Genomic DNA, 144179 nt, shown 5'->3' on the forward strand with positions numbered 1-144179 from the left:
CAATACTCGTGGTACTTTCAAGATCACTTTTGCACATTCAAGGAACTGCAAAAATGTGAGTTGCCTGAATCAATGTTCTCAGCTGAGGTCGACAAGGTGACATTCTGTCATCTTGTTTCAGCTCATGCTGTACAGAAGTGTCCTTTTCACGGTCTACTGAGCGTATTTTTCTCATTTTTGTGCATTTGGTGGTGATTTCAGCGTGGTGTTGAAGTGCTACCTGGTGTCCTAAGCACAGGAAGGCTGTCATGTGTCTTATGGAGAAATCATGTGTCAGATAAACTTCCTCTGCCCATGAGTCACAGTGCTGCTGGCTGTGAGTTCAATGTTCATGAATCAACAATATGTATTATGTAAATAAGGTGTCTTTAAGTAGAAACACACAGAAAACAAGGTTATGTATATATTAAGCAGTTCGTGAAAATATTGTGACCAGCAGCTCACAGAAACCTAACTTTGTATTTCCCTTAGGAGCAAATGGTTCAGTATTGGATAATTCACTGTTGGAAGTCACTTTGTAGAACATGACTGTCACGAATAATAAGAATTGACTGTATATGTAAATGCACATGTAATTTTCAAAATTGCACCATATAGTACATTGTTTTCCAACTTGATTCTCTAAACTAATGCATGATAGAAACACTTTCTTATCAGTACATTAGATCAAACGAAATCCTTTAAATGAATGGCAGGCAATCTGTAGTCAAATCGGACCAGTTGCTTCTTTGTATAAATGAGGTTTTATTGAAGCACTGCCTTGCTCATTCATTTTAGTATTGCCTAGGGCTGCTTTTGCATTCCAGTGGCAGAACTGAGCAGTTGAAGAAGAGACCATAAAGCACCCAAAACCTACAACATTTACTATCTGTCCCTTTACAGAAAAAACTTAACCAAACTCTGCTTCAAACTATTGCAGAAGATTCTGTGGTATGGATATTCAACAATTCAGTCGTTCCTTTATTAGAGGGCTTATAGGTCCTTTTTTTAATTTTAGGTAATACTCCATGGATCATTGTCAACATTTATTTGTATGAACAACTGCAAATATTTCTTAAAGTTTCTTAGAAGGGGAATTGCTAGTTAAAAGTGTGTATGTGTTTGAATGTTTGAGAGATATTAGTAAATCCCCTTCCAGATGGCTTATGCATTTACACTTCTACAAGAGTATATTTCCCTTTACCCTGACCAAAACTCAAGTTTATAAAAACAAATGTTTACCAAAATGATGGATGGACTTTCCTGGTGGTGCAGTGGTTAAGAACCTTCCTGCCAATGCAGGGGACACGGGTTCAATCCCTGGTCCGGGAAGATCCCACATGCCGTGGAGCAACTAAGCCAGTGCGCCACAATTACTGAGTCTGTGCTCTAGAGCCCTTGAGCCACAAATACTGAGCCCACATGCCACAACTACTGAAGCCCGTGCACAGCAATGAAGACCCAACGCAGCCAAAAAAAGAAAAGAAAAGAAAAGAAAAGAAATTGTTTTCCCTTGTTGTTTTATTATGCTTTTCCCTAATGGTTAATGAGAAAGAATCTGTTATTTTTCTATATTCATAATTTCACCACTACCACCTGGACAAATATATATATATATATATATATATATATATATATAATTTTGAGAATAAATATATTTATGTTACTCTCCTACCTTTCAAGACAAACTCTCTGGTGTTTTTGTTGACTTTGTCTTTTAACTGCTTCTTTTTCCTGTATTTTGCTGAAATAATTGGGAATTGTGATTCCAGATTACCTTATTTTAGAAAAACAATGTTTGCTTCTAATTTTTAAGGAACGCTTATGTAAAAGCTGAGTTCCACTTTATAGCCATATCATTGACTACTATCAGATACATCGCTACGTTTCTTTGCTCACCATTCTTCTTTGGGTGTCATCCTTTTTCCTGAAGGTCTCTTCTATTTTATTGGAGTATATCCTTAAATTATTTTTTTGGAAGGGATACAAGAGTGTGTAGTGGATTGTTATTTAGCAATCCAGTACCCGTTTTCCTTCTTTCTTTCCAAGAAAAGCTTTTTGAGGTATTTACCCCTCTCCCACTTCAACCACATGACTGAGTTTGTGGATTAATTTAAGATAATCAGCACGTGTTATGTTGTGCAGGGCACACACAGCTTGAGCCAGTTTCATCAGATTGAAGGGAAGGAAGTAGAGTTTCCACTCTTTCTCTCCTGATGCATGTAAATTAGGAAACTTGACACCCTAATGAGAGCGAGTCTTAGAATGAAGCGGATTCTAGAAACGGTAGAATGGAGAGATGGACAGACAGGAACAGGGTCTCTAGTGCCATCATTAAGCCCTGAAGCAACCCCATGTGACCGTTGCCTTACCTCAGGGTTCCTGCTGCCTTCAATCAAAAGCTTACCTTTCCAAGTTCAACATAGTGTTCTTCTCTGCTCAGATTTCATCGATATTTTGGCTGTGTACAGGAATCTAAGTTCAAAGTAATTTCCCCTAAGAAGGAAAGCACTGCTTCCTTATCTTCCAGTGTTAAAAAAAGCATTAGATAGAGACCTCAGTCTAATTCTTGTTGTTCATGAAATAAACTGTTTATCTTCTTTGAAAGTTTTAGGATTTCCTCCTTATCCTTGATGTTAGGAGTTCCTCCAAATTGTACCTAGGTGTGTGTCTTGTAAATTTTTCTGTTTGGTACTTGGTGGAGTCTCTAAATCTCAAAACTTGTTCATCTCTAAGAAATATTCTTACATTATTTCTTTATTGTCCCTTATCTACCTATTGACTTTATTCTCTTCTTCAAAGAATCTAACCAATTTATTTGACTTACATATACATATTTTGATGTCTCAAGTTTTCTCTCACCTCTAATTTCTTTGATTTTACCTTATAGACCACAAATAATTCCATCTTTACCTGCTTTGTATCAATAATTTGAAATTTCAGATGAAACCCCAAGTTATAATAATCATACATTTACACAATTTTATATATATAATAAATAAATTTTAAAAGTTCTAGCAACTTTTGCTCTAGTTGCTCCTTTTTCCTAGCAGCCCATTCTTGTTGTTTGCTTTTTTTAAATAAATTTATTTATTTTATTTTATTTATTTTTGGCTGCACTGGGTCTTCGTTACTGCGCGTGGGCTTTCTCTAGTTGCGGTGAGCGGGGGCTACCCTTCATCGTGGTGCGCGGGCTTCTCGTTGCGGTGACTTCTCTTGTTGCGGAGCACAGGCTCTAGGTGCACAGGCTTCAGTAGTTGCGGCACGTGGGCTCAGTAGTTGTCGCTCATGGGCTCTGGAGCACAGGTTCAGCAGTTGTGGCACACAGGCTTAGTTGTTCTGCGACATGTGGGATCCTCCCAGACCAGGGATCAAGCCTATGTCCCCTGCACTGGTGGGAGAATTCTTAACCACTGCATCACCAAGGAAGTCCCCCATTCTTGTTTTATTGATGCGGTATAGGCACTGAATCTAAGGATCATGATTGCAATTCACATTGGGCAGGGTTTTCTCAGGTATAAAAAAAAAAAAGTCGTGTATGTTGTCCAGGTATTAAGGATTTTAATACAGAGATTTAAGGGTTCACATAACTATTTAAAGGTGGGGGGATAAAGCTAAGTGAAGCAGCCATTAAAATTTTTAGCTTGGTTCCTCAGAAGTTGGTGATTCTCAGGAGATTCCCAGGATGCTGCTGCAATTCTCATAAATCTTTGGAAGCTCCCACCAAATTTCACTCTGCAAAAGTAAGATGGGTAGTTCTGTAGGGCAATCCAGGGAGATACTCTGAGTTCAACATCTGTTCACATGTTCTATTATAACTGGCACCTCTAAATAATCGTCTCTCGTCTTCTGTCCTCCTAATCTCTTGCACGTGTCTTTCATGGGCAGACACTGTCCCAGAACCAACCAAGGAAAGAGATTCTGGGAATGTGGTTCCTGGCTCTATTGCAATGTGGAGACCATAGATGGAAGTGTGGTTGATGCCTTGTTTGCTTACAATAGACTGTCAAGCACATACTGCTCTCTTTATTGTCTCTGTTTTCTTCCAAGTCTGTTGCGTTTGCTCATCTTGGTCCTTCTCTCATGGATGTTCCACGTATTTTAATGACAGAAGGCATCCGAGTGAGCCTTCTTGTGTGTTTCCTTAAGGACTTCCCGTCAGTCTCCTTTCCTGAAGGTGTGCTGGGGAGAAGGTAGGCATGGCAGGGAGCTGCATAACTGTCAATGGATGCTCTTATTCAGGGGGTGGTGTAAGTTCATATATCTCTTACCCTTGGGGTGAGATATCTTTATTTTTCTTTCTAATTTCCTGTTAGTCCAAAATTACCTCATTCTCTCCCATGCTTCTCTAAGAGAAAAATACCCATGCTGTCAGATCTCTGCATTGTTTAGACCCTTGAGAAGTGAACTAGGAGCTTTAGTTTTGGGACAAACATCTCTGTTGCCACCTAATTTTTTACGATTAGGCAAAATGTTTGATTCCCTGATAAGCCCTTTTGCTGTTTTTCAACAAGCTGATGGATTTGTCATTTAAAGGTAAGTTTTCTCCCATTTAATGGGATTTCTAAGGGAAGAAATACTATGCTTAGGACCCCATCTTGAACTGGGGACCCTGCAGTACCTTTACCAACACATGGTTTCTTTAAGTCCTTCCTGTGCTTGGCACACCAAGCTAAGGGGAAAATGTGAGTGGGGGGAAGGGTCAATTGGTTTAACAGTGAACCTATTATTAGAGTTTCCTCCGGAAAAAAATAAGAAAAGGCTCTTGTTTATATTTTTATTGTCATATCTAGAGAACATCTGGAAAACATCGTTGTCACTAACTCACTCCATTTGTATTGTTTCCCCAAGAAGTAAAAACTAAGAGGAAATCCCAAATAACAATGTTTTCTTTTCCAGGGCCAAACATCTTTCTTTATTATAGACATGTTTGATTATAGCTACTGATACAGCTCTCAACATCTAGTAAGCCAGGATTATAGTGAGTATACACTGTCACAGATTGTTGAATATAATAATTGCTACTGTTGTTAATAAGAAGTGTTCAGCGAGTACCTCTTATGTATGCAGCGTGATGCTTCAGAATGCAGCATTTAAATGTGCCTCCTGCCTGCAAAGAACATATGGCTTGGTTGGAGGCATAGTATTAATGGTCCTGGTGTAGTTTGAGATCATGAATTGTGTGGTTCTGACAATGAAGGATCAAGAGGGACTCAGAACATTAGGGTACTAAGGATACTAAAGTATTTAGGCTGGTCCTTGAAGACTAATTGGCTTGAAATATGAAATTGTGATATGTGGGTTGTAGTCATTATCTATTGCTATTTAATATATTATTCCAAAACATATCAGTTTAAAACAATATACATTTATTATCTCATAGTTTCTGTGGGTAGGGAATCCCTGTGCAGCTTAGCTAAGTGATCTGGCTCAGGGTCTCCCCTGAGGCTACCATCAAAGTGTTAGCCAGGGCTGGGGTCTCATCTGAAGCTCAAATGGGGAAGGAATCAATTCCGGGCTCTCATTGTTCTTGACAGGCTTCAGGTCCTTGACAGCTGTTTAACTGAGGGGCTCATTCCTAGCTGGGAGTTGTTGGAGGCTGTGCTCAGTTCTTTGCCACATCAACTCCAACATGACAGTTTGCTTCATTAAAGTCAGCAAGAGAGAGAATCTGCTGGCCAGCTGGAGGTTACTATTGTATGCAACCTAATTAGGGGAGCGACCTTCCTTCACCAGTGCTGTATTTTACTGATCAGAAGCAAGTGCCAGGTCCTTTCCACACACAAGGGCCATGTTCACTGTGCTTACGACTGGACTACAGGAGAAAAATGATCTTTGTATAGAGCCCAGCACACACAGAGGCATGGAGGTGACCGCAAGGTGCATCAGACCAAGCACAGTGACAGTGTACAGCTCTGGACAAGGAGCGGAGTCACAGGACTGATGGCTGAGAAGCTGGCCTGGGAGTAAAAGGTGGCACACGGATCTGTGTGATGAGAAGAAACTGTGAGAAATATCCACATGTCTCTCTTACTGTGTTCTGGCTAAAAACATTTTAACTCAAATCTCACCAAACTTTTAGACATAACTCCACTTATAGGAAATACAGGGACAGAGCAACAATAAAATGACACCAACAGTGACTTCCCTGGTGGTGCAGTGGTTGAGAATCCGCCTGTCAATGCAGGGGACACAGGTTCGAGCCCTGGTCTGGGAAGATCCCACATGCTGCAGGGCAAATGAGCCCGTGTGCCACAACTACTGAGCCTGCGCTCTAGAGCCCATGAGCCACAACTACTGAGCCCATGTGCTGCAACTACTGAAGCCCACGCACCTAGAGCCCGTGCTCTGCAACAAGAGAAGCCACCGCAATGAGAAGCCTGTGCACCACAACCAAGAGTAGTCTCCGCTCACCACAACTAGAGAAAGCCTGTGTGCAGCAATGAAGACCCAAGGCAGCCCCCCCACACACAAAAAAAGTAAAAAAATAAAATAACACACCAACAGGAAACAATCTGAAAAAATCCTTAAAGTGAGACGCTTTTCATGACAACTGGCCTGGTCTCTCCAACAAGCCAATATTATGCAAATATAAGGGGTTGGGAGGGCTAGTTTAGATAAAAACAGAATGCAATGCTTGGATCGTGGTTCTAAAGCCCAACTATAGCAGAGGCCCCCAACCCCCGGGCTGCAGACGGGTAGTGGTCCACAGCAGGAACCAGTTAGCAACCAGGCTGCACAGCAGGAGGTGAGCGGTTGGCAAGCGAGTGCAGCTTCATCTGCTTCTCCACATCACTCACGTTACCCCCTGAACCCCACCCACTGTCCGTGGAAAAATTGTCTTCCAGGAAACCCACCCCTGGTGTCTAAAAGTAGGGGATGGCTGAACTATAGGACATGTTTGGGGTGGACAACTGGGGAAATTTGAATATGGACTGAGCATTAGATTACATCTGGAAATGATTCATTATGAAGTATTCAGGGGTAAAGTGTCATGAAAGCTACAACATATTTTATAATTGTTCAGAAAAAATACATACATAGCCTTATATTGGGAAGTCATAGCAGAAAAAACAAAATATTATAAGACTTGGGAACATGACAATACTCTCAAATAGGCTTTGCTATAAATTCCAGAAAGCCTCTTCCTTGATGCTTTGCCTTAGTCAAACTATGTCTTTCCCCTCAAACTAGCACAGTGCTCTGCTCAGAGCAATTGCTCCACTATTTTTTGTTGAATTGAAAACGTTCAAAGACATTAGGCCACCTTTGGGCTAAATATGGCTTCAAAAAAAGAAGGGCTTCTTTTTCTTACAGAACAAGAAGTCTGGGGATAGCAGTTGCCGATGTAGGTTCAGCTGCTCTGTGATGTACCCCGAGATCCCGGATCTTTCTGTCTCCCTGCTCCTCTATCCTTGGTGTGATGGATCTCAGATTCACATTTGCTGCCCCCTGTTTGGAGGTGGCTGCAGTGACCTTTGGTGCAAGAAGAAGGGGAAGCCTCCCATGGGACCTTCACTGACATATCTTTGGCCATAACTGCTCCCATGGCACACTGAGCTGCAAGGGAGTCTGGGAAACAAGTATTAAGCGATTCTTTTTAATCTTTTTATTGAAATATAGTTGAATTACAATGTTGTGTTAATTACTGCTGTACAGCAAAGTGACTCAGTTTTATAGATATGTACATTCTCTTTCATATTCTTTTCTGTTATGGTTTATCACAGGATATTGAATATAGTTCCCTATGTTACATAGTAAGACCTTGTTGTTTATCCAAGTATTAAGCCATTCTAAACTCTCTTAGGGGCAAGCAAAGGAGTTGACTTTATGAATTGGGTTCTGGAGGAGCTAAAAAACAAGTTTGCCCTCCCACTGTTTCTTACTCTATCGAAATGTATCTTCTAAGTGGATTTCTTTAGTAGATATCCATGCACAAATTAAAGGAAAACAAAAATAGGAAAAAACCTAACTTGGAAAAATTACTGCATTTAGTATGGATGGAGCATTAATTCGTTCCATAAACATTTCACAAGGCCCCGACTACACACCAAGCACTGGGCTGAAATCCCTGGAGACAAGGATGACTGAGGGATGTCCCATATCCTTAGGAAGTTTACAGTACAACTGTGGGAACAGGCCTATAAATAGATAGTTACAATATAATGTGGGAAAGGTCCTGCAAAAGAAACACTAAACAGACAGTGACAAACTAGCATGGGGACTCAGAAATGTTTCAGAGAAAATTCAGCACAGATGAAGGCGTGGGGATGAGGGCAGCTTGGCACCTCGAGGAGCTGTGAGCAGCTTTATGGACCACTCTCGTGAGGGCTTGTGTGTGTTCTTCTAAGAATTTTCATTTTTTAGCTCTGCAGAAGATGTGCAAGACGTGGAGTCAAGAGTCTCCTTCTGGTTCTGCTGCTGACTAGCTGTGGGAGATCAAGTTTGAAATTTAACTGAGGGAGCCCCTTTATTTAGCACTGCAATCTTAGAACGGTTCCCATCCTGTAAGAACACTCGTGCTTCGTGTGCTGGTTCTTAACTGCGGAGCTGCCAAGGGTGGTTGCAATTGCAGCCATCTGCTAGCACTTGGTACATTTCTTTTGCAGAACAAGCCAGACATAACTCACTATGGCAAATTTGTACCTGGAAATCACGGAGATGTGATGGCAGACAAGCGCTGTGGTCTTGGAGGAGTCTCGCCAAACTGTGAAGTGAAACCTGCAGAATTTCCTGTGACAGCACTGACTTCCCAATGACTAGAAGCACTAAAACCAACATCACCAGGAGGAAAGCACTTTAAATCAGGAAATACTGACATAACTTTGTATCTGCCAAATTCGGAGAGAGAGATTGCATGCTGTCATGGGTGCTCTAATTTCATTTAATCTTTTTTTTTTTTTTTAATAGAAAGCCTTCACCTCTCCTTTTTTGGTCACTTAAGCTTTTCTTGCTGGTGGTTTAAAAATGTCTTTTATTCCATGACATTATAGGAAAGGCCCTTTTGGAGCCATAGTTTAGTTATAAATGACTCTTGCACAACTGTTTTTTATTTCCATTTTGTTTCACTGACTGAGAATGTAAATTGAACTTTAGTGCTATTGTGCTTTGTTCTGCCTCTCTTTGTGGAAATGTGTTCTGAATTAAAGCCCACGAATAAACCAGAGCCGTCCCAAATATTGCCCTTCAGCTTTTGACTAGCCTGAGAGCCAAGAAAAGATAGAGAATGTGGTTTTATGAGCCCCAGATGGCGTAGTGGGTGTCATGATGTCTTTATGCGGAGAGGTCATGGGTTCAGTCTCCATCTGGAGCCGTCTCAGAGCCACTTTGTATCCAGAGGAGTCAAGATGGGATCTTGGGAAGGGGACGCAGTGCCCCCTCTACCTCCCCAGGCGACCTTGATCAGGGTCCATCATCTGTGCGTTTGATGTAGACCAAAACGCTATCCTGAATGATTTCCCCACCATCCCTGTCTCCACTGGCTTTACCTTTGCTAGGACCCCATGTTAGCTTCTTCCCTGTTCATCACTGGGAAACTCACGGCATCCTCTCACTCACTCACTCCTGAAGCAAGTACGAAGGCTTAGAGAAGTATTTTTCTGGTCCTCCCTATGCTGTAGTCCTTGGAGAAAGAATAATTAAAAGAAAGTTTCTGAGACCATTTTCTGCTTCTCCCCAGAGCAGGCATAAATCCAGACATAGTGATGGCATTTCATTTTGCTTTTGAATAGTACTGGTACAGTAAAGTCATAATTGATTTGTGGCCATGTTATTAATTCATGTACCTTTTTTTTCATTTTCAATTTAAAATTTTAAAAATTGTGGTAAAATACACATAATGTAAAATTTACTATCTTAACCATTTTTAAAGTATATGGTTCTGTGGTATTAAGTACATTCACATTGTTATGCTACCACCATCCCTCCACAGAACTCTTTTTATCTTGCAAAACTGCAACTCTGTCCCCATCACACACTAACTCTGCATTCATCCCTCTCCCCCAGCCCCTGGCAACCTTAATTCATGTAGTTTTGCTAGACTTTTAGATATGAGCTATAGGGAAATCATCCTCCCTTTTTCTCCCCCCAGCATTCTGAGCTTAGCCCAGGAGCAAGGAATCTCTTCCCCTTCACTCCAGTCAGCACAAGGGAAGAGGGGAATTTCTCTGATGGGTGTTTGGGGGAAGCCGAGGGTTTCTGGATCGTCTGTGATTTTTGGAGGTAACAGGCTCTCCAGATCTGGTCATTGGGCTCTTCTGCCTTCTCAGGGGCTGTGGTGGCTCAGGTCTGCCTGTGACTGGATGGGGCTGGGGGAGGATATTAAGAAAAAAGCCCTTAGAAAGCAAAGGAAAAACCCTTTTCTCCAATCCACTTTAATACTTGTAAAACTGGTATTCTGATCACTGATTGTCTTACTTGTCAATTAGTTCAGAATTCAGGAGAAGAAAAGAGGGGTATTATTTGCTGCCCCCCAGCAATCTCAGCACAAGCTTGAGAACTTTGTGCATGCCTTCCATTTTAAATTATGAACACATTTTAGTCAATTTGTTGGCATATCTTCGAAGATTCCTTAATTCGACTTTCTGTTCAAGTCATACGCCGGTCTTGGTGATCAAGAGCCAGTTCTCTTATTACTAATAACTGGCACCTTTCCATTTTTCATGAGACTAAATAAATCGTGACCTTGATTCTCCTGGGACTGTTCCAGTTGCCCATGAGAGATTCAGCCAGATCACTGATCACAAATCCATGCCAGCCATGGAGAGCCGCCACCCGTGGGTCTCGTGATTTGGTGCTCAAGTGGGAGGAAATCATTCTCTCTGTTGCCATTGCTTCTTTTCTTTATATTTTTTATTTTGACATAATTTTAGTCTTGCAGAAAAGTTGTATAATAGGGCTGAGAGTTCCTGCATACCCTCACCCCGGTTCCTGTAACATCTTCCAAACCATGGTGATCAAATCCAGGAAATTAGTGCTGAAAGGATGCTACTACCCAAATCACAGACCTTATTCAAGTCTCACCAGTTTTCCCACTACGTCCCTTCTTTGTTCCAGGATCCCACCTGGCATCTAGTTATCATGGCTCCTTAGTCTCCACGGTTCTGGGACAGTTCCTCAGTCATCTTTGTCCTTCATGGGCTTAACATAGTCTCGAAGAGCACTGGTCAGTTATTTCTATAGAATGCCTCTTGATTTGGATCTGATGTTTTTTCATGATTAGGTTGAGGTCACACATTTTCAGCAGGAAAACCACCCAAGCGGTGTCGCACCTTTCTTAGTGCAAGGTGCCCTCTCCGGGTTCCTCATGTGGGTCTGTCCTCAGTCCCCTGGGGAAGGTTGTCTGTTGGGGTCCCCACTATGCAGTGTCATTATTGGAGGGGGGAATATTTTGAGACAATGCAACTATCCTATTTCTTCTCAAACGTTTCTTCACTAATTTTCACACCCATCAGTGGATCTTGCCTACACTGATTACTATGTCTGTTACTACCTAATGTTGACTTTCTATTTCCCTCGTTCCTTATACCATTGTTAACTGGAATTCACCTGTAAGAAAGAGCTGTTGCTACTTCCCCATTTATTTACTTATTCAAGTTTTTATTTGTGCCAGTATGGACTTTCAGATATTTATTTATTCAAAGGGTTAGACTCCATTATGTACGTGGCTGCTCCATTTGTCAGCCCTTGGCTCCAAAATCTGGTGCCTCCCTCCCGGCATTTGTAACTGATGCAAAACAGTTCTAAAGTCAGAGGTAGCCTTTGTTTTACGCTAGTTACCATTTCAACGGGTGCTCCATGCCAAAGGCACTGGACTTTTTCTAATATCTTAATAGAATATCCTGCTAATTAATCTTGACCTAACGATTACATTTTTAGTCATAAAAAGTTTGTTATTCGTGAGACGTTTTGCCTGGTTTTTGAGGGAATCAGATAAGTGCTTGACAAAATGTAGGGCTCATTAAATACTAATCATTATTTATGGTTATTGCTCCAATCACTCAGGAACAGTATCATGATAAATAGGACAATTCATAAAGATGCCAGCAGAAATTCATTCAGAAAAACATTTCTCATTTATACAGTGGGATGAATACCTACCCCACGGAATTAATGTATATTATATATATATATATATATATATATATATATATATATATATACACATACATATATATATATAAAACTGTTATTATTATTAGTTTGATTTTAAGTGTTATGTGGACCATCTTCAAGCATTTCTTCTTTTTTGTTGTTGTTGTTGAGGGTAGGAGTTTATTAATTAATTAATTTATTTTTGTTGTATTGGATCTTCGTTTCTGTGCGAGGGCTTTCTCTAGTTGTGGCAAGCGGGGGCCACTCTTCATCACGGTGCACGGGCCTCTCACTGCTGTGGCCTCTCCTGTTGCGGAGCACAGGCTCCAGACGCGCAGGCTCAGTAGTTGTGGCTCACGGGCCTAGTGGCTCTGCGGCATGTGGGATCCTCCCAGACCAGGGCTCGAACCCATGTCCCCTGAATTAGCAGGCAGATTCTCAACCACTGCGCCACCAGGGAAGCCCGCATTTCTTCTTTAAATGTTACTCCCCTCCCCCTAAACTAACTCTATCACTAATCAAGTTACTCTTTGCAAGTATTAATAATAATTAGTCTTTTACCTTTGTGGGGAAGGATCAAGGGTGATTTTTGTCCTTGATGCTTTCCTGAACAATTTAAAGTTTCTATACAATGAACATATATTTTTTTCTATCATAATAAAATGTTATTTAAAAGATTTTATAATGTAACCCTTAAACCCTGCTCAAAATGAAGTAGAAATCTCCCTTTGTTGAAGAGACAGGATGTCTTTCCCGTTTTGCTTCTCATATTGAAATGCACAGTTGCTTCCCCCTTGGGCACCCACACTTGTTTGTTTATACATCAGAACGGTGTTAGGGAGATTATTATGTTAGCTTGTAAAATACACACAATTGGATTCATCTTTCTCCTTTTGAAAATAGTACCACCAGGAAAATGTGATCTGTTCAAATTTCCCCAATACAGTAAAGAATTTTAATTTACTTATGTTTCGGCTTTGAGAAATAGGATTGCTTAAACAAACTCCCTCCAGACCTTGGAGTGCTGTGGGCCAGGTATTGGATTAAATTCAGCAAGCCCGAGTTTCCTTACCTAAGTGTAACCATATAGGCGAATTAGCATTTGTTCACCAAGCTCTGCTAAAACCTTGAATGGATTTTAACCTAGATGGGTTTAATTCAGAAAACTCTTTCTACAGCAATAAACCTCGAAAGCATTGAAGAAAGTATTTGGAATATAGCTGCCCAGCCCGAATTCCAGTTGAGATGGAATGAACTAAGTGGCTGTAAACAGTGCCCCTGATGGTTCAGGGAAAGGGGGGGCAGCGGAGGCCTTGACACTGGGAAGGTCCCCCCAGGGGCCCAAATCCCAGGGCCTCACAACTTCTGGTCATTGAACAGAGCTCATCCAAGTCCCCAGAGCATTTGTTTGCATAGAGTATCCATTCTGGTTAACAATCTCCAGGCTGTTTACCTGCTTAATGAAAGTGAATGACCCTGTCCTGGGAGAAGTCTGGTGGGACGAGGAAGATGGGGAGGGGAGTGATGGAGACACCCCTCACCGAAAAATCAGAATATGCCACCCCCAAAATGCCACTTTGGCATATTGATTATTTTGAGCTGCAAACACTTCAGAAAGAGCAGGTGCAGGAAGGGCTCTGACCTCCCCCTTCTCACCTAAAAGCAGGTCATCAATTTCCAGTGATAAAATGCTCTCTCCATACTAAGCAGAGAACATTCTTACCACAGAGTCAATACCGAGATGGATCCCCACAAACAAACCTTACTAAAACAACCCTTATCTTCCGTTAGTTTCCCTCATATATTTATCTTCCCTCAATTTACTGCCCCTAGAAACATAAACCCCCTTTCCTTTGTCCTGTTTCCACAATCTTTCACTCATGTTCTCATTTCATTTCTGTGAGCCTCCCTCATTTGTATATGACATAAACTTTTTCTCACCTTAATATTTTTTTTTTGTCAGTTTAATTTGCAGGGTCCCAGGAACTGAACATAAGAGTGTGAAAAAATGCATTTTTTTCCCCTCTCATTACACCACCTCTTGACTCTCCTTTATCCACATGAGTAAATCTTGCTCAAGGAGCCCCTGCAGCTCAGGGAAACTGGAGCTCTTATCATTGTAAAAATACAAAGAAGAAAGTTCTGTCTCTTAGGTTTTTGGGGGGAGCTTAAGATTTAGACTGGGAGCTTGTTTAGTAAATTAACCTTGTTTGGGATGATAAGCCCCTTTGAGAATCTGATGGAAGCTACGGACTCTCTTCCCAGAAGAGCACAGTTGTGTATAATGAGGGTGGATGGTCCCTCTTTACAGCATCCAATGGCATTTCTTGCAAACTTACGGGAAATGATCAGGGAACACTGCCTGGGGCGCTGCGTACTTGAAAGGAGGACTGTAGCTGATACTTCAGGTCTGGGTCCTTGGCTCCTCGCACCCTGCTGTAGGTCTCAACCAGTAGTTCTCTAGAAACTTGAGATGTCTTTGCAATAGCTAAGGAGTGGTTATCAGTCCTTTTCAAATGATCTCCTGTTTAAACAACATCTTTATTTTTTAAACTGAATTGTTGCGAGCACTCCTCCCAGTTGATGAAAGAGCAGAAATTGTATCAATACCTTTATCTTGCTTACCCACTCCAAGATGTCTTGGGCAAGCGTCCTAGTCTCTTTGTTTCTCAGTTTTCTTATACTAAAATTGGGGTAATAATAGTATCTATCAAATAGCGTGGTTGTGAGGATTAGATAGGCTAATATGTGTAAAACTCTCAAAATTGCCCCTGGTACCTGGTAAGTGTTGTCTAAATAGAATTAATTTGATGATCAATGGATTCAATGATTTCTAGGGTTCTTTCCGGCTTTAAAAATCACAAAAGCTGTCTCCATATATTAATCTACTACCCTGTTGACATACTTTATTTCACTTAATGCCCCAAACAATCCTGTGAGTTGGGTTATATCACCTGGTTAGAAAAGAGGAGGCTGAAGTTGAGTAATTTGCCTAAGATCACAAAGGAGTTGGTTTAGTCTCAAAGATGACACAACCAATCTATAAGGGAAAAGAATCTGAAAAGGAATATATATATATATATATATATATATATATATATATATATACACACATATATATGTGTGTATGTATATATGACATATATATATATAACTGAATCATTCTGCTATATGCCTGAAACTAACACAATACTGTAAATCAACTATACTTCAATAAAAAAAAGGAAGAAATAACTCAGTCTAGAAATGCCTACATACTGGATGATTCTGACTATACTATGTTCCGTAAAAGGCCAAACAATGGAGACATTAAAAACTTTAGTGGTTGTCATTGAAAGGGGAGAGAGCAAGGGATGAAGAGGCAGAGCTTAGAAGATTTTTAGGGCAGTGAAACTATTCTGTATAATACTATCATGATGAACATATATCATAATACATTTATCCAAACCCATAAAATGTACAATTATCAAGAGTGTACTCTCTCTCTCTCTCTCTCTCTCTCTCTCTCTCTCTCTATATATATATATATATATATAAAATGGAATAACTACTTAGCCATAAAAAAGGACGAAATAATGCCATTTGCAGCAACATGGATGCAACTAGAGATTATCATATTAAGTGAATAAGTCAGAAAGAGAAAGACAAATACTATATGATATCACTTATATGTGGAATCTAAAATGTGGCACAAATGAACCTATCTATGAAACAGAAACAGACTCACAGACATAGAGAACAGACTTGTGGTTGCTAAGAGCGAGGGGGCGTGGGGGAGGGATGGATTGGGAGTTTGGGGTTAGTAGATGCAAACAATTATATATAGAATGGACAAACAACAAGGTCCTACTGTATAGCACAGGGAACTATATTTAATAGCCTAGGAAGAGAATATAAAAATGAATGTATATATGGGTATAGCTGAGTCACTTTCCTGTACAGCAGAAATTAACACAGTGTTGTAAATCAACTATGCTTCGATAAAAAAATAAATGAAATAAATGAAAAAAAGAATGTACATTAAGGTAAACTATGGATTTGGGGGTGATTATAATGTGTCAATGTCGGTTCATCCTCGGTAACAAATGTACCATTATGGTGAGTGATGTTGATAATGGGAAAGGCTATGCATGTGAGGAGGTAGAGGATATAAGGGAAATCTCTGTACCTTCTCAATTATATTATGAACCTAAAACTGCTCTAAAAAATAAAGTCTTTAAAAAAAAAGATGACACAGCCAGGATGCAAGCCCTAATCTCCCCAAATTACAGACTGAGAAGTTATTTTCAACATAGAGAATAAGGGATTAGTACCAGAAGACAAAAGGAAATTTACACATCAGTAAGGAAAGAGCAAGGAATTCAAAGTGTATAAACTAGTGGACAGTTCCTAGAAGAAGAAATCTACATGGCCAATAAATCTGTGATAAATGCTCAGTCTCACTGGCTATCAGCAAATGTAAATTAAAATGACAATGAGAAACCATGGGGTACCCACTGGAAGTGCTGGTGAGGACAGAGGGAAATGCGCACTCTCTACTAATCTCTTACTCTTTTAAATTCTCATATTGCTGCTGAAAAGTTCCATGCTACTATTAATTCTGATTCTTTGTATGTGTATTAATTAAGCTGCCTTGGGTAGCAAGGAACTGTAGGGGAGGCAAAACATTTCCTCTACCCTCTTAGTTTCTGTAGCTGCATTTGCAAATGAAACTGGTAAAAGACAGATTAACAGGAGAAAATGCACACAAATTTTATTTGACGTTAATTTTTATGTGTACATGGAGGCCTCTACAGAAAAAAAGTAAAGACCCCCAAGGGGTGGTTAGACCTGGGGACTTCTATGTCATTTTAACAAAGTGATAAACTGTGGAGATGCAATTAGATAAAGGAGAGGGGTTTAGGTTTCTAGAGGCAGTAAATTCTGGGGAGGTAAATATAAGGGAGTAAGTAGTGAAAGATAAGGATTATTCAGTAAGGTTTTTTAATGCAGACTTATCACCTCCATCTCCAGCGATAAAGGTGGTTCTTCCCTTCCTGGTAGGGGAGAGGGGTACAGCTTCATGAAGGGAAACTTATGCCCTGTTTTTAGGCAGATAGGGGGAGGCTAGAGAGCCTTTCCTATATCTGCTGCTTCTCAACTGCCTTCAGCTCAAAATAAGCCTTATGCCAAAGCGTCATATTTTGGGGTGCATGGTTCTGATTCTTCCCAGAACATAACACATGTCTAAAAGTAGCATGAGTACACTGATTGCTCCCTTAAGGAGAGGTCTAGAAGGAAGCAATCCCAAGGTTGGATTGGCACCTTCCCATGCTCTTCAAGGCTCCAGGGTTATTCCAGCTCTGCCCCTCCCTCCTCAGTGTGTCAGCAATGGTGCTCTTCATTGGGATAAGATGGCTGCACCAGCTCCACACATCACAGCCCGAGTAACAGGAGAGTAGCAGTAAGATTAAACAGTCCCAGTAGATGTCTCCCTGCATTTCCTTGGTCAGGGCTGTGCCAAAACACACCCTGTCCAGTAACTGGCCAAGGGGCCCTAGCTGACCATGCCTGGCCTGGATATGGTTCTTCCCCCAGGAGGGGCCATACTGCAGGCTTCTGAGCTGGGGACATCCACAGTGGCTGTCACAATAGAAGATCTGTATTTTTTTTCTCTATGGAAGTTTAGGATTATCAGTTTCCCCTGCTTGGGGCAGAAGTAGATACCTCTAAGCCCCATATTCTTTAATTCAGCTTCGGCTAGAACATTTGGCTGAAGTGGAAGCATTTAATTAAAAAAACCCAAGTGAATCTGCTAACATTTAACATTTTTTTTTCCTGTTCTTTCTTTCTATACCTTTGGTAATTCGATATTGTTCCTCCTAGAATGATTCTCTAATTTTCTTATATTTTCCATCCTTCTTACCCTGATATTTCCTTAACTTTACCTTCCATGCCACCTACTGAACTTGTAAAAAAAATTTAATTTAGGGGGCTTCCCTGGTGGCGCAGTGGTTGAGAGTCCGCCTGCCGATGCAGGGGATATGGGTTCGTGCCCCGGTCCGGGAGGATCCCACATGCTGCGGAGCGGCTGGGCCCGTGAGCCATGGCCACTGAGCCTGCGCGTCCGGAGCCTGTGCTCTGCAACGGGAAAGGCCGCAACAGTGAGAGGCCCGCGTACCGCAAAAAAAAAAAAAAAAAAAAAGAAAAAATTAATTTAGGCTTTTTTTTTTTGGTCTCTGATAATTCTTCTCAATTCACAAATGCCGAATTTTCTCTTCTATTTCTGATGATATCCAACCACAGGAATGTGTGTGTAAATAATTCTTTACCTGATTATGTTTGATTCGTTCATTTGTTTTGGTCCCTCCCATGATGGTGATCTTCATCCATCTGCTCGTATTGAAGAGTCAGGTGCTGAGAAGCTGGCTGAGGGAGTTTGGGGCCAGCGGCCTCCTAGGAGTGAGCCAGTTCTTTCACTCCACATGTCAGCGCTTGGAGGTTTTTTCCTCCAAAGAAGGACCCTCAGAGGGGGTGGCCCTGGGCAGCTGAGAGTCTGCCGCCTGCCAGAATTCTAGAACGTACTGGACAGACACACCATCCAGTTACTCCTTGAAGGAAGGGCTTGTTGCCCCAGCTGTCAGCTCCTTCAGGGTCTGTCTCAGTTGTAGTGAGCTCCTCACCTTGGGAGCGCAACTCGCCCAATGACTGACTGGGGTGAAGGCCTGCTGTCGGTGCCTGGAGTTGAACTTGAGCATCAGGCCAGGCCTGCTCACCGTGCAGAGAACAGGGAGAGGCGGCACAGCCAGGCAGGGTGCTTCCAGGTCCTCCAAAGTCCTAGGTTTAACTCTCTGCTGAAAGTGACCACTGTCCCCTTGGAGACTCGCTAAATGCTGAGTCCTCTTTTGCAAAACCTGTAATAGCAGTCGTAGCAGACGCTGTGGATGCCATGTTCCCTCAGGGCTCATGTCTGCCCATCTGTGACACCTACAGCCAGCGCCTGTGGCTGCAGGAGCTTGTGCAGAGTGGGCAAGAATGTGCTGAGCAGCCCTCAGCCAGAGGGGCAGGAGTAGGGCCACTAACCAGCCTTCTGACTCTCCAAGCAGTCAACTGAGAGGTTCCAGCAGGACTGAGCCCCTGATGTCCACAGAGTGACCCTCTCACTGATATCCATCCCTGGAGAGATGTCAGTGCCTCCCACTCCCCTGCAGGTGCTTCCCGGGACCACCTCCCAGATACACTGCTGTCCCTTTAATCTTCATTTCAGGGTCTGCTCCTGAGGGAGCCCAAACTCAGCCACAGTCAGTCAGTAGACATTCAATCAGCACCAAGCTGGATGCTCTGCATGACCCGCTTAGTCAGAGCTCAGTTTGAGGCTGGCTGTGGGCGCCATTCTGATTAGCCGTCGGTTGTGTGCATCCATTCTGACTGGTCATCGCTGGAATCAGGGCTCTGCCCTAAGTGGGTCAGGTATCTGATTACCTAGGCCTTGTGGAATTGCCCCACACCTCTGGGAAGCAGCTTGTCCCACCTCATTTCATAGAAGGGGAAACTGAGGCTCAAAACGTTGCCTGAGGTCATAGAGCTAAGAAACTGGGAGACCCTTATTGAAATTCTATCTTCCTGAAAAACTCCAGAGTCCTCTGTTCTTAACGTGGAAGAGTCTGCTCTGCCTGTCCAGAAACAGATGAAAAGTGATTTGGAAACAATAGCCCAGGAATATCAATAATGTTCCCAAGACTCTAAACACCTATTCTCTAACAAATAAATGCGTTTCTCTCACTTTGTGATTTATAAGTTATTTTTTGATACAGCAAAAAAAAAAAAAAAAAAAAACCCCACAAAAAAACCCCAAACACCATCATTTGAAGGGAAAAAAATCCCAAATTTAAAAGTAGAAGGTGGTGAGTGGGACACAAAGAATGTTACAGTTCAGTGGAACAAAGGAAAGTCACGTTGATTAGAAATTAAGGGAGATTCGAGGGCCCTTTTGGAAATTATTGTTTTCCCAGGATTTTATCTTCCAGGGCTCTTTTTAGCCCATTTTGGATTGCTGTGTGATAGAGAGGAAAGTACAGTAAATGGAGTGAATAGGAGTCAAGAACAGGTCTTGGTGACATCCTGGCTGTAGGACGAGAGGCAAGTTAGTTTCCCTGTCTCTTTTCTCATCTGTAAGTGGGTTTTGGGGGGTGGGTTAAATGAGTTGCAGTTTCTTGGAGAGCTTTGAGATATAATGTGACAGATGCTAATACTCTACACCCTTGGGTGCTTTTAAGCTAAGTCTTGCGGAGAAGAATAAGTGGGATCCAATTGTGTCACCCTGACATGTGGGTACAAATGAAGATCCGCATTCCATTTCCTCTTGGTGCAAAATCTCTTCCCAAAATATTTGTTATAAAGCCTTTACAAATTTGAAAGCTCATCAAAATAACCCATTCATCTCTGAAACATAGACACACTTGGAATTTGGTTTCTATGAAATTATTTAAGAAATGGCTGTGTGACTATTTCTGAAACAACATAAAAGAGGAAATACAGTTGGTAAACTCTTTAGATGTTAAAGTGTGTTTTTTCTTTCTTTTTTAACCAGACTCTGATCCTGAAAAATCAACTTTCAAACATAAACATTCCTGAAATCAGAAAACTGTACCCATTAGCTGCCGAAAACTGGGTTTAAACCCAGTTTTACATCCTCTTGTTTGACTGCAGTCAGGGTGGAGTGAAGGAGACAGTTGGGTTTTGAATTCCTGAACACTTGAGATGGAAAGGGAATGAAGCCCGTGGGACAAAGTGTGCAGGTAGCCACAGAGCCGCCCACAGACCTCCCGGAACACAACTGCGTGTTCTTAATGGTAGATTACCTTGGGGGTAATTTTCCATTCGTTTAATAAATATTCGCTGAAGAACCTATTTAGTGTCACTTATGCTTCTGAAGGAAGAAGTTAAATATTAATAAAATGCTCCAGGTTTAATTTATCTTGGGCATGAAAGCCATCATTACTAATGAAAGATAATAGGTGACATTCTCAAAGCTTATAAAAATGGGGTACTGAAACAACAAAGTTGAGAATATAAAAGTTTATTTCTAAGTATTCAGAACTCATCTAATCTGCCATATCTTCTCGGGGAACAAGGGCTGTCTGCAGTAGCAGTTTTGCAGAGGGGTGGATGCCAGCACCCCACAACCTAATTTAAAATAATCAAGTCCAGATGCCGTTGCCAAAAAAGAGGTTTGCACCATTCACCACTGTGACCTAGATCATATTTCAAAAGTGTCAAATCAAAGCTGTCCCACCAAAGCCTGATTTCTTAATGAATTCCTTATGTATTTCATCTCTTGAATACAAAAAGTGGGGTATCCACTGGGGAGTAAAATTCAGATTTACAAAAACAAAACCTGCGAGTGTGATCCTTTGTGAAACACACCCCTCACAGTTGATCCCCTCACCGTAGAATTATTTACTGCTTCATTAAGATGTTTTTATTTAAAAAGCCACATCTGAGAGGCATCATACTATTCACAGAGAAAAGGAAATACGAGCTGAAGGAAATCTCATTGAAATCTCAACATTAACATCTTTAAAAAGTGCTGACATTCTGTCATGTTAATCTGGTGTTACTAAGAGTAAAATTTCAAAAATGTTATCATTTCTGTATCTTAAATACTGGCCTTTTTCTTGAAGAAAGATTCTAGCTAAGGGGGTGTTTTCGAGTCCTGACTTATTATGCTAAGTATGTCTGAATACTGAAGAGGAAGTTTTCTTCTTTTTGGAAAAGAGAAAAGAATAATGATCCTCGAGGTGATTATATATATACAGAGAGATGGATGGATGGATGGACAGACGGATGGATGGATAGACAGATATAAGGACATAGTAGTGTCATCCGCTTTCAAACAATAGCAATCTCCTACCTTTAGGCCACCAGTTCATTGTGGTCTTTTCTCAGAAAGATGAAGCCTAAAAGCCCTGAGAAGTACTTGTCCAAGAATTCAGGAAAACGGGGCTCTGTCTTACACATGCCTCCAGGACACTGAAATTAAAGTATGAAAACTCCATTTTTTTCATTCATTCAACCAATAATGATTACAGAGTGCCCACTCTGTACCAAGACCCAGAAGTGGCTCTTGCAGCCATGCAATTTAAATGGTTCATTCCTCTTTCCATATGCAAAATCTTTAATAGCATTTCCAGTTCCAGAACAAGAAAGTGTAGGCTCATTTATCCCTCCTCCACCCATCCCCCCCAAAAAACAATTAAATAGCCCAGAAATAATCCAACAGACAAGAATAAAGGATTCTGAAAGCTGGAAAGAAGAGGTGGACTACTTAGAGACCTCAGGACTTCAGGACTGATGATGTGGTGAGTTCTTTTATCTCCTATATGCCTCATATGGGTGCCAGAGAGGCCTGAAACCTGGAATCACCAATGTGCATAGACAAGCAAACAAACAAACAAACAGACAAGAAAGGCATTGGCCAAAGAACCCAGAAAGGAGAAACCCAACAGAGCCAAAATGGTGGGGGGTGGGGTGGAATGCTAACTCCCACTTCACAAGGGGGCACATCAGAGGGCTCCATTTGCCTTCAAAGTCACACTGGGCTGACCCAACCCCTTCTCCACCCCTTCTTCTGGGGACTGGTGGGTAGACTGATCCACCGTGGGGCAGCATCAGCACAGCCTGGCATGGCTTCACTCTCCATCCAATGGCATGAGAAGATCCAGGCCCTGTGGCTTCAGTCTCTCCACCTCCCTTGGCTGAAGGTGGCCTTGCACTCTAGGTGACCCAGAAAAGCAACTTCCACCCCTTCAGGCAACACCTGCAGGGACTGAGCAAGAGCCCCAGAAATGCCAAAGAATGAAGCAGACCAGAATAAAACGTCAAGGGCTCTGAAAACTAAACTGTCACTGGAACTACAGCTCACAAAAATAGGCCAGAATCTAGACATTAAACTTAAAAAGGGTGAGTGTCTAATAAAATAGATTTAAATAGCATTTAAAAGTCTCCTAATATAATAACCAAAATGTGTAGGATACAATAAAAGTTCACTCATCTCCAAATATAATAATCAAAATGTGAAGGATACAATAAAATTTCACTCATCATACCAAGAGCCAGGAAAACCACACTTTTAATGAGGAAAAAAAAAATCCAGTACTAAAATTTAAAAAAATGCCAGTACTGAAATGACTATGATGCTGAATTTATTTAATAAGGATTTTAAAATCCTTGTATTTAATAAGAATGCTTCAACAAGCAATTACAAATTCTCTTGAAACAAAGGAAAAAATAGAAAATCTCAGCAAAAAATAGAAATTATCAATACAAAAGACAGCTATATGGAAATTATAGAACTGAAAAACATAACAAATATTAAAAAAAAACACCTCACATGGTAGACTCAATAGTAGAGTAAAGATGACAGTGGATAGAATCCATGAACCTGAAGATAGATCAACTGAGTCTATACAATATGAACAAAACAAAAATATAGACTGAAAAAAAATGAACAGAGCCTCAGGGATCTGTGAAACAGATATGTAACTAAATATTTAAAATATATAACATCCTATCATCAGGGTCCCAGAAGGGAATGAGAAAGAGAGTGGGGCTGAAAAAATACTCAAATAGTTCTTTCATTATATCAAAGAAATAATGTTTAATTACTTCATAAATTTGGCAAGAGACATAAAACTTCAGAGTCAAGAAGCTAAGTGAAACCCAAATAGGATAAACCCAAAGAATCCAAACAAAGACACATCATGATTAAACTTCTGATAAACTAAAGACAAAAAAAAAAAAGTCTTAAAAATAATCAGAGAGGAATGATGCATTAACTATACAGGAAGACCAAATTAATGACACTGGATTTCTCATCTGAAGCCATCAAGCCAGAACTTAGCAGCACAACACCTTTCAAGTTATAAAAGAAAAGAACTGTCAACCTTGAATTCTATATCTGGCAAAATTATCCTTCAGAAATGAATGGAAAATAAGACTTCTCAGATGAAAGAAAATTAGGAGAATCTGTTGCTATCTGATCTACATCTAAAGGTTGGTTAAAGGAAGCTCTCCAAACATAAAAAAAAAACAACGTTATGGATTGAATTGTGTCTCCCAAAATTCATGTGTTGAAACCCCAATCCTCAATGAGACTGTATTTGGAGGGCTTCCCTAGTGGCACAGTGGTTAAGAATCCGCCTGCCAATGCAGGGGACACGAGTTCAAGCCCTGGGCCATGAAGATCCCACATGCCACGGAGCAACTGAGCCCGTGCGCCACAACTACTGAGGCCCTCGCACCTAGGGCCCGTGCTCCACAATGAGAGAAGCCACTGCAATGAGAAGCCCGTGCACCGCAATGAAGATCCAATACAGCCAAAAATAAAAAAAAAAACAATTAAAAAAAAAGAATATTGCAAATAAAGAAAGAAAAAACATTCAAGTAACTCACAAGAAAACAAGAAAAAAATAGAGGAATGAGAAACAAAGGGACAAATAGAAAACAAATACCAAATGGCAGAACTTAAGCTCTAACACATCAATGATTAATTTAAATAAACCAATTAAAAGAGATCAATTATTCTTCAGTAAAGTTGGAAAAAAATTAAAAATAGAGTGAATAATACACATTTATCAATTATATACAGACTAAGAAAATGACTTCACAGATAGCATAGATAAGTAGGAAGTAAAAAGATGTATCATGTAAATAGGAATTAGAAAATAGTAAGAGTGACCATAATAATATCAAATAAAGTAAACTTCAGGGCAAGGAAAATTATTAGGAACAAAAGTGGGCATTGCATAATGATAAAGGATTAATCAACCCACTAGGATGTAGCAATCCTGAGTATGTGTGCAGCACCGAGCAGCATTTCAAAATACATGAAGCAAAAACTGATAGAGATGAAAAGAGAAATAGACAAATTCACAGTTGTAGTTGGGTATTTCAGTACCCAACTTGCAATATTTGGTAGCACTACCAGAGATAAAATCAGCAAGAATACAGATGAGTGAACAATATCATCAGCCTAATAGATCTAACTGACGTTTATAGAACACTCCACCCAACAATAGCAGAATACTCATTCTACTTAAGTGTTCATGGAACATTCACCATGATGACTATGTCCTAGGTCATATAACAAAGCTTAATGAATTTAAAAGAATTGAAATCATAGAGAGTATGTTTTCTGTCCATAATAAAATCAAATCAAGAAGTCAGAAGCTGAACAGGGGAGATCAGCTCAATGCTTTGTGATGACCTAGAGGGGTGGGATATGGAGGGTGGGAGGGAGGCTCAAGAGGGAGGGGATATGGGGATATATGTATACATATAGCCGATTCACTTTGTTGTACAACAGAAACTAACACAACATTGTAAAGCAATTATACTCCATTAAAGATATTTAAAAAAAATCAGTAGATGAAAGACAACAGAAAACTTTCCAAATTCTTGGAAATTAAACAATACACTTCTAAATAATCCATGGGTCAAAGAGGAAGTCTCAAAAGAACTTAAAAAATAAAAAAAATTGCATAAATGAAATAAAAAATACAACATATCAAAGTTGGGCTGAGAGGGATTTACAGCACTAAATCCTTACATTAGAAAAGAGAAAATATATCTGTAGTCTAAATTCCTAACTCAAAAGACTGGAAATAGAAAAGAAAGGAGAAAACAACAATAAAAAGCAAACAGAAGGAACAAAACAAACGGCAACAACAAAAAAGCAGAAGTCAATGAAAATAAAAACAAGAGAGAAAATTAATGAAACAAAAAACTCATTTGTCAAAAAAAATCAATAAAATTGGCAAACCCCTTGACAAAAAGAGGTGACACAAATCACCAATGTCACAAAGGATCCTGCAGCCATTAAAATAATAAGTAACAAATACTACAAGAAACTCAATGCTCATAAATTTGATAACGTAGAAGAAATGGACCAATTCCTTAAAAACCACAAACTACCAAAATTCAGCAATATAAAATAGATACATGAATAGTTCTATAATCATTAAAGAAATAGAATTTGTAATAAAAGCTCCTGAAAAAGAAATCCCCAGGTTTCAGATGTTTTCAAATAGACAATTTCGCCAAACATTTAAAGAATACCAATTTTTACAAACTGCTCCTCTTCCAGTAAAGAGGAGAGAACACTTCCCAACTTATTTTATGGTTAATTACAAGATAAACGTGCCCACTACCACTGCCACCATTTAATCTTGTTCTGGAGATCCTGGACAATGCTACAACGAAAGAAAAAGAAATAAGAAGTATAATGAACAACTAACTAGAAAAAAACAAAAGAATCAACAAATGATTCAGTAAGTTTTCAAAATCAACTTATAAAAATCAGTGCTGGGGCTTCCCTGGTGGCGCAGTGGTTGAGAGTCCGCCTGCCGATGCAGGGGACACGGGTTCGTGCCCCGATCCGGGAAGATCCCACATACCACGGAGCGGCTGGGCCCGTGAGCCATGGCCACTGAGCCTGCGCATCCGGAGCCTGTGCTCCGCAACGGGAGAGGCCACAACAGTGACAGGCCTGCGTACTGCAAAAAAAAAAAAAAAAAAAAAAAATCAGTGCTGGAGTCATGCTGGTCATTGTGTGGTTCAGAGTGTGCTTGGAACTTTGAATTATAATGCCAAGACATTTTCTGAATATGTTTCTGCTCTCAACTGCTCATAACTTCTTAATTATCTACTGAACACATAAAGGAATAAGCCAGAGATAAATTAAAGGGAAGCCCAGGCCTCAAGCTTCTCCAACATCCATCAAGGAAGCTCAAGCATGTCAACTGAATAAAAAACTTCATCTTTCTTCCTTTCAAATATCCAGCTGCAGTCTTGACCAGTGGTGTCTAATATAAATATGAAGTGTATATCATATATATAATGAATTGTTTTCAGTACCCACAAGAAATGAAAATGGAAAAAAGTGTCCTTTCTAAGGACCCTTTCTGCCTTCTTGAGGAAAAGATAGAGGCAGAAAGGATGATGACTGAGTGTTTGAGAAATTGTTCTTGGGACTCAGTGACCTTCGCTGATGTGGCTGTGGACTTCACCCAGGAAGAGTGGACTTTACTGGACTCTTTTCAGAGATGTGATGCTGGAGAACTGCAAGAACCTGACCACAGCAGGGTATCAATCATTGAAACCCACTCTGATCTCTTGGTTAGAACAAGAAGAAGATTTGAGGACAGTGGAGAGAAGAGGAGTCCTCTAAGACTCAGCAATTCAGCAGGATAATCCTGGGGGAAAAACATCTGTTGGAATTGAAGCAGTAACATCAAATTGAAAAATGCAGTGAGGAACTCGGATAGACGAGCTCATCTCTCCCATTGAGACACAAGCAGGCTTGGTTCCTACTTCAAAGAAATTGAAATAAATCCCACAACCTCAGCATTCCTCTCCTGTGAGACAACCAAGCGTATGTGCAGACTTCACGTGGGCCCTCTGTGTCACCCCTGAGAGACTCAGGAACAAAGGGAACCAAGACAAACAGGCTAACTTTCCTTGGAAGAAGGGAATAATCAAGTCACAAGTCCAACAGTTTTGGTGATGGAGACGTGGCTTCCTGGAAGAGGCAGAACTCTAGTGGCCAGTCTGGGTGGAAAGACAGAAAAGCATCTGGAATCCAGTTATGAAAGCTCTTCCCCTAGACAACTGCCCGTGTTTGGGGCAAGAAGAGGGAACAAGGATCCCTGCTGTCCTACTTCTTAATGATGCTCATCAGTAAGTATATCAGTAGTTATATCAGTTTGCTTTTCCTTAATTGCTCAATCTTATTTACTTTTTTAATGTCACTTTACACACAGTGGACATTATGTGGAGTTTTAATATACCTAAGTTTTTGCTATCCAATCTTAAAATTCTTTTCTTTTACTTGGAGCATTTACTCTATAATATAATAAATTACTAATAAATTTGAAAAAAAAGTCAATGCTTTCCTACACCAGCAAAATTGACCAGTAAATACTATAAAAGTAAATACAAATTACAATAACTAAAAGTATAAAATATCTAGAAATTATCCAATACAAAAATCCCTGTATGGGAAAACTTAACTCTAATAAAGGAGATTGAAGATCTGAATAAATATTTACAAAGATGTCCCATTCTCTTAGATTGGACAATTTAATATTATAAGATGTTGATTCTTCCTAAATTAATCTATGAATGAAATGCAATATCAGACAATTCCACTTGGATCTTTTTTGAGGAACTTAACTAAATTTATTTTAAAACGTATATGAAGGAATAAAAATCTATGAATAGTGAAGTCAGTTTTAGAGAAAACAAAGGGTGAGTGTGCCCTGCCAAATATTAAGACATGTTGAAAGATGATAATTTAATAAAGACAGTGAAATTGGCACGAGAACAGATGAACAGATCAAGGGAACATAATAACTTAAAGACTGATCCTTGTTTGTATGAGACTTAATATAAGATAAACTATAAGAATAAATTAATGGAGAAACAACAGTTTGCTTAGTGAATGATTTGGGAAAACAATCTCACCATGTGAAGAAGAATAAAAATGAAATTTGACCCTTACCTAATCCTGATACAGGGATAGACTTTAGCTGGATTAAAGACCTAAATGTGAAAATAAAGATCTGAAATCAGTGGAGAGCTAAGAGTGTTGAAAAGTCCTTAAACTAAACTTCAAAAGCAAAAACTGTAAGGAAAAAAAGTTGATAGCTTTCATTACCTCAAAATGCACGCTTCTGCTCAATGAGACAGCTAAGATATAGAGGTCAGCTAGTAATGCAATTGCATGAAACTATAAGGCGTTATTACCTGGCATAAACCAAGAATTCCTAGAAGAATGAACAAGTGAAAGGTAGTAATTCAGACAGAGAAATGGGGAAAAGATATGTACAAAATATTTTTGAAATAGGAGATCCTAACTAAGGCTGATAAATGAGGAAATAGAGACATAACATTACTTAGATAAATGTTTGGTTCTCCAGAAGAAATAAAGAGAAAAAGGTTTAAGTGGTTGCCTCGTGAGAGTGTGGCTGAAGGTGGGAACATTTGGGGTAGAAATCCTTCAATATAATTTGATTTTTAAATTTTAAAAGAAAAAGAACTAATGTCAAATAGCCTCATCCATATCTTTCAAAAAATTAAAGGAAATATCTCACTTAGAGTCATCTAGTCAGTAGTAATTACACTGAAAATGCTGCATAAGAATAAAAATTTTAAGATATAATTTCAAAAATGACAGCAACATACTATTCACAAAATAGAAGGATTCAAATAGGTACAGATAAGTGACAAATAAAAAACAGTTCTAATAAATCTTATATAGGAATTAAATATATCATATTTTATGACTTTTTAGCAGATTACAAGAACACAAAAATACATTGAACAGAAAAAATTATATTGAAAATGAAATAGATATGAAATACAAACGCGAGAGTACATAAAAATATAAACCAAGAAATCTTTTTTTTGGGGGGGCGGATAGGTAATAAAACAACAGTAATTTATTCTCTCACAGTTCTGGAGGCCAGAATCCAAAATCAAGATGTTGGCAGGTCTGCACTCCCTCCAGAGGCTCTGGGGTAAGATGACCAGCTTGTGACAGCTGTTGGTAATCCTTGGCATTCCTTGGCTTGTGGCTACATCACTCTGATCTCTATCTCTGTCTTCACATCTTCTCATCTCCCCTGTGTCTCTCTTCTGAAGATACTTATCATTGGACTTAGGTACGCCCCCATCACTTCTCAATACTCCAGAATGATCTCTTCATCTCAAGAACCTAAAATTAGTTACATCTGCAAAGACCCTTTTTCTAAATAAGGTAGCATTCACAGATTCCTGGAATTAGGATGCAGAAGTCTTTTTTTCTTTTTTTAATTAATGCATTTTTAAAATCAAAATTTAGTTGATTTACAATACTGTATTAGTTTCAGGTATACAGCACAGTGATATGTACACCAAATAAATCTTTTATGTTAAAGTACGTTATAGTTTCCAAAGCATTTTCATTTTGAATATGAATTAACATTAACATTAGCTGAACATCACTCCAGACACCTTACTTTGGAGATAAGTATCAATATATATCTCTTAGATGGATATCTAAGATTCTTAGGATCTTCAGATACATGTAACCAACAGAGAGAAAGAGCACATTGAAAATGTGATTTTGGGGCTTCCCTGGTGTCGCAGTGGTTGAGAGTCCGCCTGCCGGTGCAGGGGACACGGGTTCGTGCCCCGGTCCGGGAAGATCCCACATGCCACGGAGAGGCTGGGCCCATGAGCCATAGCCACTGAGCCTGCGTGTCCGGAGCCTGTGCTCCGCAACAGGAGAGGCCACAACAGTGAGAGGTCCGTGTACCACAAAAAAAAAAAAGAAAAAAAGAAAATTGTGATTTTGCATAAGAAGCAGTGTGATTTGGTGGATGGGCACATAGTCGCTGGAGCCCAACTATCTGGGTTCTATGTAGATTCTACTTCTTATTGGTTGTGTGATGATGGGCAAGTCACTCCACCTCTCTGTGCCTCTATTTCCTCAACCATAAAATGTGGATGTCAATAATCCCCACTTCACAGGGTTTCCTTGAGGATGAAAAAGTGCTTCGAACAGCATCTGGTACATTGTAAGTTTCAATTAAAGACCATCGTTTTCCTCGGTCTGATTTCCAACAGACAGAATGCCAAGGAGGAGCAGAGACAGGTAAGGATAAGGAGAGAAGGAGTCATTGCTGGGTCTGGGCTCTGTACACTCTTTTGCAATTTTGTCAGATGTTTTAAGCAGAGGTTCATCCATCATTTTTGGAGGTGTTTTACTCCCCCAGGTCCCAGGCAGCTCCCTAAGACTTCCAGGGATCCTGAGAACAGGATGTCTTTTGTCTCTTCTAGAGCCTTCTGTGGGTGGTTGGGGGATGGGTAGCAAACAGTCCAAGGAGAACATTTTCTTTCTTGTCTAGCTTTTACCTGTCTTTCCACCTCCTCCCATTTCCATTTCATTAGGGAGTTTCACCTTAGCTCATTCTCCTAGTGTTCTGACACCGCATGGCACACATTTGGTTCTAGAATCACCGAGAGGTAGGCAGGACTTATAAGACTGTGACCATGTTACTGATGAGAAAGCCAACTGTCATAAAGTAAAGCTATTTGCTCAGGGTTGTACAAGGCTGTAAGGAAGAGCCAATGCCGTGGGTCTATAACAAGAGCTCATTGCTCTTGTCCTAGAATCTATTCACTCAGTGTTTACTGGGTCAATGAGGGTCAGGTTGCACTGATGCAGGGGGCAGAGGGGACAAAGATTAATAAATATAGATCTTCTTTTTTTAAAAAAAATTTTTCTTTGGCTGCACTGTGGAGCATGTGGGATCTTTGTTCCCCGACCAGGGATTGAATCTGTGCCCCCTGCATTGGGAGCGTGGAGTCTTAACCACTGGACCACCAGGGAAGTCCCTCCCTGTGGATCTTCTAGCATGTTCAGAAGAGGTTTCCATCAACACAGCTGGTTGGAGCATTTGACCTCATTAGGTAGTTTCTGCCTGAGAGAATTAAAGTCTCCATCAACAGGTTTGAAGGCAGTATGGTGCAGATACAACTGTGCCGATTTTAAAATATGATAAGTTGATTCTAACATTCTTCCGGAAGAGAAAAAGTGTGAGAATGTCGAAGAACATTTTGAACAAGAGAAAGATAGGAGACTTGTCCTACCAGATACAAAAACATATTAGAAATCAACAATAGTTGGAAAGTTCTGATGTTAGCCAAGGCAAGACAAACGGCTCTCCAAGCGGCTATGGATCCATACGAAGAAGTATTTGAAGGAGAAAGGATGGCCTTTTTATAATTCTGGAGTGGGGACATCTTTTTAGCAAGGCAAAATTTCCAGGCCATAATGGAAGAGACTGGAGGACTTGATAGCATAAAAATTTGAAATAGTTGTAGAGAGAAAGATAACAAACTCAAGAAAAGAAATAAAAAAAAAAAAGTCTCATATAGATACCTGATAAAACTATTTGTTGGTCTCTATCCAAAGAAAGACTTTGCAAACTCTTGGACTCAAGATTCCAATTCTAAAATCCACATCGTAGAAGTACCCACAGAGGCACATATAGTTACATGTTCCAGGATGTTCATTTCAGCATTGTTTGTCATAGGAAAAAAATAAGAACCTTACATGTCTACAAAAAGAACATTAGTCAAATAAATTGTAACACATCCAAACTACAGAATACTCTTCATAAAGTAAAAGGAATGAGGGTCTGGTATAGAAAAATTCCTAGGTTAAGTCAGAACAAGGAACAAGAACAAGGCTGTTGCTCTGCATTTTAAAAAATCTATTTGAATATAGGTATATATGTAAATAGAAACCGGTCCTGAAGGATCTCCAATGAACTGTGAATAAGAGTTACCCCTGGGAAGGGGAGTGGAATGGGTGGAAATAGGATTTTCAAGTTTTATTCTTCATGCCTCCTCTTTGTTCGGATGTTTAATTTGAACATGTAATCACTGTGTAATTTTAAAAATGTAAGCAACAAGGAAGCAAGGCTCCTCATCCCCAGGGACGGAGAATAAGGACTTTGCACATCCATCTAAGCTGGGGAGTCAGACGAGCCAGGAGGCCACCCAGCCACTAAGGGACAGAAAACAGATGTGGAGGAACCGTGGGCCACGTGCACTCACCAATCCCCTGGTGCTCAGCTCCAAGCAGAGACTGTGGGTCGATTGCACAGGGCAAATGAGGGTTTTCTCTTCACTTGAACAAAAGAAATCAAGAATGTGGAAGAGGCAGATGTGACAGCCATAAAATGATGTATCACCCACAGATCTGAGGCCGTGGAAATGGCAACTCGGGCCTGTTCTAACTCAACTCAGCTCAGCGGCAGCAGTGTTAGGATGCTCAGATAGAGAGACATCTCTGCTATCCCGGTAGGGGATTCAGGCCTGCCTGCATGCAGGCAGCCTGTTGTGAGGCCTGGCCTCCAGACCTCTACTAGTTCTGAGCTTGTGAGCTGAGAAAGGGCTAAGCTGAAAATACAAGTCTTGCTTACCTGCAAGGAGCTGGGAAACCTGACAACACACCACACTTTCCCTGCCTCTTTCACTTTCAGTGGCATCAGATCCTAAAGAAACACGCTGGGAATTTGAACAGAGGTCTCCCTCTTCAGCTCCAGCCCCCAGGGTGGGTGGGGCACTCAGTTTCTCAGCTTTCTATCAGCCCCCGTGTAGGAGATGGAGGGGTGGGCTTGGAATTAACTGCCAGGAGATCTGGATTGTCAACAGAACATGCAGGAAGCTGGTTCTAAGCCGTGCATGTGAATTAAAGGGACAGAAATACTCCTTCAGTCTTCAGTATTTGGGGTAGCTTCCATAAAGCAGTTGCAGGAAAAATCATGGACCTGGATGTCATGTAAGTCCTAAGCCCTCCTGGAGTGATTTCTTACTGAATCATGTAAGAGGTAAGAGATCTGCACTCCTGTATCGAGTTCTTTTTGCCAATTTGTCTCATTTACATTATTAATAATAATAATAACACATATTTTGTACTTACTACACATCAGGTGTGATTTAAAGTATTTGCATGTATCGTCTCACCTAATTCTCACAATGGCTCTGTGGGCTGGGGCACGATTACTCTCATTTCACAGATGTAGAAACTGAGGCACAGTCAGTTGAAGCCACTCTCCAGGTTCACACGGATGGCAGGTGGTGATGCTGGTTCTTGTCTAGATGACCTGACTCCAGGGCTTCCTCTGCACTGTGCATGGAACCCTCAGCAGCCTCCTCAGATGTCACGGGGTCTGTGGACTAAATGAGTGTGAGAGGACAAAGGGGCCCATGGTGACGAGCAGCATGGAGGGCGCCTCCAAGGAAGTTCTTGGAAGCCATTAAGCAGGGGAGAGATGGCGTGGGGCTCAGGGGGACAGTCGCTCTGAGGATAAGTACCAACAATCGGGGGAATGGAACCCTATATTTGAAGTTTTCTGGCTTGTGCATTTTCATCAAAATAGGATACTGGTTGGTGTGAGGCCGAACAAAGGGGCCTCCACATCCCCTGTGGGAAAGGTGTGTATGGGTAGTTCTTTCTCAGTGACAGAGGTCTGGAGCCAAGGAGAATTTTCCAACTTGGCCTGGGAAACACTATGACAGCAGGAGGATTTAAGATAATTCAAATATAGTCCTTCAGCCCAACTCTCTATTTCATAGAAAGAACTTGTTCAGTGAGGAGTAGGGTCTGGTCCAAGGACTCATGGCTATTGAGTAAATGAGCTAGGACCAGACCCTGTTCTGTTTTCGAATTTGCCTTGGGCTGCCTCCTGTTCTGTTCTGGCACGTGGGCCACGTGCACTCACAAACCGTGCACATCACAAAGGGGATGAGGAACCCAGCAGGAACCACCTCTGTGCTGAGGCCTGCCAGCCCATGCACGTCACAGACTTCCAAATGTTCATCATGGACAACACAGATAAGAGAGTATTTGCTGTAATGACTGGAAGAAAGTCAGTTCATTAGTAGTTACGTTCATTATCAGAGATTTGTACTTGATTCAACGGTTTCTAGTATATTCAGAGAGTTGTGCGCCCATCACCACAATCCGGTTTTAGAACACCTCCTGGAAAGGTCCCCGGGGCTGACAGTCTTCATCAGTCAATCCCATTCTCACCCCCAGCCGCAGGCAACCACTAACTTATCTTCATTTTACATTGCTCTGGACATTGAATATACATGGAATCACATAATTTCGTGGTTGTTTTCATCTGGTTTCTTCACTTACCAAAATGTTTTCTTTTTTGAGATTTATCCATTTCTTTTTATTGCTTTTATTTATTGTATTCCATTGTATGAATATACTGCTTTCTGTTTACTCATTCATCAGCTGGCAGACATTTGACTATTATGAATAATCCTGCTATGAATAGGGCTTCCCTGGTGACGCAATGGTTAAGAATCTGCCTGCCAATGCAGGGGACACAGGTTCGAGCCCTGGTCGGGGAAGATCCCACATGCCACGGAGCAACTAAGACCATGCGCCACAACTGCTGAGCCTGTGCTCTAGAGCCTGCGAGCCAACTACTGAGCCCACGTGTTAAAACTACTGAAGCCCGCGCGCCTAGAGCCTGTGCTCCGCAACAAGGGAAGCCACTGCAACAAGAAGCCCACGCACCACAACAAAGAGTAGCCCCCGCTTGCTGCAACTGGAGAAAGCTCGCACGCAGCAACGAAGACCCAATGCAGCCAAAAATAAATAAATAAAATAAATTAAAAAAAAATCTTATGAATACTTGTGTACAATTTTTTGCACAAACATGTTTTTCTCTTGGAAGTGGATTTGCTGGCCCACATGACAAATTTATATTAAGAAACTGCCAAACTTTTCCAAAGTAGTTGTACCATTTTACCTTTCCACCAACAATGTAGTTTCCAATTTTCTCCGCATCTTGCCAATATTTGGTGTTATCTGTCTTTTTGATTTTAGTCATTCTAGTGAGTGTGTAATAGTATCTCTTTGTAGTTTTAATTTGCATTTCTCTGATGACTAATGAGGTGGAATACGTTTTCATGAGTTTAGATATTTGAATGTCTCTCTTGATGCAATGTCAAGTCTTTCACCATTTTAAAATTATGCTTTTGGATTTCTTATTTTGGGGCTGTGTTCTTTATATTTATGGATACACATGTTTTATTACATATGATTGGCAAATATTTTCTCACAGTCTGTGACCTGTCTTCATTTCTTTCAAGCTGTCTTTTGAAGAACAAATTAAACAATGAATTAATGAAGCTTAATTTACTAATTTTTCCTTTTATGGCTTACGCTTTTGGTATTGTATCTATGTTTGCCTAACCAAAGATTTAAAATATTTCCTCCTGTGCTTTCTCTTAGAAGTTTCGTAGTTTTAAGATTTATATTTAGGCCTGTGGTCCACGTGTCCTAACCTGACTCAAAGCCCCACTTTTCCTGAGCTAGAGCCTTCTGTGGACAATAGAAAGGGAGCCGTTGTGGGTGGCTTCCTTCTCCCCTGGGGGCAACTGCTGAGTGGAAACCGGCTCAAAAGGTTTCCATGCTGCTCACCCAGCCACTGCCTTTCTAAACAGAGGTCCGTTGATAGAGCACTTCAGAACCCTCTCTCTCTCACTGTTTCTAAAACAGCAATTTGTAAACTGCTTGAGGTTTGAGATGACTGTTGTTTCTCAACATTTTGCTTGTTTCATACAAATTTATTGCTTCTAGTAGATATTTTCTGTGGTGTGTACTACCAGATTGTGGTCACTCTATAGCTTTAATATAAAGACTCTATTTTTGGTTCGTGTTGATGTGTTTCAAGGATTGAAGTTAAATAATGTGTGAGCATTAAATAATGTTAATAAAGTTAAATAATGTCCACCATCTTTTCCAGGAACGTCCAATCATTTTTTTTTTGAGTCCAATCATTTTTTAAATGTAGCAATAAACTAGATTATTGCAATTTTGACTTATAGAGTATTATAAAAGTAGCTGAAAAGTTACAATCCTAATCTGTCTATAAAAATAATAGGTCTGGTATTTTTGTAGTCATAAGTGGCCAAGGGTTAAATCAATAGGAACCAAGGAAATTTCAGATACTGTACATTGAAGAAAGGCACTAAGAAATTAAATTAATATTTTCCAAAAACCCCCACGACACAAACACACACACACACACACACACAGAGAATACTACCCTAGGCCCGCAGAATTTAAAATCAAGAGACTATTCTGTTGAATAGATTACATATGCAAAAGACTGATTATCAGGAATGTAGGTTTATTTCATTAAAAAACAAAACAAAACAAAACAAAACAGATTCATCCCCCAAAGAGTACTGTATCCTTTAAAGCAGCAGCAATCACAAGGCACATATGTACAAAATACCTCGGGCAAAATAGAAACTAAAAATTAAAAAAATATGTTATTTAAAAAGATGTTGAAGACCATTTGTTAATATGAACATATATTATAAAATGACATTTTTAATATAATTTTATTCCTTTCTCTTTAATAAGAGATGGAGTAATAGCGTATTATTTATGTAGTACCTTATGGCACATATCACAAACATTTATACCACCCGACTTGGTTTGCTAAAGAAAAAACAAATAGCTGAAACACAGCTTAAAAATTTTATTTTTAGTGCTTTCACATCTTTTTTAGATATCTGGAATTCATAAACTGAAAAGAAATAAAGGTCTCATTTTCTTTAGCTTAGAAAAAAAGCTTGTAGTTATACGTCCCTATACAAAAAACAACACATTCTAGATATTCTAAAATATCAAGGACATGATTTCTATTTTGGGATCATCACAATAATCCTCTTCTGAAAACAGATTAGAAGTCAACACATAACGAATGTACAGGTCAATTATACTAAAATAAAATAGCATTTGATTTAAATTATTGCTCACTTAGGAAGTATAATGACTATTCTCTGGTTAGGGATGCTAAGATTCACTGTTAGAAATGGTGCAACATCAGTATTTAGTGTATATAAAAATTATAGGATTCAAATATATTATAATGAAAAATTTATAATGATCACACATAAAGTATTCTTTATATATTAGCCACCATTGAGCTTCACATGACGAAGACTGAAAAAGATGTGGTTGAATTAGATCTTCAATACATTTTGTATCATATATGCTGAAGTGCCTCTAAGCTTTAATGTTGCAGAAAATTTTCTATGAGATATTAAGGAGTGCTCACAATCTTTATCATTAGAAGGGAAAGAAGATACACTGAAGCTCCATTTTTAAACAATGACAACAAAAAAAAGAATATAAAATACTAGTATTAATAAAACGTTTAAATAGTACTAAACAGCACAATTTAAATATCAATTATATGCTGTCATTAGTTTTTCTCTTAAGAAAATCAGTTCTTGGGCTTTTGGATTTGTTTTCTTTTAAGTACCCAGCATCCTTTTCATGGTCATACACTGAGTCGATATCCACACCATCTAGTGACACCCTATGTGGTTCCCGCAGGCCCCCTCTGGCTCACTCTGCAGTGACTCAGGTCTGTCTGCATGTTGCGTGGTGAGAGGCCACCAGGCCCCAGACTAAAGCAGCACGGTCTGGGCCACCTTGCTGATTGTGGTCGCAGCTTTCTCTAGTTCCTCTTCTGTTTGTTCCACTGTGACCACAACCCTAATGCTGAGAAATAATAAGGGACACAAAAGACAGTCAAATGAGAGTCTATACCAAGGGTCAGCCTGCCACCTGTTTTTGTGAATAAAGCTCTTCTACTGGAACATGGCCTACTGTCCATAGCCACTTTCTCACTGCCCCGGCAGGGTTGCGTAGTTGTGGCAGGGACCTTGTGTCCTGCAAGCTGAAAGTATTTTACTATCTGCTATTTACAGGAGTTTGCCGTTTCCTGCCTGGACTAGTAGCGATCTAGTCAAGGTAACCTTGCAGTAGGGCTCTGCCCAGGGCCGGCAGGAAACTCTGTCCTTTAAATCTACCGCTGCAAACAGTATCAGGCCCAAAGCAAGAAGTCAACGTTTCTCATATTAATGAGTGTGTGGTTGTTCATAAGTGTAATTCAATTAAGTCATATAGAGGTTCTACAATACTTTGATGCGAGGCAGAAATTTTCAAGTTTTCAGGAAACTGAAGACAAGAAATATCAGCCTGACAGGGCACTTCTACCCCTGTCCCTCTCACTCCCCTCTGCAAACATCTGCATCAGCCACTGGACACATACACACTGAGTTGGGCTGGGCCCAGAGTCCTGAGGGCACAAAATGACGGTGGCCCCTGTCCTCATGAAACACAGGATCACAACTTTGGATGGTGTAACTAGAACGGAGAGAGCAGGATCTTTAGGGTGCTTTCGAGCTGCTGCCAGAACAGTCTTCCAGAACCCAGCCCAGTGCTCCACGCCTGCACAGCGCTGACTTTGTGTGCTCTTGTGGGTCTCTCCCAGACTCTTCCAGGCTCCCTCTCCATGGTGCCTCTCAAACCTGTGCTCTGGGCTCCCCAGGTGCACCTGTAGGTCTCTACGCCACCGCAGACCCTGCTGGAAGGCCTGATGCCCACCCCAGCTTGTTTGATATGCTTGATTTTGCAGGCTTGGCTTAAGTGTCTCCTGTTCTAGGAAGCCTCAGCCCATCCCAGGCCAGAACTAACCATGCCCTCCTCCTCTGTGACCTCCCTGACCTGTGTCATGACCCTGAAACCCTCAAGCTCTGGGTGTCTACCTTCTTGGACTACACTGTTTAAGTGCTTAGGGGACAGAATCAGGTGTTGAATGAACGCCAATTTTAAATCATGAGTCAAGGTGCCTTCCCACTGAGGGCTGCTTGAACCTCTGTAGAGGTTTTCCCCACTGTCACTTTGCTTTTCCTTGGGTGTTTAATACATATTTGTCAGATGAAGTACCACATAGTGCTTGGGCCAGAGGTGGGATGAGCAGCAACCCCCAGACTGTGCCCCCCCCCACACACCGTAAGGACTATCCTGGTGGCGGAAACAGCTGGCCCAGCACATGCTACCGCAGCACAGTGGTAGGTCGTCGCCAATGCGAACCTGGGCTGTCCCAGTTCGTTCTTGGGATTGCAGATGTGTCATTAAGTTAATTACAGAGTCCTGAGGGCATTTTCAATTAAAATGGGAAAACATCTAGCTTAAGAACAGAAACAGGTGATGTTCTATCTTTTAACAATACACATTCTTCCTTATCTTGTGACAGTCTTTCAAAAAATTTCAAAACATAATACATTTCATACAGAGTTTAAAGTAGAAAACAATGACTCAGGTCATACTTTTAAGTCTACCAACCTTGGAGGAGGGAGATACTTCTCTTCTTTCTCCAGGTAGCGCGCCTGAGTTAACGCGATGCCTCTGTCCATGCACTGTATGAGGAAAAGGAATACATTTGCAACCTGGACTGCAGACACTGATCATTAAAACAGGAAGGTGCAGTGAAATGCTACTATCAATAGTAGTTTTAATTCATTTTTCCAATTATAACTGCTAGAAGACAAAACAAAATACCACAGAATCATCTTGAGAGCACTGTTCTACAGAACTTCCTGCAATAATGGAGGTGTTCGCCCTGTGCTGTCCAGGACGGCAGTCAGGGGCCCACGTGGCTCTCGGGCACTTTGAGATACGGCTAGTGCAACTGTAACACTGAACTTTGAATCTGACTTAATTTAAACAGCCATAGGTAACTAGTGTTTACCACTTTAGGCAAAGCAGAGTTAGGACAGGGGGAAACAGGACCAACAAAGCCCCGGAGGCTAACCAAGAGCTGCACTTAGTAACGCCAGCAGAATCATTTCAGAGAGGAACTGCTCACACGTCAAATATCAACAACACCTCTGATTCCCATGTGCTACACTCGGACACAGTGCTACCAAGCACAGAAGAGTCTGGTGTCACATTTTGCACAGCTTTCCAATACATCAGCTACCTGCCAACATTTTTTAAAAAATTAAATAATCGCTATCAAAATAAAGCATAAAGTCAGACGAGGGTAATGGTTTATAAGGGTTTCTCCTTGGGGTGATGAAACGTTTTGAAATCAGTGATGGCTGCACAACCCTGTGAGGATACTAAAAACCACTCAACTGTATACTTTAAAGAGTGAATTTTATGGAACGTGAATTGTATTTTTAAACAAATGAACAAACAAACTAACAGTCAGCTAGAGCAAGGGGTGTTGTAAAGGAAAGAACAATCACTGCCAGCGTGTGGCAGTGCAGGTATTTGCCTAAAGAGGGGCCATTCTGTAAGCTGTGAGGCAAGGTTTTCCTCTGCTAGGAAAAGATGGAAAACAATGGCAGGCAATGTCTTTTGCTGATTCTACATTCTGGAAGTCTACTTGGAAAAGTTAACTCCTTCTGCAAACATCTGGACTGGCTCTGTTTCTAGTCCTGTCTAGTTAAGAAACAGTATAAACCATAGCTCAGTTTGTAAAAACTGTTTTATCAGGAAGTCAACAAAAATTTGGCAGAACTGCTCAGTTCTGCAAAGCTTAAACAAGAACTACGGTGTCATGATCCTTTTTTCTCTTTCAAATATTGAAAAGAAAAAGCAAAGAGGAACAGGACAAAAGACTTATTAAGATGGAAGCTGCAATGATGCAAAGAAACTCTAAGAGTTTTCCTCTTCCTTCCTACAAATGCAGTTTCCAGATAGTATTCTGTTCCCTTCCCCAGAGCCTGTTCTCTCCTTATTCAATTCTCAAGGTGATTTCCTGAAGACAGCCAATATCCAGCGGGAGCCCACAGATGTAATTTTGGGATCTGTGAATTGTCCAGACTCACTTTTTCTTTTTGTTATGAGGATAACCTATGTAAGAGAAGTATCGAGTCACTTCATTCACATGCCCTTTCTGAGTCTCCCTCTGGAACAGAGTCGCAGTAAGACCTTAGCTGTCGCTACCTAGTGAGAAAAGAACCGAGGTGGATCTGACTGGAACTGACACCCTGGCACCTAGAGAAGGCCCACGTCCTGTGACACAAAGTCACCCTGAGGGGGGTTGGAGGGGAGGCTCTGGGATAATAACGGCGTCACCACAGACTCCAACATAGGACATGCAGCTTCACAAGGCTGCTCTGGCGGCAGTCAGCGTCAGTCACACCACCCGGCAACTCAGTTAGAAAACAAACTCAGCTGTCACATGAAGGTAATGTCATAATTTGACTCTTACTAGGCTTGTCTGTTCTGCTTATATTTGTTATAAATTTGTTTTGGTATTACATTTGTATAGGAGCTCTAATTAAAAGGATGTTGTTCTTCCTTTTATAGCTTATACATTTAAGTAATATGACAATAAAAACACCGAGGCAGTAAAAAAGGTCTGTGGGATGCTTTTCCCCTTTAAAGAGTTTTTTTTCATGTTTGCAGAGCTGTACCTGAGGAGACATCCGTGACATTTCCTCACCCAGCGAGGCGAGAGCCACTCCAGCCTGTTCATTCATAATCTGACACGTTTCCTTAATTAGGAATCTCATATTCTGGGTTTGGTTTTATTTTGTTTTAACTGACTCTGGAAGGCCACAAGTTGCAAGAAGCTCTCCACGAATCAATGCTCCACAAATTGCAAGAAGCTCTCCACGAATCAATGCCTGCAGGTACTGTGGTTCACACATCGTAGGGTACAGGTCAGCTGAAGCCAGAGGCTGGCTTAGCACCACAGTCTCCATACTGAGCAGCCACGTGACTGCCTGCTGTGCCACAGCCGGGCAGGGGCACATGGCAGACTTGACCGTCACTACTACCCTGATGCCTGGCAGCACGGACTCAGGGAAGGAGCCTCTGAAAGGAACCGTCAGGACAAGCAGGACAAGGAAATTCTCAAATACATACTCCACGTATTTCAGATTCAAGTACAAGGCAGCACCCCCCTCGGTGCTCAGTGCTGCAGGGCCACTTGACCATTCTTTAGAAGGAGGAAAGTGAGGAGAGAGGACTTGGGTGAAAGCAGCTCTACTGAACAGTAAAAGGCCAAGGGATCTTCCCTAGTGATGCGTTTCTTAGTTAATAACTAAGGTACACTTAGTAGTAAGACTTTCAGAAGTCAGACATTTAAATCAAGCTCCCAAGTTAGGCATGGTAAAGGAGTGGCTCTTCTTCCTTCCTTTTTGGTTACAAGATTATTTCGACCTGTTTCTGAGCTATGCTGGGTGTTCAGCCCCAGTCAGCTGTCCGGTGTTGTGCGCCATCACCATACACAATGCCATCCCCACCTACATGTGCAAAAGCCTGGCTTTGTAAATAGTAAGCAACTGGGTTTTCTGGAAGACTAATTATTCAGAGTGGAAGCAAAGTGTATTTTAATACAATGTGGCAAAGAACACAACTTCAATGTGAACTGAAAATTGACCCAATGGAATAACCTGCAGCCTGTCAGCAGAGACTGCTACAGACTCCACTGGGCAGGGACAGATGTCGGGAAGGCTGGGCATCGGAACAATTCCATGTCACCAGAGGGGTAACCACAATTTCTGTTGTACCCAATCTCTTAGGGCAAAGAGAGCATTCTTAAAAATGACCTTAAAAATTGCTTGGGTTCAGGGTAGAAGAGTACGAAGAGATTCACCCGAATAACTGGATACTCACTTGAGTTACTATTTCCTGAAGTAGTTTAACATCTCTTTCTCGACACCCAGTGCTCTCTTCCAGCTGGAGGTGAAATGCTGGAGAAATGGACTCACCCACCACTTTTAATCCAGAAATGCTGAGGAAGGGTAACACACACACAAGCATAAATCCTCTTCTGAGCTCAGATTTCTCACATATAAATAATTTTACAAAGTCTGCATTAAAGAAGGTGACAGAAACTTGGGACTTCCATGGGAAACATCATGTGGTGGGATTCCAGATCTGACAAAGGGAGGTAAAAATGCACGCTCTGGGCAGTGCTTCCTAGTCTAGGACACCCTGCAGCATGGCTGGGAAGAGGATTCCCGGTCCCGCGGGACCCTCCGGCTCACATTTCACAGAGAACACGTGCGTCATCCCCAGCCTCCCACCAGACGGTCTACGCGCCTCACCCACCTTGGCTGGGGCCAACCCCTCCTCGAGGGGCCCCTTGCAGGCCCACTCAGCCCTGGGCCTCTGCCCTGTTGCTTCCTCTCACCTGCTCTCTCCTGTTCTTGCAGGGTTAGCGCCAGACACGCCCGGTCCCAGGTCCAGGGGGGGCCTCCCTCATCACCCACTTTAGGGAAGTGTCTGCACCATCATTTTCTATTACCTCTGTTTCCTCCATGGATAACATATTATAATTGATAATGTTGCTTCCTTATTTTCTAAATCTTTAGTTTGTATCTTGTCTTTTATAAACAACAGGGATAATTTCTGACACTAAAATTTTATACTTTGATCACCAACAGTATATTTAGGTTGTAAAGCTGTCTTCTTGTGTACATGTTTAGTTTTAAATTTTTCTTGAATTACAATTATTTTCTTCTCTCTTAGGATTAACAGCACAGAAATCTGCTGTTTCTCAGGAAGGAAGGGAGATTTCTTTAGGGGTGAAAGCCTGTATTTTCAAATGATTATTGCAGTGTTATGAGAACAGTAGGCCATATAATTTAGCCATGTATGGTTTGATTTCTGACCTATCTCCTAGGACAAAAAGAGTGATACATGTCTATTTGAAATTGGGCTAAACATTTTAAATGGCTTTCATTTAGTCTGCTTTACCTGGAAAGATTTGCTTTTCCCTTAGAATGAAATGAGCACAAAAAGCACTTGCTGGCATATTCGATTCTTCAAACATGTTTAGGACTCAACAAGCTTTTACTGAATGACTACCTGTGCCGAGTATCACATGAAGTGAGGAAGCTAAGCTCACCTGCCTTTCAAACCACCCTTGAACATCATTAATTTGTGTCTACTTTCTTTAAATGTAATGCATCACAGTAGGATCTCTCAGTAAATCAGGCTGCAGATTTGAATCATGGAATCTTAGACTCTAGGGCTTCTGGAATATGGGGAAACCTTATAGATCAGTTGTTTTACTACTGTAGAAACTAAGAAATATGCTTTCAAAACCCATTTCTTAGGTGAATTTTGAATGTGTTAAACTTGTACACAAAGAAGTATTAATTGTTTTAGGTCATGTACTCTCAGGGAGAACTTAAAAAATTACTTTTCAAATTGCATTTCATATGAATTAAATGGCCTGGATTTTCCTTGATACAAACAAGGCACCTATAAGCCCAATCGAGCTTATTATTTGATCAAATGGGCTCATCTCACATGTTAGGTGGAGCAAGTTGGTGTGAGAAGGAATGAAACAAAATGCCCTCTTTCTGGCTGCCTGGATGCTGCATTAAAGTTTAACTAAAACCAAATGGACAGAGAATTATAACTTGAGTTCAGAAAGTTAGAAGTTGTGTTTCAGAGCCTGTTATACTTAAAAAAAGCATTTCTGGAGAGCACATTATTTACCATATTATTTTACCCATTTTACCAAATGGAAATACTAAACACTGGTCTAGGTCCTAGGGACAGAACAATCAACAGTTCAGACGTGGTCTCCATCATGTGCTTAGTGTGGGGAAAGCGCTGGACATGAAGAGAAGCAAATCACTGATTAGAGGAGACTAAAAAAAATTACTTAGAACGGAACACTGAAAATACTTACTGCCTTTGAAATGTTTATCCTTAAGATATTTATTGGAAAATAATAACACCAATAACCTAAATGTAAAAAGCTAAAAAAGAGTAAAAAAACACAATTCAATGAAACAAGAAAGTAGAGAAATAAGGAAAAAAAAATCAATCAGAGAAAACAAAATATGAGTAAAAAACAAAATCAAACTTAAAAAACGTGCTGGGCAAAATCCTGGGCAGATTATCATAAGAATGAAAACGACAGAAACAGAAAATAAAAAGGGGAAATAACAGACACAAGAGAGATAATCACAGACTATGCCCAGCCCAAAGGCCCCAAGTCTAGAGAGTCTTACAGAGGAGTCCTGCTCAACTTTGAAGAAACAAATAATCAAGCCTGGTCTTATACAATGGCTCCATAACGCAGGGAAGTGGAAAAACTGCTCAATACTTTATTGAGGCTACCACACATTGATTCCTAGGTTATGTAAGGTTGTTGTAACAAAAGATTATAGGCCCATTTAAATTATAAATATGGATATAAAAATTCAAAATTCTAACAGGGCAGAAAAATATACTGTAATCAAGGAGGGATTTACTCAGGAATGCAAGGATGTTTTAACATCAGAAAATACAGTCATCCCTCAGTAGTCACAGGAACATTCTGGGTAAAGTGCCGTAGAGGTGGGTTTCAGTAGTTTCAAGTGTACATGAGAGGTGAGGATGTGGAGAGGGCATAAACAACTCTGGAAAAAGACTGGCTATAAAGAGAAGCAGAGCAATGGGCTAGTTGCTAGAGGGGAGTATGGGGCCACAGGAAAGAAGAATTTAAGACAAGATAGGGCAGGGTGTACTTGAATGCTAATCAAATGACTCAGGAAAGGGGAGAGACTGAAGAGAAAGGAGAGGAGACAACCAAAGGCACTTGGTCCTTAAGAAAGAAGAGCTGTGATAGATGGAGGAACGTTTCTTTGGCTATAACACGAGGGAAGACTGGTTCGGATACCCGCAGGTGTGCAGGTCTGTGAGGGAAAATGAGGGAGTTCCCAAGCGACAGCATGAGGCAAGGCTGTCAGCTAAAACTGGGTGGAGTGAGACAGAGGGTTAGGGATTTTGGAGAGAAGAAAAAGTGTGAAAGAACTGGGAAAAGTAGAGGATTGGATTTAAAAAATAAACAAATTAACACTCATAGAATAAAGGGCATCTGAGGTAGGTGTTCATGAATTGACAGTGACTCCAATGTGCTAGGCTGAACTGGTTTATTAATATTTCATAAGCCAATGTAACTGGAAACAATAATCTCTCTCTACCATAAGACATACAAGGACTTTTGTTAGGATCAGAAAGTCAGACCCAACTTCAATTATTTCTCCCCCTACTTTATCGGGAACATCTGTGACCCGCTTATTTATTAACTGTCCTTTTTAGAAAAGTTTCTAGTTTCCATATCTGGCAATAGGGATAGGACTTCCATGACTGAGAAGGCAGGTTTCAACTTGGAAAGGCAAAAAGAAACCACAGGCAAGGTGAGATCATTTTCTGTAAGATAAGAAATCTGCCTGAAGATGTCACTAGCCTCAATTTTTTTCTCAATTCTAGAGGAATCTTAAAGAACTACTCTTGTGTTGTTAAAACAAAAGTAAACAGAACACTCATAAGGTTCACTTCTATTTCACTTGTTTCTTTTTCTTGAAGTAACTTAAAATAAATCAGTAATTTTCTAAAAAGCAGCATGGACAGTATGAACCCACTGTCATCCTTTTATCCTTACAAGATGTGTGGAGATTCGCCAGTGTTTATGCTGGTTATTTCTGGTGGCAGCATGTTGTGTTATTTTTTTTCATCTTTGTCACCTTCTGTACTGCTGTAGTATTTTACCAACGAGCTTGTATCATTTTTAGAAAAACAAAGTTATGATATTTTAAAACAATGACAAAATGAATGCTCTGGTTTCACACACAGAGACAAATTTGAATGAACTGTGTTTTTGGTTTCTTAGCTGCAATTTAGACAAGCTGACTCAAGCCTATTAAATGCACTGAAAACCAAAGAGGTGACATTCAAAATTTTTCACAAGTTGTTTAAATGTTGTGCAGATAAACTTTTGAGTTGGTTGAAAATATGTAAAACTCACCCTTGTAAAGCTTTATGAATTCGTTTGCACTTTTCCTTCAACACTGCAAAAATATCTGAAGGAAACAAATACATTAGTACATTTGGAAGACTGCATATACTAATCTAAAAATGTTTTTAAAGATCCAGTTCATCAATTTAAAATGCAGCAAATCCTTCTGCCCACTAATAACACACAAATAGACTTCCAGTAACTCCTCTGAAGGTCCCCAACTTTCATCTGTGGCATATACTAGCTGGCACCTGCTCACCCAACTTTCAGCAAAATCTGGGATGAGGTTTTCCACAACAAAACAATGGCTCTTGTTCTTATTAAGATACTATAAATTATCTGGCCAAGAACAAAAGGGTACAAATATATTAAATATTTCTGGACCCTAAACAATTTGGGAAAAAATAGACACTGCAGTAATGTTTATGATCTCTTCTTGATATTTTCACTTTCTTTTAAGGAAAATCCACAAACTGAAATATCTGAGGAGACAGGAGTGGCAGGTATCTGACAAGCAAGCATGTGAATGTGCACACAGAAACACTCACTTTTACTGATTCTCTGAATTAAAACCAATGCTGAATCTTTAGAAATTTATAAAATTTAAAATTACAAATACCAGGCCTGCTTTTCCATTTTCCTTTTAGCCTTTGGTGAGGAGGCGCTATCACAGCCCCAAACCACATTTTAAATTGAGTCGACTGCCCATTAAGCAAGCTTTAATAGTTGGTAAACCTGTATGGCCTCAGCACCAACTCATGAATCAAAGGCTGATGAGGAAAACTAGACAACAGTTATAAAATTATAAGTACCAAGAATTAGCATACTTCAGCTAATTTCTCAAAAAACCCTGATAAACTAAAGGATGACTGGCCCAGAGCTAGTCCCTCCTTTTCCTGGCATCTCTGCCCACCAAGGGAGCGAGCTTTGCTTTGGCTCTGCCTTCACCTCCAGAAACACGAGAGAAGCTCTAACCCGAAACCCTGAGGCAGGGACAAAACTTCTTCACCATCATTTTTCCCATAAATTGCCAGATAACGTAATTCAGAGCCAGAGCTTTGTCTGGGAAATCATTTCCTCCAGCTAATTTCTCCAAAAAGGCAAACCAGCAGCATGGCTAACATGACTTGAAATATCTTTGACTTCCTGTGTTTAAAGGTTATACCTGGATTTTCTTCCATGATGTTGAGGGCCTCAATTGCAGCAGCAGCTAAGAGGGGGGGTAATGAAGCTGAAAAGCAGTATCCCTGGCCGGAAAGTCGCTGAGAAGAAACACACAAGTTATAAAACATAAACACTTTTTTTTGTCTTTGTTTTCCTTTGGCTAAAAAAACTAAAGGCACCAAATCTCTGCACTCCCTATCAAATAGCACGTACAAATGGTAAGGTGGTAAGACCCAGGCATGTACAGAAGTTATGTAACAAAACCAAAACTTTTTTAGAAAGGGAGATAATTTCTAAATGTAAATATTTTGAATGATTCTTTAACAAATCTACTTCTAAATAAAAATTGTGTGACAAACTAAGTTAGAATGAAATTTTGTAATAGCAGTTACATTTTTAGTTGACCAATGGAGCAACAGGTTTCAGTTTTTACTTCTGTTTTTAAAAAGAACCCACCTGATGGTCAATTACAAAAGACCTGCCACAGCAGAAACCCCCAATAGAAGCAAGTGAATTCTCCATGTTGGCACTGATAAGATCAATATCATCAATCTGTCAGAAAAGAGGGACAGCGGGAGTTATTTCTCAATTTAAAGAAAAGTTGGGGGGAAAGGCCAATGTCAATCCTAGAGACAAAATTTCAGCACTAATCATGTCAACATCTGGATTCAAACTACCTCCTTGAAAATAAAGGGTAAGTCATACAAAATCAATCGTTAAAAGGACCGATGTTTCATAGCCCACCTCTGAAGATGTCTCACTTTATACTTTTTTGCCATTCCATCATTCATTGACAATTTATTCACCGTGGAAGAGCTAGATAAAAGATGAAATCTAAAGTTGTTTGATACTAAACATATTCAGAGGTACAAGATAAGATCATTTCCTTGCTAAAACAGTGGTCTCAGCTGTCCTTCTCCATAGAAGGTACTTGAGAGAAATAAAAAGAAATCTATCAGGGTTTTGAACACTTTGGAGCAAGTACTACATTCCATTTACCTTTTCTACCTTTTCAAAAATGAAATCAATTTATCCAAACATGATGGCAATGGGCCATCATGGGCTCTGACCAAAATGGACCAACTGGGCAGTAGATGAACCTAATGTGCCCACTGGGCTCCTGAGTACCCACTACATTCTCAACAGCTCAGCACTCCTTTGGTCCTCACCTTCTGCTCCAGCCCCCAGCACCAAGTTCCATCCTGCATACAGCAGCCATTCTGTAATTACTCACTGATGGCCATAATAATGACTGGTCAGATCACATCTGGTGTTTTCCCAAGTGTTCCACAGATCCAACAAGGAAACCTGTGCACTATTTTTTAACCTTTCATTATGAAAAATTTCAAACACATACAAAAGTATAAAGAATCCCCATCACCAGATTCAATAATTATCAACTTATGGACAATCCTGTTCCACGTATAAGCCCCCTACTGCCCTCTTCATTTCTTTGGAGCAAATCTCAGACTTTTTATGTTTTCATCTATAAATATTTCAGTGTGCATTTCTAAAAGATATGCACTCTTTCAAAAACATTACCACACTTAAAAAATGAAAAATTTCTTAATATCAAATACTGAGTGTTCAAGCGGCTGTCTCACAAAGCTTGTTTTTCACAGTATTTGTTTGAATTAGGGTCCAAATAAGGTTCATACATTCTGCACTCTTACTCAAGCCATTATAAATACTACCTCTGAGACAACTGCTGGAAGCAGTGAGAAACTAGAACAGTGAAATTAGATAGTGCTTTTTCCTTCTTTAAAATGTTCATGCCTTAAAAATTGCTCTGGTGTAAATTTTACTTGAATTACATTTCCATTTATCTTAAATTCTTCAGTGCATTTCATTGCCAAATGTCAGTTTGTCTTTGAAGAGTATGCTTCAGTCAACTTGGTGTGATATTCATTCTGCTCTACATTTTTCTCTAGGTCTGTATGGGTAGAGGGATGCAAATAATCTAAGGTGAGTTTATGTTTTATAGTTCAACATTTTAACACAAGTTGCAAAACTTTTATGCACAAGATTTGGAGAAAAGCTTCCTTCACATCAACCACACAGAGGTGGGTAAGGACAGGTTCTGCAGATGGGCCCACACTGTTCCTCTCCGAGGCTCTAGGAGCAAAACCCACTAAGAGTGGGGCTAGTTGAGGCGCATTTCCTTTCAGCAAAAGAAACAATGAAAAACTCACTCCAGTTGTCTGGGACCTTGAACGGCTTTGTGAATCCATGCTGGTGGTATTTCTATTTATATATATATATATATATATATATATATATATATATATATATATATCACCCCCATACACACAAATAAAAATACAGAATTTTAAATATTAGAAAGAACATCTTTTCACTGCTTTGATACTTTCTAAAGGACAACTTAGAGAATTCTTACTGATTTTAAAGAAAAAATGGAAGGCAAATTTAACTGTTTCTAGAGAAGAAACACTGAAAGCTGGGATCAAATGTTACCATGTAAACAGAACACAAATTCTATGATTAGCCACTGTGTTCCAAGGGAAGATAGGGACCCTGGTCTGGCTGACCCAATCCTCTGTGGGCTCAGTGAAGTGACAGACACCAAAGCTGCACCCTGCACATTGATGAGGAACACTGTCTTGTGCCCATGAAACCTGCCCAGCAGGATGGAACTGCATGGTTACTGTAAGAGGGAATGTTCCAAAAAAGGAGAGCTTACATCGATTCCAAAATGTTCAGTGACTCCTCGGCCATGCTCCCCCAGGACTCCAAACGAAAGGCTTTCCTCCAGAAAGATCCTTGCTTTATATTTGTATTTTAACTTAACCTAAGTGGTAAATAAACACAACTTTAAAATACTGAAAATTCATAAAATTCATATTTGTGAATCTGCCTACATGCTAAAATTTATTTGTAACCTCCAAATCGATACTTAGGGCATATTTGCAGGGTGGTGAAAAACTTTGAGTCACCTGAAATGCACCTTCCCAGCTGAGTTAACAGGCTACTGCTTCAGCTTATATTGCAAACAAGTGTCCTTTTCACATTCTGTTTACTGCCACATTTTTCGCATTTTGTGCTTTTCTTTGTGATTTTGTTGTTTAAAATGGCCCCCAAGCACAGTGCTGAAGTTTGGCCTAGAGTCCCTAAGTGCAAGAAGGCTGTGATGTGCCTTATGGAAAAAATGTGTGTGTTACATAAGCTTCATTCAGGCCTGAGTTATAATACTGCTGGCTGTGAGTTCAATATGAATAAATCAACGATACATATTAAATAAGGTGTCTTTAAACAGAAACACATATAAAACAACGTTATGTATTGAGTGGCTGATGAAAATGTTGTGACTAGAGGTTTGCAGAAAACTAACTCTGTATTTGCCCTAGGAGCAAAAGTTCAGTATTTGCAGCAGTTTTACAGAACATAAATACACACACACACACACACACACACACACACACACACACACTTTATAGAACATAACTACCATGAATAATGAAAAATAACTGTATTTTAGATGCTCTAAAATGGTTCAATTTAACTCAGTAATACAGACAGCACAATGCCAATTTTTAAAGAAGGAACTGTTAAGACATTATGAGTACAGACATGTAATCTATCTGTTAAATACTGGTCTGATTATACATAAAAACTCCTAGAGAAATGTTGTAAATATTCTTCCCTCAGAGGCACTGTTCCAATTTAGATTCATTTTTTTAATCCAGAAAAAGTTTTCATTAATATGTTTTTTAATCTTATTTTTCCCCCTTTGCTTTCTGGCTTATAAGAAAGTCCTTTCCCATCTAAGGTTTAGATGCATATTTATCTATATGTTCTTCTAATTATTTCATAAATTTTTTGGTTTATACATTGGGAGGCTGAACATATGTACAGATTTTTTCCCCCTAGTGTTTAACTGATTTACCCCTTTATGATATGTATGTGATAAGTTTCACAGCTGAATTAAAATACAGTGATTATCAACCACTAAATTTTTATATATATAACATGAGAAGTTGGGCTCTTAAATCTTTCCATGACTCATGTAATCTTCTCTCGTGCCAGAATCATAATTTTAGTTATTAAATGTTTAATTACTATCATTTTTTCCACTGAAACTATAGAAATAATGCACAGAAATATATAAGATGGGTTGATGTCTCATATCCTGAGTCTGATAATTTATTTTTTAACCATCAAGATTTTACAGGCTAATCTTGTGAATCAACATGAAACTGGGAGAGGGGTCCTCACTGGGCTTTTAGCTGAGTTTTCATTAACAATGAACAAATTGATTTGGGGAGAATTACAACTTTTCAATACTGATTCTTTCCCATCCATTAATATGAGGTATTATATGAGTGAGATAGTTTCTAAAAACTATGTTTTAGAAAATATTTAATAATATCATCACAGTACTGGAACACAAATAGACAAGTAAAACAAAACAGGAATCCTTTTGTCAAACCCTAATTTGTATCCTGTAATTTTACATACTAAGTACTTTAGGTACTTGATCTGTTCCTACACTTTACATTTTGTTTCATTGGCTATATATTTGCCCATCAGTACTGCTTTATTATTGTACCCCTGTAACATACAGTTCTAGTATCTTGTGGCCGACTATCTCTCCTACATTATTCTATCAGTCTTTGACACTCACAAAAGGAAGGAGAGGAAAACAAATCATCTCTTTTACTGACATTTAGGATGTATCTAGATTTCCTCAAGAAATAGTGAAAAACTAAAAAAATAAGATATGAAACCTTTATTTTGAATCCCTACTCAATTGATGGACTCATAGATTCAGATTTTAATGGTCAAATGCAATGGTGGTTTATTACAGGAAAATCAGTGTAATACATCATATTAATAGAATGAAGGATAACCACATGATTAACTCAGCTGAGGCAGAAAAAGCATCTGACAAACCCCAAATCTCTCATGAGACAAGCATTCAACAAATAGGAAATAGGAGGGAACTTCCTCAACTTGATAAAGGGCATTTATGGAAAACCCACAGCTAAAATCATACTCAATGGTGATGGCCTGAAAGCTTTCCCCTTAAAGAGCAGGAATGACACAAGGACACTCACTCTTGTCACTTCTAGTCAGCTCTGTACTGGAAGTTCTAGCCAGAGCAATCAGGCAAGAAAAAAAAAGAAAAGCATCCATCCTTGGAAAGGAAGAAGCAAAACTAGCTCTATTCACAGATGACATGATCTTATATACAGAATACGATCCACAAAAATACTGTTTCAGCTAATAAACAAGTTCAGCAAAAGCTGAACGATGCAAGATCAATACACAAAAGTCATCTGTATTTCTATAATTAGTAGTGAACAATCCAAAAAGGAAATTAAGAAAACCATTCCATCGATAATAGCATAAAAAAGAATAAAATACTTCGGAATAAATTTAACCAAAGAGGGGCTTCCCTGGTGGTGCAGTGGTTGAGAATCTGCCTGCTAATGCAGGGGACACGGGTTCGAGCCCTGGTCTGGGAGGACCCCACATGCCGCGGAGCAACTAGGTCCGTGAGCCACAACTACTAAGCCTGCGCGTCTGGAGCCTGTGCTCCGCAAAAAGAAAGGCTGCGCTAGTGAGAGGCCCGCGCACTGCGGTGAAGAGTGGCCCCCGCTTGCCACAACTAGAGAAAGCCCTCGCACAGAAACGAATATGCAACACAGCAAAAATAAATAAATTAATAAACTCCTACCCCCAACATCTTCTTAAAAAAAAAGAAAAATGTAACCCAAGAGGTACAAGACTTTACAGTAAAAACCACAAACAATACTGAAAGAAACTGAAGAAAACTGAAATAAATGGAAATACATTCCATGTTCATCAATGACAAGACTTAGTATCATTACGACGGCAATACTTCCCAGAGTAATCTAAATATTCACTACAATCCCTATAAAAAAATCTCAATGTAATTTTTTACAGAAATGGAAAAGCTGATCCTAACATTCAAATGGAATTTCAAGGGACGCCAAATAACCAAAACAATCTTGAAAAAGAACAAAAATGGAGAACTCACGTCTTGATTTCAAAGTTTACCACAAAGCTACATGAATTAAGTAATTAAGCATGGTACTGGCATAAGGCTAGACATATAGACAAATGGAATAGAACTGAGAGTTCAGAAATAAACCCATATACCTACAGTCAATTGATTCGGCAAGGGTGCCAAGACCATTCAATGGGAAAACAATAGTTTCTTCAACAAATGGTACAGGGACAAATGGATAACCACATGCAAAAGAATGAAGCTGAATCCCTCTCTCACAGAATATACAAAAATTAAGTCAAAGTGGATCAAAGACCTAAAATAAGAGTTAAAACTATAATAATCTCAGAAGAAAACACAGGGGTGTATCTTCATACCCTGCAATATATTTCTTAGATATGACACTAAAAGCACAAGCAACAACAAAAAACTACATAAATTGGACTTTGCCAAAATTAAAAACTTTTGTGCATCAAAGGACACTATCAAAGAAATGAAAAGACAACCTATAGAATGAGAGAAAATATTTGCAAATCACGTACCTGGAAAGGGTCTAGTACCCAGAATACATAAAGAACTTTACAAAAAGACAACCCAGTTTAAAAATGGGCAAAGGACTTCTACAAACATTTCTCCAAAGATATACAAATGGCCAACACAAGAAAAGTGGCCCAACACTATTAGTCATTCATGAAATGTAAATCAGAAATGCAAATATACTTCACACCCACTAGAATGGCAAAAATTTAAAAAAAAAAGTATACATTGGTAAGGATGTGGAGAAACTGAAACCCTCCTCCATTGCTGGTGGGAATGTAAAATGGTATAAGCCACTGTGGAAAACAGTATGGCAGTTCCTCAATAAGTTAAAAATAGCATTACCACATGATCCAGCAATTACACTGCTAGGCACATACACAAAAGAGTTGAAAACAAGGATTCAAACAAATACTTGTACATGAATGTTCACAGCAGCACTATTCACAAATGCCAAAAGGTGAAGCAATCCAAGTATCTGTTAACAAAAAAACCAAAATGTGATATACCCACACAATGGAATATTACTTAGCTTTAAAAAGGAATGAAGCGAAGAGTAGCCCCTGCTTGCCAAAACTAGAGAAAGCCCACACACAGCAACGAAGACCCAACGCAGCCAAAATTAAATAAATTAAAAGAAAAAAAGAGGAATGAAGTACTGATAAATGATGCCACAAATTGGATGAACGATGAAAACATTATAAGTGAGTGAAGCCATAGTCATATATTATATGATTCCATTTATCAGAAATACCCAGAATAGGTAAATCCATACAGACAGAAAGCAGACTGGTGGGGGCTGGGGGCAAGGAAAAATGCGGAGTGATTGCTTAATGGGTACTGGGTCTTCTCTGGGAGTGACAAAAAAGTTTTACAACTATCTAGTTGATGAGTGCACAACACTGCGCACGTACTAAATGCCACTGAACTCTACACTCTAAAATGGCTAGTTTTATGTTATGTGAATTTCACCTAAAAAAAAATCTCAACAGTCATGGTTTCTAAAGACAGTGTACTGTATCCCCTTTTAAAAAGCTGAGTTTTAAAAAGTACATATTATATGATTTCATTTATACGAAGTTCTACAAAAAGCAAAACTACAGGAACAGAAAGCAAGTCAACAGTGGCTTGCAGCCAGGAATGGGGTACTGATTACAAAGGGGCATGAGGGACTTCTGGAGTGACAGAAATGTTCTATATCTTGACTGTGGTGGTGGTGGTGATAGGGGAGTATACATCTGTCAAAACTTATCGAACTGTACACTTAAAGTGAGTATATTTTATTATGTGTCAATTATACCTCAATAAATTTGGTTTTATAAAACTCAGTCTTGGGCTTCCCTGGTGGCGCAGTGGTTGGGAGTCTGCCTGCCGATGTAGGGGACGTGGGTTCGTGCCCCGGTCCGGGAGGATCCCGCATGCCACGGAGCGGCTGGGCCCGTGGGCCGTGGCCGCTGGGCCTGCGCATCCGGAGCCTGTGCTCTGTGGCGGCAGAGGCCACAGCGGTGAGAGGCCCGCATACCGCAAAAAAAAAACAAAAACAAAAAACCTGTCTTGATTACTCTTTAAAGGTCAGGGTTGGCATTTAACGTTAATCTACTTCCCTAGTATGATCAGAATTTGCTTATGATACCTATTAAGCAAAGCAGTGCAGACATTATACATTAAAAATGGTCATAAACAAAAGGCCTAAGTGCCAAATAGTCTGAATACTAAAATAATAAATAAACATGGTTGCTCACCAATTCTGGAAGAGGGCAAATAGTTCCAGTATTCATATACAACCCTTCGACTACGATGAAACGTCGAGTTACACGAGCCTTGCGAGGATTCTTTAAAAGAAAAAAAAAGTAGATGTTTTAAATTTCAGTAACTCCAAATACATAATCTGTTATGTGCTCTCTAGCACTTTCACCCTACAAGATTTATTCACCAAGATAAATCAACAAATAGATAGTCAAACTAAATTAATTTCAAGCTCAAGGTTTGAGATCCTGTTATTTTGAGATGAAAAACAGTGCTTTCTTCTCTCAGACATGTTTTCAGGTCACACAGTCAACTAGGAGGCCTCACACACAAACACAAACTGTTTAGACACTGAGAATACTAAAACACAAACAAAACCCTCCAAGCCCAGAATGACTGGGAAGGGACCCAAGGGAACTTTCTGGGGGAGATGGGGACGTTTTATGTCATGATGGGGGCCATGATACCTGGGCTACACGGGTATAACCACTGGTCAAAACTGTATAACTAGGACTAATGTATTTCAATGTTTGTAAATTTTACCTAAAATAAAAAGAACTCTAATGATGATGACAATCATCATCATCACAGAGATTGAGTGGGGAGTTAGGCGAAGGTTCAGATGATACAAGAATGGCAGAATATTGAAAACAAAGCCAGGAGAAGGGTACAGGGGGCTTCACTATACTACCGTCTCCTTTGAATGTGCCAGAAATTTTCCTAATAAAAAGTTAAAAAACAGACAAACCCTGATCTCCCTTATTTACCAAAAAACAGATGAAACCCTTTTCCTTCCTTACTCCTCACTACTGGTTCAAGTAAAACTGGACCATGACCTCACCCAGTGACGTTCGAAGGTGGTGCAGTGGAGGGACTCTTTCAAGTAACACACACCTTCCCACAACCCACTGATGTCATATCACTAATAAACCACTCCCATTGCTGAATTTGTAGATGTTTCAGGTACACTGCACTGAAAAAATTCCACAGAGTTTGCCGCCACCTTTCTACTCAAAGGTTTCTTGCCTCTAAGCTTCTAATGAACAATTAGAAACTCAAATATCAGAGCTATTCTTTAAGGGGTATTTTAGAACCCACAGCTGTATGTTAATGCTCAGAAAAGTGTCGGCTGAAGCATGCAAAAGTTTACATCATTCTTGGTCATCTTCACTCTGTCACTAACTCAAACCTGAAGGCTGTGGGTCTGCTGGGAGGTCACAGCTGAGGACATGGGGGCATCCCGCCTCTCCCTGCCTTTAAAAAACAAAGTATCTTTCTTATGATCTTAAAATACTCAATAAAGGAATATTTTGTTTTTGGAATATTCTTGGGAAATGGAAAAGTACAAAAAAGAATTTAACAAATGAGCTCGTTACACCACACACTAGTAACTTTTTCTTGTAACTACATATCTTTGTGAATTACCTTGTTCAAATCAGGGTTTTAATCATTCTAGGACGTGAGGTTTTAAAATATTATGTTGTGAACATTTTCACATTATTTAATATTATTTAAACCATGATTTTAATGGAGATTTAATATTCCACCTTGTAGATATACCGTAAATTATTTAACTACTCCCACAGTGTTGGATTTAGGTTGTTTCCCTCATTTTGTTTTTTTACATCACGTGAATGCCCTTCGATCTTTGACACCACTTCTGATTCTCTTCTAAAGACAGCACTCCAGAGGGTATGGATATTTAAGAATCCCAGAATATACCTGCCCATTTACCCTCTAGAAAGGCTGTGCCAACTGAAGCTCTCCTCAGAGTTTTTGGAAGGCCCTTTGTATCCTCACATACATCAGTGTGGCAGTGATTATTACCATAAAAAGTTTTCCCTAATTGGACAGGCAAAACCTCTTACCCTAATTTTTGTAATTGTTAGTGAAGTCAGCCTATTTTCTATTTGCTCAGTTATCTGCATTTCTTCTATGAACTGCTGTTTTTATCAACTTTTTTTTTTTTAAGAAGGATTAATAGGGGATAAGAGAACTCTATAAGAAAAGGAATGAAAAAACATATGAACCCCATTAGTTGGGAAACTGACAAAAAGAGTTTGATCCAAACTCAGATTATTTAACTTACTTTCAAAGGAAATATAAGCATCTAAGTACAAAATATTTAAAAATTTAACATTTATTATTTTTGTGAAAACAAAATTAAAAAAGAATTATTTCTAAAAACCAAAATGTAAAGTAATTCAGAAAGCCTACTCTTGGCAGGAATACGTAGTATAAATTAATTGGTAAAAAGGTAAAAACTATAAAACGGAAATAAATTTTAAGATAACTTTGTTATTCATTAAAAAAAAAGTCCCACAGATTATAAATCTTACACAACACACACACAGAACTTGAATATGTTGTCTTCCAAATTTGTACAATGCTAACTTGGCAAAGTAACTCTACAGCAGACTGGTTCATTGGTCACACTTTCTAAGGCAGTGTTTTTCAATACGGTAGCATTCCATTACTGAATCAGAAAAGGGACATATTTTTACAATCTGTAGAAAAAATTCATCGGTGGAATGGTCTCAATTTTAAGATTTTCCCTATAGATTTTTCTAAATTGTATAATTATAAAACACTGTCTATAGCACACTCAGCATAAAATAGCATAAGTCTATACATATTCATCACAAGAATATGTATAATCATGAAGTGCTGCTCTTAGGCTATCACCTCAACAAAGATGATAGAATCCAAAAGGAATAATGCAAATATCTGGAAAAATGGAAATTAACACAAAATTAAGGATGTGATGACCATTTTTATCAGTTACTCTAGTAACGGATGAGTTACACTGGGAAAGTCCACTTGAAAGTGGTGTTTGAGACAAAGGATGTGGTGAATGGGTTCCCAGTACAATCCACACACAGTGGTTCCTGATGGAGAACCACAGACCACAGAACTACGTTCTCTGATCATGTTGTCAGGGGCAAATAAATGCTAATTCTAACAGTGATGCTTTGAACACGATTCCTCTGTTCCACTCTCTATCAGAACAACAAGGAGCAAGTTCCACCTGCCTAATTCCCTCCCTGTTCCAAGGGACTACACAGGTGCTTGAGAAGAAGTGTAAATAGGTTGCAAGGTAGAAGGAAACCATGCTTGAGGCAGCTGCTTCCCACAGGGAGCAGCTGCTCAGAGATCTGGGATGAGGTTGGGGTAGGGAGAAAGAGTCTTCACTTTGTTCATAAATTCATAAATTAAGATCTGCCGCCATAGTGTCTTCCGGTGAATTGATACATGATTTATTCTAATATGAATAAGCCTATTTTGAATTCACTAGATACATCTTGTTAATGCCCTAATGAGTTCTGTTGTTACTTCTGTAGAGTTGAGTGTACATCCCTCCACCCCCAAAATGCATGCTGTTTTTCTTTCTCTCTTTTAGAAAGCTGTCTAGAGAACCTTCCCTCAAATTTGCCATATATAATTATGGCAATGATGAGGCAATTACTATCAGGCTTGACTCTCTAATCTGAGGTACATTTAATAAGTAGAAACACCCTTATTTAATGTCCAAATGTGATCCACAAGCAAGTTTTCATGACAAATTACCATTTCACTTATAATTCAGCTGGTTAGAAAGTACAAAAGAACTGCGTAATTTTCTTCAAAAGAATACCTTTTTAAAATTTTATTTTATTTTATTTTAATTTATTTATTGTTTTTTTTTTAAGAATCATACCTTTTGATCTTCAATTTCTTGTTCTTTCAATAGTCGATCCAGGTCATCCATATCATTATGGTTAAACAGCTTAATGTCACTACGTGATGCCTGTAATCCCTTCTGAATAGCAAAGCAGGCAGCTTTATCTCTGCAAGGAAGAGAGACCCACCAAACTGGGGTTTAAAGGGTCTTGTCAACATTCTCAGAAAAGGAATGCTTGCTTTTGTAAGTTGACCAACATCCACTTGTTAAACTGAACATGGCAAATAAATAAAACATGTTTGAACTTTAATACATTATTGTTTGCACTTCACTCTGCAAGCCTTTCCACATAACTACCATACTGATTCTGTTCCAGGAAGCAAACTCTTGCCATATTTTGACATCTGAGAAATCAGCATGCATCTTACTATATGGATGGCATATTATTCAAAGTACTCTTCTCTTTCTGAAAAATAAATGAAATACGGGTGTACCTCACCATCAGTGGCATCTCTGATTTGACTGGCCACCACTTGCCATCAAAAGGAATACTGGGTTACTGACTCTACATAACCCAGGGGAGAACTCTGAGTCATGCAGATTAATCTTCAGTAAGATCTCCTAAATTGAGTTAATGGGGGGCAGGATATATTTCTTAAATTAAGTGTATTATTTAAAAGTACATGCAACACTTCTACTTCTGAGAAAATAGACGTATTTTCCCTATTTTTCTCACTGGGTACAACCAAAAATCCTGGACATCATGTATAAGACAAACATAAGGTGATGCTGAAAAATGGAGAGAAAAGGCAGACCAGCGAGGGACCTGAGAAATGACATGAAACAAGTTCCTGGATTTTTCTAACTTGGAGCTGATGCAGCTGGCAAACTGGAAATGCCAACAGGCAGAGACAGAAAAGCTCTGACGAAAGTCTGCTCTCTGTAGCCAAAGGGATAGGAAAGGGGGCAGCCCGGCAAATGTCTCTACTGCAGCCAAACCACAGAAAAACCTGGGCCTGTCCCCTCCACACTAGCAAAGGCTGAGAGGGAGGCCCAGACTCTAACCGCCAGAAGGCCATAACAAGGCTCCCCAATACCCCTGTGGGCGCTGTCAGAGAAGGGAGCCAGAACTTGTATCTCTGCTGGGTAGTAACAAGTGGCTCCCACTGTGGTGTTAGTGAAGACTGTGTGGAGAGACCTAACTTCCAATTCCCTGCAGGGAGAGACACTCTCCCCTGCCTATGCTTAGGCTGTGTCAGGGGAGGCTCAGAGAAGAGTAGGACTCTCACCAACAACCAGAAGAAATGAAAATAACCCCACCTCAGTGTCAATGGAGGCCCCGTGGGGACCCTGGACTTGTACTTCCACCTGACAGTAATGAGGCAGCAGTGCCCCTCTGCCCTTGTTGGAAGACTGTCAGAGAAAGCCAATTAAAACAGAAAGTTTAAATAAAGCATAAACTATAACAGCATAATATGAAACTGTTCATGTTTCACTTGTCATACCAAGAACCAGAAAATATCACACAATGAAAAAACAAACAAACAAACAAAAAACAATCAACAAATGCCAGTACTGAGATGACAGAGCTGTCAGGATGATCTGATAATGACTTTAAAACAGTCATGATAAAAATGTTTCATGAGTAATTATGAACATGCTTGAAACAAATGAAAAAACAGGAAGCTGCAGCAGAGAAAAGGAAGATACAAAGAAGAATCCTGTGGGGATATTAGAACTAAAAAGCAAAATAGTCAAAAGAAAAAGCATAGTGGATGAATTCAGCAGCAGAATGGAGAGAGGAAAGAATCAGTGAGCTGAAAGATGTAACAGTAGAAATCAAGTCAATGTAAATCGCAGAGAGAAAGTAGACTAGAAAGAAAAGAACAGTCTCATGGACCTGTGAGACTACAATAAAATATGCAGCATTCAAGTCTGTGGAGTTCTAAAGAGAATGAGGGTGGGACTAAAAAGGTACTTAAAGAAATAATGGCTGAAAACCTATAGATTAAAGAATAGGCTTAAAACTATAGATTAAAGAAGCTGAGCAAAATTCTTGCAGGTAAACCCAAACAAATAAATGCCAATACAATTATAGTCAAACTCCTGAAAACTAATGACAAAGAAAAAAATCTTGAAATCAGCACAAGAAAAATGACACCTTACTTGTAAGAGAAAAGCAATTTGAGTGACAGTAGATTTCTCATAAGAAACCATTAACAACAACAACAAAAAACAAGGAACCATTAACACCAGAAAAAAGTGTCCCAATGTATTTCAAATGCTGAAAAAAAAGACCTAGCAACCAAGAATCCAAAACTAGCAAAAATATCCTTTAGGAATGAGGGGGAGAAGACACTCTCAGTTGAAAAAAAACTAAGAGACTCTGTCCCAAGCTGACTTCCCCTAAAGGAATGGCTAGAGAAAGCTCTCCACATAGAAAAAATAAATAAAAGAATCTTAGATTATCAGGAAGGAAGAAAAAACACTGTAAAGAGTATGAACAAACACACTAGGCTTTTCTTCCCCTCTTGAGTTTTCTAAGTTATTTTGGATGGTTGAAGTAAAAATTATAACACTCTCTGATGTGGTTCTCAAACTGTTTACAGGAAATACTTAAAACAACTGTATTATAAATAAGGAGAGTAAGGGGATGTAAAGGAAGATAAAAGATTCTATAACTGAACTGGTAAAATAACACCCGTAGAATGTGATAACTTATGCATACATATAACATCATACTTAGAGCAATGACTAAAAAACTATACAAAGAGAAACACTCGAAAACAAATAAATAAAATAAATGAGATAAATAAAAATGGAACTCCAAAACTCATTCAATTAACCCTGAGAAAGGCAGGAAAAAGAGAAAAGAAAACAAAAAACAGAGAGAACAAATAAGAAACAAAAAATAAAAATTGGGAGATTTAAGATACCATATATCAATAATTACATTAAATGTAAATGGCTAAAATATACAATTTAAAGACAGGGAGTGGCAGATTGGATTAAACATGCTGTCTATAAGAAATTCACTTCAAATGTAATGAGATGGGTAGTAAGGGAATGTGTGTGTGTGTGTGTGTGTATACATGTAGTTATATATATATAGTTATATGCTATATATATGTATGTATGTTATATACAGTAATATAGGTAGTAAGGGTATACATATATATTACATACAATAAACATACCATGCAAACATTCAAAAGGGAAAGCAGAGTGCCTATGTTAAAATCTGATAAAGTAGACTTTGGAACAAAGAAAATTACCAGAGACACAGAAGGATGTTATATAATGATAAAAAGAATCAACTAACCAGGAAAACTTATCCTAAATATGCACCAAATAACAGAGCTACAAAAGACACAAAAACTAATAAAAGTGAAACAAGAAATTGACAAATTACAACAACTGACAGAACTACCAAACAGAAAATCAGCAAGGATATAAAAGAACTCAATAACACCATCAACTAGAAAGATCTAATTGTCATTTATAGAACACTCCATTCAGCAGAATATTTTTTTTCTATTTAATGATAATGACAAAAAAATTTTTTTTCTCAAAAGGTAAATAAAGTTTCATATGTAAATTGCTTTTTGTCTCACTAAAACTTTTATATAAGTATACCTTAGGAAGTCGACATGTAAAACTAGCGCTTCTCTTAGTGGATTAAAGGATAGAAGTGGCAAATGAATGTTCTGTATGTTTTTTTGGTTTTTAATTTGCATATCAGTGGCTTTTAAAAAATAATGGTCAGTGTAACATTTGATCATCGAATACTATAATATGAAAAACAGAAATGTATAAAGAAGGAAATTAATCACATGTGTCCTATCATGGAGTGATACCTTCTCACTGGTGTCCTCACGTGGCCTTTTTCTGTATTTACCAGAATATTCTTTTTTAAGTGACTATGGAACATATTCCAAGATAGACCACATCATGAGCCATAAAACAAACTGTAACAAATTAAAAATTTCCAAACGCCTGGAAACTAAACAACACACTTCTACATAACTCATGGGTCAAAGAGAGAGTCTAAAGAGAAACAAAATACAGAAATGAACTAAACAAAAATGAAAATAAACACATCAAAATTTGTGGAACACAACTATAGCAGTGATGACAGGGAAATTCACAGCACTACTACATTAGAAATGAGGAAAAGTCTCAAATCAGTAATTGAAGTTCTCACCTCAAGAACCTAGACAGAGGAAACTAAACTTCAAATGAGCAGAAGGCAGGAGATAATACCAGAAATCAGTAGAAATGAAAACAAAAATACAATGTAGAAAAATCTATGAAACAAGGAGCTGATTCTTTGAAAAGATCAATAAAATTGACAAATCTCTAGCAAAAATGACAAAAAAAGAGAGTAGACAGAAATTACCAGTTAGGAAGGAAACAGGGATCTGCAGACATTAGAAGGATAATAAGGGACTATCACAAACAATGCTACACATACAAATTTGACGATTTAGAAGAAATGGACCAACTCCTTGAAAAACACGAACTACCTCAACTCACTCAATATTTGAATAGCCTTACAAGTATTAAGGAAATTAAATTCATAGTTAAAATACTTCCAAAAAACCCCCCCAAAAACTCCAGGTCCAGCTGTTTTTATTGGAGAATTCTACCAAACATTTAAAGAACAACAGTTTTATACAGTTTCTCCAGAAAATAAGAGGGAACACTTTCAAATTGACTTTATGAAGTATTACCCTGATGCCAAGATCAAAGTCTAAAAACAGTAAGTATGGTAGCATCAGGGAAATATAGACTAAAACTACAATGAGATATCTGTACACACCTATCAGAATGGCTAAAAAAAAAAAAAAAAAAGTGACAACACCAAATGCTCCTGAGGATGTTGGAGAAACTAGATCACTTATACACTGTTGATGGAAATGTAAAATAATACAGCCACTCTGGTAAAGTTTAGCAATTTCTTAAAAAGCTTAACACACAATAGTTTATGACCAGCAACTGCATTCCTTGGCATATATCCCAAAGAAATGAAAACTTATGTACACAGAAAAACCTATACAGGAATATTTACAGCACCTTTATTTGTAACAGCCCCAAACTAGAAACAGCTCTGATATCCTTAATAGGTGAATGGTTCAACAAACTGTGGTGTATCCATACCATGGAATATGACTCAGCAATCAAAAGGCACAAACTCTTGATTCATATAAAAACTCTGGAGAATCTCCAAATAATTAATGCTGAATGAGAAAAGCCAATCCTCAAATGTTTTACCTACTGTATGATTACATTTGTACAACAATCTTGAAATGATGAAATTATAGAAATGGAGAATAGATTAGTGGCTGCCAGGGGTTAAAGAGTGGGTAGAGTAGAAGGGATATGGGTGTGGCAACAAGAGGGATTATCTTGACTTCATCAATGTCAACAGCCCACTTTTGAAACTGTATTACACTTTTGCAAGAGGTGACCATTGGGGAAGACTGGGTAAAGGGCACATAAAATTTCTGTATTATTTCTTACAAGTGTATGTGAATCCACGATTATCTCAATATAAAACATTTCATTAGAAAAGGGTACACAAAGTAACATAAAAAAGACAGAGTGACAAGGAAAAACTTACGTATATAAACAACCATTGTTCTGAGACCTACCGGCAAAGCATTATCACTGTTTACTACAAAAGAAAGAAAATAAAACATCGAACATAGAGTCTATGCCTAATGAATTTATCAAAAACAATTTATCAAATAATTTACTAAACACCATTTTTAACTCTAGCATTCCTACTTTCAAATGAATTTCAGGTGGAATATTTAAAATTATGTATAAGGGAATAATTAAGTTGTCTAATGGCTCACTAGAAACTGAAGTTCTAAGACACCAGGCATAAGGTTTGAAAGTGAGTTTAGACTAGGCTTCCTAGCAGTGAAAACCAAAAGGACAACATAGTATTTATTATCTGACAAAGGAAGCATACAAGTTCAACTGTAACTGTAAACTTTTTCTGGACTTTAAACTCAAAAAGGAATTTATGGTGGGGGCTTGTATAAAGCAACATTGGCTGACACTGTATTGTAGTTGTCTGCAACTATGCTTTATTAAAAAACTAGAATCACTGTTTAAATCACTGGCTCTCAAATTTGTGATGAGTCTTTATTATTATTGATTTTTTAAACTATGTGCAAGAAATTAATAGAAACATTCATTTTCATGGTCACATTGGGAAACAATTCTACTCCAGGCCATGTGCTGGAGTGCGCCCAGGTAACTGTCACAGGGCTGTGGGGAAGAATGGGACACAAGCACGCTGAAAACCCCTAGGAAGAGCCAGCCCTGCAGCGTGTGCTTGAGCTTGTTGCACTACAGGTGCTCCGACAGTAAGTGAGAAGCAGCAGGATGGTACAGGGACCGAGGTAAGCCTGGCTCTGAAGTCCAGTCACTTGGACCCCTCTTCTGAGCTCCAGCCTCCATTCATTCTCTTACTGAAGGTATTTATTGAGCACCACTAAATGGCACATGCTATCCTAGGCAATGGGCTGGTATAAACTGTTGAATGTGCTATAAAAGAGTACAGTGAGTGTGAGGCAAGATGAGCCAAGAGCAGAGGGTACGGGTGCACATGAGCACACATGCCCACACCTACATATATAAGTTAAGGGAGGCTTGAGAAACTGATTTTGACAAGCATGTAAGTGCCTACATGGTCATGGATTCACAAGGATACCAAACTCCTCTGGCTGTAAAATTTTCTCCACATGCAGCAAGGGGTCTTGACCTGGTCTGACAGCTTGGGAAAGGCTTTCCTGCAGAGGTGGTATATGTGCAGGATGAGCAGGAATTAAGCAGGAGATGAGAGGAGGAACAATGTTCTAGGCATAGGGACTCAGGGTCTTAGCACGTGCAAAGGCCTTGAGAGGAAACTAGCATATAAGGCTGGTAAGGCTACACAGCATGACCACCTAAGGGAAAATGGTAGAAAATGGGTCTAAAACAGCAGTCTAGAATGTACAAGATCATAATAAGAACTTGGATATTTATTTTAGGAACAATGGAAGCTCTTAAATGGAGTGTCTGGATATGGTGTCAAAAAGGAAAAGAGGAAACAAAAGTCACTCTGAGACCTAAATTAAGAGAGTCATTTAATAGTCCACTCAAAAGATAACAGAGGCTCGGGCTAGTGGCAGGTGCTTCTGATGGGTATAACCAGCTGCCTGGGCTATGCCAGCCCTCACTCTACTCCTCTCTGCTCTTCCCCTCCACAGTAAAAAGCAACACCATACATCTAGTGCACATGTATGCAAGTGTGTAGATTTGTTCCTGGAAAGTTAAGGAAGTCTGCAACTCATGACTTCTATATTCTTAACAAGCCATGAAGCAAGATCAGCAGAGACCAAGAGTCGCAGCGAGGGTGCTGAGAAGTGGAGTGACTTTATCAGGTAGTGTGAGTGACTAGGTGGGTTACGACCATGGACTCACAAGGACACCACACTGTCACAGAGCTACACAGGGAAAGTAGACGGCTGGCCCCCTCCTACATAAGTTTGGCCTTCTCAACATCAATAAATAAAATCATAATGGCAGATAACGAAGCACCGACACTTTAAGGCATCCCTCCAGTGGAGGTCTCACTAATTCTGCAGAACTACTTGGCTGGATGACTATATATTTCTTTAAAAATGAAAAAAAAAAAAAAGTCAATATTATTTTAGGCAGATGACCTCTAACAAAGGAATTCTCTAGGAGGGCCAATATTATTTCCAAAGGAATTCTGGTAAGAAATGTCAGTAAAGATTACTTACACAAACACAATGTCCCCTCTCTTAGAGTAAGCAGGAATAGCACTGGCTATGGTGGCAAACCCATATGAGTATATAATGGCTTCTTCTGTCTTCATAAATTTTGCCAGGCGGTCTTCCAAATCCAAGTGCACATCTAGTTCAAGAGTAAAAAGTCAAATGGTTAAACTGTCTTATAATTCTTTTTCTTTGACTAAAGAATAAATAAAATAACATAAGCAGTTTAGTTGTTAATACTGTCTAAGATAATTCTGGGCCAAAACTGTTTCTGTACTCTGTGAACTGAATCAGCTACTCATTTGTCTATAAATATGTGACTGGGACAGCTCTGACTCTAGGTTTTGCTTTTATATCACTCTAGCAATAAGAATTCAAGGTCCAGTGACCTTGTCTGCTTTAACTTCCCTCAACCAAAAATGCCAAGACTTTACCAATGTACGACATTAATTTATTAACACCTTTTTGCATTTTAGTAGAAGTGACCAAACCAGGCACTAAGACAACTGTCAACCAGCTTTTAAAAGGAAAAGAAAGAAAAAAGAAAAGTAGTTAAGTTAAAAAGAACCCCACATACTCTGCATCAAGAGAGAGGAACTTTTTCAGTTGTGGTGGTCACTCCTCTAACAGTTTGTGTCAGCACTTAGTTGTGGCACCTGCCATCACTCTGAAGGACTGAGTTTCTGTCTGAATTTCTTTTTAAGTGTACTGGTGAATTCAAACGTATAGTACAAAGAGAAGTATGGTCCTTTTATGGAAGCAGCTTAAGAAGAATGTTGATGTAATTATAGGGATAAATTGTAATTATTAAACTGGTATTTTTTTTCTCTCTTACATCATGGTTCCATATAGCCTTTCACCTTCCCAGGCTAAGCCATGAGGCTTCACACCCTGGGATGGAGGGACCAGCGATGTCTAAAATAAATAGTGTACCAGCTGGCTGTGAACTGGAAAACTTCGAAGTGTCTGAAAATGAGGCATTATCCAAGAGAGAGAAAAATTTTTTAAACCTTCTTTAGTTCTTTTAACTACAGCAGGACCCAAGTCTGGAGAACAAGATCAGAGTTTTACCACATGCTCTGCGCAAAAAGAACTCAGAAGTTGATACAGGAAGGATGCAGCCAGGCCCCTCCAGCCTTGGAGCTTCATGGGAGAAACGAGAAACTCTGAGGAGTAAAGGCAGACTTTCAGAGCCGTGTCATGTCCACCGAGGGGAACTCAGAAGTGGAGGCAGTGGCAGGGGACCCAGACGTTCCCCAGTGAGGGGTGGTGGAGAGGGCCGATGGCCCGGCAGAGCCCTCCGGCCCAGATGTCGAGGACCTGTGGCTGGGAGCCTCGCTCCAGAAGACCCCTTCAGCATCAGCCTTCCCTCCAAGTATGCCCCTCCCTATCAGAGACATTCCTGGTGAGAAGGGAGAGAGGGAAAAGACCTGAGGGACTGAGATATACAAAAGAAACAACTTAACCCAGCTGGATACAAGGCTGGACAGTGAGTGGACTAAATATTTCCAACAGAGACCTGGTTAGTTGTTAAGTGTGAGATTTCCACCAACTTCCAGGAAGGAACAAGTGAGTAAGGTCAGTTTAGCAACAGGAACAAACAACTTTTTAGAACATGTGAATAAAGTGTCTAAAATCTGTAAACCCACTCACTGATTTATCAGAGGCAAGTTAATCTTATTGTGATGCTTTTAACTAGTAAAAGACAAATTTAAGAATTATAAAAGATACAACTTCACAAAGGACTATATTTTAAAAAGTAGTTAAATGAGGGCTGTCCAACAATCTCATTCAATTGTTAATCAAACATTTAGTAAGTATCACATAAAAATACTCTGATAAGCACTAGATCAAAGAGAAATATAGGGTTTCTGCCACTTGACAAGGTGAGACAGCTAAGAGAGGCACCTGGCAGCTGTCAATGGAGAACTCGGAGCCCAGAGGGGCAGATACAAGGCTAAGCTGTGCCTTCAGTCCCCTGGTCTGAAGCACTTGGGCCCCTTCTACACTCACAACTACAACACGTTCACAGTGACTTCTGACTAAAGGCACACAGGTCCCTCGATTGTGAACCAAAGGCTGCTGGGGTGGGCGCCAGCTATTGAGTGAGAGATGAGAAGACACAGAGGGTCCGAACTAAATCTCAATTTGATGGCAAGAGAGGTGTAGTAAGGAATTAGAAAATTTAGCAGCAATATCCAAATAATAAAATAAATTGAAGACACTTCATTTGTAGACTTCTTAAAGGATGATACAGAATTGTGAAAATGAACTATTTATCCCATTCCAATTTATCCCATCAAGTAATGATAAACAACTAGGCATGCTTCTTCCCATTTATAAGTTAAAATGTATACCAACATAGTTTATTACATAAAAAACACATGCAATACCACTTTATTTCCATTACCAATCAGGTAGTTATTTTTATAGAAGTGACACTTTCATTAGATCAACATTAAATAAATATGAGATTTCACAATAACGTTTAGAAGAATGCATCCCGGTTGATCAAAATGGTACCAAAAGAGTGCTTAGCTCTTCAAGCATCAAATCTGTGACACCAACACCACCAAGTCTGAAGACTTGATCTTGCTCCTGACTGCCCGCCCTTCCACGAGATATGCTGCCAGGGAAATGTGGCAGGCAAAGTCTGGCAAGAACGAGGAAAGCAGCAAAGCACCAGAGAACCAGCTACCTCCATGCAGCTGAGCATGGGCGTGTCTCAGGCATGTCTTCCTTTCCTCTTTGTTAGTGCTCTCTGAGCACCCTGCCTACAGATACGTCCCCACCATTCTGTTGCCTCTCACTTCTGATGAGACAGGAGGGCAGGTCCCCCATAGGAGGCCTCCTTCAAATTACAATGCTGCCTCTAAACTGGGAATCATCTACCCCAAATCTCAACAATTTAGCTAGCAGATGGACAACCCAAGCCACAGTGAATTGCTCTCATTCAATATCTACATTTTAAAAAGAAAAAAACATGCTATGTTTACAGACACATAGCTATGCTATACAGACAAACTGTTTTTGGCAACTACAAAAAAGGATTTTAAATCATTCTGTAGCTCTAAATGACTCTCTTCATTGATTAGCAATAAAACAGTAAAACAATCTTGGCTTTGTTTTAGGGCTTTAGAGTTAGCTACCCAGTTGATAAAAATTATGTTAGTATTCTCATTATACATACTCATAGCCATTTTTATGTCATTGCCATAAAGTGGTAAGAAGAATCTCTTTACAATAAATCAATGACTTACTGGTTCTTGCCTAGTCCCAAAAGTTTAAAAAAGATGGGCCTTTCCTCCTCCTATCTAAAGACACTGGGTTTTAGGGGATGTCAGCCGTGCAAAGCAGGTTTTGTGACAGGTAAACACGGACAGTTGCATAACATCTTTTGATGTCTGATAGCTACTCTGCAATGAAGAAACTCTTAACCCAAAGGCGGGGGAGGCAGCAAACAGAAAAACTGCCAGGGCATGTTCTTTGACTTTGGATGCCTATCTTCTGTGTGTATGATCCATTTAAACAATTAGTGCCACAGCTTTGCACACGTCATTCTCTAATTCACTGCTAGGAACCAATAGGGTAGGCAAGAGGCCACGGAGGAAGGTGACCAGAAAGCCTCTGTGTCTTCTCAGCACTTGTTGCCCTTTCTGGCACCTGCTCCCTCACCAGAACGTAAGAGACGGGAGGCAAGGCCAGGGCAGGATGCCCCACACCAAACACAAGGCCTGGCCATGGCAGTCATCACAGGGGGTTCAGATCTGGGCTCCCTCATTGCCAGGTCTGAACCATGGACAGGCCCAAAACTGCTCTGTGCCTCTCAGTCCTTCCTCTGTCAAATGGTTAACAGTTCTACCTGCCTCAAAGGACTGTTAGGAGAACTGCAAGAGAATGCTTATAAAACACTCAAACAATGTCTGGCATGGAAAAAGCAACATGCTGGTGTTTGTTCAACTAACTCAATATTTGTAGAATAAAAATAAGCTTTTTTTTTTTAAAGAGATTTAGGGAGATTGTCTTTCAGTGTAGATTATAAATCTATAATAGGATTTTTACTTTCCTTGTCATCCTACTTTATCTGATTTTTTTTTCTTTACATCTTTACTGGAGTATAACTGCTTTACAATGGTGTTAGTTTCTGCTTTACAACAAAGTGAATCAGTTATACATATACATATGTTCCCATATCTCTTCCATCTTGCATCTCCCTCCCTCCCACTCTCCCTATCCCACCCCTCTAGGTGGTCACAAAACACCAAGCTGATCTCCCTGTGCTATGTGGCTGCTTCCCACTAGCTATCTACCTTACGTCTGGTAGTGTATATATGTCCATGCCTCTCTCTCGCTTTGTCACAGCTTACCCTTCCCCCTCCCCATATCCTCAAGTCCATTCTCAACTAGGTCTGTGTCTTTATTCCTGTCTTACCCCTAGGTTCTTCATGACATTTTTTTCCTTAAATTCCATACATATGTGTTAGCATACGGTATTTGTCTTTCTCTTTCTGACTTACTTCACTCTGTATGACAGACTCTAGGTCCATCCACCTCATTACAAATAGCTCAATTTCGTTTCTTTTTATGGCTGAGTAATATTCCATTGTATATATGTGCCACATCTTCTTTATCCATTCATCTGATGATGGGCACTTAGGTTGTTTCCATCTCTGGGCTATTGTAAATAGAGCTGCAATGAACATTTTGGTACATGACTCTTTTTGAATTATGGTTTTCTCAGGGTATATGCCCAGTAGTGGGATTGCTGGGTCATATGGTAGTTCTATTTGTAGTTTTTTAAGGAACCTCCATACTGTTCTCCATAGTGGCTGTACCAATTCACATTCCCACCAGCAGTGCAAGAGGGTTCCCTTTTCTCCACACCCTCTCCAGCATTTATTGCTTGTAGATTTTTTGATGATGGCCATTCTGACTGGTGTGAGATGATATCTCATTGTAGTTCTGATTTGCATTTCTCTAATGATTAATGATGTTGAGCACTCTTTCATGTGTTTGTTGGCAGTCTGTATATCTTCTTTGGAGAAATGTCTATTTAGGGCTTCTGCCCATTTTTGGATTGGGTTGTTTGGTTTTCTGTCATTGAGCTGCATGAGCTGCCTATAAATTTTGGAGATTAATCCTTTGTCAGTCGCTTCATTTGCAAATATTTTCTCCCATTCTGAGTGTTGTCTTTTGGTCTTGTTTATGGTTTCCTTTGCTGTGCAAAAGCTTTGAAGTTTCATTAGTCCCATTTGTTTATTTTTGTTTTTATTTCCACTGCTCTAGGAGGTGGGTCAAAAAGGATCTTGCTGTGATATATGTCATAGAGTGTCCTGCCCATGTTTTCCTCTAAGAGTTTGATAGTTTCTGGCCTTACATTTAGGTTTTTAATGCATTTTGAGCTTATTTTTGTGTATGGTGTTAGGGAGTGATCTAATCTCATACTTTTACATGTACCTGTCCAGTTTTCCCAGCACCACTTATTGAAGAGGCTGTCCTTTCTCCAAAGTACATTCCTGCCTCCTTTATCAAAGATAAGGTGACCATATATGCGTGGGTTAATCTCTGCGCTTTCTATCCTGTTCCATTGATCTATCTTTCTGTTTCTGTGCCAGTACCATACTGTCTTGATTACTGTCACTTTGTAGTATAGTATGAAGTCAGGGAGCCTGATTCCTCCAGCTCTGTTTTTCATTCTCAAGATTGCTTTGGCTATTCGGGGTCTTTTGTGTTTCCATACAAAATTGTGAAATTTTTTGTTCTAGATCTGTGAAAAATGCCAGTGGTAGTTTGACAGGGATTGCATTGAATCTGTAGATTGCTTTGGGTAGTAGAGTCATTTTCACAATGTTGATTCTTCAAATCCAAGAACATGGTATATCTCTCCACGTATTTGTATCATCTTTAATTTCTTTCAACAGTGTCTTATAATTTTCTGCATACAGTTCTCCTTAGGTAGGTTTATTCCTAGATATTTTATTCTTTTTGTTGCAATTGTAAATGGGAGTGTTTTCTTAATTTCACTTTCAGATTTTTCACCATTAGTGCATAGGAATGCCAGAGATTTCTGTGCATTAATTTTGTATCCTGCTACTTTACCAAATTCATTGATTAGGTCTAGTAGTTTTCTGGTAGCATCTTTAGGATTCTCTACGTATAGTATCATGTCATCTGCAAACAGTGACAACTTTACTTCTTCTTTTGCGATTTGGATTCCTTTTATTTCTTTTTCTTCTGATTGCTGTGGCAAAAACTTCCAAAACTATGTTGAATAATAGTGGTGAGAGTGGGCAACCTTGTCTTGTTCCTGGTCTTAGTGAAAATGGTTTCATTTTTTCACCACTGAGGACAATGTTGGCTGTGGGTTTGTCATATATGGCCTTTATTATGTTGAGGAAAGTTCCCTCTATGCCTACTTTCTGCAGGGTTTTTATCATAAATGGGTGTTGAATTTTGTCAAAAGCTTTCTCTGCATCTGTTTAGATGATCGTATGTTTTTTCTCCTTCAATTTGTTAATATGGTGTATCACATTGATTGCTTTGCATATACTGATGAATCCTTGCATTCCTGGAATAAACCCCACTTGATCATGGTGTATTATCCTTTTAATGCTGTTGGATTCTGTTTGCTAGTGTTTTGTTGAGGACTTTTGCATCTATGTTCATCAGTGATATTGGCCTGTAGTTTTCTTTCTTTGTGACGTCTTTGTCCGGTTTTGGTATCAGGGTGATGGTGGCCTCGTAGAATAAGTTTGGGAGTGTTCCTCCCTCTGCTACATTTTGGAAGAGTTTGAGAAGGATAGGTGTTAGCTCTTCTCTAAATGTTTGATAGAATTCGCCTGTGAAGCCATCTGGTCCTGGGCTTTTGTTTGTTGGAAGATTTTTAATCACAGTTTCAATTTCAGTGCTTGTGACTGGTCTCTTCAAATTTTCTATTTCTTCCAGATTCAGTCTTGGCAGGTTGTGCCTTTCTAAGAATTTGTCCATTTCTTCCAGGTTGTCCATTTTATTGGCATAGAGTTACTTGTAGTACTCTCTCATGATCTTTTGTATTTCTGCAGTGTCAGTTGTTACTTCTCCTTTTTCATTTCTAATTCTATTGATTTGAGTCTTCTCCCTCTTTTTCTTGATGAGTCTGGCTAATGGTTTATCAATTTTGTTTATCTTTTCAAAGAACCAGCTTTTAGTTTTATTGATCTTTGCTATCGTCTCCTTCATTTCTTTTTCATTTATTTCTGATATGATCTTTATGATTTCTTTCCTTCTGCTAACTTTGGGGGTTTTTTGTTCTTCTTTCTCTAATTGCTTTAGGTGCAAGGTTAGGTTGTTTATTCAAGATGTTTCCTGTTTCTTAAGGTAGGATTGTATTGCTATAAACGTCCCTCTTAGAACTGCTTTTGCTGCATCCCATAGGTTTTGGGTCGTCGTGTCTCCATTATCATCTGTTTCTAGGTATTTTTTAATTTCCTCTTTGATTTCTTCAGTGATCACTTCGTTATTAAGTAGTGTATTGTTTAGCCTCCATGTGTTTGTATTTTTTACAGAACTTTTCCTGTAATTGATATCTAGTCTCATAGTGTTGTGGTTGGAAAAGATACTTGATAAAATTTCAATTTTCTTAAATTTAGCAAGGCTTGATTTGTGACCCAAGATATGATCTATCCTGGAGAATGTTCCATGAGCACTTGAGAAAAATGTGTATTCTGTTGTTTTTGGATGGAATGTCCTATAAATATCAATTAAGTCCATCTTGTTTAATGTATCATTTAAAGCTTGTGTTTCCTTATTTATTTTCATCTTGCATCTGTCCATTGGTGAAAGTGGGGTGTTAAAGTCCCTTACTATGAATGTGTTACTGTCGATTTCCCCTTTCATGGCTGTTAGTATTTGCCTTATGTATTGAGGTGCTCCTATGTTAGGCGCATAAATATTTACAATTGTTATATCTTCTTCTTGGATCAATCCCTTGATCATTATGTAGTGTCCTTCTTTGTCTCTTCTAATAGTCTTTATTTTAAAGTCTATTTTGTCTGATACGAGAATTGCTACTCCAGCTTTCTTTTGGTTTCCATTTGCATGGAGTATCTTTTTCCATCCCCTTACTTTCAGTCTGTATGTGTCTCTAGGTCTGAAGTGGGTCTCTTGTAGACAGCATATACATGGGTCTTGTTTTTGTATCCATTCAGCCAATCTGTGTCTTTTGGTGGGAGCATTTAGTCCATTTACATTTAAGGTAATTATCAGTATGTATGTTCCTATTCCCATTTTCTTAATTGCTTTGGGTTCGTTATTGTTAAGTCTTTTCCTTCTCTTGTGTATCTTGCCTAGAGAAGTTCCTTTAGCATTTGCTGAAAAGCTGGTTTGGTGGTGCTGAACTCTCTCAGCTTTTGCTTGTCTGTAAAGGCTTTAATTTCTCCATCAAATCTGAATGAGATCCTTGCTGGGTAGAGTAATCTTGGTTGCAGGTTTTTCTTCTTCATCACTTTAAATATGTCCTGCCAGTTCCTTCTGCCTTGCAGAGTTTCTGCTGAAAGATCAGCTGTTAACCTTATGGGGATTCCCTTGTGTGTTATTTGTTGTTTTCCCTTGCTCCTTTTAATATGTTTTCTTTATATTTAATTTCTGACAGTTTGATTAATATGTGTCTTGGCATAGTTTTCCTTGCATTTATCCTGTATGGGACTCTCTGTGCTTCCTGGACTTGATTAACTATTTCCTTTTCCATATTAGGGAAGTTTTCAACTATAATCTCTTCAAATATTTTCTCAGTCCCTTTCTTTTCTCTTCTTCTTCTGGAACCCCTATAATTCAAATGTTGGTGCATTTAATGTTGGCCCAGAGGTCTCTGAGACTGTCCTCAGTTCTTTTCATTCTTCTTTCTTTATTTTGCTCTGCAGTAGTTATTTCCAGTATTTTATCTTCCAGGTCACTTATCCGTTCTTCTGCCTCAGTTGTCCTGCTATTGATCCCATCTAGAGTATTTTTTTTTTTTTTTTGTGGTACGCGGGCCTCTCACCGTTGTGGCCTCTCCCGCTGCGAAGCAACAGGCTACAGACGCACAGGCTCAGCGGCCATGGCTCACAGGTCCAGCCGCTCCGTGGCATGCGGGATCCTCCCGGACGGGGGCACGAACCCGCGTCCCCTGCATTGGCAGGCGGACTCTCAACCACTGTGCCACCAGTGAAGCCCTAGAGTATTTTTTTAAAAAAATAAATTTATTTATTTATTTTTGGCTGAATTGGGTCTTTGTTGCTGCGCGTGGGCTTTCTCTAGTTGCAGCGAGCAGGGGCTACTCTTCATTGTGGTGTGAGGGTTTCTCATTGCTGTGGCTTTGTTGCGGAGCACGGGCTCTAGGTGTGCAGGCTTCAGTAGCTGTGGCTTGCAGGCTCTAGAGCACAGGCTCATGGCACACTGGTTTAGTTCCTCCACGGCATGTGGGATCTTCCCAGACCAGGTCTCGAACCTGTGTCCCCGGCATTGGCAGGCGGATTCTTAACCACTGCGCCATCAGGGAAGCCCTAGAGTACTTTTAATTTCATTTATTGTGTTTTTCATCATTGCTTGTTTCATCTTTAGTTCTTCTAGGTCCTTGTTAAATGTTTCTTGCATTTTTTCTATTCTATTTCCAAGATTTTGGATCATCTTTACTATCATTATTCTGAATTCTTTTTCAGTTAAACTGCCTATTTCCTCTTCATTTGTTAGGTCTGGTGCGTTTTTATCTTGCTCCTTCATCTGTTGCGTGTTCTTCTGTCTTCTCATTTTGCTTATCTTACTGTGTTTGGGGTCTCCTTTTTGTATGCTGCAGGTTTGTAATTCCTGTTGTTTTTGGTGTCTGTCCCCAGTGGCTAAGTTGGTTCAGTGGGTTGTGTAGGCTTCCTGGTGGAGGGGACTAGTGCCTGTGTTCTGGTGGATGAGGCTGGATCTTGTCTTTCTGGTGGGCAGGTCCACGTCTGGTGGTGTGATTTGGGGTGTCTGTGGACTTATTATGATCTTAGGCAGCCTCTCTGCTAATGGGTGGGGTTGTGTTCCTGTCTTGCTAGCTGTTTGGCATAGGGTGTCCCACACTGTAGCTTGCTGGCCGTTGAGTGAAGCGGGGTGCTGGTGTTGAGATGGAGATCTCTGGGCGATTTTTGCTGTTTGATATTATGTGGAGCTGAGAGGTGTCTTGTTGACCAGTGTCCTGAAGTTGGCTCTCCCATGGCGGCAGCACCAAGAGCCTTTCATCCACACGGCTCAGAATAAAAGGGAGAAAAAGTAGAAAGAAAGAAGAAAGAAAGAATTAGTAGAAGTAGAAAGAAAGGAAGGAAGGAAGGAAGGAAGGAAGGAAGGAAGGAAGGAGGGAAGGAAGGAAATAAATAAATAAAATAAAATAAAGTAAGATAAAATAATTTAAATAAAAAATAATTATTAAGAACAAAAAAAAATTTTTTTTAAAAGGAAAAAAAAAAAAAAAACCCAGACGGATAGAACCCTAGGACAAATGGTGGAAGCAAAGCTACACAGACAAAATCTCACAAGGAAGCATACACATACCCAGTCACAAAAAGAGGAAAAGGGGAAAAAATAATAAATCTTGCTCTCAAAGTCCACCTCCTCAGTTTGGGATGATTCGTTGTCTATTCATGTATTCCACAGATGCAGGGTACATCAAGTTGATTGTGGAGCTTTAATCCGCTGCTTCTGAGGCTGCTGGGAGAGATTTCCCTTTCTCTTCTTTGTTCTCAAAGCTCCCGGGACTCAGCTTTGGATTTGTCCCCGCCTGTGCGTGTAGGTCGCCGGAGGTCGTCTGTTCTTCGCTCAGACAGGACGAGGTTAAAGGAGCAGCTGCTTCGGGGACTCTGGCTCACTCAGGCCTGGAGGAGGGAGGGGTACGGAGTGCGGGGCGAGCCTGCGGCGGCAGAGGCTGGCGTGACATTGCGCCAGACTGAGGCGTGCTGTGTGTTCTCCCGGGGAAGTTGTCCCTGGATCTTGGGACCTTGGCAGTGGCGAGCTGCACAGGCTCCCCAGAAGGGGGGTATGGATAGTGACCTGTGCTCGCACACAGGCTTCTTGGTGGCGGCAGCAGCAGCCTTAGCGTCTCATGCCCGTCTCTGGGGTCTGCGCTTTTAGCCACGGCTCACGCCCGTTTCTGGAGCTCCTTTAAGCAGCGCTCTTAATCCCCTCTCCTCACGCACCAGGAAACAAAGAGGGAAGAAAAAGTCTCTTGCCTCTTTGGCAGGTCCAGACTTTTCCCCAGACTCCCTCCCGGCTAGCTGTGGTGCACTAACCCCCTGGAGGCTGTGTTCATGCCGCTAACTCCAGTCCTCTCCTTCCGCTCTGACTGAAGCCCGAGCCTCAGCTCCCATCCCCACCTGCCCCGGCAGGTGAGCAGATAAGCCTCTCGGGCTGGTTAGTGCCGTTCGGCACCAATCCTCTGTGCGGCAATCTCTCCACTTTGCCCTCTGCACCCCTGTTGCTGTGCTCTCCTCCGGGGCTCCGAAGCTTTCCCCCTCCAAAAAAGAGTAATCTTTTATAAGGAAAAAAGGTACGCTATCTGCTAATTACGTTATCCAAATCCTGGATATTAAAGAACTATCTTATATTAAAGCCACTTATTCAAGTTCATATTTATCAGAATAAAAAGAGGTATTATGGCCTTCTTGATTGTTTTTCAGAGGAAAGACTATAAAATACCCAACTTTAGAACAGTTTAAAAACAACCAACTATATTTTCTCTTAAAATCTCCATATTTTTGTGTTACATACCTTTTTTTTTTTTTTTTTTTTTGTTACGCGGGCCTCTCACTGTTGTGGCCTCTCTCATTGCAGAGCATAGGCTCCGGACGCGCAGGCTCAGCGGCCATGGCTCACTCCCCCAGCCGCTCCACGGCATGTGCGATCTTCCCAGACCGGGGCACGAACCCATGTCCCCTGCACCGGCAGGCGGACTCTCAACCACTGCGCCACCAGGGAAGCCCTGAAGACTTTTTTTAAATCCCTTGAGACTTGGACAATTTTCTTAAAAGTACAAATGTCACCTATGTACTCATTAAAACGTTAAAAACAGTGCTGAATGTTTTCCAGAATGTTTTCACATACAGTATCTTATTCTTACCAAAATGTTCTAAGTTGTGCAACAAAGATGATTCCCTGCCTACACTGTGAAAACTACAATTCCATGACTGGTAGGAAGAAGTGGCAGATCTAAGAATTTTATGACCAAATGCCCTTCCTACTAAAACATGCATTCATGGTCCTACAACAGAGAGAAAATATTTTTTAAAATAAACAAATGAACAATTGTTCACTATTGGCTCTAGAACACAATTATATGCCACTATCTCTCACCATGAAACTGCCACTAATTGTCTTTTGATTTAGTTTAAGACCAAAGAATCAAGTAGGCATCATGTATGCAAAGCAGATCCCAGGCACAGGGATAAACCACATGTAAATGAGATCTGAATGCATTACAAACAAAACAATCAGAGAGGTTCAACAAGAGAAACTATCAAAGTGCACAGGGACCCCATTAGCCTTAGAGGAAAGGAAGGCTCCACAACCTGATAAAATCACTTGACTGATTCTAAACTACACATTAAAACGATAAGATGAGAAGGTGGAAACACTTCTGATCCACACAGTCCTCACAAGACTATTTTAAGAACCTGCTGGGCCTTTAGGAGGCAGGAGAACATTTAGCCTAAGAAACTAGAAGAATTTTAATTCAACTGTCAATTTTCTTTTTTTGTGTTAATCATCCAGTACCATCTAATATGTTACTATGAAATAATAAACAGAAAATGTTTTAATAAGGAAATTTACTTTTCCAGTAAGTGATTTTCATTCACTATCTGAAAAGTTGAGAAAAGAGCTAGAAGACAGAGCATTTTCATCACTGAAAACGGATGCCTGAGTGATATTAGTACTTCCAGGAAAAGAAAAAGCCAAAATCAAAAGCAACCTATTGGTGGGCCTGGGAAAGAGACCCTAGCCTCACACACAAGCTACTAAAATGAGAGGAAAGGGAAGTTCACTTCTGCTTTAATGCTCAGTACAAAGGGCAAATATCTAAATATTTAGAATAATTTAATTATAGAGGGTATTTTATTTTATTTTTAAAATAAATTTATTTATTTATTTTTGGCTGCGTTGGGTCTTCATTGCTGTGTGCAGGCTTTCTCTAGTTGTGGCTAGTGGGAGCTACTCTTTGTTGCAGAGTACGGGCTCTAGGCACGCGGGCTTCAGTAGTCATGGCGCACAAGCTTAGTTGCTCCGTGGCATGTGGGATCTTCCTGGACCAGGGCTTGAACCTGTGTCCCCTGGATTGGCAGGTGGATTCTTAACCACTGCGCCACCAGGGAAGTCCCAAGGGTATTTTAGAGATTTAAAATATAGCCTTAGCTGACCTCAAGTATCTTCTTGAACTTATCTAACACTGAAATTTCAAGGTAATTTAATACAACTACAGTAATATAAGTGATTAGTTCCAGAATAAGGAAAAACATAGAAAATACCCTGTTGGAAAACCAAGTAAAAATACATACTATATACACATAAAGAAAGGAATAAAGATGATAAGCAAGCATGGGCAACTGTTGAAAAGGAACAAAACAAGTTTACAGGAAGGACAATGTACTCAGAAAACAATACACATTACTCCAAGCTGTAGGTTTGGTGTCTTATTACAAAACCATCACACTGCAAATTAACCTTCAACCTTTGTCCAGATACCACAGTCTGTTTGAACCTTTGACTACATTAGGATAAGGATGACACAGTGACCAATAATGTAGTTCACAGAGTAGCTAATACACAACTATGTGTTCATTATATTGACTCTGGTGGCCCATTCAGACACTTGAAAGATCAAATCCAATTTAAATTTAAAACACACTTGAACAGCACACCACATGTATGTGGTATGCTACCATTTTTGTAAAACTGGGGGGGAAATGTATGGAAGTGGTTTGCACACACTGAAAAAAGCCTGGAAGAATGAACAAGAAACTACTGAGAGTAGCTGTCTTTTTTGGGGGTGGAATGGCAGTGGGGAGAAGACTTCACTATCTCTTTAAATCTTTGAGGTTTATATCTTGGATTGAATTATTCAATCAAGAAAATTAATTTAGGATGGATCAAGAGGGTTTTATGAAAAGTGAAATAAGTTGGACAGAGAAAGATAAATAGCATATGATCTCACTAATATGTGGACTCTAAAAAACAAAACAAACAAAATGAAAACAGACTCATAGATACACAGAACAAAGGGGTGGTTGCCAGAGGGAAAGGGGATCAGGGGTGGGGAAAATTAGGTGTAGGGGATTAAGAGGTACAAAGCTCCAGTTATAAAATAAATAAGCAATGGTGATGTAACACACAGCATAAGGAATATGGCCAAAAATATTGTAATAACTTTGGAGACAGACGGTTACTAGACTCCATGGTGATCATTTCATAATGTATGCATGTCAGATCACTATATACTACACCTGAAACTAACGTAATATTGTACATCAACTATATTTAAATTAAAAAAATTAATTTAAAAATCATTAAAGATCCCCCCCCCCAAGTTTGGAGGCACACAGCATCCTATTACACATATTTCAGGTGATCCAAATGAAAAACTGACTGGGCAATTAAAACAACATATTTCCATAGTTCTGGGAAAACTGGTCTTGAAGATTTGAAACTTTTTTTTCTCTAAATTTAGCAATAAATCTCTTATCAGTCTTCTCAGATTAACTCCTGAGCAACAGCCAAGGCCACACATGCAAATAAGATCTACTAGAAAGAGAGGCTTTTAAGAAAGCAATTTCTTTACCCCACAAGCAGATCATGGAAAGAAAGCCTTGTTGATCAGATTACAACAAACAACTTTGTAAAAAAAATGCCTTTTTTAGTTTTCTAATTCTTATGAAGGAAATAATACCCTACCAGTAAAAAGCAGGCAAACAAATCATGTTTGCACTAGGCTAGAGGAAAGAGGGAGCCTCTGATCTGAGCTCTTTTAAGTCTTTGATCTTGCCATTAATATTGCAAATCAGAATACTTATTTTCTAGTTTTAGGGCTGAAATTAATTAGCTATGTGACCATGAGGAAGTCACTTAACCTCTCTGAGCTTTCTGTTCTTCTTCTGAATAGCTGGGATGCTGGAATACAAGATTTTAAAGATCCTTTCCAACTGTAGGATTCTTGGACACCAACTCCCATCATCTGTTTCCAATAAAAATAATTTAACCACTAAATTAGCTAAGGGATAAAGAAAGGTGCTCCCTTAAATAAAAACATCTTAACTGTTAAAGTGAAAAAAACAAAGACCCAGAAATGAAAATGAGTAGAGAAGACAAAAGAGACTTGCCTGGCCCCACTGTCCCCACCCTCTGACATTTTGTAAACCAGAATGTTATTTCCAGTAATATACTTATTTGGAAAATTATTTAACAACATTTTTGAAATTTTCAGAAGCAAAGAACAATATATATTTAATAAAAAACCACCATAAAATTCCAGGGTCTTCTTTGATGACTCTGATTTAGGGAGTTCATCGTGTTTGAAATCACACTCTCATCCTAATATGTAGTTAGCCCATCTCCAGGTCATCCACACACAAGGAAATCAATGATCCTTTGTCTTCATTCCAGAAAGAAAAGGGCTACACAGTCTATGACCTCCCCCATCCCCCAAATCTGTTCTCACTTTCCTTCCGGCACGTGGTGGCTGCCCAGCTAGAGCAATTTTCCAGTCCCTCTGCTGGGAGACATGACCTGGGTAATGTTCTCACCAACAGAATGTGGCCGGAATGATAAGCACCACCACCTGCCCACCTAAACAGGTACCAATGCCCTGCACTCCTGCTCCTCCATACTCATCACTTGGCTTCGGTCACACAAAGATGGTGCCCTGAGGCCTAGAGCAACGAGACAGGGAAAATCTGGGTTCCTGCATGACTACAAAGAGCAGAGCCACTCACAACTGGATGCTTCCCCTTACAACTGTCATGCACAGCAGAAACAGTCTCCTCACACCATGTCTCCTGGGGCAAATGCAACAAGAGCTCAGGCTTCGCCCTACTGAGACAGTGTGCCTTAGATACCTATGACTCTTCTCCACAACGGACAGTCAGCCCCAGACCAATGCATCTCCTACCAATGATTTCAAACACAAAATCTAGAAAGTTCACCAGCTTATTTCCACAACTAATTAAGGATACCTTTTCCAAGGAGTTTTGAAATCAAACTGAATCTTAATTCTTGAAAGCAGTAGTCTGAAAAATATGACAGAAAACATACCAAATGTGCCATAAAATCCTCTAGGTCCACAAGTTCCCACACCATACTTCTTTAGAGATGCCAAAGCTGCTGCCTTTGTGAAAGTAAAAAAAAAAAAATTAAGACTGTAATAATATATCTTTAACAGTTTAAAAATGACATTTCCTATTCTTTAACCCACATAGCTCCCCAGTACCCTGGCTTTTCCTTTCTTAGTACTAAGACAATTCTAACAGGATATAAAGAAAAGAGGGATGGGAAGACTTAGGTATACGACTTAAAACATGGAAAAGTTATATTAGCTTGATCATTAAAACCTGGTTAACTCAATGCATTCGTACTTTCTGGCATTTGTGGGCACAGGTCTTTCCTCAAAAAATGTTTACTGGCCCACAATCCCAACAGGAGATGAAGCAATTTCCTAGACACATCTCCCAACTATTACCTGGGTCTGGTTCATATAGTTCTCTGGTTGTCACCCAGCACTAAGCCACATTAGGACACTCTTACCTCCCTTTGTTGAAAACTAGGTTACAGCTCTGTCACTAAAGAGTAAAGAGTAAGTACTTACACAGCCCCTTCTGATATTCTGCATTTGTCTCTTATTTTATGTCCAGATGCTTATGTCAGTCATGTTATCTGTCCACTTCAGCATATGTGCTACTTACCTTGAGCCTAGGGTTATCCAACAATCCAAGAAAATTGAATGAGGCAAAGTTTATACATTCTTTTCCATTCACCACAATGTTATGGCTTGGAGGGCTGGGGAAAGAGACAGGAGTGGTATACTTCAGCAGTCATTCTTGTTACAGGACACACATTATCAGCTGTCCAGAAGAGGGAAGGTGACAGGACACACAAGTGTTGTCATTCTACTCTATTTGCCTTCTGGCCTCCTAGCTCTCTTTTTATTCTTAAAAAGTAAAATTAGACAATAGTATATTAAAAATCAGATACTCGGTCATCAATTCTACTCTTAATAGGCCACCTAGTAGTACTTAAATAAAAAAAATTGAGCTAGAATTCCAAGATGAATAGATGAATGGCAAACCGTTGCTTTAGTTTTAAAACTCACTTAAGAAAGAAGTTGCTAAATAAAGTACCTGGAATGAGACAAACAGGGAGAAAATATAAAAAGATCAAGATCAAAGGTATGAAGAGGCAGAGCAAGTAACAATCTTACAGTTAAGTGGTTTAAAAATACATGTTACTAGGACTTCCCCCATGGTCCAGTGGGTAAGACTCTGCGTTCGCAATGCAGGGGGCCTGGGTTTGATCCTTGGTGGGGAACTAGATCACACATGCATGCTGCAACTAAGAAGTCCGCATGCAGCAACTAAGACCTGGCGCAGCCAAAATAAATAAATAAATAACTATAAATAAATATTTAAAAAAAATTACATGTTATCTACAGGAAGCCACCAAAAGAATAAGTGAGCTCTGTTCCCAATTTCTAAAGTTAATGCTGGAATACCATTTAAAAGGAATCCCCCTCATCCCAAAAGGGGGGAAAACAGAGTGGCCAGTTGCACAGGAGAAGCATGGATTGAGTTCAGCTGAGACAAGAGATGGGCTCTTGAGGAGACAACCTATTATGTCCTCTGCTGACAAATACTCTAGCTTTAAGTCATGCTTCAAAAACACTGGCCAGAGCTTCCCTGGTAGTGCAGTGGTTGAGAATCTGCCTGCTAATGCAGAGGACAGGGGTTCGAGCCCTGGTCTGGGAAGATCCCACATGCCGCGGAGCAACTAGGCCCGTGAGCCACAACTACTGAGCCTGTGCGTCTGGAGCCTGTGCTCCACAGCAAGAGAGGCCGCGATAGTGAGAGGCCCGCACACCACGATGAAGAGTGGCCCCAGCTTGCCACAACTAGAGAAAGCCCTCGCACAGAAACGAAGACCCAACACAGCCAAAAATAAATAAATAAATAAGTAAACCAAAAAAAAAAAAAAAACACTGGCCAAACTATGGGACATGAGCTATTAAAGGGTTGTGAGATCAATTTACTTAGTCACAGCCAGCCTATTTCACCTAAAGTAAACCATAAGAATAGAATGGAATGGAAATGCACCAACAGGGCCAGGGAAAGGACGGTGGCACATAACTGTTCTACACATGCATTGCTCTGTGCACTGGGCTGCTCTGTAAAATGCACTGTGGTCAGAAAAGATTGGGAAACACCACTTTCACTAGTATGTTTTAACAGAACTGGTTTTCTATGAGAAAAATAACGAAAGATGCTGGGAAACCAGGGAAGGAAAAGAATGACTACTTGAAGTAAATTCACAAAAGCAGATGAACTCGTACAAGACTCGGTGAAAAGGACATGGTTGTGGAGTCAGGCAGATCCCATCAGTATTATGGCTACTGACCACTTCAGAAACTCAGAGATGTTACCTGGCCTGCATAAGCCTCAGTTTCATTTCTCAACTTGTTCATTATAAGAGGTGTTCATCTTTTTTCTTTTTTCTTCTTTTTTCCCTATTGCTTCAAGAGCTTCTTCTCTTTCAAATAATCCACTGTGTTATTTAGCTTCCCACTTCCCAGGACTTCTTTAGTTTCATAAGTCCTCCCTGATGTGGAGGTGTTGGCACCCACAAAAAGATGAAAAAACAAAATATCCATGTAGACAAGTCTGTACTAATGGTTGCTGCTGTGAAAGTTGAGGCCATTCTACAAAAACTGTGACACACAGAGAAATCAAACTACCAGGAATAAGTACACCCAAAGGCCCTGACCAGTCGATAAGCTGCCAGCATGATGTAGGGATGTAGACATCTTGTTTCTGCCTAGCACATGGGGCAGGAAAGGAAAACAGTTTCCATGAGAACTGGAAGGCTCACACCTGTGCCCCATGCAGGCTTGCAGCAGTAAGCCAGACAGGGCACTTAACACAGGAATTCTGGAGCTGAAGACACTTCAAAGTTCCTCACAGAAGCAAATAAAACTGATACAGAAAGACATCTTCACAACAAGGCTTAAGAAGAGTCAAGGGAGGGAAAATAAAACCCTTCCAGTCAAAACCCACAACCACACTATTACTGAGAGTCAGTAATTACATAAGTGAACTTAGAAATAGGACAATGGTGCTTTACCAGAAAGAAACAAATACTACAGACCCCCATTAACAACAGGTTTGGCACTTGAGGGAGAACAGACAAACGGACGAATGAAAGAATCCAGAACTCAAGAAAATTGTGTATACAGGAACGCCTCAGAGATACTCCGGGGTCGGTTCCAGACCACCACAACGAAGCAAGTATAGCAATCGAGAGAACCACATGAAGTTTTTGGTTTCCCAGTGCATATAAAAGTTATGTTTACACCATACTGTAGTCTATTAAGTGTACAGCAGCATTATGTCTAAAAAACAATGTACACACCTTAATTAAAAAATAATTTATTGGGACTTCCCTGGTGGTGCAGCGGTTAAGAATGCGCCTGCCAATGCAGAGGACACAGGTTTGATCCCTGGTCTGGGAAGATCCCACATGCCACGGAGCAACTAAGCCCGTGCTCCACAACTACTGAGCCTGCGCTCTAGAGCCTTCAAGCCACAACTACTGAGCCCATGCACTGCAATTACTGAAGCTGCATGCTCTAGGGCCCGTGTGCTGCAACTACTGAGCCCACGTGCTGCAACTACTGAAGCCTGTGTGCCTAGAGCCCGTGCTCTGCAACAACAGAAGCCACCACAGCAAGAAGCCTGTGCACCACAACGAAGAGTAGTCCCTGCTTGCCACAACTAGAGAAAGCCCGTGTGCACCAATGAAGGCCCAACACAGCCAAAAATAAATAAATAAATAATAATTTATTGCATTGGGAGTGGCCAAGATGGCAGACTAGGAAGACCCTGAGCTCACCTCCTCCCATGGGCACACCAAAATTACGACTATTTACAGAGCAGCTATTGATGAGAATGACCTGAAGACTAGCAGACAAGATCTTCCACAACTAAAGATAGAAGGAATCACAATGAGATGGGTAGGTGAGGTGGAGACATGGTATAGTCAAGACCCATACCCGCAGGTAGGTGATCCACAAATGGGAGAATAATTACAATTACAGAGGTCATTCCCAAGGAGTGAGGGGTCTGAGCCCCACAAGAGGTTCCCCAGCCTGGGTGTCCTGCACCCGGAAGATGAACCCCCAGAACATTTGCGTTTTTTTTTAAATTTATTATTTATTTACTTATTTTATTTATTTTTGGCTGCACCGGGTCTTAGTTGAGGCATGCGGGATCTTCATTGAGGCACACGGGATTTTTCGTTGTGGCACGTGGGCTTCTCTCTAGTTGTGGTGTGCAGGTTTTCTCTTCTCTAGTTGAGGCATGCAGGCTCTGGGGTGTGTGGGCTCTGTAGTTGTGGCACAGGGGTTCCAGAGTGCGTGGGCTCTGTAGTTGGCAGCACATGGGCTCTCTAGTTGAGGCACATGGGCTTGGTGTAGTTGTGGTGTGTGGGCTTAGTTGCAACACTGCATGTGGGATCTTAGTTCCCTGACCAGAGATTGAACCTGGGTCCCCTGCATTGTAAGGTGGATTCTTACTGGACCACCTGGGAAGTCCCAAACATTTGGTTTTGAAGGTCAGTGGAGCTTCCTCTTGGGACAGCCAGAGAGCTGTGGGAAATAGAGACTCTACTCTTAAAGGCTGCACACAAAATCTCAAACACTCAGTATCCAAGGGCAGAAGTAATATGAAAGGAGCCTGGGTCAGACCTGCTCGCTGATCTTAGAGAGCCTCCCAGAGAGGCAGGAGGCAAATGGGACTCATCCTGGGGACACAGACACTGGCAGCAGCCACTTTTGGGAGATTATCATACCATGGCAACACTGGTATTGGCGAGTGCCATTTTTGAATCCTCACTCTAGCTTATTAGCACTGAAACTGATCCTTGCCTACCAGCTAGTCAGCACCAGTACTGGGAAACACCAGGCCAAGGAGCCAGCTGGGCCGGGACACAGTCCCACTCACCAACAGGCAGGCTATCATAGGACCCCCTGAGCCCCAGGCAATCCAGGACTAGCCCTGCCCACAAACACTAGGCCAACACTAGCTCTGGGACCCCTGGCCCTACAGCCAGCTACTTTGTGACCTGGGCCCACCCACCAGCTGCTTGGCACCAGGACTGGGACTCCCCTGGCCATGCAGCCAGCCATGCCAGGATCTGGGCATGCCTACCAGGGGCCAGCAACTTCTGCACAAGGCAGGGTCTGGCAACCAACTGGACCAAGGGCCAACCGTGGCTACCAAGCACCCATAGTAGTTAGTCAGCACACCAAAACAGAAAGACTCGCTCAGCACACACACAGGGCACACTCGGAGCACGTAGCTCTGGTGACCAGAGGGAAGTGTGCTGTTGCAAGTTTAAAGCAATATAAGACTACCTCAGGAAACAAGAAAAAGTTCAAATAAACAACCTAACCTTACACTTAAAGGAGCTACAAAAAGAACAAGTAAATCTCAAAGTTGGTAGAAGGAATGAAATAATAAATATTGGAGCAGAAATAAATGAAATAAGAGACTAAAAAACAATAGAAAAGATCAATGAAGTTAAGAGTTGGTTCTATGAAAAGACAAACAAAATTAATAAACCTTTAGCAAGACTCATCAAGAAATAACAGGGTCCAAATCAATAAATCAGAAATGAAAAAAGAAGTTACAGACACTGCAGAAATATAATGGACCATAAGAAATTACTATGAACAACTAAACGCCAAAAAATAGACAACCTAGGAGAAATGGACAAATTCCTAGAAATGTACAACCTCCCAAGACTGAATCAGGAAGAAGTAGAAAATATGAACAGACCAATTACCAGTAATAAAACTGAATCAGTAATAAAAACTCCCAACAAACAAAAGCCCAGGACCAGAGGGCTTCACTGGTGAATTTTTCCAAACCTTTAAAGAAGGGTTAAGACCTATCCTTCTTAAACTATTCCAAAAAAACAGAGGAGGAAGGAATGTTTCTGAAATCATTCTACAAGGCCAGCATCACCCTGATACCCAAACCAGTGATATCACAAAAAAAGAACATTACAGGCCAATATCACTGATGAACATAGATGCAAAACTCCTCAACAAAATATCAGCAAACTGAATTTAACAATACATTAAAAGGATCATACACCATGATAAAATGGGATTATCCCAAGGATGCAGGGATGGTTCAATATCTGAAAATCTATCAACGTGATACATCACAATAACAAACTGAAGAATACAAATCATGAACACCTCAGTAAGGATAAAGACAAAGTCTTTGACAAAATTCAACAATCACTTATGACAAAACCTCTCAACAAAGTGGGTATAGAGGGAACATATCTCAACATAATAAAGGCCACATATGACAAGCCCATAGCTAACATACTAAATGGTGAAAAGCTGAAAGCATTACCTCTAAGATTTAGAACAAGACAAGGATGGGCAGGGTATCTGAATAGATATTTTTCCAAAGAAAACATACAGATGGCCAATAGGCACATGAAAAGATGCTCAAGATCACTAATCATCAGGGAAATGAAAATCAAGACCACAATGAAATACCACCTCACACCTGTCTAAATAGCTATCATCAAAAAGACCACAAATAGCAAATGTTGGCAAGGAAGCGAAGAAAAGGGAACCCTCATGCACTATTCACGGGAATGTAAATTGGTGCAGCCACTATGGAGGACAGTATGGAAACTCTGCAAAAAATTAAAAATAGAACTATCATACAATCCAGCAATTCTACCCCTGGGTATTTACCCAAAGAAAACAAAAACACTCGTTAGAAAATATTCTTGCACCCCTATGTTCATTTCAGTATTATTTACAATAGCCAAGATGGGGTAGCAATATCTGAGTGCCCATCGATATATGTACGGAAAAAGATTTGCTATATATGCATGGTGTGTTGTGTGTTATTAAGTGAGTCATGGATATGAAATGTACAGTGTGGGGAATATAGTTAATAATTACTGTAATATCTTTGTATGGTAACTAGACTCATCAGGGTAATCATTCTGAAATGTACAAAAATATAAAATCACCATGTTGTGTGCCAGGAACTAACAGTGTTTTAAGTCAACTATACTTCAAAAAGAAACGAATAAACAGCATTTTCAGTCAATTATACTTCAAAAGGAAAAGAACTAACAGTGTTTTAAATCAATTATACTTCAAAAAGAAACGAATAAACTCATAGGAAAAGAGATCACATCTATGGTTACCAGAGGCAGGGTGAGGGGAGGGGGAACAGGATGAAGGTCAAAAGGCACAAACTCTCAGTTATAAGATAAATAAGTACCGGTGATACAATGTACATCATGACAAATATAATTAATGCTGCTGTTAAATTATGTATGAAGATTGTTGAGAGTAAATCCTAAGAGTTTTTATCACAAGGAAAAAAATTTTTTCTATTTAATTTTGTATCTAAATGAGATGATGGATATTCACTAAACTTAATGTGGTAATCATTTCATGATGTGTTTAAGTCAAATAATTATGCTGCACACCTTAAATTTATACAATGCTATATGTCAATTATATCTCAATAAAACAAATTTTTTTTTCTAATTTTAAAAATTTTATTTATTTTCTAACATTTTTATTGGAGTATAATTGCTTTACAATGGGGTTAGTTTCTGCTTTATAACACAGTGAATCAGCTATACATATACATATATCCCCATATCTCCTCCTTCTTGTGTCTCCCTCCCAAGCCCACCCCTCTAGGTGGTCACAAAGCAGCGAGCTGATCTCCCTGTGCTATGCAGCTGCTTCCCACTAGCAATCTATTTTACATTTAGTAGTGTATATATGTCCATGCCACTCTCTCACTTCGTCCCAGCTTACCCTTCTCCCTCCCCATGTCCTCAAGTCCATTCTCTACATCTGCATCTTTATTCCTGTCCTGCCCCTAGGTTCTTCAGAACCTTTTTTTTTTTTTAAGATTCCATATATATGTGTTAGGATATGGTATTTGTTTTTCTCTTTCTGACTTACTTCACTGTGTATGACAGCCTCTAGGTCCATCCACCTCACTACAAATAACTCAATTTCGTTTCTTTTTATGGCTGAGTAATATTCCATTGTATATATGCGCCACATCTTCATCCATTCATCTATTGATGGACACTTACGTTGCTTCCATGTCCTGGCTATTGTAAATAGAGCTGCAAAGAACACTGAAACATGACTCTTTGAATTATGATTTTCTCAGGGTATATGCCCAGTAGTGGGACTGTTGGGTCGTATGGTAGTTCTATTTGTAGTTTTTTAAGGAACCTCCATACTGTTCTCCATAGTGGCTGTATCAATTTACATTCCCACCAACAGTGCAAGAGGGTTCCCTTTTCTCCACACCCCCTCCAGCATTTATTGTTTGTAGAATTTTTGACGATGGCTATTCTGACTGGTGTGAGGTGATACCTCATTGTAGTTTTCATTTGTATTTCTCTAATGACTAGTGATGTTGAGCATCCTTTCATGTAACTATTGGCAATCTGTATATCTTCTTTGGAGAAATGTCTATTTAGGGCTTCTGCCCATTTTCGGATTGGGTGGTTTGCTTTTTTGATATTAAGCTGCATGAGCTGCTTGTAAATTTTGGAGATTAATCCTCTGTCAGTTGCTTCATTTGCAAATATTTTCTCCCCTTCTGAGGGTTGTCTTTTGGTCTTGTTTATGGTTTCCTTTGCTGTGCAAAAGCTTTGAAGTTTCATTAGGTCCCATTTGTTTATTTTTGTTTTTATTTCCCTCTCTCTAGGAGGTGGGTCAAAAGGATCTTGCTGTGATTTATGTCAGAGTGTTCTGCCTATGTTTTCCTATAAGAGTCTTATAGTGTCTGGCCTTACATGTAGGTCTTTAACCCATTTTGATATTATTTTTGTGAATTGTGTTAGGGACTGTTCTGATTTCATTCTCTTACATGTAGCTGCCCGGTTTACCCAGCATCACTTATTGAAGAGGCCTTCTTTTCTCCATTGTATATTCTTGCCTCCTTTATCAAAAATAAGGTGACCATATGTGGTGGGTTTATCTCTGGGCTTTCTATCCTGTTCCACTGATCTATATTTCTGTTTTTGTGCCATTACCATACTGTCTTGATTACTGTAGCTTTGTAGTATACGCTATAGTCCAGGAGCCTGATTCCTCCAGCTCCGATTTTCTTACTCAAGATTGCTTTGGCTATTCGGGGTCTTTTGCGTTTCCATACAAATTGTAAAATTTTTTGTCCTAGTTCTGTGAAAAATGCCATTGAGTTTGATACGGATTGCAATGAATCTGTAGATTGCTTTGGGTAGTACAGTCATTTTCACAAAGTTGATTCTTCCAATCCAAGAATATGGTATATTTCTTCATCTGTTTGTATTATCTTTAACTTCTTTCATCAGTGTCTTACAGTTTTCTGCATACAGGTCTTTTGTCTCCTTAGGTAGGTTTATTCCTAGGTATTTTATTCTTTTTTTGCAATGGCAAATGGGAGTGTTTTCTTAATTTCTCTTTCAGATTTTCATCATTAGTGTATAGGAATGGAAGAGATTTCTGTGCATTAATTTTGTGTCCTGCTACTTTACCAAATTCATTGATTAGGTCTAGTAGTTTTCTGGTAGCATCTTTAGGATTCTCTATGTATACTATCATGTCATCTGCAAACAGTGACACCTTTACTTCTTCTTTTCCTATTTGGATTCCTTTTATTTGTTTTTCTTCTCTGACTGCTGTGGCTAAAACTTCCAAAACTATGCTGAATAATAGTGGTGAGAGTGGGGTTTCCCTGGTGGCGCAGTGGTTGAGAGTCCACCCGCCGATGCAGGGGACATGGGTTCATGCCCCGGTCCGGGAAGATCCTACATGCTGTGGAGTGGCTAGGCCCGTGAGCCTTGGCCGCTGAGCCTGCGTGTCCGGAGCCTGTGCTCCGCAACGGAAGAGGCCACAACAGTGAGAGGCCCGCGAACTGCAAAAAAAAAAAAAAAAAAAATAGTGGTGAGAGTGGACAACCTTGTCTTGTTCCTGACCTTACAGGAAATGGTTTCAGTTTTTCACCACTGAGAACGATGTTGGCTGTGGGTTTGTCATATATGGCCTTTATTATGTTGAGGAAAGTTCCCTCTATGCCTACTTTCTGCAGGGTTTTTATCATAAATGGGTGTTGAATTTTGTCAAGATTTTTCTACATCTATTGAGATGATCATATGGTTTTCCTCCTTCAATGTGTTAATATGGTTTATCACATTGATTTGGGTATACTGAAGAATCCCTGCAATCCTAGGATAAACCCCACTTGATCATGGTGTATGATCGTTTTAATGTGCTGTTGGATTCTGTTTCCTAGTATTCTGTTGAGGATTTTTGCATCTATGTTCATCAGTGATATTGGCCTGTAGTTTTCTTTCTGAAATCTTTGTCTGGTTTTGGTACCAGGGTGATGGTGGTCTTGTAGAATAGTTTGGGAGTGCTCCTCCCTCTGCTATATTTTGCAAGAGTTTGAGGATAGCTGTTAGCTCTTCTCTAAATGTCTGATGGAGCTTGCCTGTGAAGCCATCTGGTCCTGGGCTTTGGTTTGTTGGAAGATTTTTAATCACAGTTTCAATTTCAGTGCTTGTGATTAGTCTGTTTATATTTTCTATTTCTTCCTGGTTCAGTCTCATAAGGTTGTGCTTTTCTAAGAATTTGTCCATTTCTTCCAGGTTGTCCATTTTATTGGCATATAGCTGCTTGTAGTAATCTCTCATGATCCTTTGTATTTCTGCAGTGTCAGCTGTTATTTCTCCTTTTCATTTCTAATTCTATTGATTTGTCTTCTCCCTTTTTTTCTTGATGAGTCTGGCTAATGGTTTATCTATTTTGTTTATCTTCTCAAAGAACCAGCTTTTAGTTTTATTGATCTTTGCTATTGTGTCCTTCATTTCTTTTTCATTTATTTCTGATCTGATCTTTATGATTTCTTTCCTTCTGTTAACCTTGGGGTTTTTTTGTTCTTCTTTCTCTAACTGCTTTAGGTGTAAGGTTAGGTTGTTTATTTTAGATGTTTCTTGTTTCTTGAGGTACGAAGAAACAAGAAACATTACTATATTGCTATAAACTTCCCTCTTAGAACTGCTTTTGCTGCATCCCACAGATTTTGCATCATTGTGTCTCCATTATCATTTGTTTCTAGGTATCTTTTTATTTCCTCTTTGATTTATTCAGTGATCTGTTGGTTATTTAGTAGTGTATTGTTTAGCCTCCATGTGTTTGTAGTTTTTATAGATTTTTTCCTGTAATTGATATCTAGTCTCATAGCATTGTGGTCGGAAAAGATACTCGATATGATTTCAGTTTTCTTAAATTTACGAAGGCTAGACACAAGATACGATCTATCCTGTAAAATGTTCCATGAGCACTTGAGAAGAAAGTGTATTCTGTTGTGTTTTGATGGCAAGTCCTATATCAATTAAGTCCATCTTGTTTAATGTATCATTTAAAGCTTGTGTTTATTTTCATTTTGTATGATCTGTCTATTGGTGAAAGTGGGGTGTTAAAGTCCCCTACTATGATCGTGTTACTGTCGATTTCCCGTTTCACGTCTGTTAGCATTTGCCTATGTATTGAGGTGGGTGCATAAATATTTACAATTGTTATATCTTCTTCTTGGATTGACCCCTTGATCTTTATGTAGTGTCCTTCTTTGTCTCTTGTAATAGTCTTTATTTTAAAGTCTACTTTGTGTGACATGAGAATTGCTACTCCAGCTTTCTTTCGATTTCCATTTGCATGGAATATCTTTTTACATCCCCTCACTTTCAGCCTGTATGTGTCCCTAGGTCTGAAGTGGGTCTCTTGTAGACAGTATATATACAGGTATTGTTTGTGTATCCATTCAGCCAGTCTATGACTTTTGGATGGAGCATTTAATCCATTCACATTTAAGGTAGTTATTGATACGTATGTTCCTATTACCATTTTCTTAATTGTTTTGGGTTTGTTATGGTAGGTCTTTTCCTTCTCTTGTATTTCCTGCCTAGAGAAGTTCCTTTAGCATCTGTTGTAAAGCTGGTTTGGTGGTGCTGAATTCTCTTAGCTTTTGCTTGTCTGTAAAGGTTTTAATTTCTCCGTTGAATCTGAATGAGATCCTTGCTGGGTAGAGTAATCTTCATTGTGGATTTTTCCCTTTCATCATTTTAAATATGTTCTGTCACTCCCTTCTGGCTTGCAGAGTTTCTGCTGAAAGATCAGCTGTTAACCTTATGGGGATTCCCTTGTATGTTATTTGTTGTTTTTCCCTTGCTGCTTTTAATATTTTTTCTTTGTATTTAATTTTTGATAGTTTGATTAATATGTGTCTTGGTGTGTTTCTCCTTGGATTTATCCTGTATGGGACTCTCTGTACTTCCTGGACTTGACTGACAATTTCCTTTCCCATATTAGGGAAATTTTCAAATATAATCCCTTCAAATATTTTCTCGGTCCCCTTCTTTTTAACTTCTTCTTCTGGGACCCCTATAATTTGAATGTTGGTGCCTTTAATGTTGTCCGAGAGGTCTCTGAGCCTGTCCTCAATTCTTTTCATTATTTTTTCTTTATTCTGCTCCGCGGTAGTTATTTCCACTATTTTATCTTCCAGGTCACTTATCCGTTCTTCTGCCTCAGTTTTTCTGCTATTGATTCCTTCTAGAGAATTTTTAATGTCATTTATTGTGTTGTTCATCATTGTTTGCTCTTTACTTCTTCTAGGTCCTTGGTAAACATTTCTTGTATTTTCTCCATTCTATTTCCAAGATGTTGGATCATATTTACTATCATTACTCTGATTTTTTTAGGTAGACTGCCTAGTTCCTCTTCATTTGTTTGGTCTGGTGGGTTTTTACTTTGCTCCTTCATCTGCTGTGTGTTTCTCTGTCTTTTCATTTTGCTTAACTTACTGTGTTTGGGGTCTCCTTTTCACAGCCTGCAGGTTCATAGTTCCTGTTGTTTCTGGTGTCTGCCCCCAGTGGGTAAGGCTGGTTCCATGGGTTGTGTAGGCTTCCTGGTGGAGGGGACTGGTGCCTGTGTTCCGGTGGATGAGGCTGGATCCTGTCTTTCTGGTGGGCAGGACCACGTCCGGTGGTATGTTTTGGGGTGTCTGTGACCTTATTATGATTTTAGGCAGCCTCTCTAATGGGTGGGGTTGTGTTCCTGTCTTGCTAGCTGTTTGGCATAGGGTGTCCAGCACTGTAGCTTGCTAGTCACTGAGTGGAGCTGGGTCTTAGCACTGAGATGGAGATCTCTGGGAGAGCTTTCGCTGTTTGATATTATGTGGAGCCAGGAGGTCTTTGGTGGACCAATGTCCTGAACTCGGCTCTCCCACCTCAGAGGCACAGGCCCGACACACGGCCGGAGCACCAAGACCCTGTCAGCCATACGGCTCAGAAGAAAAGGGAGAAAAAAAGGGGAAAAAAACGTTATTAAAAAAATATTAAAAATTAAAAAATTAAAAATAATAATAAAAAAAATGAAAGAGAGCAACCAAACCAAAAAAGAAAACCACCAATGATAACAAGCACTAAAAACTATAATAAAAGGAAAACAAACAAAAAAATAAAAAATGGACAGCTGGAACCCTAGGACAAATGATAAAAGCAAAGATATACAGAAAAAATTACACAAAGTCCACCACCTGAATTCTGTGATGATCTATTATTTGGTATTCCAGAGATGCAGGGTACATTAAGTTGATTGTGGAGATTTAATCTGCTGCTCCTGAGGCTGCTGGGAGAGATTTCCTTTTCTCTTCTTTGTTCGCACAGCTCCCAGGGTTTAGCTTTGGATTTGGCCCCGCCTCTGCATGTAGGTCACCTGAGGGTGTCTGTTCTTTGCTTAGACAGGACGGGGTAAAGTAGCAGCTGATTAGGGGGCTCTGGCTCACTCATGCCGGGGGGACGGAGGGGTATGGAATGCGGGGCGAGCCTGAGGTGACAGAGGCCAGCATGCTGTTGCAACAGGCTGAGGCGCACTGTGTGTTCTCCCGGGGTAGTTGTCCCTGGATCACAGGGCCCTGGCACTGGCGGGCTGCACAGGCTCCTGGGAGGGAAGGTGTTGATAGTAACGTGTGCTTGCACACAGGCTTCTTGGTGGCTGCAGCAGCAGCCTTAGCATCTCATGCCCGTCTCTGATGTCCACGCTGACAGTCGCGGCTCGTGCCCGTCTCTGCAGCTTGTTTAGGTGGTGCTCTGAATCCCCTCTCCTCACGCTCCCCGAAACAATGGTCTCTTGCCTCTTAGGCAGTTCCAGACTTTTTCCTGGACTCCCTCCCAACTGTGGCGCACTAGCCCCCTTCAGGCTGTGTTCACGCTGCCAACCCTAGTCCTCTCCCTGGGATCTGACCTCCTAAGCCAGATCCTCAGCTCCCAGCCCCCACCCGCCCAGGCGCGTGAGCGGACAAGCCTCTCAGTGCTGCTCTCAACCTCTAAGTGCTGGTTGGCACCGATCCTCTGTGTGGGAATCTCTCCACTTTGCTCTCTGCACCCCTGTTGCTGCACTCTCCTCCGTGGCTCCAAAGCTTCCTCCCCGCCACCCACTGTCTCCATCAGTGAAGGGTCTTCCTAGTGTGTGGAAACTTTCCCGCCTTCACAGCTCCCTCCCAGAGATGCATGTCCCGTCCCTATTCTTTTGTCTCTGTTTTTTCTTTTGCCCTACCCAGGTACGTGGGGAGTTTCTTGCCTTTTGGGAGGTCTGAGGTCTTCTGCCAGCATTCAGTAGGTGTTCTGTAGGGGATGTTCCACATGTACATGTATTTCTGATGTATTTGTGGGGAGGAAGGTGATCTCCACATCTTCCTCCTCCACCATCTTGAAGGTCTTCCTTTTTTCTAATTTTTAAAAGATACTTTATTGCTAACAAATGATAACCATCTTCTGACAACACAGGGTTGCCAGAAACCTTTAATTTGTAAAAAGGGCAGTATCTATGGGAGTGCAATAAAGTGAAGTGCAATAAAATGAGGTGTGCCTATATATAAATATACGGCAAATGACATCAGTTGCCCCCACTAACTACTAAGTTACACATATTTCTTTCTCTATGGAGAAAAATAAAATTGAATTACCATATTCAAAGATGAATTCCACACATATTAAAAAAAAACTAAAAAGTATTTTGGAACAGAGGAAAATTTAGAAGGTCTTCGTGACCTTGGAATAGGAAATATTTCTAAAACAAGTATGCAAACACACAAACCATGAGGCGAAAATGGATGAATATGACCAAGTCCAAATTTAGAATTCTGGTTCAATGAAGATACCAAAGACAAAATTAACAGACGGGTGATAAAGAGATTTACTAGATTTCATGAATCTAAGATGGCATCGACTGTATTTTATCTATCACTAAGGAGGAAAGACACAGCCAAGTAAAATGCAATGATGCAGGGACTTCCCTGGTGGTGCAGTGGTTAAGAATCTGCCCACCAATGCAGGGTACATGGGTTCAAGCCCTGGTCCAGGAAAATCCCACATGCCACAGAGCAGCTAAGCCCATATGCCACAATCACTGAGCCTGCGCTCTAGAGACCATAAGCCACAACTACTGAGCCCGTGTGGGATAACTACTGAAGCCTGCGTGCCTAGAGCCTATGCTCCACGATGAGAAGCCACTGCAATGAGAAGCCCATGCACTGCTACGAAGAGTAGCCCCCACTCGCCGCAACTAGAGAAAAGCATGCATGCAGCAATGAAGACGCAACACAGCCAAAAATGAAAAAAATAAAATAAAATGCAATGATGTTTTCTTATCATTTATATTTTAGTTCATATTTAATGAAAGGGCTATCTTGACACAGATTTTTGTCATTCTACTTTTGTATCTATGAAAAGAAAAATATAAGCAAGATCAATCAGGTAAGACATTCGTAACTTCTAGTCAGCAGTTCTGTCTGCTCTCTGCTACGTAATGGATACCATGGGTATTCATACTCCCTGCTAACATATTCTGCTCCCTGCTGACAGAAGGATCCTGGCATTGCTTAGGAGGATGCTCTGCTATCACCTCTGGGATTACTTGACAAGTCAGTATCACCCATTCTCTAAGTTTGATGCTGGAACTTTCCTACTGGACTAAACTCTTAGTTTCATCTTTATGCAGTTGAATCACGTTTCTAGAAAGTAAACTGTTATTACCCAAAGGCAGTAGGAGTTTGACAAAGGAATGTTCAAAGCCTTAGTCCCAGTAGCCTCTGTTCAACTCTCTGGAGGAATCTGGCCATTTCTCCTTCCATCAGCTGATTTACTTACAAGCAGTGCACAAAACTCAACTGAGGTGCTGGCAGTAAGCATAGCCATGACCAAGTTCATCAGTGTGCAAGAAATGATACCCTCACCTGCTCCCAGCTGACAATGACTCTCAGCAGCTGTAAGATTCATACATGTTTCAGAGATCTTAAAATCGGAAAAAAAAAGTTTCTTAGACTCATTGTAATAGACTACTACTCAAAAACTGACCAAGGATTAAAAGCTACACAATACTGGGGACTCTTGATAATCGAAAGATAGACTGGGAATCAAGGAGAAGAAGAACTAAAAGATATGAAGAGGCATTCACAGGGGGAAAAACCCCAGCAGCTAATAATAAGTAGATCAAATGATACTTAAAGGCTCAAATAATCAGAGAAATGCAAAATAAAACAATGTTACCAAACACAGCTGTGGGAAACTGAACGCCCATATACTAACTCAGGAGAATCACAATGTAGGAAAGTCCCAAAGGGAAATGAGACAGGCATATAGAGTAGTACCCAATTTCTGGTCCCACACCCCTAGAGAGACTCAGACAGGTCCACAAGAGGACATTAATCAGGTTTAATCACCAGGTTTTTTTGTGGCAGTGGGGAGTGGGGGTAGCTTAGGTATCCATCATGAGGAAAATCATTAAATTTACCCATCACTAAGTAAAACATCGTGGCCATACACAACAGAATAATATGTAGCAGTTGGAAGAAATGAACAGGAAGTCCATCTAGCAATTCCACCTCTCTGCCCTGCTTGATATTTCTTCATACTGCTCAACACCAGCTAACATTGTATTTATTTCATTCTTGGTCAGCCTGCCCCAAGAGAACTAAGATTTTGATTTATCGCACATGCTCATCAGCACATTCCTTAAACATGGTAGGCACTCAAATATTTGTTGAAAAATAAGTGCTGAGTAAACAACTTGTAAGAAAAAAACCAGAATGAAGTCTAGAGCACAAAATTAAAAACTTTCATAAAACATTAAGATTACATGGTTTCAAGCATACATACGTAATAAAAACAATAACATATATGACTTTAATAACATAAAATAATAAAAGAAAGCAAAATACACGTATTACAGTGGGATACCTTACTGGGGAGGAGAACAGATGCAGGTGCTGGGGATGAAGGAAATAATAAAGCAAATGAGAATGCTGCCTTACATGGGTGCTGATGAGAGCGGTGCTGAAGGGAGAGTCAATGCCTTTGCAGGAAAGGCCCAAAATGAAGAAAATAAAACAGAGACTCAACTAAACCAGAGGATAAACCTTTGGCAAATTTGAGTGAGAAAGGAGACACAAATGCCTGCAATGGAGACACAAATCCATAGATGTGTTGTTATATATATCTATATACAAAGTTATACGAATCCTATGAATTACTTCATGCCAATGCATTTGAAAACAAAAGAAGAAATGAACGATTACTAAATGGCAGTAACCAAAACTTACTCAAAAAGGAAATATGAACAGCTTTAAAAACTCACTGAAGACATTAAATTCATGATTAAAAATATATGCTCAACAGAACAAACAACAAATAGTGCTGCCAGGAAAACTGTAAGACTAATATACCTCTGATACCAAAGCTGGGCCAGCACAGTAAGGGAAAAGAAAAAGACTAAACTCATTTTTCAATACTGATGCTAAAAATAACAAATATTAGCAAAAAAAAAAAAAATCCAACAATTAATAAAAATTAACCAAATAGTCATGTTTAAATAGGGTTTATCACTGAGTTGTAAGAGTTCTTTTTATATATTTAATATTTTGGATACTAGCCCCTTAACAAATATGTGACTTGAAAATATTTTCTTCCATTTTGTGGGGTTTTGTATCATTTCTCTAGTAATGGGCTTTGAAGCACAAATGTTTTCAATTTTAATGAAGTCCAGTTTGTCTATTTTTTCTTTTGCTGCTTGTGCTTTTGTGTCATATCTAAAAATCTCTGGCCAATCCAAGATTATGAAGATTTACTCTCTTGTTTTCTTTCTTCTAAACTAAGAACTTATAGTTTTTGCTCTTAAACTTAAGCCCATGATTAATTTTGAGCTAATTTTTACACATGGTGTGAGGTCAGGGTCCATCATCATTCTTTTACATGTGTATATCCCGTTGTCCCATCACAATCTGTTAAAAAGAGTATTCTTTTCCCACTGAATTGTCTTGGCATTCTGTTGAAAATCAGTGGACCATAATTTAAGGTTGTCCACCCATTTTTAAGAATAAGACACTGAAATGCTAATTGCAAGCACTGTGTAAATGGGCTTGGCTTCTTGACTGATGGTGGGCTTCACTCTATGATAATGAGACATAGACTTGTTTATTCATCTGTGGAGACCGCAAACTCAAAATTTTCTGTTTTTACTCTCTTGACTCTGAGTTTCACCAGAGAGGAATCCTCCAGTGAGGTGTATATGAGGATATAAATCTGGTTTCCAACTTTCTGAAAGCTGAGTTGGAGGAAACGGGATTAGCATCCCATTATTCATTATATACTTGCTTTCTGTTTTTAGAATGGCACTCACCTCCTCACACATTCTTAGGACTTTCAATTTATATTTAGCCTTTCCAGAGAGTAAATCTCCCATCTTTCTGCAAGTCTACAGAGCTGGAATCTGGGGTGAGGATGAGTGGCATGGTTGCTTGCAATTTTTCTCATAAAAATTTATGTATATGCTTAATTAATGTAAAAAAATCAATCAGTACAATTTAATATAGTAATGGATTAGAGAAGAAAAGTCACAACCATCTCAATAGATAAAGAAAAAATTTAATAAAATTTAATACTGACTTTAAAACTAACAAAAAGTTCCCTTAGCAAACTAGGAAGAGAAAGGAAGGCTTGTAACACCATACAGGTTATCCCTTAAAAGCCATCAGGAACAGGATACAGAGGCCCTTGTTACCACTCCTATTCAACACTGCATGGTAGGTATCCTAGCAAGTGCAATAACACAGAAACAAGAAGAAAATGACGCTTCATGACAGAAGTGAAAACTCTCTGGAACCCAGAGACGAAGCTATTAAAAGATATGCAATGTTAATTTCCTGGTTGTGATACTGTACTATAGTTAAGCAAGATGTTACCATTGGGGGAAACTGACGAAGGGTATATGAAATCTCTCTGTATTCTTACAACTGCATGTGAATCTACTATTATTTCCAAATAAAAAGTAGCAAAAAAAAAGTTAAGCAAAATCTCTATGAAGAATGTTATGCAACTTCTCTCAGAGACATAAAAGACCTAAGTATACAAGTGACACACAAGGTACGTGGTGAAGAGATTCAGTATTAGCAATATACCAATTCTCTCCAAATTAATCCATAAATTCAATGCATTACTAGTCACAAACCCAAACCCATTTTCTGGTCAAATCTGATCAGCTAAACCTAAACTCATAGTGAAGAGTCAAGGATAGCCTAGACAATTGTGAAGAACAAGGAGGTGAAGGACTCACTCTAGTCAAGGCCTATTATTAAGCTGTGGTATAAGTGAGGTTCTGGCACAGGGAGAGATAAATATACCAAAAGAATAGAAATAAAGCCAGAAACAGATCCTTTATAAGGGAACTTGACATATGAAAGAAGGGAAATTTCCAATCAGTAGGTAAAAAATGGACTATTCAACTAATAATGTTGGGACAACTGACTGTCATACGGAAAACAGGCAAATTAGACCTTTGTGGTAGGAAGGATTTTATAACCATAACATTAATGATTGGTCAGTCTGATTTCAGGAGAAGTAAAACTTTCATGAGACCAAAGAAATTCGCGAAAGTGAAGAATACAAGCCTCTCTCAGATCAGACCAGAAGTAGAAGGACATACTCAGGAGAATATCCTACATCATATTTTAAAATAGAATACTAAACACTTTCATGGCAACAGGCATGCTGTGGCAAACGTATAAATATAAGCAAAGGAAAAACATCTACCAACTTCAAGATGGTGGTTATCTTGCCTGGGAGGCAAGAGTAAGTGATAGATGGGAAGGGATTTCTTTAGTGATACAATTGACCACTGAACAACATGGGTTTGAACTGTGCAGGTCCACTTATACACAGATTTTTTTCAACAGTAGATACTACTGTACTACATGATCCACGGTTGGTTGAATCCATGGATGTAGAACCACATATTTAGAGGAACTGGGTATCTGGAGGGCTGACTCTAATTTATATGCAGGTTTTTGACTGCCCAGAGGGTCAGGGCCCCTAACCCCCATACTGTTCAAGGGTCAACTGCATTTCTAATGCTTTATTTCTTTTAAAAAATAGATTTAAAGTAAAGATAGCAAAATGTTAATACCTATTACTTCTGGGTGGTAGATACGTATGTGACTGATATTTTCTGTATACTTAAAATTTAAGAAATAAAAATAAAAATAAAACATTGGAAGCCAGGAGGTAGGTAGCATAAGTGAGCTGGTTTCATAATTCATATTGTGAAAGTCAACAGGCACTGCCTATCATTAATCAATCAAGAAACAGTAATGTAAGCATACTGCTAATATCTAGTTATGAAGGTAAACTTCAACAGATCTAAAATCAGAAACAATCCAGGTGGGAAAAAGTAGGAATGCTGTTTTTCATTTTAACTGTCTTCCCATTTGAAATATTATGTGTGTGTATTACTTTTTTTTTTTTTTTTTTTTGCAGTACGCGGGCCTCTCACTGCTGTGGCCTCTCCCGTTGTGGAGCACAGGCTCCGGACACGCAGGCTCAGCGGCCATGGCTCATGGGCCCAGCCGCTCCGCGGCATGTGGGATCTTCCTGGACCGGGGCATGAACCCGTGTCCCCTGCATCGGCAGGCGCTCTCAACCACTGTGCCACCAGGGAAGCCCCTGCTTTTAAAAATATATATATATATTTTTAAAAAGGGACAAACTTGGAAACCCAAATTGGAGACTATTAAAAAAGTTTCTGATCTCCAGAAATTTCTAAAAGTCTTACATCAGTTAAAAAAAAAGGAATACTATATAAACCACTGTATACTTTGTTGAGTTTACCTACAGGAAACCAAATATAAGCCCTTGACTAGCAAAACCAATTTACCCTGAAACGATGTTGTAGTTGAGAGCAGGATGGTCTTTTGAGACAGGAGGAACAAGAGGTTCTGGTTGCCACTCTTCAATCAATTCTTCCTTTTCCTACAGGAGAAAAGCAGTTAAAATACAGTGCAGTGCTACTTACTGGACAGCAACTCTAGCGGTATCTAAACTGTTTGTTGTAATGGAACCATCATAATGAACACACTGCTAGACACAGACGTCCAGCTGCTGTGCCTTGAAATGACACAGAATCACTATTGAGTTTTGTGCACTTAACCCCTCACCTCTTTCCTTATCTCAGGCTAAAGGTTCTTTTTCCATGAAGCTTTGTGGCTGACTGGAAATTTCTTAAAAATTTTATTTCTATGTTCAGGATTTTTCACTGTGGGAAGTAGGAAGTATAACTGCTACTGATGATAAAACTAAAAGTCTGTAACACAAAGGTGAGAGGCATGACTGCAGGTAAGGGAGCTCAGCCTCTACTGCAAGATATGACAGACAGCCATGCCTTAAGTTCTTACAGGCATGGCTGTCACAGGAAGGGATCAACTAGACTACAAAGCACTGTTTCTACAAGCCATTGGCAAGGATTCAGAAGTAACTGAAATATACCAAAAGACTCTCATAATAATTATTGTAACAGGATTTAGTTGTTTGGAAATTTCTCATAAAAAACTACTTTATTCCTTTTACCTGTTATTTCATGCATTCCAAGTATTTTGACTATTTTGAGTTTCTTACCCTTTCTTGAACTAGAAAACAATGTAATTTTGCAAATGTAGTCTGGATGTACAGGATGAGATGAGGCACCTGATGAACATGACAGCCACAGCAAATCTTGCCTTACATAGGCCCACTCTCAATACTCCTATTTTCACACTCCTGTTAAATGCTTCTGTGCATTTTTCTCCTAACAGGCAATTCTAGGGCATGGCTAGGAGCATATTCACCTGATGCTCAGGCACTCAAAAATGCTGGCTGAATAAATCAGTCAATAAATTCCTCATCTATTTCTGCCAATGACTGCACAGAACAGCAGCCTGAACAAGCCTGAAGTATGTATCATGCACACTGTCCACTTGCTACCACAAAGACAGATTTGAGAATCAACTCAGGATTGCCTGGTATTCAAGAGTCTCTGCAGGGGACTTCCTTGGTGGTGCAGTGGTTTAGAATCCGCTTGCCAATGCAGGGGATATGGGTTCAAGCGCTGGTCCGGGAAGATTCCACATGCTGCAGAGCAACTAAGCCTGTGCACCATAACTATTGAGGCTGTACTCTACAGCGCGTGAGCCACAGCAACTGAGCCTGCCTGCCACAACTACTGAAGCCCGCACACCTAGAGCCCGTGCTCCGCAACAACAGAAGCCACCATAATGAGAAGCCTAAGCACCTCAACGAAGAGTAGCCCCCACTCGCTGCAACTAGAGCAAGCCCACGCTCAGCAACGAAGACCCAACATAGCCAAAATAAAATAAATAAATAAATAAATAATAAAAAAAGAGACTCTGCAGACCTATAAAACCGAGAAGGTATTTCTTCTTTGCTGCCATAAGTTAAGGTTTAGAAACACTCATAAAGTTTTTTTTTTCTTCCACAGCTTTTAGGGTAAGATGTCAGTGATTACTGAATCTTGCTCTAGGTAAGTTCTGCTTTTAGAGGGTTATCCTAAAATTATGTTTCAGTATCCTTCTTTTAAAATGCATATTTGTGTGGATTGACTTGTCTAAACTTAAACTAAGAATATTAGGAATGATCAACCCCTTAAAAAGTTGGGCTATAAATCTATTCCATGGCCTCATAATCATTCACGTGGAGCTCCTAAATACCAAGGGAAAAAAGTAGAGACAGGATTTCTGGCCCAGATAGCCCAATCTTACTGCAATACTATCAAAAGAGTGTTCTAAGGCACACTAATCCCACAGGTATTCATAAAAAAAAGGGCGGGGGTGGGGATCTATGGTCAAGTTTATGGCAGTTCTCCAAACAGCGGTTCAAATATCCACTGGCATATTAAAGGTTACAAGAAATCATGCAATGAGACACCTCTTTAGTCTTCTTTACCCAGGTTTCGAAAACTTATGTGCCCTAAGAACCATTTGTTGCATATCCCCTATCCTCTAGGGGGGATACTGCCTGACCATCTCACGACAAATATTAATGATCAGGACAGCAGGGGCAGCCAGTGAAACCAGGGGAACAATCGCCACATTGCTGTAATTCCATTCCACTTGCACTTCCTTCTGTGAATGCTCCAGAAAAGAGCAGTACTCCATCATTGTGCCACACTCAATGCTGCCTTGTGAACCAAAGTTTCAGGCATTTTTGTGGGAAAACATCTCTCACCATCTCTGTATCCCTAAGTAGTATTCTGGCACATTGCTACAGAGGCTGGATAAGGAAACAATCCAAGTTACAGAAACCACACTGCAGTCAAAACTGCTCTTCCTCTCACACCCAGGGCACAGTTACTAAGTCTTCCTACCTGCGTGAGAAGGTAGGGGATTCCACAAACCCCTTGGTCCCTCGTACTAACAGACTCGAAGTGGTCAGGACTGCAAGTCCTCTCGACACTTCTGCTTCCTAAGGTTTGCCTAGCTTGGGCTTGAGCTGGGTCCCTTACCATATAGAACACATCAAAATTTGATTTGGGGTGGGAAGGTGGAGAGCAGTGGGATGGGGAGGATTCTTTCTAACTCTGAATTTCCTTTATAAAGACCACAGGGGAAACTTTCATTCAGGCTTCAGAAATAGTGGTGCTTTTCCTGAGCAACTCATGTAATCCTTCTTGTATACGGACATTTGAAATCCAGCATGCATCCATGCTTCCCGTCCAGCATCTAGTACGTTCCCAGACTGCTGTTTACTCCTAGCAAAGTAAAAAGGCCTGTAACATGGTACTCCTTTGTGTATTCACTTTATCCCTGGCTTCCCCGTATTTTGCTTACCCTGATTTCCTTACATTCCAGAAAATATTTTAACATTTATAGTTGAGCCACCACAAGTCTTGTTTCGAAAGATGTAGCAACTATAATCATACACCGAATAATAAAATAGAGATTTAACTTCTTACCTTGACTGTAAGATCAGATCGTTCTTGTAACTTGTAAGTTTTAGAGAAAAGAAGTCTGATTATCCAGAGTATTAAAATTCCTTCCAAAATAAGATGATAAGCAGGAGCCTAGGAGTGAGTCAAAAGCAAAAGCATAACAAGAAGTGAAATAAACATTTCCAAAACCTGCACATAAAATTTAATTCATCTGCATATACTGCTCCCATGACCTTTATACCTATTTATTACTTCTTAAAATTTACTTTCAAAGCTCACTTCACGTCTACTCATTCGTTTTCCCATTTCTAACAGAAGGCAATTTCTCCTACATGAAAAATCTCTAAAACTGCAGTGTTAGGAATAAAAATTAATTTTAAAAATTAAATCTGACACAGAATTCCAATAGTCTAACAATATCAACTATCAGATCCTTCAGGTAATTTATATTTTTACTGGTGAGAAATAACTGTAACAAACATCGCAGCTTCACAAGCCTTCTACAACCCCCACATACCATGGATAAATTGAGAATTATTTGGACACCATAATTCTCAAAGACTTTTGCACAATTTACTATATTTCCTGTATCCCCAATAGGCCTCTTTAAGTTCTCCTTGGAATGTGGCAGAGAAAAGAAGACTTTATAAGTGTTTAAAGAAATAGCAGGTCTCTTTTCTACCAGTTCCCCCAAAGTATGTAGTGTTTTCCATGTCAACATCCATAAAGGTACCTTAATGAAATTATCCGCATCAGGTCTTCTTTTCAACTGTACATTTCCAGGATAAAAGCCAGGCTGACTTTTATGTCTTACACAACTAGATACAGTAAGTGCATATAAAAGATTCCAGATACCAACTAAACCTCCATAAGTCAGTTATGGGGTGCTACATTCCAATAGGTTGTCATCGGAAAGTCATTTAAAAGAGGTATTTATGCAAGAGGGAAGAGATATGGGGATATATGTACATGTACAGCTGATTCACTTTGTTATAAAGCAGAAACTAACACCACTGTAAAGCAATTATACTCCAATAAAGATGTTAAAAAAAAAAGAGGTATTTAGAAACGTAAATACAAATTATTTTCAAACATTAGACAAAAAGAAAGCAATGATGATTCACAACAGTTAAAAAAGTTCAGAAGGGGGGATCAGGGAAACTGCTGGCAATTTCATAAATAAACTTTCAGGTCATTGGACAAATAACTTTAAAACTACATACATGCTACATATGTATGGGTACACAGCAAGACTCCTCAAATTCTGCATACACTGTGCACAGAAATTAGAAGCAAAACAAGAAATCTAAGACTATTTTTAAAATTTGCTGATCCCTCCTGACTATAATTCATTTAAGAATGAGGACTCTACTAAAAAAATCCTTTTAGTTTTATCAATAATTGGATTATAGTTGACAAACATTAAGTCCAAGTCACTAAACATTCCACTCCACAAAGAAATCCTAAGAAAAATTGAAATGTCTACTGAATTAATAAAAATCACAAATGTGGCTTCTTTTCTTCCCTAGGAAACGTTACATCAAGGAGACCTTCTCTCAAGTCTCACTCATGGTCAATACCAGGGTATGAGAAGTTACATAGTCAAAGGGCAGTCTTCAAAAAGGCAGCAACAATATATAGTAGAAATTATTCATTTCTAAAAAAGAAAAAAGGAAATCTTAAATTTTAGTGGTTCTTCTTAGTCACTATAATCTACCTAAGGTTGGACATCACCTAGGCTCTATTTGCTCTGTTTTTTTTTCCAAAAAGTCCTGATGGGTTTTGCAATAATACATCTTGCATCATCACCCTTACCAGTAAGCGCTATATTAAGTTTTAAGAAAATTATCAAAAGAAAACAGATTCACTTTAAGTGAATGTAAGCTTTGTAAGCACAGGGACTTTTACCTGTTCCCTCATTGCACTATTCCTAGCATCTAGATCTCTGCTGTCCAATACTGTAGTCACTAGCACCATTCAACTATTTAAATACACATCTAAATTAAATTAAACGAAAAATTCAGCCCCTCAGTTGCACTAGCCTCGTTTCAAGTGCTTAACTGCCACATGTGGTTAGTGGTCTACTGTACTGAACAGCTCAGAGAACACGCAGAAAGTTCCATTGCACAATGCATGGAAACTCACTAAATGTCAAATGAATGAACATTCTCCAAGACTGACATTTAAATTTTATATTACCTTTCAAAAAAGCTCCTAACTGGTCTTTCTTTAAAAGTTTACTAAAATAGTTGTATCTTTACAAGACAGAAAATGGGACGTAGGCGGAAGAATGACAAACTATTTCACATACCTAAATCATTCGGCTTCCTTTCTAACCCCACGTCCCAACAAAAACAAAGTCCAACTTATTACAATTCTTTTCCCTATTCCCTGCTCCACAGTTCCGAGAACCTGTCTTCCCTAGGACCTCACCAGACTGAGATTTTCCACTCTACTTTCATCACTCCGTTTTACCATCAGTCCCAACTCTTGTTTTTGACTAGCCTCTCTCCTGTATCCGGGCAGGACCTGGAGAGGGCTCCGTGCTCGCAGCAGCGCAATACAAGACCCCCCGGCTCCGGCTCCCGCCCGTGCCTCCCTACATTCCGCCACTGGGAAATGTGTGCGCCTATGAGCCTTTCCAGCGAGGGACGCCGGGGGTCCGGGCATAACCGGGCCAGCCCCGCCCAGGCCTCAGACCAAAACTCCACACAAAACGTCCCACTTCCCCAGGGCTGGGTGTGGTCGTGGACCCCTGGGGCCGCCAAGCTCACCTCGTAGAGCGCCTGTACCATCTCCACCAGCACCCACTGCTCCGCGACCGTCGCCATAGTTAGCCGCCAGGGTTTCCTTCCGGAAGGCGGGCCACAGGCACGTCAGATATTGCGCGGCGCGGTCCAGTGACGTCTATACGCCCGGAAGGCGGGGCTGCCGTCAGTTGGGCACCGCCTTCTCGCGCCTGTGTACTGGGCGGCGGTTGGCTGCGCTGGCTGAGGAAGGTTTAGGGGTGAAAGGTCAACTTGGGGTCTCGCTTGGGTGCGGGGAGGGGTGGGAAGCGGCAGGCAGGTCCCCGCAACAGGTGTTCACAACGCGGCCATTATGTGCCAGACCGCGTGTTGGGCTCTCCGGATGGAGAGATTTTAATAAATGGCCCTCGCGCTTGGCAGGCAGTTGGGTGCAGGGAGTTATTAATGCAATCACAAACATATTCTTTACTTTTAAATTACATAAGTAATGCAGGAATGCATTATCGTAAAAAAAAATAGACAGCTCTTATATAGCACTTACCGTGTATAAAGCCTAGCCTAAGGCTTTGCAGGTATTAAGCCATAATAGGAGTTTGGTGTGGAACCTTCAAGAGCCTATGTATCCCAACGTGGTGTGCACACACACTTCGGTTGGATTTCTTAAATTTAACCGGGAGCATAGGGACAATATTGTTCTACAATTTGCTTTTCTTCCATTCTTTTTTTGGCTGTAAATCTTGTGTTTTTAATCAACAAAGAAGCCTATTTATTGGAATAATTTGTTATGTATATTTCTCTTTCCATTTTATTTAAACATTTTCCTATTGATGAACACTTAGGTTTTTTCTACTTTTTCACCTATTACAAACAATGCTACAGTAAACATCGATGTGCCCTATTGTCTTTCTGTGTGTGTTGGGGTATGTCTGGCAAGTTTCCTCAAAGTCGAATTTTACTCAATATGCATGTTAATGCTGATAAATACTGCCATACTGCTCTCCAGAATGGCTCAACCAATTTTAAATGTTCGAAAGTGTATCCATACTCTATCTCATGATGGATATTATCAATCTATTTTTGGCCAATTTAATTTAATGGAGATAAAATGTCTCTTCACTGAATTTTACTTTCCATGCTGCTGGTTATTCATGGTTATTCTTATATGTTTATTGGCATTTGTAGTCCGTTCGTGAATCATCAATTCATATTCTTTGCCCAGTTTTCTATTAGTTATTTTTCACTTTCTAATGGATGTATGGAAGCTCTTTATGCATTCTGAATATCTTATATTTTCCTATTTCATATGTGACAATTATTTTTGCCCAATTCCTGTCTAGATGTTTATATTGTCTTTTGTCATACCTATATTTTAATTTTTATGTAATGTGTCAGTATGTTCCTTTATTGCCTGTGGGTTTGTATCTTGCTTAGAAAGACCATCTAATTTCATATGTGACAATTATTTTTGCCCAATTTCTGTCTAGTTTTTTACATTGTCTTTTGTCATACCTATATTTTAATTTTTATGTAATGTGTCAGTCTGTTCTTTTATTGCCTGTGGGTTTGTATCTTGCTTAGAAAGACCATCTTCACCACACTTAGGTTTTCCTCCCATGCTTCAGTTTGTTGTTTATAGTTAGCTCTTTAATTATTCTGGAAATTATATTTTTGTATGATGAGAGTTATGGGCCTTTATTTTTTCCTAAAGGAATAACAATTTTTCTCAGTGCCATTTATTTTAGTAATCCTGATTTCCCCAAATTATGTGAAATGGCACCAGCACTAATGCACTGCCCATGAAGTTGCCACTATGTACCCGATGATGTTGGTGACCTGGGATCCAGTACCATGTTTGTGCACACTGCCTCGCCCAGGTGCATTCACTCCCAGCAGCCAGCTCCTGCAATCTTCAGAGGCGTACCTTCAGGCTGCCAGAACCCATGTTTCCTACTCTCATGGAAAACTGGAAGGATCTGAGAACATGTTTTCTCAGGCAGCCCTTTACTGGGTGGGTGACTGATGGTTGCTGAGGAATAAAATATTGGAACTTCCTGGCTGCACAGAGCAAGACGATTCTGAGGCGTAAACCTCACCATCTCCTCTAGATTGAGTCAGGGGTACTGTGTGCAAATTCTTTGACACACCCATCAAGAGGTAGAGTCTATGTTCTCTTTGCTTGAATCTGGATGTACCTTGTGACAACTTCTACAGTAGATTGCTGCTGCCACGTGGAGAGATCACGTGGGGACCGCATACACACGAAAAGAGATGGCAAAGTGACCCCACCTGCTCCAGCCCCCTGTTGTTTGAGTCTTACCAGTCCAGGTGCCAGACATGTAAGGGAAGTTGCCTTCAAGATGACCCTGGCTCTAATCACCCTCTGGTTCAACCATCTGAGAGACTTTGAGTGAAAAATGTCTAGCTAAGCTCAGACAACCCCAAAATTTGTAAGCAAAACAAATGATTGTTATTGTCCTAAGCCACTGCTTTGGGATTGGTTGCTATGTAGAAGTTATCTGCTACAATAGATCACTGGAATGGGTACCCTGTGGAACCTTGCAGGCTTTTTCACTCTTGCATGGTCCCTTTATTATTTTCCTCAGGTTGCCATAACAAATTATCAGAAACTGGGTGGCTTGAAACAACAAAAATTTATTCTCTCACAGTTCTGGAGGACAGAAATCCAAAATCAAGTTGTCGACAGGGCTGCACTCCCTCCAAAGACTCTGGGGAATAATCCTTCCTTGTCTCTTCCAGCTTCTGGTGGCTCCTGGCATTCTTTTTTTTTTTTTTTTTTTTTTTACTGTACACGGGCCTCTCACTGTTGTGGCCTGTCCCGTCATGGAGCACAGGCTCCGTACGCCCAGGCTCAGCGGCCATGACTCACGGGCCCAGCCTCTCCATGGCATGTGGGATCTTCCCGGACCGGGGCATGAACCCGTGTCCCCTGCATTGGCAGGCGGACTCTCAACCACTGCGCCACCAGGGAAGCCCCTGGCATTCTTTAGCTTGTGACTGCACTACCACAATCTCTGCCTCTGTATTCACATGGACTTCTCTGTCGGTCCTATATGTGTCTCTTTACAGATACTTGTCATTGGATTTAGGACCCATCCTGATAATCCAGGCTAATGTCATCTCAAGAGCCTTAATTTAATTACATCTGCAAAGAAACTTTTTCCAAATAAGACCATATTCACAGGTTCCAGAGATTATGACATAGACATGTACTTTGGGGGCCCACCATTCAACTCAGCTACAGTCCAATCTCTGGCCCACAATTCACCTCTGTCCCACATGCAAAATACATTCACTCCATTCCAACATTTCCAAAAGTTTCAACCCTCATCTAAATCAGTTCAAAAAGTCCAAAATCTCATTATCTAGGTCATCTAAATCAGATATGAATGAATCTCTAGGTATAACCCATCCAATGGCAAAATTCTCCATCTGTTGACCTGTAAAGCCAGAAGGTCACATACAAAGTACAAGGGTGGGACAGGAATAGGATAGACATTTCCATTCCAAAAGGGGGAAAATGCAAGGAATAAAGGAGTCATCAGTTCCAAGAAAGTTAGAAATTCAGCAGGGCCAGTTTCATTTTGTTTCAAGGCCTGAGAATAATTCTCTGTGTTATGAAGCTACATCATCTGGACACACAGCTCCATAGGCCTCTGTACCTATGGTAGATTGGTAGGCCTCTGCTCCTACATCTCCAGCTTCTAGCTCTCGAGTCCATGGCTCTGCCCTTATAGTCATTCTTGAAGGGGAGCATATGCTTATAGCTAAGCAGCTCTAACAGCCCTGTAGAATTCTGGAAATTCAACAGCACTCTTTCACTTTGTCCTGTCTCTGTCCCTTCAGGCCAAGCTGACCATGTTTCTGCTGATACAACATTCTCAGAAACCTTGTGGGTCTCCCACGTATGTCATGAGACTGTGCCATAGACAGAGAGTCCTCCAGAGATCTTTTCTGAATAACCCCATCTCTACTTCTGGCTCTGCTGAGATGATTGAGTGGATCCATGAGTCACATATTTAATCTCCTTACAAAAAGTTTGTCCAGCTGCATCCTTGACCCTCTCTCCAGAGCATATTTTCCCAACAGTGACTCTACTAATTTTTTCATCCTTTGCAATATGGATAACCCAAGAACCTCCCAAGTCATCAAGTGCTGTGTTCTTTTTTGCCTGACAGTTCCTTCCTCAGTTTACCTCTTTCCTCTCATATTTTTGAAGAAACAGCATGAAGGAATCAGACCACACTTTCAACACTTTGCTTAGAAATTTCCTCAGCTAATTATCCAAGTTCATCACTTAAAAGTTCTGCTTTCCACAGAAGCTACAGGACACAATTCAGTTAAGTTCTTTGCCACTGTATCACCACAATTGCCTTTCCTCTAGTTTCTAATAACATGTTCCACATTTCCTTCTGAGCCCTCAACAGAAATGACTTTAACATCCATATTTACTAACATTCTGGTCATGATGGGATCCCCATTCTCTAAGATGATAGACATTTTCTCTACCATGCTCTTCACTTTCTTCTGAGATCTCACCAGAATTATCCTTAAAGCCCATGTTTCTACCTGTAGACTCTTCAAATCTTTTTCTCTCGTGCACCTCAAAATTCTTCCAACCTCTACCCATTACCTAATTCCAAAGCCACTTCCATAGTTTTAGGTATTTCTTACAGCAGCACTTCACTTCCTAGTATCAAAATCTGTATTAGTTTCCTAGGGCTGTCATAACAAATTACCACGAATGGGGTGGGCGAAAAAAAAAGAGAAATTTATTTTCTTATATTCTGAGAGGTCAAAAATCCAAAATCAAGCTGTTTTCAGGGCTGTACTCACTTTGAAGCCTTTAGGGGAGAATGTGTCCTTTCTTCTTCCAGGTTCTGGTGGCTCCAGGCATTCCCTGGCTTGTGGCTGCATCACTCTAATTTCTATCTCCATCTTCACATGGTCTTCTCCTCTTTCTCTGTGTATGTCTCCTCTGTGTTTCTTATAAAGACACTGTCACTGGATTTAGGACCCATCTGGATAATCCAGGATGATCTCATCTTAGAATCCTTAATTACACCTGTTACAGCCCTTTTTCCAAATAAGGTGACATTTACAATGTAGGATTAGGATTGGGATAAGACCATGACTTTGGGGGCCACTATTCAACTTACTACAGCCTCCTTTCTTTTCTGATCCTACCACCAATCTCTCCCACCAGTTTTTCCTGAGAATGCTTCTTAACAAATCATTTTCACACATATCCTTGTCTCATAGTCTGCTTCTGGAAACCAAACCTGATAGAGTTTGTATCTGGAGCATCTATTTGATTCCATTAATCTATTTTATTTGTGCCCATTCTGATACAATATTACTTAAAAAAATAAATTACTTATTTTGAAATATTTTCAGGTCCATACGGCATTGTAAGAAATAAATCAGAGAGATCTCATGTCCCCTTTACCCAGTTTTCTTCAATCATAACATCTTGCAAAACTATGGTACAATATTAAAACCAGAATACTGACATTGATACAGTCAGGATACAGAAGCATTCCCTTGTCACAAGGATCCCTCATTTTGCCTTTTTATGGCTACATCCACTTCCCCTTCTCCCTCCTCATTCTCTGGCCCCTGACACCCCCTAATCTGTTCTCCATTTCTATAATTTTGCATTTTTAGAATTTTATATAAATTGAATCATACCATAGGGGAAATTTTAAGATTGGCATTTAAAATTCAGCATAATTCCCTGAAGATTCATCCAGGAAGTTGTACGTATCAATAGTGTTTCCCTTTTCATTACTGAGTGGTATTCTCTGATATGGATGTTAGGTCATTGTTAGGCCATTCACATGTTGAAGGACACTTGAGTAGTTTCCAGTTTTAGGCTATTAAGAATAGAGCTCCTATGAAGATTTGTGTACAGATTTTTGTGTAAACATCAATTTTCAGTTCTCTGGGATTCATACCCAGAAGTGAAATTGGTGGGTCATATGGTAATTTTATGTTTAGTTTTACAAAACCTGCCAAACTATTTTGCAGAGTGCCTGTACCATTTTGCGTTCCCATCAGCAACGTATCAGTGATCTAGTTTCTCTGCATCCTCACCAGGTGTTGTCACAATTTTTTACTTTGGCCATTCTGATAGGTATGTAATTATATCTCACTGTAGTTTTAATTAGAATTTTCCAATTTTCATATGTTTGTTTGTTATCAAATAAGGATGAGAGAGATCTGTTTATCGTCTTTGGTAAAATGTCTATTTATGTCTTTTGCCCATTTTCCAATAGTATTTTATGTTAACTGTTCAGTTTTAAGAGTTCTTTGTGTAATCTAGATACTATTCCTTTGCCATTAAGTGGTTTGCACCATGTTTTTTTTAATTCACTGTAGTTTTGTGGTATTTTGTTCTTGGTGAATGTAGCAATTCAGTTGGCTCATTGTTTCTTATTCATAAGTCAGTTCTTCTTTCATGAGGTTACATTTTCTTTTCATTTACTCTTTCAACTGATATTTAACCAGTACCCACTATAAGCCTAAGGAGATAGGGACAAAGAAGTGAACAAAATAGTCAAAGATCTTTTTCTTCCTGGAGCTTATATCCTACTAAGGGAACCAGAAAGAAACAAGACAGACAAGGAAAATATATAGTGTCTTAGATAGTGATAAATGCTAGAGAGAAAGTAATAAAGCAGGGAAGGGGGATATAAATTGTTTGAGAGGTTGATATTTTAGATAGTATGACCAGGGAAAGCTTACTGAGAAGTTAACTTTTGACTTAAATACTAGTTGCAAATGAAAGAGCTAGCCATGCAGATACCTAGTTGATACTATTGTCCTTTGTGCTACACACTGCAAAAATTTCTCAGCTCCTATGAACTTTGCAGGTAGAGAGACTAACAGGTGCAAGGCCTTAAGGTTGGAGCATTCTCAGAGTGCTCAAGGCAGAATGAGGGGCCCATCTGGCTGGATTGGATTGAGCCAGAGGGCAGAAGAGTAGGAGGTGAGGTTAGGAGTGAGGAAGAAACCTGGTCTTATGGGGATTGTAGGTCGCTCTCAGGACTCTGCCATTTCCCAGATGACATGGGGGCTGTTGGAGGTTTCTGAACAGGAGAGGGACATGCTCTGGCTTGCATTTGCCAGGATTTCTCTGCCAGCTCTTTGAAAATTGATTGATGGGATCATTTTAGAAGCAATGTATCAGCTAGGGTCTAACAAGGAAAAATAAACCACTTGAGTGGTGAGAAAGCAAACCTGACACTTTGCTCTGAGTCAAGTTTGCCCTGCCTGAAGTTCTTTAGCACTTTTAATGGCAGCTGCCACCTAAGCAAATAGCTCTGCTCAGGGGCAACCTCACAGTACCTATGTCTAGCAAATATTGCTAGAGGCAGAATAAAGTGGAATCAGAAAAGGAAGAATCATGGGATTCATCACAGAGGGATGAAAATCTTTTGATAATTATTAAGAAGTGGGATATATAAAACAAATACTGATGTGGTTACTTACTCCCCTACTCATCCCCCCAACATTAAAGGGCCCCAAACAAGTCTGCTCTATTTACCTCAGTTTGGAGAAAATGGGAATATTTGAATGGGCTTTATGTAAAATGGTTGTGTCTCTTTTGCCTGATTGTTTTGTGGGAGTGAACTTTGTGTCTCACTGTGGAATGCTTCCCCTGCCTGGTATTGTAAGACAGGCCATATACATCCACCTTTTGGACAACGTAGTACGTGAATTGAACATACTAAAAGAAGTCAATAGGGTTGCCTGATCCCACGTAGTGTAAGGTGGAAACTGGGGATTGACAGGAGTAGTGGCGGAGGACTTTTGTCCCTAGCGTGAACTGGTTTAGGGTTGACTTATGCACTCAGATAGAGGGCCTTTGTTGAGTGCCTTGTGCAGATTTTTTAAAGATGTGGTACATAAACCCCGAAATTCTAGAACATAGAAATATTTTGATTTCCATTTTAGTTGTTGGAAATCTCCTTGATATAAAGAAGCAAGTGAAAGAAAATGTAATTGGACCAGCAAGTCAGCCTTTTCATATCATTTAGGCGGCAACCCAGTTCTTTTGGGGAAATTGAAAACATTGTCTTGTAATCTCTACCTAAACAGAAATGTAAACACAGCTCACTATTGCCTAAGACTGGACCCTGTTACCTCAGTCAGGTAGTACCTGAAACCAAAGGGGGAAAAAAGAGGGAAAGAGAGCTTTAAAAAGTGCAACCTGCTGGAAAGACTTCCTTGCCCCAAAATCTAATTCATAGTCTCTGTAAAGATTTTTCAAGGACAAATGCAAATCTTAAAAGTCTCTTCCACAAATATTAAAAAGCCTTAGTCTTCTGAGCAGATAAACTTAACTTATTCCAACTGTTATTTATAAACTAGTGAGTTTTATATTGCAATACCTGATTCATGACTAAAGTTTTAAAATGAAACTATGAGATCACTGGTTGTGTCTGTATGTCTGTGGTGTATGTTAGAGGTATGGTGTTTTTTCTACCTCTGATAGTATTATCAAAATTAATTTGTAAAAGATTCATGACTAAAGTTTTAAAATGAAGCTGTGAGATCACTGGTTGTGTCTGTATGTCTGTGGTGTATGTTGGAGATATGGTATTTTTTGAGTTCACTGGTTGCGTCTGTATGTCTGTGGTGTATGTTGAAGATACGGTATTTTTTTCTACCTCTGATAGTATTATTGAAATTAATTTGTAAAAGACCTCTGTTTACTTTGCTTAAAAGTGCTTACAAATTAAATATTTTTAAAGGTAATAGAAACAAACCCAAATATTTTTCAAGTTCATGTGATCCAGGATTAATCTTTAACAAATAAAAGTATATTTAAGGTTATCAGTTCAATTAAAATAGGCATGTGTTTAGAGTTGTCAGCATTAAATGTAAAACTTTTATTCAACCTAGGTTTATCAAAAGTCAAATAAGTTTATGTAATCTCTGATACAAAATTTGTCAGCAAGAAAAATAGCTTGGGATGTTGACCAACTTTGTCTAATGTCTCCTGAAGTTTTCAAGGGTGATCTAAACATAATTTTTGAGAACAGTGATGTAGATAAATGTAAGTAAGCTAAAACTTAAAAACAGCTTCCAAAATAATTTGGAAACAAAACTGTACAGTTTTGCTAACTTAAATTAAATGATGAAAATTCATCGAATGTCTAGATCATTTCCAAATATGATAAATATTAATTGCTAAATGAGTATAAATATACTTTTTGTCTTCTTATTACAGAAAAACTAAATATGTTTAGATTTATTAGAAACATGTCATGTACCACATTAAAAAAATATTATGTTATGAGGAAATGTATGTTTCTAGAAATTATGAAATGTATTCACATGTTTGCCAACCAAAAAATATTGGTATAACAAACAGGTCACAATTGCTTACTCCTTAGTTTTCACTAGAAATTAAGGCTTCTAAGGGTTAAGAACTCTAATTAATATAAATAATTAAAATAATTAAAATTAATAAGGAAAACATCTTTATATGTAAGGGGAAAAAAGTATAAGGAATGGAAATGAATTTTGTTAAAGGGAAAACAAATAATTTTGTCCTAAAAAGAAGTTAAAAGAAAAAGGAGAGAGAGAGAGAAAGGGAAAGCATAGGACAAAATTTGAATATACAAAAGAAAGGTGTTATAGAGGTTTATGGAAAATAAACCCTGAGAAAAATTTTTGTGCATGGTTAAGACTGGCTAAGAATAAAATAGAATAAATTTAGAATAAATAGAATAAATTTAATTGAGTGAATGAATTTTAATATTAAAACTAAGCTGTTGCAAAATTCGAATTTGAATTTTTCTCTCTGTTAAGGGGACAAAGTTATCTTGCATTATTGATCTGTTTTTGATAGCAGATTGTAAAAGTTCTTTACCTTTTAAATAATCTGTTGTAATTTTCTGTATTTGCCTTTGAAATTTTTTTTTTCTTTTTTTTTTTTTTTGCTGTATGCGGGCCTCTCACTGTTGTGGCCTCTCCTGTTGCAGAGCACAGGCTCCGGACGCACAGGCTCAGTGGCCATGGCTCACAGGCCCAGCCGCTCCACGGCATGTGGGATCTTCCCGGACCGGGGCACGAACCCGTGTCCCCTGTACCGGCAGGCGGACTCTCAACCACTGCGCCACCAGGGAAGCCCTGCCTTTGAAATATTTTATTGTCACTTTGTTTAAGTGAATAAGTATTCTTTCACAGTGACCTATGATCCTATTTGACCAAGTGTTTTAAACCTTTTGATATCTTTGACAAATTTCCCCAAATCAAATTCTAGATGAAGTCTTTTTGACCTCTAGCTAACTTTGAGGTTTTCAGAGAGCCCCTGAAAAATCTCAAAGAGAGATATTAAACTTATTAGGCTTATTTGGTGTGTTAAATTACATGGAAAGCATTGTAAAATGAGTGATAATTTGAGATAAACCTTAGGTTATATTGTATGAATGAATGTTACTAATATAAATGTTATAGAAATTATATAAAATTCTTAAAACTCAGATATGTCCTGGTATAATATCAATCACAATTCGAGTTATTATTTTATAGTGTTGTATGTCACAGAAATAACCAAATTTCCTTGTCAATTGCATTATAATAAGATCTTTAACCATACCATTTTAAGTATTTTGTCATTTATAGACAGTTACTGTTTTACTCTGATGCTTTCACAAAAATGCTTCACGTTCAAGAAGATTTATAGAAAGAATTTTTTGACATATATACCTTTCTGATAACTTTCAAATCATATACTTAACTGAGTAAGAAATTACAGAACTCTAATGAAAACCCTGATGGCTTCATAAAACTGCTAACAAAGATCAAGATCAATAAGAATTAATTATACCAAACTGAATGAACTGATGAACATGATCATAATTTTTATGATTTTTCATCTGAACTATTACAGGCTTTTTAATCTCTGCTTTCCAGATATAAGGAAATCTTTCCTCTTAAGCTAACAATATTATAGCTACTTGGTAAATTATACATTTGTAAGTAGAATTGAAACATTTATCTTTTTTTATCCCTACCTGATTGCTCCAGAATTTGGAGACTCTTAGTGAGTATTCTTATTTTCATGGCAATATAGTTATTTGTATAAGTTCACTAAGAATATGTTCCCTTTATAACAGGACCCAATTGGAAACTTTGGCTATGGCTTTGGCTGGAAAGTCATTTTTGAGAATGTGCATAGAATCAGATACATCCAGACAGCTTTAAGGAACTGAGGTTGACTTTAGGGAGCCATAAAATCCCTTAGAAAGTTAGCCTGGTGCCCTGCTAACAGGTTCTCAGTGGCCTTACCAGGTGAGTAAGGAAGATCACTTCCTGGCAGGCACAAGAATCTCAGAATATTTTGGGGACCTCAAGAAGAGAGGAATTCACCCAAATAGATAGGTATTACAGGCAAGTCAGATGGCAAGTCCTTGGTGTGGCTTCATGGCTTCCTGGCCTCCATAGGCTAAAAAAAATTTAATCTGGAATTCCTTGTGAAAAGTTCCAGCAAAGCAAATTTAAAATAGTCTTTACGGTCAATCACTATTCTTTCTGGATTTAAGTAATTAGGCTAGGTTTAATAAAACTAAATTTATTTAGCAAACAAATTAAACGTTAATTCAGCTAGCTTTGTTAGAAATAAGGGTGACTTTAGAGAAAAAAGTTGTTTTTCAGTAGAACTTTAATACACAGTCATGGATATTAGATGCTAGTTCTGTTAATTGTCTTCAAGGTTTTGCTTTTCCACTCGTTAGCTGGTCTGGATCCTGAATTCTTCTAGCTTACTCAAATTTTTTACTATAACTTTTCAAACTAATGTTTCTAATTTTTCTCCCACTTTGGACGTGGAATCATTGAGAACTAAAACTGCCTTTTTCCTGAAGCCCTGTGAACTGAACAACTTGATATAAACTTAAGAGAGGTTACCTCAATAGCCCATGTTTAGACAATCTTTGTGCTTATTGCTGTGTAAGGCACTCAGAAAGTTTACCTGAACGCGTGATGACATCCTCAGAGACATTTCAAATTGCAAAAGATGCTTCAACCCTGACATCAAGAAATCTTCTGGACTGGCAGCAATCAGAACTCACTCAGACAGTGAGTTTATAACTTGCTCCAATCATTAACCATTGCTTTTCTTTTGTCTCCATAGAAATGCCTCTTATTAAATACCCAACTTCTTACACCCTAGAGGCCTAGCTTTGGGAGCCCACCTGCATTTCTGCTTCCTGAAATGAGTAACTGAACTGACCTATTAACAGGACTAAGATACTGGTTCAATGAGTTATAAAGCAATCTATCAACTTAACTTCTGGACTGTGAAACTTAAGAGAAGTTTCAAAAGTGGGACTACAGAGGAGCAAAATTTCTCACCCCAAAATGTTTCTTTGGCATGCAGATTATTTTGAGTTGAAAAAATTCAAAGCCCAAAAGACTCAGGAAGAACCTTTGACCTTCCTCCTAACTGCCTAAAGAATGTAGATAGAGGACCTGTTTCAGGAAGGGAGCTATCACCATAGATAACTATGGTATGAACTGGGTGTGTACACAGGGGGGAACCTAGCAGTGTGTTTTTTAAAATTCCTCTCTGTCTCACTGTCTCTGCATGGCCAGCAAACATTTGTTTACCAAACAGTTGCTTTTCCATCTCCATGTAAATTGCCTTCCCCTTCTTTGAAGTCCCAAACTGCTATCCCCAACATCCTATTTTGTCTTTAGTTGAAGATATGTAAGGTGAGGTTTCTGCCATTTTGGTGAGTTATCCTGTTTTCCTGGGTCTCTCCAATGTATACATGTTATTAAAATTTTGTGTGATTTTCTCCTGTTAATCTGTTTCATGTCAATTTAATTCTTAGACCAGCCAGAAGAACCTAGAAGGGTAGAGAAAAATTTCTTCCTCCTGACAGAGTGAACCTGCAAAACCCTACACACATGAACCTTGGACCCTAACAAAGGCAGAGACCCTGATTCTTGCTAGGTTCTCTCTCTCTCTCTCTCTCTCTCTCTCCCCTCAGATCCCTCCCTCCCTTCCTCCCTCCCTCTCCATGACCTCACAGTGTGGTCCTGGAGCTTGCAGTATACCCTCCAAGACCTGTGAGTAATAAACCTTTTTCCTTAAAGTTCCCTGATGGTTTTTGCTGAAGTGCATCCTGCAATCATAATAAGAACTACAATGACCAGACCAGCCACAACTTTGGATCAGGTCAGGGAAATGTCTGTGGGGACTGACTGCTTGTAATATAGGCCCTGGGCAAGTGTCTTAGGCATTCCTAACCATGAGCATCACTATCAAGAATCTGAGACTAACACAACACACACACACAAGTATTATATGTAGTAATGTTGAACATTTTTCATTTATTTTGCTGGTTACTAGGTGGTTTCTTTCAAGCTGAAGCATTATGTCTTTCTTCAGTTCTAGAACAATTTTTTTGACTATTTCTACCTCATTATTTATGTTACCTTTAAGACAGTTTTTTATTTATGGGAGAAAATATTTGCAAACTACACAACTGATAAGAGATTAATATTCAGAATGTATAAAGAACTCCTGCAACTGAACAAAAACAACAACAAAAAAACCAAGTTAAAAAATGGGCAAAGGATTTGAACAGATATTTCACCAAAGAAGGTATACAAATAGTCACTAAGCACATAAACAGATGCTTAATGGTGCTGAATTATACACTTAAAATGGTAAATTTTGTTATGTATGTATGTTTTACCACAATAAAGGATTTCTTTATATGTATGTATTTAAATTTTATATAGATTAACTTTTTTCCAAAATTTCCAATTTTTGTCCTTTTAAGCTTCATTTTGGTAAAATTCCTGGTGTCAATATTCTAGTTCACCATTTTGTCTTTAGTTGTGCCTATTCAGCCCATCAGTTCATTGATTTAAAATCTAATTTCAGTGATCATTTTTAATTTCTAGAGATGTTATTTAAAATTCTAGATGTGGAATTCATCAACATTTATTTATTGAGCACTTACTTCCTAAGGCACTGGAGCATAGAAATGCACAAAAAATGTCACATCCCTGCCCTCCTGGTGCTTACACTCTAGTGGGTAGACAGGTAATAAACAGGTAAACAATAAAATTATGGCCTAATGTCATGAAATGCTATGAAGAAAGGGAAAGTATGTATAGAGATAAAGAATTACAGAAAGTGGACAGGGAAGCCTCTCTAAAGAGTTGTTGTGTGGACAGAACTTTTAATAAAGGAATGAAATTTATGAATGTTTGGTGAAAGAGTGTTATAGGTAGGGGAAAGACTAAGTGATGATAAAATGTTTTGGGAGTTCAAGAAATACCAAAGATGAGAGTGTGGCTGGTGTAGGGTGAGGGGAGCTACTGCAAAGGTCCTGACTTAGTTAGACGCTGGTGGTAGAGTTGGATGAGGTGAGAAGTCATCATACCAGAGACAGTTTGAAGATAGAACTGATAGGATTTGCCACTGTGGGATGGGAGAGAAAGGTAGATCAAGGATTCTCCAAGGTCTTTAGCCTGAATCACTGAGTGAATGGCATTACCATTTTCTGAGATGGGGAAGACTGAAGGTGAGCAAGTTTGAAAGCAGGTGTTAGACATCTACATGGCGATGTCCCATAGGCAGGTGGATGTTTGGATCTGAAGTTCAGAAAAGAGGTAAGGAATAGAAATGGAAATGAGTGTAGATACAGGAGAAAAGAGGTATAAAGGCTCTGCCTTAAAGCACCACTTTCTGGGTATATTAACTACATTTACTTTAAAATGGCCTCCTGTTTTCCCTATTAACCATATTTCCTCAGATATTATTTCTATTTGGTCATATTAGGTATTAGTTTCCAGTACATTTGAAAAACATTTCTAAAAATTAAAAAATTTTTCTAAAATTTTAATTTTTTCCTACCTTGGATTGCTGCCCACTCAGAGACTGAATAAAGTGAATGTTAATATAGAGACAGACTTTACTATAGTCACTGAAAAGACTTTTTAATTAAAGCCCAGTAAAATCCCATTTACTTTATATATCAGGATTTTCCCAACTCTTAGATATTAATGGTCATCCAAGAGTCACCGCAGAGTTGAAAAAATAATTTAACATGAAGAAAAACACCAAAACAAAGAATAAAAAGAGCTTGGCACAATTGGCTTTGCAATTGTGACAAATGCATCATACTTGTATAAGCTGTTTAATAATAAGGAAACTACTTGTGAGTTATATAGGAACTCTACTATCTTCACAATTTTTTCTGTAAATCTAAAACTATTGTAAAATAAAAAGCTTATTAAAAAAAAAGGAACTTGGGGAAACAGGGTTAATGTGAAATGAAGAAGAATATAATGGGAAGAAGAAGAATATAATGCAACCATGAGGCAAGAGCCATATGTCATAAAAAGGAACATCTAGGTAATAAGGAAGAGTTCTTGGGAATTAAAAACATGGAAGCAGAAATGAAAGAATGTGTTAAAAGTCTTGAAAGATAAAGTTAAAGAAATGTCCCAGAAAATATAACAAAAAATACAAAGAGATAGAAATTAGGGAGAAAAGACACACAGATGAGAGAAACAGTTCAGGAATTGCAAGATTCATATACTTGAGTTCCAGAAAGACAGCACATAGGAAAAGATGGAGAGGAAACAATCTAAGACATAATAAAAGAAAATTCCCCAAAGGACATGAGTTTCCAGATTGAAAGGCTCCCTCAAGTGCCCAACATACTGATTATAAGAAGTTCCACAGGGCTTCCCTGGTGGTGCAGTGGCTGAGAGTCCGCCTGCCGATGCAGGGGACACGGGTTCGTGCCCTGGTCTGGGAGGATCCCACATGCCGTGGAGTGGCTGGGTCTGTGAGCCATGGCCGCTGAGCCTGCGTGTCTGGAGCCTGTGCTCTGCAATGGGAGAGGCCACAACAGTGAGAGGCCCACGTACCACAAAAAAAAAAAAAAAAAAAGTCCCACAACTACTTATACCATTGTAAAGTTAAACATAAATGAAAATAAAGAAAGCTCCTAAATATTCTAAAAGGGGGATCGGAGGACAGGTCATATAAAAAGGATCATGTGTAAATGTAGGGTCAGACTTCTCATTAGCAATATTAGAAGCCAGACAGCATAGACCAATGCCTTCAAACTTTTTGTTTTTAATTAATTTATTTTATTTATTTTTGGCTGTGTTGAGTCTTCACTGCTGTGAGCGGGGGCTACTCTTCCTTGCAGTGCGCAGGCTTCTCATTTCAGTGGCTTCCCTTGTTGTGGAGCACCAGCTCCAGGTGTGCGGGCTTCAGTAGTGTTGGCACATGGTCTCAGTAGCTGTGGCTCGTGGGCTCTAGAGCGCAGGCTCAATAGTTGGGCACATGAGCTTAGTTGCTCCGCAGCATGCAGGATCCTCCTGGACCAGGGATTGAACGCCTGTCCCCTGCATTGGCAGGAGGATTCTTAACCACTGCACCACCAGGGAAGTCCCCAATGCCTTCAAACTTCTGAAGGAAATGATTTCCAACAAAGGAGTCTACCATTAACTATTATGCAATAATAAAAGTAGAATGAAGACATACAATGTGTATCAATTAGGATCAGTTAGGTGATGTTACAGTAACAACCATCCCCCAAATCTTTGTGGCTTATTATAACAAGTTTATTTCTTGCTTATGCTACACCCCTTTGTAAATCTGAGAGTAGGGGAGATCCTGCAACACTGCCCTTTTTCATGATCCAGGTCAACACAACAGCCACCATCATGGACATCACCTATCATTGTGTTAGTGCCAGTTTCACACTAGCAATTAGTGCTATGGCATGAAGGGAACATGCCACTTCTACTCATGTGGCAAGGAGGTGTGATGTTACTCCATGTCTGGAAAACAGAAAAGCACTGATGCCCGCACACAAGTTCTTAATAACCAATCCACCTTGGTACTCTTTCTCAAGAAACTCCTGGGTGATATGCCGCTCCCAAATGAGTAGCAAAACAAGAAAGAAGATGGCATGGGACACCTCACACAGAAAAGAAGGGAAGGAGATTCCAGGATGACAGCTGTGGGCAGGCCTAAGTGTGACTAGGCAAAATTGGATTAACGGGATGGAGGACAAAAGGAATGGATCTAAGTGGGTCCAACATCAAGAAAATTAACAAAAAGAGACAATTAAACCCAGAAGAAAAATGTTATAGAGAGGAATCACTATTTGGCTTGACAGTGAACAATGTTTAAAGTCATTTAATAATAGAAACACTGTGAATGAACTTAACTGAAAAATGGGTTCAACTATATTGAGAAGATGGGAGTTGGTGAAATGTTGAAATGTGTGTGAGGGATAATGTTAAGACACCTGAATCTTCATTTTCTATAGCATGTTGTTAATGAACAGCAGCAAAATGAAAACATCATAAATACCAGAAGAGCAAGCTACTTAAAAATATAAAGAAATTTTTAGAAGTAACTAAAAGAAGTAGTTGCCTTTTGGAAATGGGAATCTGGGGTGGGGAAGGGTGGGCCAGGACAGATTTTTATTTTTATAAACCTCATGCTTTTATCTGAATTCTTAAGCTATAATATACGTAAGTATATATGTATATGCATATATAGTATATGTACTAAATGGGAAAAAAAATCAAAATTAAGCAAAGTTGTATCTTTAATTGTTCTTTATAATATTTTACCTAACGTATTTAGCATTATGTGTCAGTCACTGTTATCAGTGATTTATGTGTATTGAACAGTGGAATAATATCTTATTGTGGGATGTAGAAAAATTTGTTTGGATCTAAAATCAAATAGATTTGTTGGCATAATATTAAAATTAACTGAAAATCCCTTAAATCTCCCATTACCCTGCAATATATCAAACAGGTAGTTTTGTATACACACCCTTGAATCCATTCCTGCAACCTTTCCTTAGATAATATTTAAGGGCTCTCAATTCATTATTATTATTTTTATTATTGTAGGGGTATAAAGTTGAGTTATTCAGACTGCTAAGTTTATAAATCACTTGTAGTCTCTTTATTCATTCATCCATTTTTTCTCCCCACTTTGTCTCCAGTCCCGACTCCCATTCTCATCCCTTGTCCTTCTGGACACCTGCTCTAATGTCTTTAATTATACCTGTAGCCTTGCAAAATATGCAGTGATAATCAATCAATCAAATAATTTGTGAAAAATTTAAAAAGTGAGGTTCAGGTCATCCCTGGATAGCTCCTGTCCTGTGGCTCAACAAAGCTATTGAAGCCTCTGGTTCTTCTGAGATCTTTGTTCCACTACCCACAGTATTAACTTCTTTGTAAGACCAATATCAAGATAATTTTAAGACCAGTATTCCTCACTGGCTATAAGACAGCAGCTGATGGTAATCAGTCCTGCATGATTCCATGTTCATGTCCAGCCAAAGAGAAAGACTGGTTTCAAGAGGTTTTTTCTTAAGAACAAGGAACAAATTTTCTAAGAGATCCTGAGAGTTCTGCTCAAGTCTCCTTGGTCGACATTGAGTTGGATCTGTCCACACCTGAATCAGTAAGTGTAAAGGAGAGAAGGGATGATTTGCTGATACACAATGGGAGGCACAGAATGGATATTGGAGTCAATCACAATCCTAGAAAGCCACTTCACTGGTCTCCCTTTTATCTTCCTTTCCACCGATCCATTCGATACAGCAACCATCTGACTACACCACTCATCACTTAAAATCCTTCAACAGTATGGAAGCTAGTCTTCAAAGATGACCCTCCCACTGAATTACACCTCCTGGTATTCACATCTTGAATCTGGGTTGGCTCTGCAATTTGCTTTTGACCAATGATGCCATGTGACTTCTGAAAGTGGGTCATAAAAAACTTTACTGTTTCTGCTAGAACACTGTTTTTTAGAATACTCCCTCTAGGAAACCAGCCACCATACTGTGAGCTGCTCAAGCTGCATGACAAAGCAATGAATAGGCGCAATGTTGACAGCCCCAGCTGAGCAACCAGCCAACAGCCACATCAGTGAGCCACCTTGGGCATCCAACCTGGTCGAGTTTTCACGTGACTGCAGCTTTTGTATGATGGCAACCACCTGTAAGACTTCAAGTGAGAACTGCCCAGCTGGGCACAGTCAACCGACAGAACTGTGAGAGATAATAATAAATGGGTGCTTTATGCCATTAAGCTCTGATGTGGTTCATGACTTAACAATAGACCACTGAAACAAATGTCTTCCCGCACATATCAGTTTTGGTTGCATCTGGCTGTGAATAAGAGGACCTGAGCAATAATGACTTAAACAAAGGCCTTCAATGATCCTACATATCAAGGGGCCTGGGGGAGGCAGTTCCAGGGTTTGCCCAGAGGCTTGGAAATGTCAAGGACCCAGGTGCTACTTTTCCATTCTGTCATCCTCCACCCGGTGGCTTTGTGTTTTTAAGATTGTCATGCATTCCAGATGACCACAGTGCCACACTGTCACATACAGTCAGGACAAGAGGGGCAAGGCAAAAAGGATGTCTTCTCTTGATCTCTGAGGTTTTATTTGAAAATCTAATTTTTCCCAAGAACCCTCCAGCATTCTTTCATTTTTCCTTTATTGGTCAGAACTGGCCACTTGCCAACCCCTCTCTGGTCACTGGGAAAGGAGGCAAAGAATTAGCCAACCAGTTATGACTTATCTTTTGAGTCTGGGAGCTGGGCTTACCTTCACTGAGATCAAGGGGTCTCTGCCTACTGCCTGAATAAAGTGGGGTTCTGTTTTCAAGAAAGAGGGAGTAGAATTGGATGTGCCACTGTGCCAGCCACACCATTACCTAAAGCCCCATCCTTAACTATCCTTCCTTCTGTGTCCCATCCCCACTAGCCCTTCCTTTCCTCTTCTGTGAATCTTGGCACATGTACCTGGAATGCACACTCTGTACCTAGAATGCTCTCATCTCCCAGCCAAGATCTGAGATATATATCCTTCAGATCTCAGCTCAAACACTACTTTCTCAGGGAGCTCTCCCCTCCCTGAGTTATAAGCTCTCTTAGGACTCGGCACTTTTTTTTTTTTTCCAGGACTCTGCACCTCTTGGTTTCACGTAATAAAACCTAAGTATGTAGTTGTGTATGTATGAATTAATGTCTGCCTTCTCCATTGACCAAAGGTAGGAGCTGTGACAATATTTTCATCACTGTATTCACAAGTATCTAGTGCATACTCAATAAATAATTATAAAATATATGAACACTGTGTTTTGCTCTTTCACCTTCACCCACACCTCCCTATGCTGGTGTTGTATAAACACTGAGTCATTTTAAAATGTTATTCTGAATCCTAAATCCTGAAAAACTTCAAAAGGGTGATCTTAGATTGTCCAAGCAATGATGGTCCAGCATTTTACTTAAACAAGAGCTTTTTTTTTTTTTTTTTTTTTTTTTTTTTTTTTTTTTTTTTTTTAGCGGTACGCGGGCCTCTCACTGTTGCGGAGCACAGGCTCTGGACGCGCAGGCTCAGCAGCCATGGCTCAAAGGCCCAGCCACTCCGCGGCATGTGGGATCTTCCTGGACCAGGGTACAAACCCGTGTCCCCTGCATCAGCAGGCGGACCCTCAACCACTGCGCCACCAGGGAAGCCCCAAGAGCTTATTTTATGCTTGGTGAAATTATTAGGTTTCAGTTCAGGATACTACAAATAAACAATTTATAATGTCATAGAATCCTATTCATCTTTCAAGTTTTGGATAACTACGTTACACGTTTTTTTTTAAAAGTGCAGATTAACATAATTAGGAGAGCCCTCTTAAAGAAGGATAAATTAATTGCTCTAGAAATGAATGTATTTTATAGTATACCCAACCTGAGGGTCCTGGGGTGATGCTGTGACTAGGTTTCTTGGGGAACAGAATCTTAGTATTGGAGGAAGTTTTGAAAGGTAGATGATTTGGTATTGGAAAAATTTCTGTGCCAATATTCTACAGATAGTTGTAAAAAAATAGTATTTCCATACTTTATTTTAAAGGAAAAAGCCAGGTCTAAGTTATCGTTTGTGCTTATGAATATCCCTCCTATACATACCAGCTCTGTGACCTTGGGCAAGTTGTTTAATCTCTCTGTGCCCCAGTTTCCTCAATTGTGAAATGGCATGAGACCATTGTGAGGATTAGGCAAGTTAGTATATGCAAAGTGCTTAGAACTGTGTCTGGCTCCTGGTAAGTGCTGTGTACCTGGGGTTGTTACTCCAATGTCTAGCATAGTGGCAGGATCTCAACGCAGAGCCTCCAAAAGCATGGGTTTTCAAAGTTTGAATCCAGGCTCTACCACTTAACCAGCTCTAGGAACTTTGGTAAATCATTTATTCTCTCTAAACCTCTGTATTCTCATCTGTAATGGGGATATTAATATCTACCTCATGAAATACAGTTTAAATTAAATCAAATTGTGGCTGCAAGTACCTCGTACACCATTGCTGCTCTCACTTGATGCCTCAGACACCAAGAAGCCCTCATGGCAGCCCAGAGTGCCCTGGACTGTGGGGCCTGAAGGGCATGCAGGAGCCATCAAGTTCAAATTCAGTCATTGTTCAGAGGGAACAACTCAGGGGCGGAAGGAGAGGGGATAAAGTGACTTGTTCAAAGTCACCTAGCTAGTTAGAGACAGAGACACGTTGTAAAAGAAAAACAGTTGTGCACCTCTCTGTTTTAGGATAACATTTTATTTTATTATATTTACATTGTGTTAATTTGTAATCCCCTTCTTTTCTAGGAGTTGCAAATACTTCCTGTGGTCCGGCCATTACCCATCAAGGTACAGAGAAGCAGGAATAAGTTAGTTGCATGAGCTGGGACCCCTTAACCCCTCACTGTGTTTTAGGAGACCTGTTATAGACAGGTTTTCTCCACTCCTCTGAATAGGAGTCAATGGATTGGAGCAGCTCTGGGGAACACTGTGGCAGAGGCCGTCTTGGTTCTGAAGTCAATGAGAGGACCGAGGGCCAGGAGTCCTTGGTCCTTAGCAAACTCTATCTCTGTTCCCTATAATGAGCAAAATATAAACATTCTTTCTAATGACTATATTAGTTTTTAATTAAAATGTCTTCTCTTAATTGGTGATCTTTAATACTACTACTATGCACCTATAGAGAATATCCTTATAAAGGGCTCAAAGGTCATATCAGATAAATATCTGGAATGTAGAAAATGATCCTAGTAGCCTACCTTCTCTTGAAGGTTCATCGAGCCAAATGGGGGAGCCCAGAATGGCCCCTGCGTGATCCCTGAGTGAGCTGGCCGTGTCCGAACTGGAGGCAGCTCCAGGGCCCACTGCAGGTCAGTGCTTCTGCCAGGAGTGAGCGCTGGGCCCTGAAATGCATCTGGGCCACCAAGGAGACTCACCCCAGCAGCAGTTGAGGGATTTTCATCTCTCAGATGGACGGTTGCCCAGTGTGGTTGCCCCTGAATCAGGCACTGCAGCTAACCCAACGCCAGCCTGGAATCAGCCCAGATCTTCCCTGGGTTCTGCAGGTGAACTTTTCTCCACTTCCTGAGAAGAATAGAATTTTACCTGCGTAAAAGTGTTAAAACTGCTTATAGGAAACTTGAAAAATGAATTTGAACTGCTAAAATGAATACACTCAAGAGAAAAAATGCTGTTGATACTGTTGTTGTTCTCCGGTGTTGTGCTTTTGTGCTAGGCAGTGGGAAGCATGCTGTTTAAAGGGAAATCCCAAGCACACTGCAATTCTCAACTGTGCTGGTCATACAAACAGAACCGTGAACTTAAAATCACCAGGGGCTTTGGGCTTTGGGCTTGGACAAAAGGAAATGTGATTTTAGGTGCAAACTATTATATATAGGATAAACAATAAGGTCCTACTATATAGCACAGGGAACTATAATTAATATCCTGCAATAAACCATAATGGAAAAGAATATGAAAAAGGATATATATATATATATATATATATATATATATATATATATATATAAAACTGAGTCACTTTTCTGTACAGCAGAAACTAACACAACATTGTAAATCAACTATACTTCAATAAAATTTAAAAAAAATTTTTTAAAAAGGAAATCCCATTTTGAAGGTGAACCTTCTGACCTTAAAAGGTCTGTGCTTAGTGTTGGGGAGAGCAAGGGGGTGCAGAGTGGTCTGGAGGATTGGTTAAGCCCCATACACCCTCTTCCTAGTTGTGCACCTCGTTCCCTCATCTGTCAAGCAGGGATGATGGTGGAACTCATTTCCAAGGATGACTGTGGGGGAATAAAAAAGACAGAACAAGACAGCACATGCTAAGTGCTCAGAACTGTGCCTAGCACATAACCTACATTCACCTAGACCCTTACTACTATTGTGTGGGAAAAAAAATCCAGATGTTTTAAAATGAAACATTTCTACAAGAAACTTACATTATTGCTTTTATTTTTCTTCCTGTTCTATGTTATTTCCAGCATAGTCATAGCAGTCTTCATTGTTGAGTACCTGTCATGTTTTAGACTTAGTGCTGGGCGCTTTTATGTAACTTATCTCCCTAACTCCTCATGACAATCTCAACAATAAATAACAGTAAAGAAGAACTCATTGTATAGGGTTTCAGACAAGAAAAGAATTGTGAGCTTGTGTTGATCAGGAAAAAATTTCCTGGAATAGGAAGACTTAAGCTGGGCCATTTAAGGAGGAGGAGGATGAACTGAGGGGTTGAGTAGGGAGTTGGGGATGAGGTTTTGAAGAGACAGGAACAGCATGCACAAAGGCACAGAGGCAGGGGCGGGGCACTTTCCACCCAGCACAGTTAACGACCTTCCCCAGTGACAGGGAAAAAGAGAAGTTGGAGCTACTCAGATCCCACCAGGTGATCGTGGGATGCCCAAGTGACCCCTCTTCCTGTTCCACTGGTTGAGACGGATGACTTACATTTGTCATTCAGGAAGCATCTTTTCACATGCATTTAGCATTTCCACTTAAATGACTCACAATCAAGTACAACCAATCCTTACTAGTTTTGTACATTAGAGTCAAATATATACATTGCATATATATTCATGTCTACACACTCCTGCATATATACATGCATTCATGTGTTTGTATGTGTATGCATGTGTGTATGTATGTGTGTGCATGTATGTATTGATGAACTGTTTTGCACTACTATGAATACTCCCAGGGTAGTGAGATGAGCCGGTATAGGGAGGTTTACTTTAGTATCTTTCTCTCTCCCTTCCTCACTTCTCCTTTCTTCTCTCTATTTTTCCATCTATTACATGTCTTTATTAGATGAAGACCCTGAAACAAAGTAATCACACCAATCTTCTTTATTAGATAGTCAAGGAGCCCCAGGCTCTGGGTCTAGCTTGGGTTCCAGGTGTGATATGTTCATGGAATAAAAGAAAGATTTAAGTTTGATTCTTTTGGGAAGGCCGCAGGCCCATGTCTGGGAGCTGGAGTGGGGACAGCAGGCCACAGTACCCAGAGCGGGGGAATGAGTGTAGTCCAGGCCCAGCTGAAGGGATCTGGCCTCCTGTCCTGGATTTAACACTCTCAGCACATTTGAAAGAATCCCTCTGCTTTCTTAGTTTTCTCATCTGTACCATGGAAATGGTAATTCCCCCTTGAATTATCATGAAGATAAAATGGTTTACTAAATATGAAGCACCTAGCACAGTAATAGACGGTAATAACAGGCAGTTATTATAATCATTGGAGAAGTTCCAGTTTCAGTGGTGACAGAAGGGCAGGGACCCATTACCTGGAAGTTGGAGGATGCGTTCAGAGCCAATTTAGGGAGTTACTAGGTGACTTGCCAGGATCCCCAGCAGAGATGGACCAGACAGGCACACCTGTGGCTTCATCTGGGTCATCTAGGTTGAAGAAAGCATTCATATGTACCCTGAACAAAAACACGAGCAGAGAATAAGGCCAAAGGACTCTCCGTGTCATGTTTATATTTCACCTCCTTTCTTCCTCCCACCTCAATCAGCAAGGTTTAAAGGAAGGAGTCAGAGGGTTGGCACAATTCATCTTGGCACAGTGAACAAGGGTAACCTATTGGTGACCGACCTCCCTTCTGTGCTTGCTGCTTATTTGCTTGGTGTCCTCAGGTGAGTCATTCCACCTTTCTTAACCCAGTTTCCTGATCTGTACATGAAGGGGTTTGACAGGGTGCTCACTAAGATTGCTGATGTCACTGGAAACAATGAATAAACCAATCTATAATAAGAATAGAGGAGAGTTTTATCCAAGCCAGACTGGGGACTGTAGCCCAGAAGACAGCTTCTCAGATAGCTCTGAGGAAATGCTCCAGAGAAGCATGGTTTTCAGGACAGTTTTATATTTTGTCGGAACAAAACATCAAACCTGATGGGGGTACATTTCTTCAAGGTTTCAAAAAAGACAGATTGGCACATACACAGCGAGTCAGTATGGCCTTAGCTCGTAGGAAGGAAGGCTTATCATCAAAGGAGTCCCAGGAAGGGAGGCGTTTATCTTTGTTTTCCAGATGGACACTCTTTACTCCTGGACAATGCACCCTTTTCTTTAATGGTTAAAGCAGATGTACAATGTATGTTTGATAGACCACAAGACGGGTTGCTCTAGTTAACATAAAGTTCAAGCCAAAGTATGCATAGGGCAACATAAAAGCCCATCATGAGCTGCCATGTTGGTCCAAGTGGTAGGGACTCAGAGAGGCGCTCAAAATGAGGTGGTGGAATCAGGGCAGCGCCAAGCGGAGGCCAAGGGGGGCTCTAAAGTCCTTACAGTCCCTATTCTCCTCATTTCTCATAATTACCTGATTTGAAAGTCAGCTTGTTCTCCATCTTGAACAAAGTGTCCTCCAAATGCAGGGTCCAGACCCTCCTAGGTGGAGCCCCAAAATCCTTCCTTCTCCCAAATCCTGGACCGAGTTGTGTTCAATCAGATTTTTAAAGTGAAATCCTGTTGTGCTTTTTGTCTGCATCCCGAGCTTTCAAACTGAGTTTGTTGGTTTGTTTGTTTTTTATGTCACAGACTGGAGGAAATAAATAACCACTCCTTCTTCATTCCAAACATATGAGTGTTTGTGTGTGTGGCAATGCTAGTCCTGAGCCCAGAGCACATCTTATTTCTGTTGGAAATGGTGAAGGAGCCAAGGAAAGTAGGAGTGTCCTGTGTCTTTTAGAAAATCTTGATTAAAATTAAGTGCCAGGTTTCTGGAGTCAAACATTCAGGATCCACAGGGAGTAGGACAAGTTTGACAACATGCCGAATCCCCTTTGCTGGATTTCTTTGAACTGGATTTCTCAATGGCAGTTTTGCACAATAGTGTTTAAGACGTTTGCAAGGCTACCCACTTAACACTGTGTTCCTTTTTATTTCTGTGATTAAATGTGGATTTAAATCCTAAAACTGCATTTCTATGGAGAGTAAGTGGTTTTCCCAATGAGTTCTAAAACCTTTTAGAATTCCCAAGGGAATGAGCAGGTGGTTAGCAAGTTACTAATATATCTAAAACATTTCCTCACTCCCTGTAAAGAAAATAAGCAATGTAATCACCATAAAAATAACAACAGAACAATATTGTTCATGTCTTTGCTACCTGCGGTTATGTTTTCTTTTTTAATGAATAAGTTCTTTTTTAGAGCAGTTTTAGGTTCACAGCAAAACTGAGCAGAAAGTATAGAAATTTCCCATTTACTCCCTGTCCCTACAAGGCACAGTCCATTCCACTATCAATATCCACTACTAACGTCCCCGACCAGAGAGGTATGTTTGTTGCAATTGATGAACCTACACTGATACATCATTATCACCCAAAGTCCATAGGCTATATTAGGGTTCACTTTTTTTTGCTTTGTTTTGTTTGTTTGTTTTGTTTTTTGCGGCACGCGGGCCTCTCACTGTTGTGGCCTCTCCCGCTGCGGAGCACAGGCTCCGGAGGCGCAGGCTCCAGATGCGCAGGCTCAGCAGCCATGGCTCACGGGTCCAGCCACTCCGCGGCATGTGGGATCTTCCCGGATGGGGGCACGAAGCCGTGTCCCCTGCATCGGCAGGCAGACTCTCAACCACTGCGCCACTAGGGAAGCCCTAGGGTTCACTTTTGATGTTATACATTCTACTGGCTTTGACAAATTTATAATGACAGGTATCCACAATTATAGTATGATACAAAAGTTTTACTGCCTAAAAATCTTTTGTGCTCCATCCCTTGCTCTCTTCTAACCTTTGCCAACCGCTGGTCTTTTCACTGTCTCCATAGTTTTTAGCATTTCCAGAATGTCATATACAGTAGTTGGAATCATATGGTTTGTAGCCTTTTTAGATTGGCTCCTTTCACTTAGAGATATGCATTTAGGGTTCCTCCATGTCTTTTCATGGCTTCATAGCTCATTTGTTTTTAGTGCTGAATAGTATTCCATTGTGGATGTATCACAGTTTATTTGTCCATTCTCCTGCTTAAGGATGTCTTGGTTGCTTCCAAGTTTTGGTAATTATGAATGAATAAAGCTGCTATACACATTTATGTGCAGGTTTCTGCGCAGTCATACATTTTCAGTTCATTTGAGTAAATACCAAAAAGTGCTATTGTTGGATTTTTTGGTAAGAGTATGTTTGCTATATACACATACATACACACATAGCATACATAACTGAATGCCTTGCTGCTAATATTATTTTGAACAAAAGAATAAGAAAAATATGTTTTTATTTCACCTTCAACTTATTCATTCTCTGATGCTCTTTATTTATGTAGATTTGAGTTTCTGACCTGTATTATTTTCCTTCTCCCTGAAGAACTTCTTTTAATGTTTCTCACAAGGCAGGTCTACTAGCAACAAATTCCCTTAATTTTTATTTGTCTGAGAATATACTTCTTCAGTTTTGTCTTTTTTTAATAAAACACTTTTGACTTTGTTTTTTAAAATTTTTTTTGTCTGTGTTGGGTCTTCATTGCTGCATGCAGGCTTTCTCTAGTTATAGCAAGGGGGGCTACTCTTCATTGCGGTGTATGAGCTTCTCATTGCAGTGGCTTCTCTTATTGCAGAGCACGAGCTCTAGGCGTGCAGGCTTAGTAGTTGTGGTGCATGGGCTTAGTTGCTCCATGGCATGTGGGATCTTCCCAGGCCATGGATTAAACCCATGTCTCCTGCACTGGCAGGCGGATTCTTTACCACTGCGCCACCAGGGAAGCCCTCTCCTTCAGTTTTGAAGGATAATTTTGCAGTGTTCAAAAATCTAGATTAGTGGGGGTTTTTTCCCCTCTCAACACTTAAATATTTCACTACATTCTCTTTTCCCTTGCATGGTTTCTGAGAAGTTAGATGTAACCCTTGTCTTTGCTTCTCTACAGGTAGGGTGTTTTTCCCTCTGGCTTCCTTCAAGATTTTATTTTTTAATCTCTGATTTTCGGAAGTTTGAATATGATATGCTTAAGTGCAAGTTTTTTGGGTTTTTTTTACATTTATCCTGCTGAAATGTGCTTTAGTGTCTGACATTAATTCAGAGATATTCTTAGTCATTACTGCTTCAAATATTGCTTCTGTTTCTTTCCCTTTCTTCTCCTTCTGTTATTCCCATTAGTTGTATGTTACACCCTTTGCAGTTGTCCCACAGTTCCGAGTTATCCACAGTTCTCGGATATTATTTTTTATTTTTTCAGACTTTTATCTCTTTACTTTTCAGTTCTGGAAGTTTCTGTTGACATATCATCAAGCTCAGAGATTATTCGTCTGCCATGTCCAGTCTACTATTGAACCCAACAAAGGCATTCTTCATTTCTGTTGGAATGTTTTTGATCTCTGGTGCTTCTTTTTGATTCCTTGTTAGAATTTCTTCTCTCTGTTGCCCATATGTAATTGTGTGCTTTCATATTGTGTACTTTTTCCATTAAAACCCTTAGCATATTAATCATAGTTATTTTAAATTCCATGGTCTGATAATTCCAACATATCTACCATGTGTAGGTCTGGTTCTGATACTTGCTCTGTATTTTCAAAGTGTATATTTTGCTGTTTGGTATGCCTTGTAATTTTCTTTTGGTGGCTAGACATCATGTACTGGGTAAAAGGACCTACTGGAAATAGGCCTTTAGTAATGTGGTGGTGAGGTGTGGGAGGAGGAGAAGTGCGAGTGGAGCAGAGGGCATGTGGCAAGGTGTGGAAGGATATGTTCTGCGACTTCCTTTTTAAAATTTAAACGTATCTTAGGGACATTTCCTCATCAGAGCATTCATTGCATTCATTGCATTGCTTCTTTTTCACAGACAAAAGCTGCATAAAGAGATTTTGCTAGAAATGGGTCAGAGTGGATCAATGAATAGATATTACATACATTAGAGATGTGTGTGTGTGTGTGTGTGTGTGCATGTGTGTGTTTGTGTGTGTGAGATGAGCATGCTCTGTGGGATAATGCTGGAAGGAAGGAGAGGGGTGGGTCATTCAGTCATATATTTGATACACATTTATTCAGCATCTACTATATGCTGGGTACTGTTTAAGACCTAGGGATACAACTGTAAAGAAAGCAGTCAAGGTCCCTGCCCTCATGGAATTTACAGTTTGGAGACATCAATAAAGGAGACGAGATGAATGAAAACATAATACAATCAAGAAAAATAGGTAAGGCTTCCCTTGTGGCGCAGTGGTTGAGAGTCCGCCTGCTGATGCAGGGGACACGGGTTCGTGCCCTGGTCTGGGAAGATCCCACATGCCATGGAGTGGCTGGGCCCGTGAGCCATGGCCACTGAGCCTGCGCGTCTGGAGCTTGTGCTCCGCAACGGGAGAGGCCACAACAGTGAGAGGCCCGCGTACCACAAAAAAAAATAATAAAAATAAGTAGTGTTGGAGGTGACTCTATTCCCTCTAGGTTTCTGAAACTTTTTCTTTTGATAACTCAAATATGGCCTGAGGAAAAGAGGTAAGTGGATATGCTGGCCAAGGGGAGCAAAAGAAGTCCAAGACCTGACTAAGAAATTCTGGATGAGGTCATTGTTATGGGCTGAATTGTGTTCCCCCAAAATTCATATGTTGAAGTCCTAAACCCCAACAGGTCAGAATCTGATTGTATTTGGAGAAAGAACCTTTAAAGAGGTAATTAAGTTAAAATGAGGTCACTAGGTCAGTCCTAGTGTGATCTGACTGGTATATACAAATCTGACTTCTTATAAGGATATGAAAAGAGGAGATTAGGACACAGACATTCACAGAGGGATGACCATGTGGGGACACAGAGAAGAGACAGACATCTACAAGTCAGGAGAGAGGCTTCAGGAGAAATCAATCCTGCCAACACTGTGATCTTGGACTTCTGGCCTCTGGAACTGTGAGACAACACAATTCTGTTTTTTTTCGTTGTTTTTTTTTTAGTTTTTTAAAAAATTTGTTTATTTTTGGCTGCGTTGGGTCTTTGTTTCAGTGCACAGCCTTCTCACTGCTGTGGCTTCCCTTGTTGTGGAGCATGCTAGGCACGCAGGCCCAGTAGTTGTGGCGCACAAGCTTAGCTGCTCTGCAGCATGTGGAATCTTCCCGGACCAGGGCTCGAACCTATGTCCCCTGCATTGGCAGATGGATTCTTCACCACTGAGCCACCAGGGAAGCCCAGTTCTGTTGTTTAAACTACCCAGTCTGTGGTACTTTGTCATGGCAGCCCAAGCAGACTAATATGGTCCTTATAACCATGTTTTGCTCATACTTTAATATAGTGTCCACACCCCCTGATTTCTGAGCCCATCTCACACTGAATCAGAAACTCCAGGAATGCACCCAGCAATCTGTGCTGTAAGAGCTGCCAGGGGTCTGACACTCAAGTTAGTGACCACCTCCTCATTGCTCCTCTGCCCATCCTCCAATTCAGGGTGGGGGGAGCTCTTAGAAGCCTCCAGAAGGCTAGAGCATGGCACCAGTAAAGGGACTTTGAGCTTAAACTCTGCTAAGCTCTCAGGAGAGAAATGAGTACATCTGGGACTTCCTGTGCGGCTGTCTCTCTTCTGCATGCAGCTCCTGTGTGTGACCCAAGAGCCAGGTGCCTTGGCCAAGACTGGCTGGATCTATACTGCTACCCACAGAACTGGCAAGAGCCTGTAACCCTGCTTCATGCCCACACGGAGTACTTGTGAGTCTGACAATGGAGAAATGAATGAGTCTTAGCGGATTTGACTGCTGGTTCCTCATTTCCAATGAGGTGTTTTGTGCTGCTCACTGCCCATTTGTAAAACTTCTTCAGGGCATCGTTTGTTCATAATTTTACCCATTTTCCCATAAGGTTCTTTTTCTTTTTCTGTATGATTTGATGTATTTTTTTATATTTATCTCCTTTTATGTATGTTGTACCTATTTCCCTACATTGCATCTCTCAGTGTTTTTAAAAAAAAACTTTGTTTAGGTATCTTTTATTGTACAGAATTAAACATTTTTTTTGTGGTCAAATTTGCCATTCTTTTCTGTTTTCATCCCAGTCTTATTGAGATATACATATAACATTGTATTAGTTTAAGGTGATTTGGTATATGTGTATATTGCAAAATGATCACGACTAAAAGTTAACATCTGTCACATACACATTTTTTTCCTTGTGATGAGAACTTTTAAGATCTACTCTCTTAGCAATTTTCAAATATACACTTCAACTTTCAACTCACATTTAAAAAAATTGTTCTCTTCAAATATTTTTACAATTTTAATTTGTTTTTAATGATATAACTGCACTTTATTTTGGTGTGCAGTGTGGAGGAAGTACCCAGCTTTTACCCTCGTCTTGCAAAAACCTGAACGGTTAATAAACATAAGAAATTAACTCGTTATCAGAGTGGGAGACCACTTTCCAGCTCTCTGATGTACAGGACTAGAAAGAGATTCTGTCACGTGCTGGTGGTAGTGTGGGTTAGACTCCATGGGTGGACAGGACTAGAAATGGTTTTTAATCCTGTGATGGTGTGGCTGGAACTTGATGCACTGCTGGCGAGGCTGTCAGTCAGGGCTGCGCCTGGGAAGAGCAGTCTGGTTGAGCTGGGGAAACTCAGCACACACGTCCCTTAGACCCAGTAATTCTACTCTTGGGCCGTATATTCAGGAACCCTCCCACACAGGATCATAAGGGGCCAGGAGCCAAGGATATTCAATACAGCACTATATGTGGTAGCAGAAAGCTAAGGTCTGTCTAAAGCGGAATGATCATGAATGATGCTGTAGCAGAGGCTGTTTGTACCTCCTCCCCACCCCACAATGCCCCCAGCACTTACAGTTTCTCTGCCAGTATCTGCACCTCTTTGCCAGGGGATTCATCTGGCGGCTGGAGGCACCTTTGCCTGCGTTCAAGGCAGACCAGAAGTGCCAGAGAAGAAACTGATTTCCTTCTCTCCCTGCTCCGCTTTCCCACTGAGCTCAGGAGTTTCTAGGGGTTATGACCCAAATGAGCCACTTGTATCCACATTCTGAGATGCACTCACATCTCAGGGTCTCCCTCGCAGGGGTCCTGAATAAGACAGATGCATACAATGGAATCTGACATAGCTGCTGACATATAAGTGCACGCACACACACGCTTATCAACATAGATACAGCTTTAAAACTGAGTACCAGGTGAGAAAAGTAGGAAACAAAATGAGATTTTAAAGCCCATGCCATTTGTATAAATAAAAAATTCTTACAGATAAAATAAAATAGCAGGATGTACTTTTCGAGGCTACATATATAACCAAAGACTTATACTAAACACATTGTAGAAAGAAACAGGAGTCAGCTGTCACAGATGAAGTGTGAAAC

At 39.8% G+C, this 144179-nt stretch overlaps 1 protein-coding gene across 4 annotated transcripts; it reads right to left on the reverse strand.

Annotated features, from left to right (window-relative positions):
* Nucleotides 1-36801: 36801 nt before the first annotated feature.
* Nucleotides 36802-111616, reverse strand: SPTLC1 (serine palmitoyltransferase long chain base subunit 1). 4 transcript variants are annotated; one of them, XM_027092111.1, is made up of 15 exons: nt 111526-111616; nt 108776-108883; nt 105707-105801; nt 85077-85170; nt 84430-84502; nt 68158-68290; nt 60392-60521; nt 56691-56780; nt 51121-51228; nt 48876-48971; nt 48421-48517; nt 47265-47319; nt 43130-43247; nt 39839-39912; nt 36802-38209 (listed from the first exon to the last, which is right to left on the reverse strand). In XM_027092111.1, the coding sequence occupies exons 1-15, from the start codon at nt 111580-111582 to the stop codon at nt 38116-38118; spliced, it is 1422 nt and encodes a 473-aa protein (XP_026947912.1). In that variant the 5' UTR covers nt 111583-111616; the 3' UTR covers nt 36802-38115. The 4 variants fall into 4 exon arrangements, with proteins under 4 accessions (XP_026947912.1, XP_026947913.1, XP_026947914.1 ...); XM_027092112.1 differs by lacking the exon at nt 48876-48971; XM_027092113.1 differs by lacking the exons at nt 36802-38209; nt 39839-39912; nt 43130-43247; ... (1 more) ...; nt 48421-48517; nt 48876-48971 and adding an exon at nt 48978-50352.
* Nucleotides 111617-144179: the final 32563 nt, after the last annotated feature.

This window comes from Aethalodelphis obliquidens, unplaced genomic scaffold (assembly GCF_003676395.1).
Source record: "Aethalodelphis obliquidens isolate GAN/ISIS:26980383/991018 unplaced genomic scaffold, ASM367639v1 scaffold74, whole genome shotgun sequence".
Taxonomy (NCBI): domain Eukaryota; kingdom Metazoa; phylum Chordata; class Mammalia; order Artiodactyla; family Delphinidae; genus Aethalodelphis; species Aethalodelphis obliquidens.

Excerpts from the sequence above, each read along its gene's own strand:
- SPTLC1 (XM_027092111.1), bottom strand. The coding sequence starts at position 111,582 with ATGGCGACGGTCGCGGAGCAGTGGGTGCTGGTGGAGATGGTACAGGCG. Across the intron at positions 84,503-85,076 it reads TGGATAACCCTAGGCTCAAG|GCAGCAGCTTTGGCATCTCT; the intron begins GTAAGTAGCACA and ends ACTTTCACAAAG. Across the intron at positions 38,210-39,838 it reads AAGTATCTCCCTCCTCCAAG|CATTAGGGTTGTGGTCACAG; the intron begins GTTGGTAGACTT and ends ATTATTTCTCAG.